The sequence below is a fragment of the Myotis yumanensis genome, unplaced genomic scaffold (assembly GCF_028538775.1).
Source record: "Myotis yumanensis isolate MYYU_CA2020_CCGP unplaced genomic scaffold, mMyoYum1.0.hap1 SCAF_16, whole genome shotgun sequence".
In the NCBI taxonomy this organism is placed as follows: domain Eukaryota; kingdom Metazoa; phylum Chordata; class Mammalia; order Chiroptera; family Vespertilionidae; genus Myotis; species Myotis yumanensis.
In genome coordinates, this window is record NW_027223767.1 from 42,592,602 (window position 1) to 42,715,707 (window position 123,106).

A 123,106-nucleotide genomic window follows, 5' to 3' on the forward strand; every position below is an offset into this window, starting at 1 on the left:
ATTGCAGATGTATATATGTTTACCCCATCTTGCTGATTTCCGTTAGTGAAACACAGGTGGTGGTGGGGTTTTATTGTAAGAAAAAAGAAAGAAAACTAAAGTTAGAGAAACCTTTCTGTTTGAGCTACTGTATAGAAGAGACAGCTTTGATTACATTGTTGATCCACATGATGAACATTTCGATGCTGTTCTAGACTGTGTGGGAAGTATTTAATGAAAAGGGGGTTAGATTACATTGGAGAATTTTATCAGCTATGCACCATTACAAGAATGAACTCACTTGGAACCCTTCAGACTGTAAACCCTTCAGACTGTAACGTTTACTGAGAGCAAGTAAATACTGGGTTTTCATTTTCCTTTGCTTAACCAAGATAAGAAATTTCCCAAAAGGTCATTTTTTCAGGAATGAGAGGTCATTGGCCATTAGAGATGGTGGCATTATTATGCAATACCAGCGCCTACCTAACCTGCTTCTGTCAACGGTAGCGTTTGTAACAGGTACCGATGACCTTCCAACCCTGGGCACTACCTCGTTAAAGCAAACCAGGGATCCTCTCCACACCTTCTATGGAAGCCATAAGAGTCGCCATCAACATCCCCACTTTCCTACTTCTCTACTTTTATACACTCTAGACTTTTTATAGACTTTGTGATGAGATCTTTTTGTCTCAGAGGATAGGTTTTGCAAGATTCAAAAGAAAAACTCCTTGGTTGTCCCAACTTTGAAGCTTGAGGCTCAGTACATTTAAATAAAGAACCAGATAATGTACCGGTTATCAAATTCTTCATTTAAGTCAAAACTACTTTGCAGAGTTGCCTATTCAGAAAGCAAACTTTTCTTTCTTCTTCCCTAAGTAGACGCTATACTATTACAAGGAGCTACTTACAAAGTGGATTTCTACCTTGTTACTCTGTGTATGACTCGGTGATACATGTATTGTCGCAACGTATCTGGAATTTTTCTTTCCATGTGGCAGATACATGAATATACACGTCTCTCTGATCCTCCATTATCTGATCCTCGCACTGGTCCTGAGTGCCTTCAAACAGCCAGCATCCTGGAACATTCTCTTCCTGGTTTAAATCCTACCTCTGATTATTTCATTCTCCAGGAGTATTGAAATTCACCCTATTCCAGTTGGTTTGGCTCTACAAAACAGCTAACACCGTGGACGAGAATTTTGAACGTATTTGTTCTGTTCCCCCGTGTCATGTTTAGATTGCATTTTTAACTTTTATTTATATCTTAATTCTTCACATACCACATCTCTAATGATGAAACATTTTATCCTTGTCTCTCTCATTCTTTCTTTCCTTTCACCAGAAACCAGATGTTCTTTTAAGAGGAAAGGCCATTGAGTATCTCTTTTGAACATCTTTTCCTTGTCCTGGTCCTCCTGACGGCCTCCTGTTGCTGAGGGATCCCGAATGCTGCTGTTGCGATACCCTATTCCTGCGTGCCCTTTCTCCCCCACAAATATTTTGCAGGGTTGTACCCGTACTTGTATTGTAATCGCATCATTTAAAGGTGCTCTCTGGGTTTATCGTAAGTCCTTGATGGGTTTTTGCCCTGCCTCTCTCATCCTCCTCAAAAACTTCCAGTTACTTTCTTTTCTACTTGTTCTCATCTAATTAATTTTTTAAATATGGTTGATAGATAATATATGAAGGATGTAATAAAAAGGGGGTTGCCGTGTGTTCTCCGTGTGATATGAGCACCTTATTAATAAAACATGTGAGCAATTGGCCAATCTTTCCGTCAGAACTGGAGTCTGTGCTGCCCACAGGGCCCTGCTCCCTTTCAGTTCTCCCCAAAACTGAAAACTCCTTCAAATGAGGAAATGGGAGTGAGTTGGTTTTTTTTAAGTGGGTGAAAGCTAGTCAGTTGAGTAGTTGGGCCTTAGTTAAGATCTCTCCTTTTGACGTAAAGTGTCATGCCTCTTTCCTGCAAATTAATGATACTCAAGCTCAGGTTTTCCAGACCGATAACCACATGCAGTGGGACTCAATGGCAGCTGCTAGTGAACGGAGTCCTCTTTGTCCGGCCACAGTATGTTTTGGTGGGACGGTGCACAATGGTGAGAATTGGTTTGTGTTTGATAGTGAGTAAGTTCAGGTAAGATATTGGAAGGCTTCACTGGCTGTTTGGAAGGGGATGGCTAGTTTATAAAGTGCGAGAGGTCACTTTCTACAGAAATAGGGAGCAAGGGCACCTTGTTGTTTTAAATTCTTTTCGCTTTAATTTGCCTTGACAGCCCGTTACTGATCTAGAAGTTGGCCTCTCTTTGGTCACAGCCGGCTACCTGAAGTAACCACTTTGAAACGTGTGGCTTTTCCCTCCCGAGTCACAGGCAGGACCAGCGGAGAGCCATGGTGGGTTCGCACGTGCAGGGGCCACATCCCAGAGGCCGTGTTGGCCTGTTTCCCGTCGTTTGTGATGGCCCTGGGCCCTGAGACATGTCCCCTCCGCTTCCCAGTTCCAGGTCCCTTTTACACAAGCTGGGCTGCCTCTGGTGAGACGGGGGATGTTGCAGGTTCCTTAAAAACGATGAGGGGACATGTGGGGAATGGGATGGGGCAGGAAGGGGCAGGAGCTGAGTTTTGCTTCAAGTCAGAGGGAAATCTGATACTTGCATTGTTGGTTTTGATCAAAGAGCCATGTCTGTACCGGATGTGCCCAAAATCAAGTTGTTTCTTAATATCCAGCTCCTCTGAAGGAACCCAGCTTCCCCCCTACCTGTCTTTTACAGGTGAAGGGGACCATGTGATCAGAAGGACAGAGATGCCCACTCATGACCTGCAGAGGGCAAAGGCTCTGTTTAATTGCATTTGCAAGTTGGTGGGAAATACTCTTAGAATCTCTAACCTTCCCAGAAATATCTGTGCTTAATTATTCAACTCATTAGGCTTTTCAAAAGTAAAAGACAAAAACTATGTGGCATAATTTTGCTGTTTATTTCTAAAGTTGCATCCCCAAGGAGATTATATATATATATAGCCTCTGAAAGCCAGATGAGTCCTTCAAATGTGTGTTTATCTCTTGACATGAACTATGATTCTTTCATCAGCAGTACCGGCTTTGTCCACAAGGGGGCAGCAAAGTACTTTAGCTTATTTATTCTAAGCCTTCTAAAGAAAGGGCCTGCTTTCAACTCTCCTGGGAACATCCTCTTGACTCAATGCTTATTTATAGATCTTGGTTTTTGAGACATTGTCCCTTATTACTGCGTCCGGTAGTTGCTCAGCCTTCATGATGCAAACAAAGGTTGAGGTGTGGGTCAGAGTTCCTTGCGGGCCAGGCATCTTAATTAGCCTTTTAAAATAACGGTGCCCAAGATTGAAAGCCAGCGAGACAGTGCGCTGGGCTAAAGCAGGAAGGCGACCCTCCTTCTTCCAAATCCCACCACCAGTGCAGGACCAACACTCTCTGAGAAGGACAAGAGCGGCGGAGGTAACTCTGGAGTAGAAGGAGGAAGTACTTCTCACCTGTTCTGCTCCAAATGGATGTCTGTTACGCCAGGAGCAAGCCCCAGGGCCAGGGAGGTCCCCTGCAGCAGCCACTCCTCCAGTGAGAATTCAGTGTGTGTTCCCCTCTGCCACTTGTCTTAGGGCTCCGAACCCCCATCAGCTCTCCGGCAGTGAGACCCTGACCATTTTCCCTGTAGGGCCAGGAGGCATCTGCCCCTGGCATGGCCTTCCTCACGCATAGCTGTCTCCTTTCCCCTTCCCTTCCCCTCCCCACCTCCCACCCCCGGCCAATAGAGGTGCCCACTCGTAACTCCCACACTTGACAAAAAAATGAAACTGAAGCTGTGATCGGTTTAGAAAACAGGTGGCCAGGTGTAACTTGTTTGTTTTGTGTTTTCCCCGACAGTACTGAAATCACTTGCACTTTTCCTCACTTCTTAGAGAAAAGAAAATCCAGTTTGCTTGCCAGAAATTGTTTAGTGTTGGGTTTACAAAGCTTGTTGTTGAATGTTGAACATTTGTCCAAAGGAGTTTGACAAAACAGAAGCTGCTCGGTCCCTGTTCTGCCTGCGAGGTCGTAAGGATGAAGGCCGTGTGGCCGGGGGTACTTGTGTCAAGTCCAGAAGGGGGCAGTGTCCCCCTCCTACCTCTGCCAAGATGCAATTGAAGGTCAAGTTGACTCGTGTAGGGCAGGTACTTCTCATGCTGCAAAGGAGTTTAGAAGAGTTTCTGTTGGGGATGTGACGGTAGGTAGGACGGGATCTCTGAAGATGGGACAGGCGGGGGAGAGGAGAGCTGGTGGGCCCCAGGGGGCCGCAGGGAGGTGGACAGAGCTCTCCTCCCGAGTCTCCAAACTAGCTTAGCTTCCCGGAGCCATCTTTTCCCAGCATCCTGTCAGATCCCTCGATGTACTGATCCCCCTCCCCCCCTTGTGTTAACTATACCAATATTATTTTTTTTAGCAATTGAAATGCACTTTTTTATTTCAACTCAATCATGATTTTAAGTATATAAAATTTATAGACTGTTAAAACTACTTTTTGTGTATTTTAACCACTTGATGTAGCATTGTCTATTTTATTCTTGTGAGACTCTGGTACAAGGTGTGCCACTTCATATTTCCGAGATGCTGGGCCTTTGGATGTGTACGGTAACCAACCTAATGCTAATGTTCAAAGTAAAAAAAAAAAAAAAAAAAAGTAGCCATATCCTTTGTGTGTCTTTCTTTGCTTAATTCTTTCTCATCCTCCATTGACAACATTTTGAGGTCTCCTTGCTCAATGAATTGTTTTTGTTTTTCGGTAAAATGAACAATCCTTATCTGCTACTATCAGTTGTCTCTAGTCCTGGTAATAGGCTGCCCAGCCCACACACCCTGCAGACCTCCTTTTGAAAGATAATGTGTCCTCGAGGCTGCCAGCCAAAGTTAGAGTGATTAGTTCTCTTCCCTCCGTGCTGTCTGGCTCCATGCTGATTGGTTTCAGTAACACTACTCTGACCAGCGGAGCAGTAATCCGAACATATCCTAGAAAACAGTATTTGGGCCCTGGCTAGTGTGGCTCGGATGGTTGGGTGCCGATTTGATTCCCAGTCAGGGCACATGCCCGGGTTGCGGGCTCCATCCACGGTAAGGGGCGTGCAGGAGGCAGCCGATCCATGAATCACTCCCACATCAATGTTTCTCTCCCTCTCCCTTCCTCACTCTCTAAAAATCAATGTTTATAAAAACCTTTAAAAAAAAAGAAAGAAAAGAAAAACCAGTATTTGGGGGAGAAAAGATCATAATTGGGTTCTGAACCGGTTTGAAGAAAAACAAGCACAGATGGAGACAGCGTTTCGAGTACACCCCGTGAAAAGCAGGGACTATAAAACACGGCTGTTAGGATGAGGTTCCTCTTCCTACCCCTCTCCATCCGTCCCTCCGCTTCCCCGGTTGCCCCACAAATGTTTACTGAGCACCTACTACGTGCAGGGCACTGAGGGAGCCACGGGGACTCGGCAGTGAGCCAGAGAGAATCCTGCTCTCAGGGAGCATATGTTCCAGTGGCAGAAACTGACAGTAAACAATAATGATGGGATCCAGTGTCAGGTGGTGAGATCAGGGCTGCTCCTGGAGCCAGCTGGAAGACCCACTGCTTTCTGTCCCAAGTCTTTCCCGCTCGGGACCCGCCCTGTTTGGTTCCGTCTAAGGATTCCAACGAGGGCGCTGAGCCATTCAAAGGAAATCATATTGTTCAAGGTTCCCTTTGTTTCAAACCTCTTAGAACGGAAGGAAACTGCCCGAGTCGCCGAATTACCATTCTCCTTCTCTTACTATTTTGCAACTCTGACTGGATACTGATGTTAACACATTCTTCTTCATGGGTATCCAGTGGGCACTCCGCCCACCCCAGCATGTACGCAGTCAGCAGCTTTCAGACTTGGACCCTGACCCGTAGTCAGATAGGCGTTCCTCCGATAGGCCGATATAGGAGCCTATTTCTGGAAGTGAATTAAAAACTCAAGAAAGTACCTTTGTGCTACACGTTGATACTTACATTGAAGCCGGGCAGAGGTGCGTGGCGTTCCAACAGCGGCCTGGACGCAGTTCTGTGCCCGATCGGGTGATGTGACGTGCGCTTTCCAACATCTGACGTCGCCTGTGTTCTGTTGCTGATGGGTCCGAGCTCCGCAGCGCCCTGCCCCGCACAGACCGCCTGCGCCGAGGGCCTGCGGAGGTGACGCTTCAAATCACAGGCCCATGGCAGCCCTTTCTCATGGGCCTGCGACCCACGGCCGGTGCCGAGGTAACGAGAGCTGCTTCCTTGCAATTTAAGCATAAACTCCCTTTTCACAATCTCCCTGGTAAATGATAATGACAATGATCCCCAATGAGTCACACCGCCGTGTGTCTACACCCACCCTTCTCCATGAAGTTCCCAATAAAAGGTGTGGCCACTCTCAGTTCCCTAGAATCTGGGCTGGTCATGTGATTTCTCTGACCAGAGAAAGTGGCAGAAATAATGTGTGTTTTTTTTAAATATATTTTATTGATTTTTTACAGAGAGGAAGGGAGAGGGATAGAGAGTTAGAAACATCCATGAGAGAGAAACATCGATCAGCTGCCTCCTGCACACCTGCTACTGGGGATGTGCCCGCAACCAAGGTACATGCCCTTGACCGGAATCGAACCTGGGACTCTTCAGTCCGCAGGCTGACGCTCTATCCACTGAGCCAAACCGGTTAGGGCCAGAAATAATGTTTAAGTTCCACCCAGCTGGTGTGGCTCAGTGGTTGTGCATTGACTCATTAACCAAGAGGTCTCTGGTTCCATTACTGGTCAGGGCACATGCCCAGGTTGCGGGCTTGATCCCCAGTAGGGGGCGTGTGGGAGGCAGTCGAGCCACGATTCTCTCTCATTATTGATGTTTCTATCTCTCCCTCTCCCTTCCTCTCTCTCTCAAAATCAATAAAAACATTTTTTAAAAATAGTTTCAAAAAATAATGTCAAGTTCTGGAGCCTATGCCTCAAGATGTCTTGCAGTGTCTGCCTTCATTCTCCTGGCACATGACTGCCAAGTGGAGAAGGGCAGGCGGCCACTGAATGATGAGGGACCGCATGGAGGGGTCCCAACTGTTCCGCCGAGGATCCAGACATGTGGGTGAGGGCATCTCAGACCCTGCAGCTCAGCTGACCCTCCAGCTAAATGCAGAGTAACTGCCCAGCCCACCCAAAGAATCACTAAAAATAAATTATTGCTATAAGCCACTAAGATATGGGTGGTTTGCTACACAGCAATAGACAACTTGGAACAGCCCTCGAATTTCGGTCTAACCGTTACTAAGAGCTTATACCTTTGCACAGTCCCTTATGCAAGAAGCTTAGCTTTTTGACTACACCTCAGTCATAATTATAGATCATTTGTTTCTAGATTTCCAATCCAGACTTAGCAACTATGAACGGGAAAGGAAGGAGGATTTCATGATTTCACCAATAACACAACCTTTTCAGAATTCCTCTCCACCCAGTCTTCTGGCCTGCTCACCCTTCTGTGTGTAGCTTTATTCCTGAACTTCCTGAGCTGGGAAATGCCTGGTTTGAGAGCCTCTGACAGGTGCCTCAGTCCCTGCACCTAAAGCACGGTAGAGCCCTGTTTAGCTTCAGTATTCTGCAGCCACTTTGAGCCTTCCCAAGATGTTGTTGAGGGAGACAGTACAATAAGGGAGTTAGAAGCACACAGGTTGTTCACAGACAAACCTGGGCTCAATCTTCTCTCTCCTACACAGTAATTAGTGAGGCTATGAGCAAGTTATTTAACCACACTGAGCCTGTTTCTACATCTGCAAAAGAGGGTATTAATAGCAACTCTCTGAAGGTCATGGTGAGAGTTAAATACAGCAATGCCGGTGAAATGCTCAGCTCGGTGTCTGTCAGTATTTGGGACAGGGCAGCTCCAAGATGGCCCCATGACCTTCACCTCCCGGTATTCATCCCCTTGTGCATCTTCTCCCCTTTCTTTAGGCTGGACACCGTGACTTGCTTCCAAGGAATAGAATATGACAGAAGTGATGCGATGTCACTTCCAAGATTAGTTGGGCCTGGTCTCTCACTCTCCAATCAACCAGCCGCCGGGTCACCAGAACACTTAGGCAGCCTAAGGCGAGCATGACCGGGAACGGAAGCCTGCCAACAACCACGTAAGTGAACTTGAACGTGGATCTGGGGCCGGCCAACAGCCTCGTGGATGAGCCTGGCAGTGGGCTCTCCAGCCAGGAGAGTCTTGAGGTGTCTGTAGTCCAAGCCAGTAGCTTGTGACAACCTCATGAGCGACTCTGAGCCAGAGACACTGCCTAAGCTGAGCTCAGATTCACGACCAACAGAAGTTATGGGATCATAAATGTTTGTTATTTGAAGCTACTAAGCTTGGGGGTAATTTATCCTGCAGCAGTAGACAAGTACTACAAAGTACAAATAGGCACTCATAGGAGATGCAGGAAACAGTCATTGGGTGGCTGCTGTGGTGTGCCACCCCGATTCTCCCCCTTCAGAGAGGAGGCACTCATTCTCCCAGCTGCTCTGGAGTGTTTGTGCCAACAGCTCTCAGCTGGAGAGAGCTCCCTCCCCAAAACCACACCTCCTGCCCTCCCCAGGGGCAGCCCACATCCAGACTGGTTGGTGCAGAGATAGAAAGACCAAGGTGGGCCCAGCCAGTGTGGCTCAGTGTTTGAGGTCACAGCTCGATTCCTGGTGAGGGTACATATCTGGGTTGCAGGCTCGATCCCCAGTAGGGGGCGTGCAGGAGGCAGCCAATCAATGATTCTCTCTCATCATTGATGTTTCTATCTCTCTGAAATTAATGAAAATATATTAAAATCTATATATTTAATTGGTTTGAGAGAGTGAGGAAAGGAGAGGGAGAGAGGGAGGGAAACATCCATGAGAGAGAAACATTGGCTGCCTCCTGCTAGGGATCAAGCCCACAACCTGGGCCTGTGGCCTGACCGGGAATCAAACTGGTGACCTCTTGGTTCATGGGTCGACTCTCAACCACTGAGCCATACCGGCCACAACTAGCCATTTAAAGAAAAGTTGACTACCTTAGGACCCTTCCACTCTGGCAACAATTCCTCTTGACTGGAATCAACACATGTTTGGGGGATGGGTTCGCTTTTCCTGCTGCAAGGCCTATGATGATTTGTTCTGTGTCAGCTTGGCCAGGCAATATACCCTATTCAGTCAAACACAGATATAGCTGTTGCGGTGATGGTATTTAAGATCGATAGTCCTTTGACTTTAAGGAGATTGTCCTGGGTGATTGGGGTGGGCCTCATCTAATCCGTTGAAAATCCTTAGGGTCAGCACAGAGAAAGAAGAAATTCCACGGTGGACCACAGGCACAGCTCCGACCTGAGAGTTCCAGCCTGCCACCTGGCTAATAGATTTTGGACTCATCTAGCCAGCCCCCCACAATTATGTAGTTCCTTGTAATAACTCAAGAATGTCTAGGTACATCTAAAACTAACCTGTAGATTAAAAAGTACATATAAAACTCACACACATCACCTACTGATTCTGTTTCTCTGGGGGGGTGCTGACTGACATAGGGCCTGTGCCAGCATCACTATCTGAGGGCTTATTTTCAAAAAAGAGGAGTGGGAACAGTCAGTAAAGTCTCCCACTCCCAAATCACCAGTTTCCAGGGAACCTGACCTAAGGCCATGCCTTGTCCTAGGCGCCTGCGGTGTGTGTGGCATTCATTAACCTGGAATTGACGTTAAAGACAATCCCAGGACGTAAGAAAGCTATTCAGGACCACAGCTCTTGGGGCTGGTATTCTGTGCTGCCCACTGACGTGTTAATAACCACAGATGGTGGTAAATCACACTGTGTAATGTTGTCCATGGGTGACAGGAATGGTAACTAGAGTGTGGCCAGCCTGAGTGGGCGGGTACAGACTGCTCCAAAGAAGACTTTTGCTGAGAAGTCTCCCGCTTGAGGAAATGGACAAATGTTAATGTGGGGGGTGGGGGTTGGGAGTCCTTGGAGGTTGGATGCAGAAGCACAGTCCCTTACCAGTCCCTCAAGTGTGAGGTGGCCAGACCAAGCCCCGAAAGGGGTCAGAGGCGGAGGATGGATAGACGGGCCAGTCGGAGCCATGAGGGATGGCCTCCCTGGAGTCAGGAATATTGAACTGAAAATGAGAACAGCCAGTACTCAGCAGGCGGAGATGACTTTTCGTGCTTTCTGGTGGTGACTTGGCAAAAACCAGTGGAGGAAGCCACGGCGGCGCTGCCTTGACTGCTGCATTGATTTCGCAGCTGGGTTTTTATTTGGGCCCGTGCTGGGCCCAGGTGAGAGGATAGTCATTACTGAGCCAGCTCGGTGGGTTAAAACCCAGCCCCCTCAGTGGGAAGGTGCCAGCCCAGCGCAGGCCGGGAGCAGCAGCAGTTTTAAAGAAGAGGAATGCAGGCAGGCTGAGGTGGAAGACGGTGGCTTGGGTTAGCAAATAATACCCCAGACCATCTTAGACCACAAAATAGGACTCACCCTGGAAAGCTACAAAATTAGAACTTCAAACATGAGCTAGCTACAAATTAAGGCTCTTTTATTTACCTTCCTTGCCCGCGGGGAGCCACATCTCTCTGCCTAGGTTGCTACCGCAAGGAGAATAAATAGAATTAGGTATGAGGCCATGTTTGGGTTGGGCCTATTGAGACTCACACCCACTGTCTCAAATGAAAGAACAGGGCCCTTTTCAAAGGATTTGTTTTTTTCCACATCTTTATGATCCAAGTTTCCAGACCCTAGGAAGGGGTGAAGGAGACAGCTGGGGACTTCAGCTTAGGAGACCAATGGTGGAGTGTCTGCACCCTCCATCCAGCTCAGGGACCACCCCAGTGAATCCTGAGAGCTGTCCCCCTCCCCCCAATTAAACCACAGCTTGGGGGAATGGAGAGCAGGAGAGCAGGCTCGCTCAAGGCCACCTGACCAGTAACTGGCAAAACTAGCTACAGCCCCTTCTGCCTCCCTTGTTTTCCTCCAGACCAGCCCTCTCACCACCATACGACCCCCCTCCGGTCCCTGAGCCCATCCTCCCGCATGCTCACCCAGGCCTAAGCCCTGGGCATATGCTTCTCCTCCATCCTGGCTATGTTCTTTCCCTCAAGTGATGTGCAAGATGATCACCAGGAGATACTGTTTTCCACCTCACCTGCAGCAGGGATACAGTCATGGTCGGGGGTGTTAGGTTCAAGAGTCAAAAGTCTCCAAGTTAAAACTCGACGTGCACATGCCTTGGTGTCCCAGCCTTCACTGTACAGGTGAGGAAACTGACTCCGGGAGAGAGGGGACCACGGAAGGCCACCCGGCAAGGTCACGGCGGAACTGAGGCTACGTCCCTCAAGCCATCCCTGGACCTCCCTGTAGCACTCCTTTCTCAGCCTTTCGCCTGCATGTTCTTATTTCTCTTATTTCTGTCACCCAGACGAGTATAAAAATGCTGATTCATTCATATCTTAAAGGAGGGCTTATCAATATAGAGATTAATAAAGAAAAAGAGCAATAGGTTTCAACTTCACTTGTTTTTTTCCAACTTCATCTTTACTGGGTAGTCACTCTGTAATTAACTGCATGCTTCATGCAGCAAGTTGTCATCCTGAGTTGGGTGTGTCTTGTGCTAAGACATTTGCACCCTCTGAGCATCCCAGGGACCAGGCATTGTGCCTAGGACAAATGGAACCACTGGACCCTGTTGAAGGATTTGCATCTTCATTGCTGTCTGCCTGGAGGGCTGTCTCTCAGTTCCTCCCTCTACTGCCCAGGCAGATCCGGTCTTGCTGATGGATGCTGAGTCAGAGCATGCTGCTCCGGGTGCCTCACCTCAGGCAGCTGGGAACTCAGGTCTCCAGCCTCCTCCGTAAGTCATCTCCAGGTGATAGAAACAGTGACCCTGTAGGGAAAGAGCACCAGCCTAGAAATGGGGGTTTTAGTCCTCATTCAGCCTCTGTCCTCACCCACCTTTTTGTGTCCATTGGTTATGCTTATATGCATGCATACAGGTCCTTCAGTTGATCTCTTACGCCCCCTCCCACCCTGCAACCCTCCCCGGCCTTCCTGCTGTAGTTTGACAGTCTGTTTGATGCTGCTCTGCCTCTGTATCTATTTTTGTTCATCAGTTTATAATGGCCTTTATTATCCATGAATGAGTGAGATCATGTGGTATTTTTCTTTCATTGACTGGCTTATTTCACTTAGCATAATGCTCTCCAGTTCCATCCATGCTGTTGCAAATGGTAAGAATTCCTTCTTTTTTACAGCAGCATAGTATTCCATTGTGGAGATGTACCACAGTTTTCTAATCCATTCATCTGCTGATGGGCACTTAGGCTGTTTCCAGATCTTCGCTATGGTGAATTGTGCTGCTATGAACATAGGGGTGCATATATCCTTTCTGATTGGTGTTTCTGGTTTCTTGGGATATATTCCTAGAAGTGGGATCACTGGGTCAAATGGGAGTTCCATTTTTAACTTTTTGAGGAAACTCCATACTGTCTTCCATAGTGGCTGCACCAGTCTGCATTCCCACCAGCAGTGCACGAGTGTTCATTTTTCTCCACATCCTCTCCAGCACTTGTCATTTGTTGATTTGTTGATGATAGCCATTCTGACAGGTGTGAGATGGTACCTCATTGTTGTTATGGTCACAGTTCCTATCAGTGTTTCTAATTATTGGCAGACCAGCTTGTCTCTTCATCCTATTTCTGGCCCTCGAGGGAAGAGAATGGTCTTGACCATTTCATCTTTCTAGCTCTAGCACATGGCGGGTACTCCATCTATACTAATAAAAGGATAATATGCTAGTTAGACCCGATAGACCGGACGTCTTCTGGACATCCTTCCAGACAAAGCCAAAGCGGCTGCCAGGGCCAAGGAGGGCAGGTGACCGGCAGTGGCAGCAGCGGGCCTAAGCCGTCAGTAGGACATCCCCTGAGGGCTCCCAGACTGTGAGAGGGGGCAGGGACACTCCCCCCCCAGTGCACAAATTTTCATGCACCAGGCCTCTAGTATACAAATAAGTAATTATGGAATCACACCAAAGTGAGAGGGCCAGGCTGGCTGATCTTGAAGGTGGCTTCCTTACTTAAGAGTCTGTGATAGCCCTGACCAGTTTGGTTCAGTGGCTAGAGCAGCCATGGGCAAACTACGGCCTGCAGGCCAGATCTGGCCTGTTTGAAATGAATAAAACTAAAAGAAAAAAAAGACCATACCCTTTTATGTAATGATGTTTACTTTGAATTTATATTAGTTCACACAAACACTCCATCCATGCTTTTGTTCCGGCCCTCCAGTCCAGTTTAAGAACCCATTGTAGCCCTCGAGTCAAAAAGTTTGCCCACCCCTGGGCTAGAGTATCGGCCTGTGGACTGAAGGGTCCCAGGTTCGATTCCGGTCAAGGGCATGTACCTTGGTTGCAAGCACATTCCCAGTAGGGGGTGTGCAGGAGGCAGCTGATCGATGTTTCTCTCTCATGGATGTTTCTAAGTCTCTATCCCTCTCCCTTCCTCTCTGTAAAAAATCAATGAAATACATATTTTTTAAAAAAGAGTCTGTGATAACCTCAATCTCACTTGCAGCATCGGGCCCTACTGCCTGAGAGGCACAGAGAAGTGACAGTCCCAGGATCCCTAAATCCTCAAACCACGCATGTCCCAACCTAGTGGTCCCTGGAGATGGTGCTTCTCCAACAGGTGAGAAGATGGGGTGGTTCTCCCGGGGACTGGGGACGGAGGCAAAGCATATCTAGAGGGGTTTGGGTGGCTGAGGAGGCAAGGACTAACACCCCTATTTTTCCTCACTAATAAATCCGATTACAGCACACACAGGTGGACGGCGATCCATCTTCTGAGCTGGCCTCGGTCCGCCTCTGGGTTCTCCTGACCGAAGAAAGCCTGGGCCGGGCGGAGGTCTGCAATCTACCACAGGAGCCACAGCTGGCGGCGTTCTCTCTAGACTGTTGGGGGGCAGGGCAGGCATCTAGGCAAAGCTACGTGTGATGTGGGACTTTTAAGCAGAGGGTCCTTCTTGGTGTGGTTTCAAACACTGTCATTGTGTGTTTGGATAACGTTGACATTAGCCCTCCATGAAGACTGAGAATGAAGGGCTGTCTAAATATAACCATGGGACACAGTTTGAGAACTGCCTGTGGGTAGCATGGAAGAACCTCACCTAGAGGTATAAGATAGCAGGAAAATCAAATCCACCACCCATCCCGCTGCCCCAGCCCCAAGCGCTACCCAGGTAGAGAAGGGAGGGAAAACCCACAGCTGTAGGGGTCAAACTGGGCTCCGGACACGTCTGCCCCTTCCAGGTGCCAGAAGGGAAAACACCGCGGGGTGGGGTTGGAGCGCTGCGGGGAGGCCTGTCCCCCCGGAGCTGCCAGGCTGTGCAGGTGGTTTGTGGGGCCGGTGGGTGAGCGCCTTATAACACTCCGGGCCTGTGGAGACAGCTTTTATTAGAAACCTTCCATTTTTCTGGCATTTCCCTACCCTAGCCAAACCACTGCTGGCAAACAGTCTGGCTGTCCTCAGCCCCAGGGTGGATGTGATTTCATTCCAGGCGGGCGGGGTATGGGAGTGTGGACAAAGGGCATTGGGCTGGGCGGACAGAAACGTGGGCTCCAGGCCCGGCTGTGCTGTAACTGACAGTGGGACCTTGACCTTGAACCAGTCAGCCCCCCCCCCCCCCGCCCCCGCCCCTCCCTCTGCGCCAAGGTTTCTTCATCAGGAAAACGCACAGGTGCCTCCGAGGTGCTCTGCACCCTCCTCCCCCATAGGCTGCCCTCCCATGGCTCCTCCATTGGCTCCTCCGAGCGCAGGGGAACCGCTCTCGGACCCCGGCCGGTGGTTTGGGCCGCTTCCCCTGCTTCAGGCCCAGGTGGTCAACTCTCAGTTGAGCAAGTGTCCGGAGCTGGAAAAGGAGGTCAGTGGGAGACCGTGCCCCCCGACTGCGAGCTGAGGCCCCAGCTCCGCCAAGCGCCACGTCTGGGGGAGACGCGGCCACTGGGTCACGGGCGCGGCAGGGACGCGGGGCTCCCGAGCGCCGGGCGCGGCGGGGACCTGGGCTCCGGTCCCAGTCGCGGGGCTCCCTTCCCCGCCCGCCGCGCCCGGCGCAGCCCCGCGGGGTGTCGCGTGTCCCGGACGCGGCGCCGGCAGACGCGGGGCGGGGCCGCTGCCCGCGGGACGCCGGTCCTCGCCACGTGCCCCTCGTCCTTCCTGGACGTGGCCGGCTCCGCGCTCGACCGGGAAGCCGGGGACGCCCGGCGGCGCCGCGGCCCCGAGAGGCCGGGATTCCGCGCGCGGCCCGGGGCGGGGCGGCCATGGCAACCGGCGTGGGCCGGAGGGGACGCGTGCGCGAGGCGCTTCTTTCTCCACATTTCGCGGCGGGGCCCCCGCTCGCCGCCCCCGCCGTCTGAATAGCTGTTCTGTCCCCGCGGACACCGCGTCGGCTGCTGATTGTTTAATCCCAGACTGGCTGGCTCTGTTGACTTTCCAGATGCCTCTTCGGGACAGATCCTGGGGGAGGAGGGAGAAGTCTGTTTGCAGGAAAAGCCAGGCACAAATAACCTCGCCCCTGCTCTCTTTCCTTGTAGCCTTTCATTCTGCCGGGGCCGGCGAGGTGGCAGGGACAATGGCCCCATTTTACAGATGGCAAAACTGAGGGGTGTAGTCAGTTGGCCAAAAGCACATCGAGAGATATAACTAACAACAATAAGAGAAATCTGTGCTTGCTTTGGTAGCACATATACTAAAAAATAAAAAATAGCCCTTGCTGGTTTGGCTCAGTGGATAGAGTGTTGTCAGCCTGGGGACTGAAGGTTCCTGGGTTTGATTCTGATCAAGGGCACATGCCCAAGTTGTGGGCTCAATCCCCATTAGGGGGCGTGCAGGAGGCAGCCAATCAGTGATTCTCTCTCATCATTGATGCTTCCATCTCTCTCCTCCCTTCCTCTCTGAAATCAATAAAAATATATTAAACAAACAACCACCAAAAAAGGTTATTAAGTAAGTATGAAGGTATGCCTTTGCCTGACCCCTTTCTCCTAGCACATTCCTAATGACCAAAAGCAAGAAGAGAAAAGTGGGGCCGAAACCGGTTTGGCTCAGTGGATGGAGCGTCGGCCGGACTGAAAGGTCCCAGGTTCGATTCTGGTCAAGGGCATGTACGGTGGTTGCGGGCACATCCCCAGTGGGAGATGTGCAGGAGGCAGCTGATCGATGTTTCTCTCTCATCGATGTTTCTAACTCTATCTCTCTCCCTTCCTCTCTGTAAAAAATCAATAAAATATATTTAAAAAAAAAAAAAAGAAAGTAAAGTGGGCTTACGCACCCTTCCCAAGGAGCTCTGCAACACCTGGCACCTTGAGGAGCCGCCGCCTTCGCCTCCGAGGCTGGGGGCAGCAGGACTTCCACTCAGAAGCTGGGTTTGAATTTGATCTCTGTCCCTCCCGTGCTGCCTCTGGCCAGTCACCTTTTTGAACCTTGTCATTCTTCTGGTTCCCTGGCCTGTGGATATATCAGCAACAACGGCTCCCTTTTACAGATGACAAGTACCAACCAAGTGAACTGACTTGGCCAAGAGCTCACCACAAAACACGAGGCGGTACACGCAAGACCGTTCCCTCATGGCTTCATTGAAAATAATAGCCCTCGCCGGTGTTGCTCAGTGGATAGAGCGTCAACCTGCGGACTGAAGGGTCCCGGGTTCGATTCTGGTCAAGGGCACATGCCGGGGTTGTGGGCTCGATCCCCCGTGGGGGGACATGCAGGAGGCAGCCGATCAATGATTCTCTCTCATCATTGATGTTTCTCTCCCTCTCCCTTTTACTCTCTGAAATCGATAAAAATATATTTTTAAAAAAGCTTATATCTTTCCAAAAGAAAAGAATAGTCATGCCTGTTTCACAGGACTGTGGGAAGCTCCGCTGGAATAGAAAGGAAGACGGTTTGGAAGCTGTGGCCTGACGGGGTGGCAGCAGTGACGCCGATGCCGGGTGCGGGACTGTGAGAAGTGTTCTTTCCTTGGGCATTTGCGTCTGGCTCATAAACAGGCCTGGGCATAGGCACTAGACACACAAGATGAATGAGATACGGCCTTCGCTGGGAGGAACTGACACTGGAGGCAGGGAACAGCGAGTCCTGGGATTGCCACACACCTCCAGGCGGTTTCGTCAGGTATGTGGCCTGCTGCTCCCTCCCCTCCCTGTGCAGTGGGTGTTGGTTTGTCTTGCTCTGCTTGGTTTTAACATCTCTGGCATCCCCGGGCATCTCCCCTAAGGGAAACGGTCACAGCTCAGGACCTGCCACCCTTCACCCAGCTTGGGCGACACGCCTATGGGAGAGGTTTATGGGGTGACTCTCCGTCCCCTTCTCCTGGGGTTCCCTGGGTCACCCTGTGCGATTCTCCCCACAGAAACCAGGAATGGTCCTATGTGGGGTGTTTGGTGTTCGACCTTGAACCTGAAAAATGCTCTAAATGTTTAAAATTGCTGATGGAAGATGGCGGCATAGGTAAACACCGGAGACTGCCGCCGTGGACAACCACTTCAAAAATACAACTAAAAGTCGGAGCGGACATCAACCAGAACCACGGGAAGGCTGGCTGAGGAGAGTCTCTTCAACTAGAAGCAAAAACAACAGCATTCCGACGCTCAGCGGAGGCGCAGTGTGGAAAATTTAAAGGTACGGCGGTGCGGCGGTGCGGTGGTGAGGGTGCGCGCGCAAAGCGGGCTGGCAGCTGAGGGCGAGGTTGTCGTTTTCAATCAGGAGCGAATCTCAGACTCTGGGCTACAGATCCGGGCGAGTCTCTAGGGACCCAGACTCAAACGGGAGAAGCGGGACTGTCTGGCTACGGCCCCTCCGAGGTTTGCAGCGATTGCTGGGACAGAGAGGCAGAGCCCCTGGGGACGGACTGAGAGCGGCCATAGCTGCTCCCTCCCCCCGCCCTGTTGAGCCCGCCCCGCCCAAACCCTGTGCACAACCATTTGCCGACCGCCTCAGGCAAGGGCTGGACTAGCACCTCCCCTGAGGACTGAAGTTTTCCCACAGCTGATTTCCACTGCCAGTCGGCCGGGTGGTCAAATCCCTCTAGTGTTAACTACAACAATTAAGGCTTCGCTAGAACAAGACTGCGCACAGAGACCACAAGGGGGTGCACCAAGAAAGCATAAAAGATGCGGAGACAAAAAAACATGACAGAAATGGAGGATATGGAGCTAAGAATCGCAATTTTGAGGGCTTGCCATAAATTCGTGCAGAGCCTCACGAAAACTAATGAGACCCTCGATGCTACGATAAAGAAATTAGAAAGTAAGCATACACGGACTGAAATAAAGAATATTATACCCAATAGCAGACCAGAGGAGTGCAAGAATCAAACCAAAGATTCGACAAAAAACACCCAATTGGAAAAGCATAATGAAAAAAGAATCCGAAAGTGTGAAGATAGTGTAAGGAGCCTCTGGGACAGCTTTAAGCGGACTAATATCAGAGTCATTGGAGTCCCAGAAGATGAGAGACAGCAAGATATTGAAAACCTATTTCAAGAAATAATGGCAGAAAACTTCCCCCACCTGGAGAAAGAAATGGACTTACAGGTCCAAGAAGCGCAGAGAACCCCAAACAAAAGGAATCCAAAGAGGACCACACCAAGACACATCATCATTAAAATGCCAAGAGCAAAAGACAAAGAGAAAATCTTAAAAGCAGCAAGAGAAAGAGGCTCAATTACCTACAAGGGAATACCCATACAACTGTCAGCTGATTTCTCAACAGAAACTTTGCAGGCCAGAAGGGAATGGCAAGAAATATTCAAAGTGCTGAATACCAAGAACCTACAACCAAGATTACTTTATCCAGCAAAGCTATCATTCAGAATTGAAGGTCAGATAAAGAGCTTCACAGATAAGGAAAAACTAAAGGAGTTCATCACCGCCAAACCAGTATTATATGAAATGCTGAAAGGTATCCTTTAAGAAGGGGAAGAAGAAGAAAAAGGTAAAGATACAAATTATGAACAACAAATATGCATCTATCAACAAATGAATCTAAGAATCAAGTGAATAAATAACCTGATGTACAGAATGAACTGGTGACTATAATGAATCAGGGACATAGAAAGGGAATGGACTGACTATTCTTGGGGGGGAAAGGGGAATGGGAGATTCGGGAAGAGACTGGACAAAAATCATGCACCCATGGATGAACTCAGTGGGTGGGGAGTGAGGGTGGAGGGTGGGGTGGGAGCTGGAAGGAGGGGAGTTATGGGGGGAAAAAAGAGGAACAAATGTAATAATCTGAACAATAAAGATAAAAAAAAAATAAAATAAAATAAAATCAAGCATCAAAAAAAATAAAAATAAAAAATAAATGTTTAAAATTTATTTTCTCAAATAAATGTACATGTATTATGTAGATGGTTACCTTGTACATGCATGCATATACATGTTACCCATCTACATGTACATGTGCATGCAGGGGCTACAAAATTCAAAAGGTATAAAAGAGAACACGGTGAGAGGCAAGTCTCTGCCCTCATGTGCCCTCAGGCCTCCTGCTTCCCTTCCCAGAGGTAACCGCTCTACCGGCTTGTCGTAACTCCTTTCGGACATCAAATCTTCTTTTGTAGGAACTTTAAAAAAGTGATGTTTGTCCAGTCGTGGTCTGCAGACCGCCTGGGTCAGAATCACCAGTGTCTGCTCCCCAGGGGCCGCCTGCAGGCTGGAGAGCGCAGCTTTGAAGAATTTGACAGCTCTCGCCCTGTGGTTGGAAAGCTATTTCCATTCGTTCCTATTTCTAGATGAGGAGACTGAGGCCAGGCCTGGCCGAACAATGCCAGGTCTAGAAACAGACTTTTCAACACTCTCCGCTGCACCAGGATTTTGCAGACTGTGTGTGTCCTTAGAAACAAATCCATTTTTGAAATGAAATCACCCCCGTAAACACATGTGGAATAAAAGCAGAGCCCCTCCTCCTGTGGAAGTAGGGAGGGCGGAGGGTGGGGGGTGGGGGGTAGGAACTCAGGGAGCCAACTTGGGGCGGAAAGACTGGAGTCTCATCTTAGGTGACATCCTGAGGGAACAGGAGCCTGGTATTCAAATGGCCAAGTCCAAGGTGGGAGAAGGGACCCAGAGGTTCCTGCTCAGCTCTCTGGATGTGAGCCCTGGGTCACCACCCCCTGCCTCACCCCACCCCCTGCCTCACCCCCACCCCACCCCGTGCCTCAGACCGCCAGGTCTCCTCGAATCCCACGCAGGGCTGTGGTACAGAGAACGCTGCTTGGAGCCCTGTGCCCCCAGGAAGAGAGGTGGCCTCCTTTGAGCACCCACGTCTTAGTCAATCCACGAGCAGTTATGGAGACCTCGGGTAGTTACTGCCCAGCGCAATAAGCTCCAAGCAGTTTTAAACTAGTCCCTTCCTCCCATGGCGCTCATTATAGCTGGAGAGAGAAGATATAAAAAGAACAGATAGGCCCTAGCCAGTTTGGCTCTGTGGATAGAGTGTCAGCCTGCGGACTGAAGGGTCCCAGGTTCGATTCCAACCAATATATTTTTTAAAAAAAGAAGAACAGATGGGACATTAGGCAGGTAAGGGCAGGTGGGGCGGCAGGTAGGTCATCTCCGGATGCCTGGGGCAGGAGAAGGCGGATGGAGGATGGGGGAGGGCCAGGGAAGGCAGAAGGAGCTGCAGGAGACATGCCTTCCAGGGACGCTGGGCCACTGTCCCTGGAGGTGTGGTTCAGGCAGAGTGCGACCTGAACCCTACCCCCAGCTTAATTCCACTAACTGGCTTGAGGGACTCGAGTTAGAATTTAGGAAGATCTCCGCAGCAAACACCTCCATCCCCTCTCCATAAATCTTCTTTTGTTTAAATATATTTTGATTGATTTCAGAGAGGAAGGGAGAAGGAGAGAGAGATAGAAACATCAATGATGAGAGAGAATCATTGATTGGCTGCTTCCTGTACATCTCCCACTGGGATTGAGCCTGCAACCTGGCCCTGCGCCCTGACCAGGAATCGAACCATGATCTCCTGGTTCATAGGTTGACACTCAACCACTGAGCCCCACCAGCTGGGTGAGTGGCTCCCTCTTAGTAGACACCCTCTCCTCCGATTCCTCCCTAGGACGGAGAGGGTACTCATGGTGGCCAGCAGCTTCGCTTTTGTGGACACGGTGGGAGCCAGCACGTGGTGTGATGTCACCGTGCCACGAGCGGTCATCATAGCGTCATTAGAAACCTCACCGAAGGTACGGGTGCCCAGCTGAGCCAGCTCCTCCGGGGAGAGGGGAAGACGGGCCTTGGAAAGGGACTGACGTAGAGTTTGGGAGGAGCAGGTGGGAGGTGTGGCTCCCTGCTCCCTGCTCCCTGCATGTGCTCGGTCACCACAGACACTGAACCAGGGACCAGGCAGGGAGGGGGCGGTCATGCATGTTGGGAGCGTCAGACCTCAGTGCCCCAACCTCAGTGCCCTTAACCTGCCCTGGGCTCCGCAGATGAGTCAGCGAGTTCCAGGCCCTGGGGTTCATTGCAACACTTCCCCTGGGGCAGACGAGAGGATCTTGCAGGACATTAAGAAACACCCATAGGAGGGCAGGAGGCTCCCAAAGCCTACAGCCTGTGGCAAGGGTCACACAGAGCCATCCAAGCTTGCATCTCTGTGTGGAGAGCCCCAGCCTGGGGAACAGCTGGTGCTGGGAACTTGTGGGGGGGGGGGGGGGCAGGCGTCCCCATCCTGAGCTGAAAATCAGCACCTCAGTATAAGCAACTGAAGAAAAAACAGTTTCAAGGCAGCAAATCCTCACAGAAAATTAATTCAGCTGTGACTTGCTTTAAGTCACTACTTATAAGAAAACCAAATATTTACTGAGGATAAAAGCAGGGGGAGGTCATCCCTCATTTTAAAAATATTTTTTTAGCGGGAGAGGGAGAAACATACATGTGAGCGGGAAGCATCGATCAGCTGGCTCCTCCTGGGGATCGAGCCCACAACCCGGCATGTGCCCCGACCGAGAATCGAACCAGCAACCTTTCGGTGCACAGGACGATGCCCAACCAATGGAGCTACAACAGCCAGGGAAACCATTCCTGGTTTTAAAGAAGGCTGCTCCCGGGGTACGCTGTGCATATGTGAGCGCCCCTCGTCAACTGCCAATCATAGCCTTTATAGATAGATATCAGCTTCCACATAATTATCACTTGACATGGGGCACATCCGGTTCTCGGAGGACACGCTGAGGTGCCTATAATGATCCCTGTCCTGCAGATGAGAAAGCAGAGGCCTGGGGTGGGTGAGTCGCGCAGCTCAGCCAGGCCTCGGATCTGAAGCTTTTCCCTGCACATCACGCTGTCCCCGTGTGGTCCCCACAACAGCTCCGGGAGGTTGATGCTGAGCAAGAGGCTGGCCTGGGCTGTAGGTGAGAAAACTGAAAACCGGCGCAGCGAGGGCCTCTAATAGGTTCCCGGACTCGGGATCCAGGTTTGGGAGTTGTGCTAGGTTTACCACTCGTGGGCTCTGCTTGGCATGTACTGGACCTCGATGGGCCTCAGTTTCCTCATCTATAAAGTGGGCATAATAATGGGGAGCTGTGAGGGTGCACTGAAGTGATGTATATTGTTGCATAGAGCAGTGCCTGGCACATGGCTGCTAATATTTGCCTTTCATTCTTGTTATTTTTACCGTATCTCACACACCTTGTGCGATATATCCAGAGCCATGTGAGGGAGCGTCTCCTCTGGGGTCAGGCAAGATGCCCCCCCACCCCCCGTTTAGCTCAGCCTTTCCCTCCCCTCACCACCCTCACCCCTGCCAGGTCACACTGGGCTGGTTCTCTCTCCCAACCCCCAGGAGCCTCCCTGCCACCACCTGACCCCAACTCGCAGCTGCCAGCTGCTTTGGCCAAGGATGAATGGCATCCCCATGGCCCCGCTGGCGTGTGGTCACCCGCCTCTGCCTGCGGCAGGGACTGGAGCCGGGACGTGCCTGGCCGGCAGCCAGTGCCTCCTTGGTAGGGTGCCCCGCCACGCCTCTGGCCCCTCTATTCTGGGAGCTGTAATTAGCCGGCCTTCCCCGCCCCCGTTGCTATCTGTGGCAGCACTCACGGGTCTGAGGGCCCTGCCCACCCGCTGCCTGGCTGCCTTTTCATCAACAGCTCCCAGGCTGCCCTGTTATCTTGGGCGCCGTGGCTCTGGGGAGGAGGCCCTGCCACCCTGGAGATACAAATGACTCTTCAATCCTGGGGGAAAAGCCGGCCCGATGTGGGCAGCGGCAGGGTGAAACCCTCACCCACGGGCCCAGGATAGCAGCCCTCAGAGCCTGACCCTGAAGCCTGCCAGGGTGGGCTGGGCTGCAGGATAGAGGAGAGCCTGTCATTACCCCTGCAGCGCCCTGGGGACTGGGTCAGGCTGGGTCAGTCTCCCCACAGGCCTCTAGCTCAGCGAGGCGTGCTCAGCCACAGGGCCAGGACAAGCATGGAGGGGGGATCAACAGCAGCAACTAAAGTGATGTTTCTAAGATGCAAATGTGACTGTGTCTCTCTGTAGCTCCCAACTTTCCATGGTTCCCATGGCCCTTAGGGATGAAGCTCACAAGACCTTCCTCCTCGGCCCTCCCGACACGTCTCTCACCCCAGGACCTTTGCACAAGCCTTCCCTGTGCCTGGACACAGCTCTCCTCTTCGTCTAACTCCTACTCATCCTGCAGGTCTTGGCGTAGAAGTCACTTCTCGTGGAGCCTTCCCCTGACATCGCCACGCAGACACGCTCTCCCTGGTCCTCCCCTTGGCCTGGGATGAGTGTCCCTCCCAGGGTCACCGGGAGCACCAGGCCCTCGCCTGTGCACCTGGCCGTCTCCCTAGCTGACTACGAACGCTCCAGGACAGGAACTCTGCTCACGTTGTTTCTCCAGCACCCAGCCCAGCCCAGGCCTGACATACGGTTGGTGTTCAAGAGAGATGTGTTGAAAGAGCTCAGGGAGGAATAAATGAATGACTGCTCTGCCCTTCCGGGATGTGTGGGTCTCTTGCGGGGGGAGGGTGTTTGCTACTTTGTGCCCTTCATTTCCCCAGAAAGCCTTGGCTTCAGTGTTCCATTCCCTTTGTCCTCTAAGCATAACATCAGGTCTGTCGCACTGTCCGTCCATCTGATCTGGAAAATAGGGTCGCTATGGCCCTGCGCCTGCTGGCGGGAGCCCCAAGAGCTCAGGCTGAGCTGCAAACAGCAGGGCATCTCTGCGTTGAGAGGGAGGAGAGCACAGGAAAAGGGAGTCCTCAGGCCATAAGTCACTCACAAGCCACCAATCTGTTCCCGAGAGGCAGGGCGGTGTGCATGCCCAGTGGGCAGGGCAGGTGGTTTGGGCACTTTCTGCTGGGACACCGAGATCCACTGTGTATGTTGCTGGCTCCAGAGGGGAGACGGCAAAGGGTGACCTACAACCACAGCACCAGGCTGGGGTCAGAGTCCTCCGCCCGGCGTCCCTGTACATGTTGGAGGCCTTCTGCAACTTGTAGTCTTTCTGCATCCAGCGTGCACTTCCTGTGTCATTTCTGTCACCCTGCCGTTTCACTTAAATGTATCCCAGAGCAGCTGGAGGCTGGGAGAATATGGTCACCGTGTCTGTTTCCACCTCTGAGACCATGAGGCCCACCCCTAGGAATACAGCCATGAAGCCACGGTCGGGGGCCCAGGCCTTTTAAGAGCGGGAACAGGAGAGCAGCGGGGGCTCAGCACCCTGCCTCCACGCTCCTGGAGGCCCCAGCACGAGGTGGCCAGAGCCAGCCCTGGTGCGGACAACCAATCTAGTGGCAAATATATACAAAGTGCACTCTCTGGACGGGTCACATGACCCAGACATACTCTCATCCCAAGGCCTTTGCGCTTGCTGTTCCTCTGCCTGGATGCTGTTCCCCTCGGATTTCTATTAGGCTCACTCCCTCAGCTCTTCGTGTAATTGGCCCCCGCTCAGGCAGACCTTCCCTGGTCACCTATTTAAATTGACCTCCCTCACTCCCACCCCATTTCCCTGTGTTATTTTTCTCCAGAGCACTCACTGCCATCTGACACACGGGCTTCTCCCTCCCCATCCTTCCCTCCCTTACTGTTTCCTTCCATTGTCTGCCTCTTTTCCACAGAACCTACCGTAAGAACCACCGCAATTGTGCTTACGGACGTAACTCTGGCTTAGTTCTCTCTTACTCTGTAATAGATTAGCCTACCCCCAGCTGGTGTGGCTCAGTGGATAGAGCATCTGCCTGCGGACTGAAGGTTCCCAGGTTTGATTCCAGTCAAGGGCACATGCCCGGGTTGCAGGCTCGATCCCCAGGAGGGGGCGTGCAGGAGGCAGTCGATCTCTCAGCGTTGATGTTTCTATCTCTCCCTATCCCTTCCTCCCTAAAATCAATAAAATATGTATTTTAGACAATCAATATATACAATAGATTACCCTAAAATTTTAGCAGCTTACGAAAGATTTTGCACTCGGCTTTGAGCAGTGGTTGGAAATAGACGAGGAACCAGGGAGAAGATGCCTCAGGGTGGAAAGGGGGAGAGACAGCCTTCTCCCAGGATGAAAGGAGTGGGGCTTCCACACGGCTCCCAGGAGCTGGGGTCATGATGTTTTCCAACATAGAGTAGAAATAAATCAGTCTCTGGGCTGTGTCTGTATGTGAGATACGTTAGGGAGGGATTAAAGTGAATCTTTTTATATATACCAGTATATATTTCGTTGAAAAAATCCTCATTATTAACCGGCACATATTATGGAAAAATTCATATTATTAACCGGTGCACCTGCTAATAGTCGTGCTGGCTAATAATGCGGATTTTTTCATAAATATTTACCGGTTAGTAGTGTGGATTTTTAAAAAAATATTTACCGGTTAGTAGTGCGGAATTTTAAAAGAAATATTTATCGGCTAGTAGTGTGGATTTTAAAAAATATTTAAAATAAATATTTACCGATTAATAGTGCGTATTTTAAAATAATATTTAAAATAAATATTTATCGGTTAGTAGTGAGGATTTTTAAATAAATATTTACCGGTTAATAATGCGGATCTCTCTTCCTGGCTTGCAGATGGCCACCTTCTTGTTAAAACAGGAATTTTGGGGGTAAAACAGGACAGGTGTAGGAATTTTTAGAAATCTTGGAAATTAACTGTGGACTGAGAAGCATTTTCTTCACACCAGCGAGCAGGTCGGACGGCTGCTAAGGCCCTCCGCAACACCTCGATGTCCAAATGGAGTTCTGGATCCGGTTTTCGGAGATTGGGTGGCACTGTTGTAATGAGAATCTTCACTGTAGCATCAGAAGAACAGATCTCAAAGCCAGTTTCATTGGTCAGCATGGCCCAAACCTCAGAAGGATCCTGTGCTCTTAGGCTTTCCATGACTTTGAGCCCTAGGGCAGCATCATTGATGTTTCTATTTCTCTCTCCCTCTCCCTTCTTCTCTGAAATCAGTAAAAAAAATATTTTTAAAAAACTGTGGCTGGTGTCTGACGTGAGGGCAGTTCTGCTGGGGACAGTGCTCTGAGCCTGTAGAGTCTGCACTAATTCCCGGTCGCTCGCACTGCATCGAGGTCCAATCGTAGTGCTAGCTCTGCAGATGCCTGAGTTGGACTTTATTTGGTTGGTGGCTGGAAGTCATAGAGTTTATGAGAAGATGAATGACAGGATTAGTACCTGGGATCCTGGCAAAATAATGTGGCAGATTATTGGGATTCCCCAATCCCAGGCCCCCTTGGTCACACAATCTCAATTTTGACGTGGAATGCTGGTCACCAAAGATGTTTCCTTTCAAAAAATAAAGAGCCGCGATAAAGCAGATGGCATAGATTTGCAGTTGAAGGCGTGTGCGAAACACACAGTTCATGCTTGTATTATTATGTATTGATTAGTGTATGACTTTTTCCTACGACCCACTGTAAAGCTACTTTTGCCCCCGCCCCCCCCCCCGTAACTGGGTGGGGTTGGAGCCCTCCCGAGGTAGGCCAGCCAAGGAGCTGCAGAAAATGCTCGCTCCTGGGAGCAGAAGGTCCGTTGTTTCTTCCCGGTGCACCCTCTGCAGACGCTGAAATGCATGTGAGAGGCTTGGATGCACACCTAGCCCAAGCCCTCTCTTCAAAGCACAAGGGGTGTGGCAGCAACGTCGGAGTACAGCTGTCCCTTGGGGAGCCTGGAGTCCCTTTTCTTGGCCTTCCTGGGCTCTCCAGCTTGCTTCGTCCCAGCAACAGCTAAACACTGGCCAGTGGTATTGCAACGTTTCTTAAAACAAGCACCTGTTCTCTTCCACGGTTCCTGCGGGCCAGGAACCCTCCTGCGTTGTAGTCATCTTAAGGCCTGACGGGGGCTGGAGGGTCTGCATCAAAGCTCACTCATCGGTGTGGTGTGGGCCTCAGGTCTGCAGGCTGCTGGCTGGGGGTTCAGTTCCGTTCCCTGTGGGCCTGCCTACAGGGCTGCCCACAACATGGCATCTTGCTTCCCCCTAGAGCAGAGGTTCTCAACCTGTGGGTCGCGACCCCTTTGGCGGTCGAACGACCCTTTCACAGGGGTCGCCTAAATACATCCTGCATATCAGATATTTACATTACGATTCATAACAGTAGCAACATTACAGTTATGAAGTAGCAACAAAAATAATTTTACGGTTGGGGGTCACCACAACATGAGGAACTGTATTAAAGGGTCGCGGCATTAGGAAGGTTGAGAACCACTGCCCTAGAGCAAGTGATTCAAAACGGAGACAGCAGGAGAATGAGAGAGCACCCAGGGCAGAAGCCGCCGTCCTATCACCTACATCGGAGGTGTACCTTGGCTTCTGCACAAAGCCGCCCTCACACAGGCTCACACTGGGGAGGGACTGCACGGAGGTGTAGACACCAGGCACAGACACTGAGGCCATCTTGGAGGCTGGCTACCACAACCCCCAACACACACCTAGAAGATGCTCCAGCCCTGGCCGGTGTGGCTCAATGGGTTGAGCATCTTCCTGTGCACCAAATGGTCTCTGATTCGATTCCCAGTCAGGGCACATGCCCAGGTTTCGAGTTTGGTACCCAGTTGGGGTGCATGAAGGAGGCAGCTAATGGACATTTCTCTATCACATCGATGTTTCTCTCTCTCTCCCTCTTTCTTCCTCTCTCTAAAATCAATAAAAACATTTTTTTTTTAAAAAAGAAGATGCTCATGAAATAGCTGTGGAAGGAAAGAAGGAATGCTCTCAGCAGAATGTCTGGTGTGGGTTCCAGTTCTCACGAGGATCTAGTAGCCCTGACCTCTGCCTCATCCCTGAAGGATCAGAAGCACGGCCAGCTTTCCCCAGCCCCCGTCGGGCCCCACGACGCCCTCTTATAATCCAGCTCCGCCTCTTTCCAGCTGTGTGAACTTGGGCAAGTTCCCAAACTCACAGGCCTGCTGTGGGGATTAGAGAGATGAGGGTTTACGTGTCACAATGTTGACACACACAAGCCCTCCCAAGCGGTCACTGTGGGCAGTGCCGTGTGGGTGTTGGTGTAAATGTGTGTGGATGCGTGTTTCTCTGTGTGATTTTCCACGAGCCGAGGCTGAGAGGAGCTGTCCAAGGTCGGTCACGTGGTCCAGACACCGGGCTTAGCACTTGGGCCAGAGATGGTCACGTGCTGAGGCCTTAGTCACCCAGACAGGCGGGAGAGGCTGATGGGCCCTGGGGCTGAGTCCTTTCACTCTGAACAGCAGGTGTTACCCTAATGGTTCTTAAACTTTTGCAGAGCTGGGAGGGGAGGGGAGCCGGAGTCATGGAACCTTTTGAAAGTTTACATGAAAAATGCAAATGTGTACATAAACACACACACACACACACACACACACACACACACAAGAAGTACATATAATAAGCTCAGGACATCCATGACGGACCATGGCTTCCAAATGCTAGCTCTGGACTGTGGCTCCTGAAAGGCAATGAAATGACTGGGGCTTGTGTCTCTGGAACAAATGAATGAATGCACGCATGAAGGAATGAATTAAAAAAAAAAAAAGAAAGAATCACATAACTGCCAAAAAAGCCAGAATCCTGGAATTCTTGCTGGCTAGCAGCACACCTCCACTTGTATAATTGCCTCCCGAAATACTGGCTGGATTCAAAAGAACTGCATTCAAGTTTTGCCTTAGCCGCCTTACTAACTACATGACTTTGGACTTGTCACCCAACCTCTCTCAGCCTCATTTGCCTCATCAGGAAATTAATGTGAATTACAGAGAGTGTTTTGCAAGCTACAAAGCCTACTAAAGTGCTCAAAACACGAAGGCCTCTTATTCTGGTGTGTGCAGTATCTGGATTGGCAAAGTAAAGGAATCCTCCTACCCACCGCCCCCCAGGCTCTCCCTCAGCACAGACCTGCCTTACGGACGGACGGACGGACAGGTTCCGGGTGGGGCGGTGTGCTCAGAGGAAGGTAAGAGCAAACTGAGCTGCCAGGGCTTTCCTTAGCCTGTCCACAGTCAGTTGGCCAGGTTACCACACAACCAAGCCTGGGAGGGCTGGCTCCGGGCTCATTCCAGGCCTGAGGCCACAGCCTACACAAGTGGACTAAACTGCGGAGCCTGCAATCATTCAGGCAGCTATTCTAGGTCAAGGCCTGTGCTAGGTGCTGGGGTTACCATGGGAGTAAACCCACTGTGGCCCCTATTCCCTCGGAGCTGACAGCCTGATGGAAAACAGATAGCAACCACCCAGAAGAAATACAGGGCACTGTGCAGGCACATGTGTCATGGGAGGTTCTGATATGGGGCGGGGGCGCGCAGGACAAATTTCCTTTGGAGGTGATGTATGAGCTTAACCCTGAGCTCAGAGAGGCCACGGGTGGAGTGGGAAGTGCTGTGGACAGAGCAGGTCACGGTGTCTGACACACAGCACACAGCAGGTGAGCAGGAGCGGGCTGTGAGGTGCAGTCAGAGAAGTAACCAGGGATACGATCCGTGGCAGGCAGAGACTAACTCGCCCTGTTCTCTTTCCTGTGACATTTGCAAAGACGACGGAACCGGAGTGGCAGATTTCAAGCCTCTGAATAGCTGTGCCGCAGGAGAGGCCTCCTGAGGAACAGAGGGAAGAAACAAAATGGAGTCACTACCGTCAAGCTGCTGAATTACTAACATCGAGCGGGTTGAGGCACGAGGACAGGATTCTGTTCTTGTTTTAACTGGAAATTTTAATTTTTTAGCTTTTCAGTCCTGTCAGTGCCTGGATTTCCATCACCTCTCCAGGTGCCCCTCTGGTTACCCCGATGAAGGACGAAGGAAAGCAGGTTTAGGTATCCAGACCACCTGGCATCCATTATCCAGATCGCTGGTCACCCAGAGGGTAAGAGTGCAAGTCTGATTCTTCTCAAAGAATGTGCTTTTTACTGTGAGAACTCAGCGTTCTTCTCTTCTTTGGAACAAGGCCTCCAGGCTTTGTTTTGGTTTTGTTTTTAATATATTTTTATTGATTTCAGAGGGGAAGGGAGAAGGAGAGATAGAAACATCAATGATGAGAGAGAATCATTGATCGGCTGCCCCTGCACGTCCCCTACTGGGGATTGAGCCCTCAACCCAGGCATGTGCCCTGGCCGGAACGGAACCAGAGACCTCTTGGTTCACAGGCCGATGCTCAAGCCCTGAGCCACGCAGGCCGGGCCAGGCTCTTTTTTAATTCTTTGGACACTCAGAAGCCAAACGAGAGAGAATAGCCCAGCAAGTGGGTTGGAAAGAGAGAAAGGACTTGCCTTCTCTACTTCACTTGTGCCTGCAGAAAGGGGTTGGTTTGTTTATTTGCTCATTTCTCTTCTCTGTCCCCTTCCCTCTGCCCTGTTACTCCTCATCCCTGCCGCGTGGTGAGGGAGAACAGTGGACAGCTCTGTTCAAAAACAAAATTCACCCAAGTACATTTTTGAACGTCTAATTGGCTTTCTAGCTGATTCATGAAGCAGGCAGCTTCCCACCTAGCAACTAGAAGGGCACTCCCAGGCGTTGTACAGACGGAAGGTTTACAAGAAGAAGGGTGGGGCAAGGGAACTTTTAGCAAAGTGGTTCTCAACCTTCCTAATGCCGCGACCCTCTAATACAGTTCCTCATGTTGTGGTGACCCCCAACCATAAAATTATTGTCGTTGCTACTTCATCACTGTAATGTTGCTACTGCGATGAATCGTAATGTAAATATCTGATATGCAGGATGTATTTTCATGGTTACAAATTGAACATAATTGAAGCATAGTGATGAATCACAAAAACAATATGTAATTATACATGTGTTTTCCGATGGTCTTAGGCGACCCCTGTGATAGGGTCATTCGACCCCTAAAGGGGTCGAGACCCACCGGTTGAGAACCGCTGTTTTAGCAAAAGAAGAGAAAGGATTATCTTCTGGTTGGAACCTCTTTTTCTTGTGGGGAAGAGAAAGGGAAGGGTTCTCGTCCTGCGGATTGCCTCTTCTTTCTGTGGGGGGCGGAGGGGACCCAGGTGACAGATTACCTTCCTGGCGCCTGTCCAGGAAATTCCAGACTGGCTGGTGACAATTACATTTCTGGGAAAGGTTGGAACTGCGATTAGGTCCAGTATGAGGTCATTTTGGGGCCTGTGGTTTTCTCTTTAACAGCTACGGCCACGGAAGTCTGTTGTATGGGACAGGGCTGGGACTGGGGACAGCAGGGAGGGAAAGATGCAGGTGATGTTGTCCCCACTGTCCTGTGTGAGCCCTACAGGGGGAAAGCAAGGCTTACAGAAGATGCTCCTTCAGGGGGAAGCAGCACTAAAAGCACTCTGACTCAAGATGAGTGGGGAACCATCCCAATAAACATATTTTGGATTAAAAAAAAATCTGGACATTTCAAAGGCAGGCCATGTGATGATCTGGTTAAAACCATAGGTGTGGAAAAAAAAAACGATGAAAAAAGGGCTGGGGGAAGGAGCTCTGCAACTTCCTAGCTCTGAGATCTTGGACCAATCACATTGCCACCTTGTGCCTCATTATTCTCATCTGTAAAATGGGAGAACTAATGGATCGCAGGATTACTGAGAAGGAAGAGAGCGGAGCCTTTTGGAACATTGCTGGGCGGGCACTCAGGAGGTGCTCCACCCGTGTTAGTGACTGCAGTCTAGGAAGGAGACAGGGACCTGGAAAGGGATCTGTTCAGCCTTGGTCTCCACACAATGCCTTACACCCAGAGCACCCTACAGCAGACCTTGCAGAACTCCCTCAAAGCAGACCCCACCCCACCGCACCCCGTGGCCTTCTCCACTGGGCCTACCCACACCAGCCACCAGGTCACCGAAGGCCCTTTGTCTTCTGCAGACAGAAGTGGAGACTTCAACATCTGGGCTGACTGCCACTTGCTACACAGCGCCCTTGGGCAAGCTGCTTTCTCAACGTCCCCAAGCTTCCGCTTTCTCACTTGTAAAAACAGAAACACCAAGACCCACCCGCTAGGGTTGCTGTGGGGACTGTGTGCTGGGCACCCGGTTGGTCCTTCCTCCAGTGGACAGATGTGTGCAGACCTGCCCCTCCCTCTCACCCTTGCCCTGCCCATCACTACCAAGCGGATCGGAGGGCAAGAGCCACCACATTCCTGGGTCCCTGGCCTCCCTGGCTCTAACCCAAACCTTGAACCAGAGTCACACCTTCTGTGAAGACCAGCCGGAGAGCCCCATCCCTGGCTGCCCGAGTCAGGGTTCGAAAGGAATTCCTGTCCCTGTCACAGCTCCCTGCCAGAGTGACTGACCTGAGTCCTAAAGTGACCCCCACAGGAGTAGACATCGGCAGCCTGAGCGCTAGGCAAAGGCCTCCGCCTGCTGGGGGCTGGGATGGGGTGGAGGTGGGATCCCCACCCCACTTCTGTCCCCATCTTTAGGCGTGTGGCTGATCATTCAACTTCCTCACTGGCCCAGTGGAAGGGGGACATGTGACGATAGATAGGGGTAGGGAGTGGCCAGGGTCAAGCGCAGACCTGGGGCAGGGCCACAGTCCAGTCCCAGCCTGGAGGGCAGAGCTCTCCTTGCATAATTAAGCCTGACCTTGTAGCCCTCCCTAATTCCTTCCTAAGTAGCTAATGGGCTGTGGGAGGTGCAGCAAGTGTTGCCAAAACAAGAACCTTTGTATACATGCTGATCTACCCTTGTTTTAATCAGACTATAAAATAAAGCATCTGCCCTAACTGGTTTGGCTCAGTGGATAGAGCATTGGCCTGGGGACTGAAGGGTCCCAGGATCGATTCCGGTAGGAGTGTGCAGGAGAAAGCTGATCGATGTTTCTAACTCTCTATCCCTTTCCCTTCCTCTCTGTAAAAAATCAATAAAATATGTTTTTTAAAATCAAATAAAGCATCTGCTTGCAGGCTGGGTCTTCTGTGTCCTCATCCAGGCATGGGAGATCCACCGAGCCCCAGCTGTAGTCTCTTTGTCTGTCTTCTTTAATCCTTCACGTCCCCTCCTCAGGTTCACCCTTGGCCGTGCTGGCGCGGCACAGATAGGATTGTGTCCTGAGAGAACTGGGGGTTCTCCCACAGAAGCCTTTCCCCACAGTTCCTCAGGACTTCAGTGTTCCCATCGCTGGAGGCAGAGTTGAGCAGTAAGAACTCACTCACCATGGGTGGCAACACAGTCATGGGCCCACCGGTACCCCACCCCATCAGTGACTTTGGAAACAAGGTGAAAATGGCTGCTAATTGCATCCAAGCGTCAGCATTTGAATCTAGTGGGGGGGGGGGGGGGATGACCCTGGGCAAGTCATTTGATCTGAATCTCATTTCCCTGTTGTAAAACGGGAATGGTATTGGAGTGATTCATTAGAGTGAAGATAAAATGGAAAGCAGCAGATTTTTTATTATTATTATTATTCAACAACAAATATCCAAGACCTGCTGTGTGCAGGGTCTATATGCCAGGGACTAGGAGGACATGAATAAATAAAACACCTCGGCCGGTGTGATGGTTGCACGTCGTCCCATGCACCGAGAAGTTTCCGATTCGATGTTCTGCTCTCACATCCATCTTTCTCTTTCCCTCTCCCTTCCTCTCTCTCTAAAAATCAATAAGCCTGGCCAGCATGGTTCAGTGGTTGAGTGTCAACCTATGAACCAGGAGGTCATGGTTTGATTCCCTGTCAGGACCCATGCCTGGGTTGTGGGCTCAATCCCCAGTGATTCTCTCTTATCACTGATATTTCTATCTCTCTCTCTCTCCTCCCTTCCTCTCTGAAATGAATTTAAAAAAATTTTTAATTTAAAAATAAATAAATAAAACATGCACTCCACCCTCGTGTTGCTTACACCCTAGTAGGGGTGACATTGAATGTGAGGGATGGTGTAGGTAACAGTGAAGGCAACCAGGTTGGAAGCCCAGCTCTGTCATTTACCCGCGGGGTGACCCTGTCACCTCAATTCTCTGTGCCTTCACCCAGGTCATAGGATGTGAGGATTACATGAGTTGATACATGGGAAAATACCGTATGTATAGCACCCACCATGTGCTCTGGCAGCACACACATGACGTGTGCACTAAAAGGAGCCGTGAGATAACTGGGCAAGAGATGATGTCGAGGCTGGGCTACACCAGCAAACGGGACAGGCAAGTTCTGAAGAGGGTGGTCCCCGGGAGTGAGCAGGGTGTACTGGGAGCTGGAGGCAAGGGTGAGGGGTAAAGACAGGGCTGAGAGGAAATGAACCAGCAAGTGTTTCAGCGGCTGGGACCCTGGAGTTGCTGTCAAGGGTTTGAAGGATCAGGTTGGCACCTTTAAAGCACTTGTTCCCCTTTGTGTGTGTGTGGAAATGAGACAGATTAGTAAATCCTATCTTCCCTAAACCCAGAGGAGACGGCAGAAATCCAAGTAGCGCTACTGCCAACCACACCCAAGGACAGATGAAGTTAAGAGAATGAGCCTCATTTTAGTACATCGGCATAAAGCTGGTGACCATTCTATAGAGATGCTCCCTAAGACCTTCCCTGAACGCCCAGCCTTTAAAACCCCTCAAAAAGAAGGTCTTGCCTCGAGCTCTACCTTCCAGGGGCAGCCAGCACCTTCCTCCTCCCCCGCCCCCCCCCCTCCCCCCCCCCGCAGGCATGCATCTATTAAACTCTAATAGTCCCAGCAGCCTTGCAATCAGGGCTGCAATGGGCAGTGGCAGTTCATCCCATGATAACCCCCCAAACTTGTCCCCCAAGGCCCCCTTTTCTCTTTTTGGTGAGTCAGCGCAGACCAGCCTAGAACCATTTCCCAGCCTTCCTTGTTTCGCTGCCCCCAGCTTTAATGACTGTCGTCTAGAGTCACCCAGACTCGTGCTAAGAAATGTTTCCTGCGCGAAGTCAAGAACCCACACACGACCGTCTGGCCCTAGGCAGACCCGCTCAGGGCCAGGTACCCTTTCCAGCAACAGAAATATGACACACATGTGCCCTGTTCATGGCCGTCGCCCCCCGCCCCTGGCACGGAGATTAGGGTAACTCCCTGCAGACCCTCCCTTCCTCTGGTTTCCAGCCCCATGGCTTTCAGATCGCTTGGGGCCTTTAACTTTGCTGGCTGTCTTCGAGGAGCGGAGCAGGGGAGATGGAGGGAGGACTGACGGTGGAACTGGGCTTGGGGCACCTGCGTGCCACCCACTCACACAGCCCCTTTGTGACCCCATGAGTCAGGTGTGCACGGACTTGAACGCAGGCAAAGATTTCTCCCGAGTGTTGTGAACGTTCAGCCACGAGTGCGGCGACCAAGTCCAGTGCCCTGTTCGCAGTACGTTCGCAATAAATAGAAGCTTCACCTCTTTCCTCTCGAAACAGGATCTTCACCCCTCGCCACCCGGCTGGGAGGGCAGCAGGCGGTGGGGGGAGGTGGCTGGGAGCAGACTCCGAGGAAGCAAAGAAGGTGGGTATTTCGGTTGCAACAGCGCTGGCAAAGGGCACACGATTCGGTCCGCAGGCCCCCCGCTCCGTAACCTGCAGCCGGGGAAGGGTCCCCGGGGCCGGGATGGGGCGCCGTGACTCCGCCTGGGGGCAGAGGGCCCCTCGCTGCGCGCACGTGGGAGAGGAACACGGGAGCCGCGGAGCTGGAGGTGGGGGTGCATCCCTGCACATCTCCGGGATCACGGCCCTGGGCGGAGCAGCAAGCCCGCAGCCTTGGCACCCCAGGGCATGGGGGCGGGACTTACGCAGGACCGTGCGTCCACTCCCACGAGGGTGCCCCCACCCACGTCCCTACCCTTCCCGGCGGCACCCAATCCCACCCGAGCGGGCGCTCCCGGAGCCTCCGGGGCAGCCGCGGGGCGTGGCCCGCCCCTTCTCACGTGCGCCGGCGCCGCTGTGATTGGACCGCCGCTTGTGACGTGCGGGGACTGCGGTGGCCCGGGCGCTGCGGCAGCCGCAGAGCCAGCGCAGCTCGGGCTCCGGCTCCCGGGCATTTAAAGGGGACGCGCGGCGGCCCGGGCGGGGGGGATGGAAGGCAGGTGGAGGGGACGGCCCAGACGCACATCACCCACGGCCCCTCCGGACCGGAGGCGCTCGTGAGCCGCAGCCCAGAAACCCGAGGGTGGATGAGACACCGCGTCCCCTCCAGCTCCCGCACGCACCCCCCGCTCCATCCTGCGCCCCAATACCTCCGCGAGCCCCTCTCTCCACTCTCTGCGCTTCAAACTCAGCCGGGACAGACTTCCGCCGCCGCCGCTCCGCACGTGAGTCCTGGGTTCCCCGCGGTCGGGGAGGGCTGGGGTCCGAGGGCGGAGTGGGGGCTGTGTAGAGTTTGAGGGCGCTCCTGCACGCGTGTGTCAGTGGGGGAGCCCCTGGAACAGAGGAAAGCGTCCCCCTGCCTCCTGCCCCAGGAACGTGCTGTGATGCCCGGGTGTATCCGCCGTCCCGACTCGGTCAAAGCGAAAGAATCGGTGCCCCCTTGCTCCCCGCCACCCGCTAGCCCCCTCAGCTCCCTGAGCTGCGCACCCTCCGCCCCGCATTGGAGGGAAAAGCCCGCCAGCTGGGGGGGTGCCAGAGTGCCTGCCTTGCAGCCACCTCTAAAAATATCTCTCCCCCCCCATTCCACCCGGCAGCTGCCACCTCCCTGCCCAAGGAGGATCCCCTCCCGCAGGGCAAGCCCAGAGGTGATTCCAGGTCCCGCTTCTTCACTGGCACCAGGGCCCGGGTCACCGCCTGCAGCCAGTTAGGGCAGGAAGCTCCTAGTCCAAGGGGGGCTCCAGGGCAACAAGGGAAGCTCTGGCTGCAATTTTAATATATGTGATTTTTATTGATTTTTAGAGAGGAAGGGAGAGGGATAAATAGAAACATCAATGAGAAACATCATCTATCGGCTGCCTTCTGCACGCCCCCTACTGGGGATCCAGCGACAACCCAGGCATGTGCCCTGCACAGGAATCTAACCAGTGATCTTTTGGTGCATGGGTCTGCGCTCAACCACTGAGCCACACTAGCCCGGCATCAGGCTGCGATTTTGTTGTTGTTCATCCTCACCCAAGGATTTTTAGACAGTGGGAGGGGGAGAGAGTGAGAGAAACATCGATGTGAAAGAGACACACTGATTGGTTGCCTCCCACACGTGCAACTGAGGCACGTGCCCTTGACCAGAATCCAAGTGGGAACCTTGGGTCCCCGGGCCTGTGCTCCATCCACTGAGCCAAACCGGCTAGGGCCTGACAGTTTTAAATCCGGCAATTTTAAATGCAAGTGGCACCAGAGACCCTGAGTTCCAATCCTGATTCTGATTCTGTGTGGCCCCAGATGTTAGCTTGACCCCTTTTGGCCTCTGTTTTTCCCCATTTGCTGCTGGTGGCAGTGAGGTGGGGAGTGCTGTCTGGGGGAGGAAAATCCCAGCCTAGTGCCTGAATCTGATTTCTAGTGATTGATACAGGGAGACCTGATCTTTTCTGTTGTTAATCCTCGCCTGAGGCTACTTCTCCATTGGTTTTTAAGGAGAGTGGAAGAGAGATGGAAAGACAGAGAGAAATATCGATGTGAGAGGAACACGTCGACTGGTTGCCTCCTGCACAAGCCCCGACCAGGGTGCCAGGGAGGAGCCTGCAACCAAGGTATGTGTCTTTGAGAGGAATCGAACCCGGGACCCTTAGGTCTGCAGGCAAACGCTCTATCCACTAAGCCAAACCAGCTAGGGCTCCATTTTTAAAAAAATATATTTTATTGATTTTCCACGGAGAGGAAGGGAGAGGGACAGAGAGCTAGAAACATCAATCAGCTGCCTCCTGCACACCCCCTACCGGGGACGTGCCCGCAACCAAGGTTCATGCCCTTGACCAGAACCAGACCCGGGACCCCTTAGTCTGTAGGCCGATCCTCCATCCACTGAGCCAAACAGGTCAGGGCTCCATAGCGAGGAAGGGAGAGGGGGAGAGATAGAAACTTCAGTGATGAGAGAGAAACATTGATTGGCTGCCTCCTGCATCCTTGATGGGAATCGAACCCGGGACCCTTCAGTCCGCAGGCCAACGCTCTATCCACTGAACCAAATCAGCTAGGGCCAGGCACCACTTTTAGCTGGGACTAGTTATGGACTTCCTGTCATCACAAAGAAACCCTTCTCTCCTCTCTGCTCTAGCCTGCCGGAGAAGCTCCGAGATCCCTGCCCCTTTTATTTGAGGAACTCTGTTGGACGACACAAAATGATTTGATCATTCAGGACAAAACTGCTCTGGAGGTGAGTCATTTGTGGACATCACGGGAACCAGACTGCAGTGGGGCCCTGCTGACTACTGTGGGGCCCGGCTAGGGGTGGGGGGTCACAGTGTGGCTTTCTCCGTTTCCAGGGGAAGAAACCCGGGATGCCTGGCTTTCTGCTATGGGGACTGAAAGAAACAAGGACAAAAATAATACATTTTTAACCGATTTCCCTAAATACTATTATTAGTATATGCAAAAAAAGTAACTGTCTTTTGCTATAAGAAACTAGTTTTGAGGATGATTAGATCAGTAGCATGCTCCACCAAGCTAGAAAAAGATAAAGAAATGAAGGCAAAGTAAGGAGACCCTTTTCTATGGGAGAAAAGTATTAGCCGGGATTCTGGAAGCTGGAACTCCCTCCAGATAAGGCCTAGGAGAGCCCTCCCACCCTCCAAAACCTGTCAATTCCTTGTCCCTGTACCTCCCTCCCCTTCTCTCCCATCATCTCCTCCACCTTGTCTCCTCTCCCAACCCCCTCCCTCTTTTGCCCACTGCCTCTCCCAATTCCTAGATTAAAAGTTCTTAGAGAATGCCAAAACCGGTTTGGCTCAGTGGATAGAGCGTCGGCCTGCGGACTGAAGGGTCCCGGGTTCGATTCCGGTCAAGGGCATGTACTTGGGTTGCGGGCACATCCCCAGTGGGAGCTGTGCAGGAGGCAGCTGATCGATGTTTCTCTCTCATCGATGTTTCTAACTCTCTATTTCTCTCCCTACCTCTCTGTAAAAAATCAATAAAAATATATTTTAAAAAAATAAAATAAAAGTTCTTAGAGAAAGGCTGATACCCACATCCCTTCTTGACCGAAAGGGTTTCATGCATGTGTGGTCTAGTGGAGAGGGATGGGGACCCTCCCTCTGACCGGACCCCTGCTCCTGGGATGTCCCAGTCTGTGTCTTGGGGGGAAATAGCTTCTCCCTGCTATCCTGGGATGGTCTGGGGTTGTGGTCGGCAAACTGCGGCTCACGAGCCACATGCGGCTCTTTGGCCCCTTGAGTGTGGCTCTTCCTAAGCCTTAGGAGTACCCTAATTAAGTTACTAACAATGTACCTACCTATATAGTTTAAGTTTACAAAATTTGGCTATCAAAAGAAATTTCAATTGTTGTACTGTTGATATTTGGCTCTGTTGACTAATGAGTTTGCCGACTACTGGTCTGGGGAGAGTGTCACCTTGACAGTCAGAGGAGTTTCCAGTGTCACTCATTGTCACCACCAGGGGGCAGCAGCCAGCCAGACCTTTGCTCCTTTAGTCTAGTCTTCCTGGCTCTCAATGTCTTTCCAGATCTGTCCCAGATGCCTCTGGTCTCTTATTCAACCCCAGGGTGGAGGGGGCCAGGGGTGGGTGGGTCAGGGGTAGAGAAGGGCACTGGGAGCCGTAGGTGGTGTCCTTTATAGCCGCATTGGTAAAGGCCTGCCCCCAAAGCCACATAGCAAAGTCCAGCAGAAATGTCAATCTGACTCTCCAGTCCCAGATCACCTGTGGTGCCAGGGGGTCTCTGCGCCCCAGCTGTGGTACAATGAGCCTGATCACCTTCCCCTACCCTTTCGAGGATAGGGCAGGCAAGGCTGTGGCCAGGTGCTCATGATCCAGGGTCTGCCCTCGGGAACAGCAAGGCCACGGCAAGTTATTTCACTTCTCTGAGCCTTTCTCATCTGCTGAATTCATGAAACTGATGAGCAGGGAGAGAATATGAGTGAAGGTGATCTGTAAACTATGTTGTACCGTACACAGAGAGGGACAATGATTATACTAGAGAAAAAAAGCACTGGTCTCAGAGTCAGATCTGTTTTTTGGTGCTGTTGATAATCCTCACCTGAGGATATTTCTCCCATTGATTCTTTTTTTTTAGAGTGTGGAAGGGAGGGAGGGAGAGAGAGACAGACATAATCTGCTGCCTCCCACCCTCGCTCTGCCCAGGGCCAGGGATGGAGCCTGCAACCCAGGTGCATGCCCTTGACCGTGAATCGAACCCTCGACCCTTTGGTGTGGAGTGCTGATTCTCTAACCAGTGAGGGCTCAGATCTGGTTTTGAATCTGTCCGCCATTTACAGTGGTGACCTTTGAGCAAGTCAGTTCCCCTCTCTGGGTCTCCAACTCTATCCTCTATAACAGCTGTGGGCAAACTACGGCCCGAGGGCCGGATCCGGCCCGTTTGAAATGAATAAAACTAAAAAAAAAAAAAAAAAAAGACCATACCCTTTTATGTAATGATGTTTACTTTGAATTTATATTAGTTCACACAAACACTCCATCCATGCTTTTGTTCCGGCCCTCCGGTCCAGTTTAAGAACCCATTGTGGCCCTCGAGTCAAAAAGTTTGCCCTCCCCTGCTCTATAACCTCTCCAGCATCCTAGTGGATCGCTAAGAGGATGCCTAACAAGGGCTTTGTGCTCTGCAAGCACTGCCCAGCTGAGGGGTTGTTTTTACTGAGCTCCTGGGAGTGGTTTCTGGGGCCCAGCAGGGGGATAAGGCCTGGTAGCATCAGTGGTGGGAACACAGCCAGCTGACTGGGCGCCCTCCAACAGACCTTGTGTGGTTGTCAGGAGCTCTGGACGACGGCTAGAGCCCAGCAGTCCCTACAGGTGGTGCTGGGGTGGTGCACCAACAATGAGCGGGTGTTTTCCGGTTGCTGGCCTCCGATGCCTGTCTAGGGTAAGTGGGTCCCTCTAGAGGTCTCTTAGGGTAAGGCCTCAACTTGCATGTTTCCATCCTGCGGTGGCAGGGACCCTATCTAGCCCCTTTTAGGCTTGCCCTCACCTCTACTGGGCCTCTAATCCCTAGAAGCTTCCATCCCAGGTGAGGGTCCTAATGCTTTACATCCTCAACTTCAGAGAGCCTGGGCCACGGAGACTCCCAGGTGGATGGTGCTGAGACCAGTGGGTGACTCTAGGGCAGCGGTTCTCAACCTGTGGGTCGCGACCCCTTTGGGGGTTGAACGACCCTTTTTCACAGGGGTCGTCTAAGACCATCAGAAAACACATATATAATTACATATTGTTTTTGTGATTAATAACTACGCTTTAATTATGTTCAATTTGTAACAATGAAATTGGGGGTCACCACAACATGAGGAACTGTATTAAAGGGTCGCGAATTAGGAAGGTTGAGAACCACTGGTCTAGGATGAGGTCCAAAGGACAGTTACGTTAGGGAGGCAGAAGGCCAGGTTCAAATCCCAGCTCTGAAGTTAGGAGGCTGGACTGCTGTTTCACAAGGTATGCCAGGCCATAAACATCACAGAAATATGAGGGAGTTTGGAAGACACCAGAAAGAGGGAGTCTGGACTAATTGGGTGGAGGCTGGAAGGGGGGAAGGGAGGCAGTGTAGTACGTAGTGAGCTTTGCATGACTTGCTCACCCTGCCCCTCCATCCATCCAGCTGTTGGCAGGCAGAGGTGGCAGGGACTGGCTGCCGAGGGCTTCTGCCTCCGTTTGCTTGCCTTTCTTTGTGCCCTCACACTTGCCCTGTTGGCTCCATTCTCTCCAATGTCTCCACTTCCTGGAGCTCCTCACCCCCACTCTGTCTTCCCGTCCAGTCTGTCTCCACGCTCCCCCATCATTACGTCCTCCTAGTCCCCTCTTTCCCCACCGCTGCCTCCTACCGTCCCCCACGTCCCCACTACCTTCTTCACCTTTTTAGCCACTGCTGCTCTCTTTCCTCTCCCTCACCTGCCTCAGGTATGCCGTGGCCTGGCGCGGGAGGCTCCTACCTCCCCAAGCCCCATTGCTTCTGCTGCTCGCTCGCTTCGGACTCTGGCACGAACCCCACCCGCTGATACGGTCCTTCCGGGGAATTGGCAAGTGACTAGTGATGAGCTGTCAGCACAGGCCCCTAAAACTCCCTGGAAAAGCTGAGTCCATCCCTGGACCCCTGCCCAGAGCCATCTGGCTGGAAGCGGCTCCCAGAGAGCCTCCCTGGGCCTTGAGCCTCTACCCAGCTGGTTATTCTGAGCTCAAACCCAGCTCCCTGGCCTGTGCCGAGGCCCAGCACCTACTCTCCAGGCCTGAGGTCTGGCGCTCATGTCCAGTGCTTTGCATAGTGTCAACTAGCCTGCCCTGGAGACAAGCTCCTTATGGCCCACCACCGTCCACAGCCATCGGCCCAGAGGGGATGGTGGAGGCAGTTCCCTTTGAGTGAATGGGTGGTTTCCCTGGCCCTTTGTTAGGGAAGAAAGGAGTGGAGTCCCCTCCACCCTCCCTCTATCCATCCCAACAACTGGGGTCAGAAGTTTCTAGAAAGTCTAGTCCAGAAACGTCCCCAAAGGGTGTCCCCTCTTTTCCGCTGCCCCACGTTAAGTCCCAATGGCCCCGGATGAGAGTAGCAGAAAGAGGTGCCAAGGAAGCCCTCGGGCTCAGGAGGAGGCTGGTCCTATGAGGATAAATCCCAGCGTGGTGAACTGAGAGGTGCCCGGGGGGCGGGCAGGGAGCCAGGGTGGGAGCCGCGGCGTTGGGTGCTCCCCCGGCTTAACCAGCCTTGGGTCCTCCTCAGGTCTTGGATGTGCCAGCGCCTCTGGCCGCGGCCTGCTAACCAGCCTCTCCCGGGTCGGCGCCCGCCGCGCCCGCTCTCGCTTGCTCCCTCCTCCTGCTGCTCTTCCTCCCCCTGCTCCCAGGACGGCGGGATGGCGGTGCAGGGCGCGCCGCGCTTCCTCCTGACCTTTGATTTTGACGAGACCATCGTGGACGAAAACAGCGACGACTCGATCGTGCGCGCCGCGCCGGGCCAGCGGCTGCCGGAGAGCCTGCGCGCCACCTACCGCGAGGGCTTCTACAACGAGTACATGCAGCGGGTCTTCAAGTACCTGGGCGAGCAGGGCGTGCGGCCGCGGGACCTGCGCGCCGTCTACGAGGCCATCCCCCTGTCCCCGGGCATGGGCGACCTGCTGCAGTTCGTGGCCAAGCAGGGAGCCTGCTTCGAGGTGATTCTCATCTCGGACGCCAACACCTTCGGCGTGGAGAGCGCGCTGCGCGCCGCCGGCCACCTGGGCCTGTTCCGCCGCATCCTCAGCAACCCGTCGGGGCCCGACGCGCGGGGGCTGCTGGCGCTGCGGCCCTTCCACGCGCACAGCTGCGCGCGGTGCCCCAGCAACATGTGCAAGCACAAGGTGCTCAGCGACTACCTGCGCGAGCGGGCCCAGGACGGCGTGCACTTCGAGCGCCTGTTCTACGTGGGCGACGGCGCCAATGACTTCTGCCCCATGGGGCTGCTGGCCGGCGGCGACGTGGCCTTCCCGCGCCGCGGCTACCCCATGCACCGCCTGATCCAGGAGGCGCAGAAGGCCGAGCCCAGCTCGTTCCGCGCCACCGTGGTGCCCTGGGAGACCGCCCACGACGTGCGCCTCCATCTGCAGCAGGTGCTGAAGGCGTGCTGAGACGGCGGCCTGCAGGGGGCGCCCCGACCAGGAGTGAGGAACGGAGATCGGGAAAGACAGTCTAGTTTTTTAACTTCCTTTCCCTTTCGCTTTGGTCTGTCCCCCTTTGGTGTGGAATTTCTAGGATTCCAGGCCCGTCCATGCGGGGGCTGAAGGAGGGAGTTCAGAGCCAATCCGAATGATCCATGCAGCTAAACCAGCGCGGCCGCCCCCCTCAGAGCCACCGCCAACAGTTCAATTCTGGACGGGGCCCAACCCGGGTGATGCGCATTTCTGGGAAGGCAGCAGCGTTTCCTAAAAGCTCGTCCTCTGAACTGGGAGGAAGAGGTTCCCTTGTAGGCGAGAGAACTTTAACTGCTGCCCAGGTGTAACTTCCCCTCTCCCAGGCTTAGGTCAAGGAGGAATCCTGCACCGACTCCCCGCGGAGAGAGGAAGCTTTCCGCCTACAGTCCCAGGCCTAGATTTCGCTTCACCTACCGCGATGCCACACTACATCCCTTTTCTTGCCTTCCTTCCCCGCCCATCCTGCCAGCAATCCCAAAGGAAGAAAAGCCAGACGGAACAGTCGCCTCCTGGTGGTGGAACGAGGTAGCACACTGTCTGGCTTGGGTCGGACCAGCCAGGAACCTCGCAGCGGTGCCTCGGTGTCTTCTCATACCCCAGCCTCGTCTATGCAACAAGACCAGGGACAACCAAAGTCACCCCCGTGGGCTGGGCCCTCTGCGGCCCCCTCCTCTCCTATGGAACAGAAAGCCATGATGTTTTAAAGCAGAGCCAGCGAAACCCAAGGCCCTCCTCTTTGGTGTTTTAGAGCTATTAAAGCAGGTGAAGGGGGAAGAGTCGATAGATCTCTGGTGCTGCCATCGGAGGGGTGAGGGTGAGGGTGAGGGTAAGGTGGTCTCTGCTCTTAGGGAGCCCCACTTATGTGAGGGATTGGTCCCCACTTTTCGCGGAGGGCCCAGCTTGAGGCACCAAGGCTGAATACACAGCAGGCAAAAGAACGGTGCGGCCATCTGCAGAGGGCACCAGGGGCTCCAGTATAGAGGGCATGTAATGAAGGAGGAGGAGATGTGAGACAGACTGTTGGTAGGAGCAGGCAGAGGGGGCTCAATAACTAGGAGCCTTAGAACTGAAATGCCTTTTAGTCCCTTCTCTCTGCCCCCCCCCCCCCAGCCCTCCAGGGCAGTCATCAGGAGTTCATCAGAGTTTTATTCAAAGTTGCCACTTGCAGCTGGAGACCCCACCCTCCATGGGATAGGGGTCCTCTGTGTGGACAACTCTTCGGCTTCCAGTTCTTTCCGGTCTGCAGCAGACCTCTGGATACCTCCTCTAGTCCAGTCTTGCTTGATCTTGGAACTGGCTTTTGCCTGCACCTCGGGGTTCACGCAGAGAAGAGCCCCAGGTTGTCTGTCAGCAGCTGGGCGCCACGTAGTTACCCGGGAAGAACCCGGTCCCCTCCGAGGTGACACCCTCACACCAGCCATCGGAGTGGCGGCGGGTGATGCAGATGACGGTGCCCTCGGAGAAGGAGAGCTCGTTGTCCTTCTGGCCAGTGTACGGGTACAGTGTCACCACTGCAGGGCGGAGGAGAGGGCGCCATGAGAAGTGCCTCCTGCCCAGCCATGGCGATACAGGGGCCTGCATGATTCTGGGGAGCACGTAAGGGAGAAGGGTGCAAGCCGTGGGGCAAGAGGTGCCTTCTCCCAAGCCCTGGGGACCGATCCCTTCCCCAGCTCAGTTAAACAATCGCAGGCCAGCTGCTGTCTTCCCAGCTTGGTTCTGAACGACTGGGTAAACATTTGCTCAGTTCACCAGGAAATAGGGGAGGGGGGAGTTGACAGTAGGCCCAGAATGCATCTGGGGTGGAATGGCAACCCTGGTGGTGGGACCTGGGGTCCTTCAGGCCCAGAAAGGTGCCTACCTTTCTCCAAGTACGAAGCAGGGACCCAGCTGGGCTCTTCTGGCCCAAAGCCTGGTGGAGGTGGAGGTGGGAGTTCCAATTCATCTACATCCAGGATTGGAGGAGGGGGCAGGTCCAGGGGCAGGGGCAGCTCTGGGGCTGAGAGGGAAAACAAAGTCTGCCGTGTGCACAGGGAACCCCCTCCACTCGCCCCAGGAAACTGCTGTTCAAGAGGAGGGCACCCCAATCTGCCCATTTTATGAAATCTTCCTCCAGCCCTTGCCCAGCATGGTCCTCCCACACAATGCCTCCAGCGCAGAGTAGGTGCCCAGTAAACACTGAACCTTTGGACAATGTAGGGTAGTCAGACTGCGGTTAGCTGGGTAACCATTGGGCACGTCACCTAACCTTTTATCCTCAGCCTCGTCTGTTAAATGGGGGTGTTGAAGATCCCCTTAGGGTTAGATTTAAGTGAGAAAATGGATGAGAAGCTTCGACCCCACCGCCTGGTATAAAGCAGGCCCTAAGTTGTTAGTTCACCTCCTCTCCTCCTTTCTCCTTTCACTGAGGTGGGCGGGGTTAGATCCAAGAGGGGTGGGGAGGGGTACTGGGGGGTGAGACAGGAACCCCACAGTGGAGCTAGGAGAAGAGGGTGGAGTCCCTTACCTGGAGGGGGCAGGGACAGTTCCTCCAGCGGAGGGGGCAGCAGGCCGATGTCGGAGGCTGGCGGAGGGGGTGGGGCCATGGAGCTGGGAAGAGGAGGGGGCGGGGGTGCTGCCTGCCCCTTGGTCGTGGAGGCCCCACCGACACCTTCGGCACTGCTGGAGGTCAGGGAAAGCAGGGGCGTTTAGTTCGGGGGGACCCCTTCCCCAACGGGCCCCGCCCCTATGACCCATCGTGACAGCTGGCAGGAGGCCCCGCAACTCCCACCACAGCCGCTCCCGGCTTGGGCTTGGGGGGCTCACCCAGCCGAGGCCAGGGACGAGGCAGAAGAGGCTGCGGAGAGTTTGCCGTCGGGCAACACCGGGAGCTGCACGGGCTCCGGGATCCTGGGCGCGCGCCTGCGGGGGAGGAGGGGGAGGGTGCGGTCAGGTGCGGGGAGGAGGGGGCGGCGGCGGCGGAGGAGGAAGTTGGGCGGGGAGGGGAGGGGATCATGTGGGGCCGGTTTGGGTCTCGGCGGGCGTGCCCTCACCCCAGAGTCGCAGAGGTGGGTGTGGCGGGCGCCTTGATGCTCTTTCGAGACAGGGTCCCGGTCCTCGACAGCTGCGTGCTCAGGTCCTGCGGGGAGACGGGGCTGGGCTGAGCTGAGCCCCCCCGCCCCCTCCAGCTCCCTCATCCCACCGGGGAGAGAGGAGAGGGGAGAGGGGCGGACAGGGACTGGGAGGAAGAGCGAGGCCTGCAAGTTCCCACTTCCACTTCCCAGCCCCCTCTGGCCCGCCCCACCCCGTCTTGCTCACAGCCTGGGCGCCAAGTCTGCCGCGGCCCCACGGAAACCTCAGCACAGACAGTCTGAAGGCCACTTCCTCTGCACGGCCTCCGCGGCTGCGGGCCCCTCACCCCCTCCCACAGCGTCTCAGCGCCCAGCCTGGTGGCTCCTAACCCCGACCCCGGCCTCGGCGTGGGGCTGAGGAAGGCGTGGGAAGGCAGGGACCGTCACGCTTAGCAAAGTCCCACCTGGCCGGCCTGTGGCCCTGGCTCTGGGGTTCAGGGCAGAGAGGAGCAGAACACACACGATAGAGTGGAGTGTGCCCAGCTCTGGAAGCACTGCCACCGCTCTAGTGTCCCGTGCCCACCTAGGCACAAGCCCACGCAGGAGAGCCCCTCTGTGACGATAGGGTTCCCCCAGGGGAGGGTCCATAGGGAGCGACATCCTCTTCTCCACTTCACTGGGGTCAAGACACAGGGACTTAGCCGAATCCTAAAGCGTTCAAGCTGGACAGGTGGGGAGGCCTGGTGCCTGCGGGGAGATTTAGTTCCCCCGCTTTGAGGGAAAGGTATGTTCAGGATATGGGAGGAGGAGGAGGGGCCGTTTAGATACAGAGGGGCTTGCATCTAACCTGGAATGTTGGAGTGTGGGGCCAGGAATTGATGGAATGGGGTGGTGGTGTGGGGGTGTCCTTGCCCCCCTCTCAGTAGACAGACCCAGAAGAAAATGCCAGAGTCCTGCCCCCCTGCCTTCACCACGTCCCCTTTGAGTGGCTGCATCTCTGCCCCTTCTCGCCCCACAGTAGCTCTGGGGTGACTTCTCAGTGCTGTGACCTCAAACCTCCAGACAGAGGAAGTTGCCGTTCTCACGTGGCCGGGGAGCCGTTCTCATGCACACCCCGACAACCGCCCTTCCTCCTCTTGCCCTTCACACACGCCAACGCCACGGCTCAAATGTCAGTCTCAGCAGATCATCTGAGTGCAGGGCGAAGGCCGGTCATGGGGGGTTTTTATGGAGGGGGTTGGCTTCAGGAAGTGGGGACAGGAACATGGATGTGGAAGAGAAAGTGAGGGGGAGAGGTTGTGGAGAAAGAGGAGGGGCCCTGTCTCTACCTTGATCCCATGGCCAATGTCATCCAGGCAACCGAAGTTGAGGGGTTTCCTGAAGTAGGGCGTCAGGGGAGGTAGGCTCTCGGGGGCGATGACTTTCTGGCTGGGGTGCAGCCGCTGGACAGTGGCTAAGGTGCCGATCTCCCTCCGGGCCACCTTCTCCATATGCATGTTCACCATCTGTGTGACAGGGTTTGAGGTGACAGTGAGGGGGGGCTCTACAGCACCACCTTAAGGGAGGAAGAAGCTAGCGACTTTGGGGTGGGGGTAGGGAAGTGGTGAGATCCAGAGAAAGAGTGAGCTTTGTCCCCAAGGCCACACAGCATTTGGGAAGAGTTGCCCTGGGAGGATGGAGCCACTTTGGAGCTACTTCCTGGTGGAAGAGAATGGGGGTTATTATTAGCTGAGCAGGAACCAGAGGAAAAGAGAAAACCGCATCCCTGGGGATGTCGGGGAGAGAGCGGGCTGGCTTGGGAGCAAAGAGGGAGAGCGCGGAGGTGGCTGAGAGTTGTGGCAGGGTCAGCTCTCCCTTTTGAGGGACAAATAAGTGAATTAATTCCTCTTGGGATGTTTTGTGGAGAAACCTACAGCACTGAGAGGGTAGGAACTCCCCTCTGCCGGGATGAGAGGAAGGCACCCCCACACTGAACACGGGGCTGCTGCACAGGCCAGGCTGATGTGTAATTGGATCTGTGCATGTGGATTATGGGGCAATTAACTCCTCAGCCAAGGATCCAGGAAGGAAGGAGGGGGGGGTGTGATAGGTGGGCAGGGGACACTAGGGCGGTGGCAGTGCTTCCAGAGCTGAAGATGACCTTGCCAAGCAAGCACTCTGGGTCTAGGATATTTATTAAGTTACTAGAGGCCCAGTGCACGAAATTCGCGCACTGGAGGGGAAGGGTCCCTCAGCCTGGCCTGAGCCCTCGCAGTCCTTACCTCCTGCCTGCTCTCTGCTCCTTACCGCTTGGCTCGCTGCTCCTTAGCGCTGCCATGGAGGCTGGAGAGGCTCCTGCCACCGCCGCTGTGCTCGCCAGCCGTGAGCCCAGCTTCTGGCTGAGTGGCACTCTCCCTATGGGAGCTCACTGACCACCAGGGGGCAGCTCCTGTGTTGAGCGTCTGCCCCCTGGTGGTCAGTGCACGTCATAGCAACTGGTCGTTTGGCGTTTGGCCATAACGGTCGTTTAGGCTTTTATTATATAGATTGCCCATGTTTAGAAGGAAACAGGGTCCATTTTGCCTCTTTCCTGGACTACGCAGCCACCGTGATTGGTAGAACCTGCTTCCTACTACTACACAGGGTAGAAGTCAGAGAAGGAAAGAGCTTTGCCTTCAGGGAGTACCTAGTCTGATGGGGCAGCAAGGCCCAGCACTGACACAGCCACAAAGATAAGGAGGTTCAATTGGGAATTGCCAAGCTTCTGTGACAAAGTCAGACATTTGGACGTGGAAAAAGGCAGCAAAGAAATATTACTACAGAAAATGCCCTAGTGGGGCTGAAGACGGGGGGGGGGGGGGGGGGGGGGGGAGGGGGGGGCTGCAAGAAGCCGCCCCACATTCCTTACCTGGCCCAGTGTGCTTACACGGGCTTCCACCTGTCGCAGAGCGACTGCCTGCAGGTCCAACATGCGCAGGGTGTTCCCGGCCAGGTTGCCCACCTGGTAGGCCACGCTGGCCAGCGCCTGGGTGGTAAAGGCCATGGTCTCCTCCAGTGCCTTCCGCTTGTCTGTGGCCTGAAATACACACAGTCCTGGTCAGAGGCCAGCACCTTCCACTGATTCTTTGCTGGACAGGTGGGATGGGAAAGGGTATAGGGAAGGGGGGGCTTGGATTGGGAAAAGCAACAGCCCTTAAGTGTTTTATCAGAAAGTGTTTTCCATAAGAATGATGTGACAGTAGGTGGACTAGGGACATCAGAAAAGCAAGTCTGTAGCCCCAGGGAATGGAGGCCAGGGAAGAGAAAGATGCCCCTTCTCAAATAGTCAAGCTGAGGATTAACCCCCACCTCTTGGAAGGTGGGGGTAAAGGGTAAATAATAGAAATGAGAGGGAAAGGCAATACTGATTGAAGGAGATCTCAAACTTAAAACCCAGCTGACCTTCTGGAAAGTTCAGGCCCTCATCCAAGACCTTCTAACCAAGATCCTGTGGGAGTGAGGCTGAGGAGTCTGTGCCTTTATTTATTTATTTTTAACTTTTTATTTTATTTTATTTTATTTTTTAAATTAAATCTTTATTGTTCAGATTATTACAGTTGTTCCTCTTTTCCCCCCCATAGCTCTCCTCCACCCAGTTCCCACCCCACCCTCTGCCCTTACCCCTCCCACTGTCCTCATCCATAGGTGTACGATTTTTGTCCAGTCTCTTTCTGCACCCCCACACTCCTTTCCACCCAAGAATTGTCAGTCCACTCCCTTTCTATGCCCCTGGTTCTATTATATTCACCAGTTTACTCTGTTCATCAGATTTTTTATTCACTTGATTTTTAGATTCACTTGTTGATAGATATGTATTTGCTGTTCATAATTTTTATCTTTATCTTTTTCTTCTTCCTCTTCTTAAAGAATACCTTTCAGCATTTCATATAATACTGGTTTGGTGGTGATGAACCCCTTTAGCTTTTTCTTATCTGTGAAGCTCTTTATCTGACCTTCAATTCTGAATGATAGCTTTGCTGGATAAAGTAATCTTGGTTGTAGGTTCTTGGTATTCATCACTTTGAATATTTCTTGCCACTCCCTTCTGGCCTGCATAGTTTCTGTTGAGAAATCAGCTGACAGTCGTATGGGTACTCCCTTGTAGGTAACTGACTGTTTTTCTCTTGCTGCTTTTAAGATTCTCTCTTTGTCTTTTGCCCTTGGCATTTTAATTATGATGTGTCTTGGTGTGGTCCTCTTTGGATTCCTTTTGTTTGGGGTTCTCTGCGCATCCTGGACTTGTAAGTCTATTTCGTTCACCAGGTAGGGGAAGTTTTCTGTCATTATTTCTTCAAATAGGTTTTCAATATCTTGCTCTCTCTCTTCTTCTGGCACCCCTATAATTCTGATGTTGGTACGCTTGAAGTTGTCCCAGAGGCTCCTTACACTATCTTCATATTTTTGGATTCTTTTTGCTTTTTTGCTTTTCTGGTTGGGTATTTTTTGCTTCTTCGTATTTCAAATCTTTGACAGGAGTCTGTGCCTTTAAAAGCTCCCCGGGGACTCTTGTGCTCTTTGTTTAGCTCCAGTCTGCAGGTGGGCATTTGGAGGATAATGACTTGGTCCATTTTATAGATAAGAAAATTCAGGCCCAAAGATAGTTACCTCATTCATTCCTTCCTTTGAATAGCTTCCAGTACATGGAGGATGAAATCCAAACTACTAACTAACTACGACCTTTATAGGACCCCCACAAGGCCGGGTCCTGTTTTCTCTTCACCCTCATCCCCTACCACTCCCTCTCTCGCTTACTCCCCTCCAGCCACATTGGCCATGGGTTTCTGTTCCTGATCAAGCTATGATTGTTTCTACCTCAGGCCTTTGCACTTGTACTTATTTCTAGAAAACTTCTTATTGTTAAGTCTCAGCTCCTCAGAGACACCTCCCTCACCCCGCTATGATTTTCCCCAGCCCACTTCTGTATCAACGAACATATTTACCCTGTTCTCTTTTCTTCAAAGCAATTAGCACTATCAGCAATTATTTATCTACTAGAGGCCCGGTGCACAAAATTCGTGCACAGGGGTGGGGGGGGTCCCTCAGCCCGGTCTGCACCCTCTCCAATCCAGGACCCCTTGGGTCAGACATCCCTCTCACAATCCGGGACCGCTGGCTCCTAACCTCTCACCTGCCTGCCTGCCTGATCGCCCCTAACTGCTCCCCCCTGCCGGCCTGATCACCTCTAACTGCCCCCCCGCTGCCAGCCTGATCACCCCTAACCGCCTCGGCCTTGGGCCCCGCCACCGAAGGCAGGATGACCAAAAGATGTTCAGTTGACCTGGTCTAATTAGCATATTATCCTTTTATTAGTATAGATTTACTTTATATCTACTACACAGATGCATACACACACACACACACACACACACACACACACACTAAAATGTAAGCACAGTGAGGGCAAGGAGGTTTTCTGTTTTATTCTCTATCCCATCTTGGTATAGTGTCCCCAACACAGATGATAATAAATATGCACTTGTGAATTAATTAATGGATTTCATATAAACCTAAATACTTGCTGGGCATCTTCCCACTGTCTTCCAGGCACTGTGCCAGGGGCTGAGCAGGGTCACACTGCCAGTCAGTGGTGAAGGGGTGGGCAGGGAGTGGCTTAAGACAGAAGAGGGATTTTTTTTCAGTCCCAAATCCCACGGTGGTGATTGGGACAAAAGTTCTGTGGGCAGTTGGTTCCCCAGGCAGCTTCCTCATCTCTGGTTGGATCATGGAGTTGCTGCATTCTAGCCTGTACTGTTGTGGGGATGGGGAGGTAAGTCCAGGGCAGACAAGGCTGCACCATGGGGTCTCAGCACTGAGGTGCTCCTCAAGGCCCGTCAGTGGAGAACACACCTGGAACCTATCAGAGCAGGGTGCTCAGAGAGATCTGGGTGCCTCCAATGTAGCTTGAGTTAGGCTGGAGCCAAAGGGCAGACCCAGAATCTTTTGAGCTGCCCCTCCTGTGTTACTCCTCTCAGGAGTCCCTTCCTGCCTTTCTGTTCCAACACCAGTTAGGAGATGCTCATTTGCAAGCAATGTACATTCATTGGCATATGCAACCAAATGCCTTGACAAAGCAAAGCAATCAGGATTTTTTTGTGTTTGTTTTTTTAAAATCCTTAACCAAAGATAAGTTTTTATTGAGGAGAGAGAGAGAGAAAGAAAAAGAGAGAGAGAGAGAGATCTGCAACCAGGTATGTGCCTGACCAGGGATCAAACCTGCTACCTTTTGGTGTATAGGATGACGCTTCAACCAACTGAGCCACACTGGCCAGGCTAACCCAGGAAGTTAAAACCAGAAAGAATAACAGGTCTTGTTCTAGTTCAAGACCTCTCTTTAATAGGTGAGGAAATGAAGGCCCAGAGGGGATCAGGGACCATTCCTTTGGTCTCCACACGAATTTGTTAGCTCAACTCTCCTGTACTGTTCCCTCCCTGGACTGGCGTGTAGAATTTATCACTGGATTTCTTCTTTCATCCTAAATAGGAAAAATGTCTGCTTGGTCCCAATTCTGGCCGGCTAGAGCCTGGGTGCCTACTAACCCCTGGGTCTTTGACCAAAGTCAGGTCTGGAGGTCAAGGGTTTGGGACCTATCTTCATGACTGACTGCTTATTTATTATGCAAATTACCCCATCTGTAAACTCCCTGGACCCTGACAGAGAACTCTGCAGTTGACCTCATTCCCCAAGGGTTTCCTGACACCTGCTTGTGGTAGAGGGAGGGGGCTGGGAGAGGACAGAAGGCCTAGGAACCAGGCCTTGTTAAAAAGCAGTTCTAAGAAGTCATCCATACCTTTCTCAGGCATTTGCTCTCCAGACAAAAATCCTCAGAGAGACCAGAAAAGGGAATTGGTTCTGTGGTCTCACGGTTAGTGTTCTGCCAGAAGCAGGAGTCCAGGAATGCCAACCTGGGCCAGAGCTTCCTCTCCCCGGAGTGTTTTGCAAGGGCTGCTCCACCTCACTAGACTTGACGTTTGTTATCTACCTGTACCTCTCATCCTTCTGATGAATAAGATGATGGTGATGATGATGGTGATAATAATAGTAACAGCTGCCACGTATCCTGGCCTGTTTAAGGGGCAAGCACTGGGCTAAATGCTCCAATACATTATCACATTGTACTGAATTAAGGGGAAAGTTGCCACAGGTCCTATAGTTGGTAGTTGGCAGAGTTGGACATTGGACTCAGGCCTTTGTGCCCTCAAATCCTGTGTGCACACTGTGTGCAAATGAGAGCCCACGGAAAGTGCTTTGCGATGTGCAGAACTGATTGAAGGAATGGGAAGGAATACTTCCACCCTGGTCATCAGGAGGCGTGCGCCTGCTGCGCTAGGAGAACAGAGCTGGTTTACAGGCCAATCAACACCTACGCAGTCAGAAATGACATCTGGAGTCAGAGTTATGGGTTTGAATCCAGGTTCTGCCACTATCTTGAAAACCTTGGGAAAGTGAGTTAACCTTTCTGGACATCGACCTCTGGTTGTGAAATGGGAATGGTTCTCCCCTCACAGGACCGGGGTGAGGACTAAAGGAGGCCGCCCACTCGCCCAAAGTAAGGGGGCCGAGGGTTTTAACTATTATTATCATTGACTCTCTCTCTTTTTCAAAATATGTTTTATTGGTTTTTAGAAAGAGGAAGGGAAAGGACAGGGAGATGGAAACATTGATGAGAAACATCATCAGTTGGCTGCCTCTTGCACATCCATCCCTCACTGGGGATCGAGCCTGGAACCCGGGCATGTGCCCTGACCGGAAATCCAACCAGTGACCTCTTGGCTCATGGGTGGATGCTCAACCATTTAGCCATACTGGCCAGGCTCATTGACTCTCTCTTTCCCATAAGCACTTGCTCCTTTTATTATGATGGTTTTTCAATATTAATCTGGGAGTCCCTGTGCCTCCTCTCACAGTTTGATCAGAACAGGTTAGAAAAATGAAGTTTTGCTGACAGGATAAGAGGATTAGTCTGTAGCCCTTAAGGGAGCAGAGGAAACCGAGGACAGAGAGTGCAGATAAATCGTCTTAAAGTCATACAGCATGTCAGGGAGGCGGGAAGGTGGGGAGCTCGGCTTCAGAATCAGGAGGCCTGGGCTGATGCCGGCTCTACTGTTCCCAGGTGGCGTGACCTTCAGCAGGTCCCCTTGCCTCCCTGCACTGCTGTCTCACAAGGTGGTCACCAGGATTCATGAAATAACAGAGGTGCTCAGTCATTAAGTCTTTCTCCTTCCTCTTCTCTCTTTTTTTAAAAATATATCTTATTGATTTTTCACAGAGAGGAAGGGAGAGGTATAGAGAGTCAGAAACATCGATCAGCTGTCTCCTGCACACCCCCCACTGGGGATATGCCCACAACCAAGGTACATGCCCTTAACCGGAATCGAACCTGGGACCCTTTGGTCCATAGGCCAACGCTCTATCCACTGAGCCAAACTGGTCAGGGCCAGACCCCTCTCTTGAACCCGGCCTCATCTCCCTGCTCCCCCACTCTCCCTGGTCCATCTCAAGCCTTGGGCAGTCCTTTGGAAGTCTCACCTAGAGCCAGCCTGACAAGGACAGATGGTGCCAACGTGTGTGAGCACAAGCCTTTGGGCCTGTGGGTCTGAGTGAGAGGCTGGGAGGCTGAGAATGGTGGGGTAGTGTGCCCGGACATCTGAGGCTTGGGGAGAGAAAAGGGGCACAGTGGGGGCTTGGGTAGCACAGGGTCACGGTTAAAGTTTGGGGGACTGGGTTGAAGCTGAGGCCTGGAGCGGGAGGATTTCTCAGCCAAAGCGCAGGACAAGCACCTGTCAGGATGGTCCCCATGGCCTTGCCAGGGGGATGGCCTTGCCTAGGGCCCCTCGAGGGACTGGGGTGTCGGGCCGGTGCCCGCCCTACCTGTGCGTAGTTGTCTTCGCAGTAATCGGCGACTCGCAACAGGGCGCTGTGGTTGCCCCGCAGAGCCTCCCGGCCTGTGGGGATCTCGAACTCCTGCAGCTGCTGCAGCTCTGCCATCACCCCAGCTCTGCCGGCTCCGTGGGAGCGACTGGTTTTGTGCCTCACCCTTCCCTTGATTGGTCGCTCTGCCTGCCCTCTCTCTCACCGCTTTTGGTTTCCTCTTCGTGAGAGACCGAAACCTGCCTGCAAAGGGCAGGCATGCTCATTCCGGGACAAGAGGAAGTCAGTGCCTGCTCCCGGGGCCTGCACCGTTCTATCCCCTGCCCAGAGGAAGGGGACAGCCAATGGTCCCTTTGGGGGCCCAGCCTCCCAACCTCTCCCCGCAGAGGAAGTCAAGGTCGGGGCGTCTGCGATTGCTCCCTGGGCCTGGAGAGGAAACTGTTGGGGGGGGGGGGTTGATTGCGGAGGAAGGGGGGTGGCCTGCTGGGGGGGGGGGGGCGCGTAGAGACAGATTTTCCACTCATGGATAGGGAGGAAAGGGCAGAGGGTGGGGGCTTCCTTGGGAAGCCCAGGGATGAGTCACCGAGGGACAGCAGAGTGGAGGGTGGAGAGGATATGGAGACCAGTCGTGCCGGGGGCCTGTAGGGTGGCGGAGCAGCAACAAAGAAAGACAGACAATGCAACAGTAAGAAGGACCAGACGGGACAGCAGGAAGATACAGCCAGAGTCCCCTAGGAAGTGTTTACAAGCCTCTGCAGGGCTCCATGGGATGACGATGTGGTGCGCATGCTCTGGGCTCGATGGAGGCAGGATGAGGCAGGATGAGGTGAAATGGACCAAGTGTAGTGTGAGGGACTCAGGTTAGACAACAGGAAGGACTTGGCTGTGAGAAGCACCAGGTTCAAGATCCTGATGAACGGCTCGGGTTTAGGAAGCAGCGGTGGCTAGAGCACTGAGCCAGCCTCAGGAGGTAGGTGCTCTATTCCTGCATTAACAGGGAGGTGGCTAGATGGCCTCCAGGGTCCTGTCCTGGTCTCAAATTCTTAGAAATCCTGGAGCAGGGAAAGTTAGGATGAATCCCGGGCCTCCTCCTGGCCCCTCTGAGCACCCAGCCTGTCACCCTAGAGGCAGGAGAAAAAGAGGATCGCTCACTGACCATGTTGGTCCCTTACCATCTGCTCCTCCATTGCCTTGTCATTGGACAGGCATCAGCCTGAGCAGGAGCTCAGTGTCTGTCACCTCGGGTGGTCCTAGGAGGAGACCAAGAGAAAGATCAGGATACGTGCCCTGTGCCCAATGCTGGGGGACCGCTGAGGGAGACCCACACCCAGGCTCAGGGAGGCATGGAGGCCTGGAAATGGGTGTGAGAGGTGGCCATGGCCACCAGCGCTAGTTGACACAGCATCCTAAGTGAACACGTTATTGAATGAGTGAATGACGAGTGAGCTGGGAGAAGCTTATAAAGTGAAATTGTGGGGCTCCAATCAGGGACACAAAGGCTTCTTGGGTGAGGGAAGTTAGGAGCTGCTCTAGGACTTGCCTCATTGGGAAGAATCGCCTTAGTGCAATCTCAGAGGTAGGGGAGGGGAGGGCTTGGGAGAGGAGGCAGGGGGAGGGTGTCGTAGTGTACCCCACGAATCACACAAGGACACCTCAAGAAGTCGAATTAAGGAGCCACATTTATTCCAAAGCCAGGACTACGAGGGGGCAAATGCTCTCCAAATCTCGTAGTACCTGAGTGAGGGCAGTAGCCATCTTATAAAGGCAAAGACCACATCCTGCTAGACATGGGAATGTGGAATTATCTTGTGAAAGCAGTTTTACAGAAGCAGAATTGAGCAAAGTTAATAATCTTTAAAGGTTATGTATAGTTTCAGTCCCTGGAGCCACTGAGTCACCAGAAAGTATTCCCGGAGCCACTGAGTTAAGGAAAGCAATTGTGTGGGTCTGGTCCTCAGACACAGGAGAATAGCCTTTGGGGTGTGGGCTGGCAACATAATGGGGTGATTTATGTGAGTTTCCAGGTCTCAATCTGGAAACTGAGGCAACTACCCTATTGTTTAAGCAAGCAGGTGTGTACAGAAGCCAGAGCAGCAGGGTTAAAATTCAAACAGCAGTTCTTACCCGAGATGAATGTTACTGTGCTTTATTGCTTCATGGGGAGCATGTAGGGCTGGAGGTGAGGACTGGGGAAATAGGCTCTATGCCAGGGAGGCCACTAAAGGGGTGGAGCTTATGCAGGGGGCAGGGAGTCCGCTCTGGTGGCACTGAGAGCTTGGCGGCTCAGGCCGATGGATGGGCTTAGAACCTTGAGCCTATGATCAGCTTAGGCATCAGAGATTCGGGCTTCCAGACCATCTGCTTTGTCCAAAGACGTTCCGCTGAAGAGAAGCTGGGAGGCTCGAACTCCATCCTGTCTGGTTGGGCACAAGCGACTTGAAGTGCACGCTCCTTCTTGGCAGGTGAGAGGGGCTGAGGTTGTAGTGGGCTGGGATCTAGTCTTGGAATTGCTGAAGTCAGGCACCTGACAGGCCTTTCTGATAACTGTGTAGTGATGATGGTGATGATAAGAGTAATAATAATCAATGTACTGTGTTCGTTATGTGCCAGGCAATGTATTAGAATATTTTAAAGGCATTATTTGTTCGTACTCACAACACTTGTATAAGGTAGGTACTATTACTATACCCATTGTGCAGAAGGGGAGACTAAGACCCAGGGAGGTTGAGGGACTTGCCTAAGGCCTCGCAGCTTGGAAGCAACAGAGCTGGGATCAGGGCTGGAGTCTAACAGGCTCCAGAGCTCTTCTCCTAACCACTAGGGTTCCCTCTCCCCTGACAGGACCTGGAGTTCCTTAAAAGTTCTACCTGTGTAGGATGTGCAACAATACTTTGCTCCCCAAACCTCCCTCACAGGAAGAGACTCTTTTTTTAAAATTTTACTTCGGAGAGGAAGGGAAAGGGAGAGAGAGATAGAAATATCAATGATGAGAGAGAATCATTGATTGGCTGCCCTCGGCACACCCCACACTGGGGATCGAGCCTGCAACCCAGGTATGTGCCCTTGACTGGAATCAAACCTGGGACCCGTCAGTCCGAAGGCCACTGCTCTGTCCACTGAGCCACACCAGCCGGGGCGGAAAGAAACTCTTTTTCTCTCCCTTCCCCAGGCTCTGACTCCTGTTTCCTCCACAGACAGGTCCTTACCTGAGGACAGAGTGTGCCTCCCCCACCAGATTGGGGTCATCCTTTCACCCTGAGCCTAGACTCGTGCTAGAGGTGGGGTGGGGAAGATGCAGTGAAGAAATGGTGAGCAATGAGGGGCCTGAACTGGGGGACATGGCAGGGAAGAGGGTAGAAGTTGAGGTGCAGACAGTACAGAGGGGGGAGCTGGGGGAGCTTGGGGAGCCCAGGGGATTTGCAATTCTGGCTGCAAAATCCTTTCCATGATCAGGTCTCTCCGGGGCGGGATGGCCCAGGAGCTCGGCGAGAAGGAGCTATTGAGGATGGAGGTGGAGCAGCTGAAGAAGGAAGTGAAGAACCCAAGAGCTCCGGTGAGTCTCCTCTTCCCTGCCCTGCTCCCTCTTCTCCATCCCTCCTAGTTCCCATGGAGCTGGAACTCGAAGGAGGAAGTGATGGACAGTGGGGTGGTGGGACCTCTCTAGGGCAGTAGGAGGAGCAGGAGGTGCCTCTGGGATGGGGTAAGGAGGCTGGGGTTGGAGCCCATGGAGGTGCACAGGACAGACCCTCAGCGCCTGCCCAGCCCTGGCTCTGGGCCAGCATCCCTTGCAGGTAAGTCAGGCTTTGTGGTTCTGGACAAGGACCTGCCACCCCTCTCACACCTGCCTGTCCCTCTCATCGTTCTTCTCTCTGGCCTCTGTCTCCACCCCGTCCAGAGCCGATTTGGGGGGGGGGGGGACTGACCGAGTCATGGATCCTGAGCAATAAACAAGGTTGGGACCTTGCTTTGCTTTCTGCCAGATTTCCAAGACAGGAAAGGAAATCAAGGATTATGTGGAGGCCCGAGCAGGAAACGACCCTCTTCTCCAAGGCATCTCTGAGGACAAAAACCCCTTCAAGGAGAAAGGCACTTGTATGATAAACTGATGGTCCCAGGGCCCCTCGCCCTGACCTCCTGTCCCTCCTCAGCCCCACTCCTCCCCCAGAACCTGTCCTGGGACGCCCAGAGGGTCAGTGAATTTCCACCTTCTCTCAGCCACAGAAGAGGAAAGAGACAGACCTGCTTCGGGTAGAAGTTGAGGTGCTTTGCGCTTTGCTCTCTGTGGGTGGCTTTGGTCAGGGACAACGTTCTGCAGGCGCCATCTTCTGGAAAATGCTGCTCTTGGGGGCAGTTCCTTCAAGGGAACTGTTGTTGGGGAGGACGAGAGGTTCTACCCTGAGCTACTGGGGCTGGAACAGAAGGAAATGTGGAGGGGGTTTCAGAGAGGCTGGAGCAAGGGGTCGGGGGGTCGGGGGGGAGGACAGGAGGGGTGGTGGCGAGCTCATTAGTGTTTTACTAAATGTGAGTTAAGTACCATTAGTGAGTTATGAAATCAATTCAGTAGATTATAACCAACTTTTAAAAAGGAAAAAAAATGTGAGTGTACAGTACTTTTACATGTAATAAAGGTGAATATTGTTTCTTAAAGTTTTTAAAAATATATTTTTTATTGATTACAGAGAGGAAGGGAGAGGAAGAGAGAGATAGAAACATCAATGATGAGAGAGAATCACTGATCGGCTGCCTCCTGCATGCCCCACACTGGGGATCGAGCCCACAGTCCAGGCATGTGCCCTGACCAGGAATCAAACTGTGACCTCCTGGTTCATAGGTCCACGCTTAACCACTGAGCCACACCGGTCAGTTTATTTCTTAAACTTTTTTTTTTTAAATATATATATATTTTATTGATTTTTACAGAGAGGAAGGAAGAGGGATAGAGAATCAGAAACACCGATGAGAGAGAAACATCGATCAGCTGCCTCCTGCACACCCCCACTGGGGATGTGCCCACAACCAAGGTACATGCCCTTGACTGGAATCGAACCCGGGACCCTTCAGTCCGCAGGCCGACGCTCTATCCACTGAGCCAAACCAGTTAGGGCTATTTCTTAAACTTTTATTTCAGTTTTGTGTATGTGTGTACTGGATGGTGATGTAAACAGGTGTCTTACCGAGGATCTTGGTAGAAACAAATGAACAAACAAACAAAAAACTGGTGAAAGCCACTGGATAAATGATGAGAAAGGTCCTGAGTGGGCGTGAGTAAAAGCCTGCGTGTGCGTGAGGATTCACAGCAGAATCAAATCTCAGAGCAGAAGGCAAGGCCACTTCTGTGGAGCCTCCAACTTCCACTTCAGTGCAGAAATCTTCCTACACCCCCAAGTAGCAAAGAACGTGGAGACCCCCCCAGGAGACTTCCAGGCATCAGAAGCTCAGAATTTCTCAAACATGTTCTGTTGATGGACAGCTCAAATGGTTAGAAAGTTCTTCCTGTTTGCCTCTCTAACATCCATCCGAGAGTTCTCCTCGGCCTCGGTGGCAGCCCTCCAAGTGTGTTTTCTTCCCCATGTAAACATGTGCTCTTTTCTCAAGAATCTGAGCTTCCTTAGTCTCCACTATCTTGGTTGTCTTTTTAGCAATTACCAATACTGAGCCGACCGTGGATCGGACGCAGAGAAAAGGACTTTTCAATGACCATTTTACTGATTCTTGCAACACCGCTATTCAAAAGGCGCCATAACTGTCCTTTTACAGCTAAGGCTCAGAATATCTATTTTTAATTTTTTCTAGCCTTATTGAGATATAATTGACATATGACTGTATAAATTATAATGATTACCATGACAAGTTTAGTTAACACATCCATCACCTCACATTGGAAAATGTTACAGCTTCTGAACATTTTTTTTTAAATATATTTTATTGATTTTTTACAGAGAGGAAGGGAGAGGGATAGAGAGTTAGAAACATCGATGGGAGAGAAACATTGATCAGCTGCCTCTTGCACACCCCCTACTGGGGATGTGCCCGCAACCAAGGTACATGCCCTTGACCGGAATCGAACCTGGGACCTTTTAGTCTGCAGGCCGACGCTCTATCCACTGAGCCAAACCGGTTAGGGCCAGCTTCTGAACATTTAACTTTCGTACCCAACTGCACCCAGAAGTTAGTGGTGGGATGAAATTTATCAGTGTCTCTGTGTGATGCCTGGAATGGAACCTGGTCCTCCAAATGCATCAGGCTGGCTCAGAGTAAAGGATCTTTATCCTGGGTTCCTCTTTGTGGCTTACCTTTTTTGTTTTTTATTTATCCATTTTATTTATTTATTTATATAGTTAGTTAATCCTCACCGGAGGATATTTTTCCATTGATTTTTTCAGAGTGTGGAAGGGAGGAGGAAAAACAGAAACATCGATGTGGGAGAAACACATGGATTGGTTGCCTCCTGTACTTGCCCTGACCAGGGCCTGGGATTGAGCCTGCAACCTAGGTACGTGCCCTTGAACGAAATCGAACCCACGACCCTTCAGTCTGTGGGCCAACGCTGTATCCATTGAGCCAAATTGGCTAGGGCCTATGGCTTACCTTTTCACTTTCTTATTGGAGTCTTTGATAAGAACATAGAATATTATATTAATTCTAGAGGTCTGGTGCACGAATTCGTGCATGGGTGGGGTCCCTTGGCCTGGCAGGTGATCGGGTCATCTCACCCAGTCCCATTGGGGCCATTGGGACTGGCCAGCCAGCCAGCCAGCCGCTGGCCTGGGAGAGGGACTGCAGGAGGTTGGTTGGCTGCAGGAGGTTGGCTGTGGGAGTGCACTGACCACCAGGGGGCAGCTCCTGTGTTGCATGTCTGCCCCTTGGTGGTCAGTGCACACCACAGTGACCATAGGTCTAATGGTTGCTTAGGCTTTTATATATATAGATGATGACATATAACAAAATTTTAGAATCTTCTGTGTCTTAAGATTTTCCCTACTCTGGCGCCATGAAAATATTCTCCTATATTGTTTTCCAAAAGCTTTATTGCTTTTCCTTTCAAAGGTCTACAGTTCACACGAAAGGTATTGCTCTGCTTAGTGTAAGTTGGGAGGAATTTGATTTCATATTTTTCCATATGACACCCATCGTCCCAGAATAATGTATTGAAAAGTCGGTCCTTTTCCCCACTTCCCTTTGTCATATATCACTTGTCCAAGTATGTGCGGGGCTGCATCTGGGCTCTCTCTTCTGTTCCATTGGTATGTTTGCACCAGTGACCTTGCACCAGTATCGCACTATCTCAATCTCTATAGTTTATAGTTGACAGTAAGCTTTAATATCTGATAGAGCAAGTTCTCCCACCTTATGCCTATGTGTGCCTGTGTATGGCTGAGGTGGCTCATACACACAAATCCATTTGAATCTTTCAGGAGTGCGTAGGGTGGGGATGGGGTGGGGTGGGGTGCAGAGAGGCAGCTCACGGGAGAGATTCAGAGCAGTGCCAGGATCCTCTGTTACCATGGCATTTTCCCAAGAAACGAGAATGTATAACCACAGTGCCAATCACCCTGCAAGGAGATCACACATGCGTCATCGGCCCTTGTCACTTATCCCCGAGGGACAGACCGCTCTCAAAACCCAGATACCAATCCAAAGAAAACAACACGACATGCACGGCTTCCCCCTGCCCTCCCCGAAGGGCACCCTTTCCTGCAAATCACCTGGGCCTGGTCAGCACCGAAAACCTGGATCCAGGACAGACTCGTCAATTGAGAGATCTCGCTCCATCCTGTTGGTAAACCCTGTAGAGATCCCTACCCTCCTCTCGGGAGAAATATGCATGGAAAAATAAGATGAGAAACAGACAGCAGAGATGCTCCGACCCGCTGAGACGGACTGAAGAACCGGTACGCTAAGGAAGGAGTTTTTGTTGTTTGTTTGTTTTCCTGATCGAAAGACACAGAGTGTGTGGTATAGGACATATAGTCAACAATATTGTAATAACTGTGTATGGTGCCAGGCGGGTACCGGAAAAACCAGGAGGAAGGAGCACCTGTAACGTATATGATTGTCTAAACACTATGCTCTACCTGAAACTAATACAAAATAAAACGGAATGTAAACTGTAATTGAAAAAAGAAATTTTTCTTTTTAAGAATCTAAAAGAAAACGACAGAACACCTCACTGTCCACTGCCCGAATAACAGACAACCAAAACAGACACACACACACTTCAGTATCGGACCGATTCACAGCCGGACGGACCGCCAAACCCTCGCCGCCCTCCCCAGCCCGGCGTTCCTTCCCGCGCCCCTCGGCTCGGCGCGGCCCGTTCGCCCGGCGGGCCCCGTTGGCCCCGGTTTATACAACAGAAATGCATCGCACTCTGCACTCTGGCCAATAGGAGGAAGGATCCCCGGCAGCTTTTGGGGAGAAGGGGGTCTCCCAGTCCCGAAGCTGCCGCTGCAGCCCACCCGAAGCAGGACCCCCGGACGGGTCAGGTCCCTCCGCCGGCCCCTCCCGGGTTCAGTAACCGGGTGCCGGTCTCCCGGGGACAGGCATTGACTTTTCCGCCCCGACTCTCACGCATGCGCACTGGGACCCCCAGCCAAGGGCTGAAAAGAAAACATCTTGAGAGAAGGGGAGGGACCCTAAACTGCGGCCGGGCAGGTCATCGGGGGCACCGCGCAGCCCGAGGTGGCCGCGGCCGCCAGCAGCCCCCCAAAACGGGAGTTGGAGAACCAAAAAGCTCAGAGAGGTCCCACCGAGATTTGAACTCGGATCGCTGGATTCAAAGTCCAGAGTGCTAACCATTACACCATGGGACCTGCTGGCTGCTCTAGGCGGCCATGAGTCTTCTCAAACCATATAACTGGGGTTCGAACAGTCTTCCCAGAACCGCGGCCAATGTCGGGTTCACCTGGCGTGGGCGCTGGGCCCGAGGTCGCAGGGGCGAGCGCGAGCGAAGCAGCGGGGGCCTCGGCGTCCCAGACGTTCCCGGTCCGGGGTGTCCTGTCTAGCCGCCACTCTCCCTGCTGTGCTCGGGGTCCTGGCCGGCGTCCGGGGAAGCCGGGAGGGCGGGGAGCCGGCGGGGTTGCTCTCGGGACGGAGGTGGGATGGGGGGTGGGGGCCCTGGATGCTGGGCGGGGCTGGAGGCCGGGCAGGCGGCTCCTGCTCCCAGCTCCCCAGCAGGAAGCTCCGCCGCCTCCTGGGCTTCCTGCTTGTTTGCTTTCTTTCTTTATTTACACACGTGTGTCTTGCAGGGAATATTTTGGCTGAGCGCGGAGGGACCACAGTTCCAGCCCCGAGCGCGCCAGGCGCGCATTTTGGAGCAGGGCGTGCACCCCCCAGCTGGTGCCTGGAGCTCCACGCGGCTGGACCCAGCTGAGTTCTGCACGGAAGGTTTCACTTCCAGTTCCGGGTGTAGCTTGTAAAGGTACCTGCTAGGTGTTTCCTTTTAACCTGCAGGTTACCATCAGATCCGTGAAAGAGACGGTCCCGCTTGGGCTTTTGAAACTAAGTTTTACTAAGAGCAGAACTGGGTACTGTTCATTCAGGCCAGTCGGGCGACAGATAAAATTTTGTATGCCGTTTGATCCAGCAGTTTTCGTTTTGGAACTTTATCCAAGGAGCTACTGGGACAGGTGCCAAGTGGGATGGTCTCAACTGTGTTGTTTATAACAATAAAGAACAGAAACGAAATGTCCTTTAAGTGAAAATTGATTAAATAAATATCGACTATCAATACAATAAATACTGTGCAGGAATTTAAGGCATAGGTTATTGTATTATCATGAAAAAAAGACGCAGGCCTAAATAAACCAAACAAAAACTAATCTACTTACCAATTAGTATCCTATATAATAAAGAGCTAATATGCTAATTAGACCAAACAGCAGACCAACTGTCCAGACGACCTTCCGGACAAAGCCGGGGCTGCAAGGGGCAGAGCCCCTTGCACGAATTTCGTGCTCCGGGCCTCTAGAGTATAATAAAATCTCACGTATACAAACAGAAAAGCTGTGTACCTATGTCATAAACAGTTGCCATTTATTTGCTCTGTGACCTCTGACTGACTCCCTTTCTTGAAGGATCCAACATTGTGGGTCTGGGTGACACCAGTGCTGTCCCCCAAGACAGATGTATTCTCCAGGCTTCTGGTAGCCAGAGTGAACGTGTGTGTCCTTAGCTGGCCAACGGGACTTAGAATCCCAGAAGCAGGGATGCTTTATAACTTGTCCTAAAACAAGTGGAGGGTCACAGGACCAGTGATGGCAGCCATTCCATGTCCACTGGCAGCAGAAGTGGCGTCCTAACCAGACTGTCTGGGATCCTGACCTTGGCTGGGTTCCTGGCTGCCTGGTTCCCCTTCCTTCTTGCCCATTTTCCTGACTTTGCTTTCCCTGTGAATTATCTGGCCACTGTCCAATGAGCCCCTTCTCTGCTTAAGGTACGCAGAGTCTGTTTCTGTTTCATACAGTCAAGAACCTTCTTAGCCCAGATTGGAAAAGGCTTGTTGATGACAGTGATCTCAGGGGAGTACATTTTTGAGGGCCTGTTTTTCTGCACTGCTTGAAAAAAAATTGTTCTAACGCTTGTATATTGTCAAGAGAAACATTACCAATTTTCCATTTTGAGGACGGAACCAAACTCCCCTTGAGCTCGTTTGGTGAGATAAAGGGGTCCCTCTATTAAGGCTGGAGTGACTTCATATGGAATTGATTTAATGTCAAGTGACTTTAGTGTCCCTGGGCCTCAGCTTTCCCGTCTGTTTCCTTCTTACAGGGGCTCTGTGAGTGTGGGAGTGTATTGCAATTAAATTTTCAAAAGCTACTGTAGAAATCCTAAAGGGTGATGATTAGAGCCTTTGAAAGAGTATAGGAGAGAGTTCCTTCTGTCTGGTACAAGGATAAAGGAGTGGCTTCCTCTTCCCACTTCTCCGGACTCCCATTCCCTAGTTCTTCTTTTGCAGTTCCCACCTCCCTCTTTCTCCGCCTCAGAAAAATCTTACCAAGTGAGACCCTGCTGAAACCCCTCTACTCATGCATTCCTCAAGTGCATGAAAGGTTCCTCTCCCTCACAGCTTTTGTCGTTACTCGCTGGAATTATAGGTAATGGTGTTCTATGGTTCGGTCTCTCCCATCTTTCCGCCCCTCCTGGGCTAGGCTGTGAGCGCTTTGGGGGACAGGGCCCAGGACTGACTGCTCGTTGAATGTGACTAGTGCCTTACCAAACACTTCACTAAACCCCTCTGGAGGGCCCAGGAGACCTTAGGAGGGAGAAACAACTTTACAGTTTTGTGTTCAGAGATCAGAGAAAACAGAGATAATATGTAATCCCCTTGTCCCAGCAGCACTAGTTTCTTTTAACGTAAATCCACGGTGCACAACCTCCCAAAGAAGTCTTTGACATCTTTGAGAACAGACTCTACAATAAGCCTCCACAAGGTGGCCCCTGCAGCGTGGGGGAGTCAGGTGTGGTTAGGGTCAGTGGGGTTCGATCTGAGGGCTGAACTTCGGCAGAGTGCACCCCAGAAAGTACAGTGAGGCCAGGGGTTCACAAAAGAGGGCTAAAGTCCAGGATACGAGACTTTTAAGATATTCTCCCAAATTTTTTGTGAGCCTGAGTAAGTGGATAATGAATGGAGTAACAGGTACAATGATGCTTTGAGTACAGTAGTTAACATAAAAAATATTCATATTCACTATCAAGGCTAGGTTCATCGATTTCCTTTATCCATGCAGAGGCCCCTCACAGTGAGCTGGGATGGAATCTGCCTTGCTCAGCACCCTCACCACCCAGGTTAGGTGATATCTGCCACAAATCCCCACTTTGCCTTGGCAGCTCTGGCATTCCCCAGGAAAACCTGATGGGGGAATCTGGCCACTTACTTTTTAAAAAGCAGCATCCACATTTTATCTTTTTCTTGAGTGTTTGCACTTTATTTTTAAAAATGAATTATTTTATATTTTCAGATTATAAAGATAAGACATTTACGATGGAAAATGTAGAAAATACAGTAAAGTACAGAGAAGATTTAAAAATAACCACAGCCTGGCCAGTTTGGCTCAGTGGACTGAAGGGTCCCAGGTTTGATTCTGGTCAAGGGCACATGCCCAGGTTGTGGGCTCGATACCCAGGGAGGGGCGTGCAGGAGGCAGCCGATCCATGATTCTTTCTCATCATCTCTCTCTCCCTTCCTCTCTGAAATCAATAAAAATATATTTTAAAAAATAAAATTAAAATAACCACAGCCCCAACAAGCACTTTTAACATTTGATGTGTTTCATTTCCTTTTTAAAAAATGCATTTTTAGAGATCAACCAAAGGGCTTATATGCAAGCATATAGGCCTAACCAATGGACACAGACAACAGGGGGGTGAGGGCATGAGGGGATGGGGGGGGGGGGGGATAGGGGCTAACATGGGGATAAGGACACATATGTAATAACTTAATCAATAAAAAAAATTTAAAAAATAAATAAAACAAAAAATGCATTTTTACATAGTCTCACTGTATATATATATATACTTAAAAGCAGGTAGAATATGATTTTGCTGAGAGTGGTTTTCAGTCTGAATTTACTGGAAGTCCTATCATTTGGAGCCTTGCAGGGCTGGAAAAGAATTCTCTACCCCAAGAGAAAGCACCAGCAGAGACAGGAGACTTAGCCAGAGATCAGTTTGAGCAAAAAGACCAGCCTACAACATTGTGAAGCTTTAAACATTTTCTAAAAAAAAAAAAGCACTTTCTGCCCACGATGAGGAAAAACGTGGGGGCAAAGAACAGATTATAGACGGTCTCTCTGTACCTTAGACGCCAATTTTGAATAGCCTCCAGGCAGAGGCAGTTTAACCAAGTGCCAGAGAATAGGCAGAGGCCTGCGGTTACCAGAATGGATTTCCCAGTCTCAGAGACTATGTCTAGACAAGATGTCTGAAATTGACTGGAATTATCAGAAACCCTGTAAGTTCTTGAGGTCTCATTGGCAATTCAGTTTCTTTAAAAATCTCACTGATAATAGCTAGTGAGTCTTAACGCCTATGGCCATCCCCAGACTTGTGAATGCTACCCAGCTCAAGGGGTTCACCACTTGAGGTGTTCTGGTAAAGAAAGAGACGTAATTGTAGTTAGGTAGTTCTGGAGATGGGATTCATATCCAAAGCTCTGTCTCCCAGAAGGGAGGCTTAGCCATTGCTTATATACACTATCTGGTTAATATTAATGTTGATTTCTTCTGTGCCGTTGGCTAAACCTATCTGGTTGGATTTGGGTCAAGCTCATGGGGTTACAGCTGCATCTGCAAAATACCGTGCTACATTTTAACATTTAGCAAGAATAGAACTTAGTAAGAACGGCTCAGACCTTGAGATCTTTGTCCCATTTAACATTATCCTATATAATAAAAGGCTAATATGCAAATCGACCAAACAGCAGAACGACTGGTAGTTATGATACGCACTGACCACCAGGGGGCAGGCACTCAATGCAGAAGCTGCCCCCTGGTGGTCAGTGTTCTCCCACAAGGATAGCGCTGCTCAGCCAGAAGCCCTGAGCTGGGCTCACAGCTGGTGAGCGCAGTGGCAGTGGTGGGAGCCTCTCCCGCCTTGGTGGCAGCGCTAAGGATGTCTGACTGAAGGCATTTTTGTAGGCTGGTCCAGGGGGAGCGGGCCTAAGCCAGCAGTCGGACATCCCCCGAGGGCTCCCAGACTGCAAGAGGGCGCAGGCTGGGCTGAGGGACCCCCGCCCCGAGTGCACAAATTTCATGCACTGGGCCTCTAGTTGTACATAAAATGCATGTACTGTTACACAAAGTGATTGTGCATATTAGTTAAAGCTGGAAAAGCTTTTGCAATAGAATCTTTATGACAACAATGGAATGAGGAAGGTGTGTTCACTTCCAATTTGGGAGAATAAAATATGACTGCCAGTCTATATCCATATCTGAGAAATGCTGAATTAAACTTAAACCGATTCCTTTACTACAGAACTTCTCAGAGCCTTTACTATACTAATGTGACTTGCAATTTTTTTTGAAAATTGTTTGACCACTAAAATATTTTTCATTACATTTTATTAATATCTCACAGACACATCTTCAGAGATCCTGAGTTACTCTCGGCCCTAAGGGCAGGGCTAGATCAGTTGTAGAATCTGCTGACTCCAACGATAACAGAGAGCTTTCCTCAACAACATGTGATGCTCCATTCTGTAGATGACATGGGTCTTGAAGAGTCAGCAACTGGTCTCAAGTCCCTGGAATGCGGTGGCTTGCCATCACACTTATACTGTTTATCATGGCACCTTGGTGTGGGGGTCCAAGTTCAATGCCTGGCATTCTGGAATGTGTCTTTATGGTAGCAAGTCTGATGCCAGGAACACCTTTGTTCTGACAGACAGTGGACTACCCAATGCTCTTTTCTCTCCCTCCAACTGCCTGAATCCCATCCATCTTCCAGACTCCAGATAAGCTAACTCCACAGAGCCTTCCTCAGCTGCCTAGGCCAGGGTGACTTCTCCCTCCTCTGACCCTCTGACCCTGGCTGCCCAATGATGCTAGTGGACTGAACTGAACCAGGCTGCAACCGCCTCAAGACAAGGACCCTGGGTTATTCACACTGTCTGAGTCCACAGGAAGAACCAAGTAAAAATTTGTGGATGACAATGATGCTGGAGATGATGCTTCTGACTGTGAGCAGAAAGACCAGCCTACAACATTGCCACCCAATAACACGCAAGGACCCAGCAGCCAGCCATTCTTTGGACTGAAGATACCAACCCTCTTTCTTGTGATATCTAAGGAAATGATGTGAGCTGCTGTATGTGCAAATGCTTCATAAACAGTAAAGCATCATACAAATAAATAATCATTATTAATATGGTCTTCATTGCCCTGATCAGAGATTGGTCCATTTCTTTTTTTTTAATTAAATCTTTATTGTTCAGATTATTACAGTTGTTCCTCTTTTTTTCCCCCAGAGCTCCCCTCCACCTGGTTCCCACCCCACCTTCTGCCCTTATGCGCCCCCCACCACTGTCCTCATCCATAGGTGTACGATTTTTGTCCAGTCTCTTCCTGCACCTCCCACACCCCTTTCTCCCCTGAGAATAGTCAGTCCATTCCCTTTCTATGACCCTGATTCTATTATATTCACCAGTTTATTCTGTTCATCAGATTATTTATTCACTTGATTTTTAGATTCACTTGTTGATAAATGTGTATTGGTTGTTCATAATTTGTATCTTTACCTTTTTCTTCTTCTTCCTCTTCTTAAAGGATACCTTTCAGCATTTCATATAATACTGTTTTGGTGGTGATGAACTCCTTTAGCTTTTTCTTTCTTTCTTTTTTTTAAATATATTTCTTTATTGATTTCAGAGAGGAAGGGAGAAGGAAAGAGAGACAGAAACATCAATGATGAGAGAGAATCATTGATCAGCTGCCTCCTGCACACCCCCCACTGGAGATCGAGCCCGCAACCCAGGCATGTGCCCTCGGCCGGAATCGAACCCAGGACCCCTCAGTCCGCAGGCTGACACTCTATCCACTGAGCCAAGCCGGCCAGGGCTCCTTTAGCTTTTTCTTATCTGTGAAGCTCTTTATCTGACCTTCAATTCTGAATGATAGCTTTGCTGGGTAAAGTAATCTTGGTTGTAGGTTCTTGCTATTCATCACCTTGAATATTTCTTGAGTCTCAGTGTGCTTTTCTCTTTCCTTCTAGTTGTAGAATTTCCACTCAGCCAGCCTTCCTGTGGTTCTGGATGATGTCCGTTTTGTCTTTTAGTTGTATTTTTGAAGTGGTTGTACGAGGCAGCAATTTCCGGTGTTTACCTATGCCGCCATCTTGGTTTCTCCTGATTGGTCCATTTCTAATGACCTCTAGCCTTTGATCGGTCTTTCCAGTAATTGAACCCATTCCATTTGCCAAACACTCTATATGGTTTATTATGATATTTCTCTTTTTTAGGAGTCCATGTTTTGGTAGCCTGACCACCGGTTCCACTGTTCCAGATGCCCACACCAGTCAGCCTAGCGCTTTCCCGTTGCCCGGGCACCTTTATGTGGAGCATTGGAGATGGTTCTTGAAGTAGTGGAGAGCCAGCTTGAACTGGATCTGGGCATTGGTATTGGCCCGGTACTTGCTGTAGGTCTTCTCCAGGGCAGCCAGCTCCAGGTCCACCTCTGGAGAATGGGCCTGGTGACCTATAATCACGTCTGGGCATGAACCCACAAACAGGCTCCCGAGCCCATCAATAAAGAACTCTGCCAAGACAGGAAGAACACGAGAAAGAAATGTGAGATTGGGCCCGGGATCCAGGACCATGTTCCACGTCTGGAAGGAGAGTCAGGGGGAGGAAACACAATTTATACCCCTGTGGAGGTTCAACCCCAAGCAAAGCCACCTGCCCCAGCTGATTTGGAAGGCCATAAACAAGCTCATTTCTCAGACAGAGATACGCGTAGAGAGGCAGAGAAGCACAGACTGGCTTTCTAGCTGGACAGAACTGTGGACTCCTGGACTGAGGGAATAAGAGAGAAAAGAGAGAGGGCAGTTAACCAGTTGCAGTTCAACAGGAAAGGACTTCTGGAAAATGAGAATAGGAAGCAGGGTGGGGCAAAGGGAGGGGGCAGAGCTGTAGGGAAAGGATGGAGAAGGTATCTCATAAGCCGGAGGCAAGAAATCAAAGAGAGGGTGAACAGGGAGGCAAGAGAGACCATGAGCTCCTTCATTTGGGGCGAAAGGGAAAGGAAACCCACTGTTGTTGGGCAAGTGACCGTGATCAGTGAGGCTCGCCCTTGAAAGAACACACGTCTCGGGTCCGTTCATAGCCCAGCTCTAGCCTCCCCGTCAGCCTCCCCACCTGAATGAGCCACTCGCTGCAGACGGGGGTCGAAGCCAACTCTTAGCAGCCGTTCCGTGTGGGCCAGGAAGAAGTTGACAACGCCACTGGTCACCACGCAGTTGGGAAAGCCGTCCAGGGGCCGGAAAGATCCTGACCGCCGATGAATACAGTCCCCGTTCTCACTCTGCTCCAGCAGCAGCTTAAACTGGAACACGTTGCCAAGCACACTGCCGCCTACCTGGCCCGCGGGCAGAGAAATCCACATTAGAGAACATACTCACCATCCATGTTGCCTCTGCCGCAAAGCCTTACTGGATTGGACTTCAACAAGAATCACACCCTTGAGGGGACTGAAGGCCGCGGTGGCTGCCAGCGTGGGATTGAGTGAGGGGCCGGCGCCGGGGTCTGGGCTGTTACGGCTCCCGGGGAACGGGCCATGCGGGCCGCAAGCCCGGAGCGCACCGGTTGGACCGATGGTGGCCGTCCCCACCGATACGATGTCCGGCCTGGCGTGCTCGGTGAGCGGCACTGGACGCCGTGTACCGCCTCAAGGGCCGCAGCGAGGCCAAGCCGCTGGGCCGCGTGGTCCACGTCTGCAGGTTCTGTCATGTGAAAGTACCCCAGGGGCTCCTCAAAGACCTGTTACCGGGACCAGTGACCCTGGTGATGGCACGCTCCGGGGAGCTCAGTAAGGACCTGAACCCCTTCACTCCCCTTGTGGGCATCCGGATTCCTGACCATGCCTTCCTGCAGGACTCGGCCCAGATGTGTGGGGGGCCGCTTGCTCTCACCAGTGCCAACCTCAGCTCCCAGCCCAGTTCTCTGAATGTGGAAGAGTTCCAGGACCTCTGGCCTCAGCTGTCCTTGGTAATCGATGGGGGGCCCATTGGGGATGGCAAGAGCCCCAAGTGTCGCCTCGGCTCAACCGTGGTTGACTTGTCTGTGCCTGGAAAGTTTGGCATCATTCGTGCAGGCTGTGCCCTGGAAAACACTACGGATGTCCTCCAGAGGAAGTACGGGCTGCTCCCTCACAGGGATCCCGCTGAGACAGGAGGCAGGAGGGCCCAGGGACTGATGCCGGACACACGTGTCTTGTCCGCCAGTGGATGGCAAGGCCTCACTTGAGAGGCCACTGGGGCCACGGCGTCACTGGTCTGACTTTGAAGGCAGTTTATCTTTATGAGCACTGTAACCCGGCCCCAGAAGCTGGTTTAGCTTCACACCTGGGGAAGGGGGCTATAGTTATTGTCTATAATTTCATATGTCAGCCAAAAGCTGAATAGAGACTTTAAGAACATTCCTAGGATGCTCTTCTTCTGATAAGCTTCTTCTCTCCCTCTCTTTTTTTAAAATTCTTGATATGTAATTTAAATAACATTCGGCATCTAGTGAGTGTTGGTGGCATTTAAGGTCCAAATAAACTAGAGTGCCAGTTGGTGCTGTTTAAAGGTCTCAAGTGACCAAAGGCTTGAGTTCTGTGCTCCTGAAGCTGGAACCAGGTTAGCATAAAGACTGTAGAGTAACAGGCCAAACACACTTTCCTCTGAACCCGGGGCTGGTGGAGCAGCATGCTGCACTGCCTGGCAGAGGGTTGTCGCTCTCTACTAACGGTGGGAAGTCAGCTCGGTTGGCAGGGAGTGGGATGGGGGACCCAAATTAAAGAGCATAGGAAAATAAATCTATCTCTTCAGACAGTGCCTTTTTTCTTATTCATAAAATACATTATAATGATACCATTGTTAAACCTAGTGTCCACTCAGCAGCCTTTATCTGCATTCATATGTATACCATGTATTAAACATAGTTATTGTTGGGCAAAAAAAAAAGAATCACACCCTCACCCTAGCCGACTTGGCTCAGTGGATAAAGCGTCAGCCTGCGGACTGAAGGGTCCCAGGTTCGATTCCGGCCAAGGGCACATGCCTGGGTTGTGGGCTCGGTCCCCGGTAGGGGGCGTGCAGGAGGCAGCTGATCAATGATTCTCTCTCATCATTGATGTTTCTATCTCTCTCTCCTCCCTTCTTCTCTGAAATCAATATATATATATATATAAAGAATCACACCCTTTCTCTATCAACCCTTCATGCTGTCCTCCGTTACTCCTGTTGCTATTGCGGCCACAGCCTTCAGCATATATTGCAGGGTCCTTTGATCCTCCATTCCTACTCACCCCAGAAAAATCTCTTTGGTGGGAGCAGAAAGCACTTAACACCAAGCCAAAAGGGCAGACAAATTCTCTGCTTTGCTTACCATACAGCAAGCTCACCCTTTCCATTGATGTTTCTATCTCTCTATCCCTCTCCCTTCCTCTCTCTCTAAAAAAAAATCAATAAAAATGTATTTTTTTAAAAAAAGTAAGTATGGCCGAAACCGGTTTGGCTCAGTGGATTAAGCGTCAGCCTGCGGATTGAAAGGTCCCAGGTTCAATTCCGGTCAAGGGCATGTACCTGGGTTGCGGGCACATCCCTAGTGGGAGATGTGCAGGAGGCAGCTGATCGATGTTTCTCTCTCATCGATGTTTCTAACTCTCTATTTCTCTCCCTTCCCCTCTGTAAAAAATCAATAAAATATATTAAAAAAAAAAAAAAAAAAGTAAGTATGGAGGCAGAAACAAAATTCAAGCACATCTCCTGAGTCCTGGTGTGACACCCTCAAGCCCAGAGTTGTGCTGGCTATTCATCTCCTGCATCAGCCCCTCTCCCTCCCCTTCCTTCCCGCTTCTCTCCTCTTTCTTTTTTCTTTTATTTTCTCCTCTTCCCTCACATACTTTCCTCTCTTCTCTTCCCTTCTCCTCTCCTTCCTTCTCGTGACTGTTTCTACGGGTTGCAACTGGGATCAAACTGGCAACTATCCCTTACCACATCCAGTTCCGTTTTCTCCAGAACATCCACCAGCTTCTCAATCTTGGTCTTGGTGGTGAAGAGAAAGTCATCGTCCACCCAGAGAACATATTTGGTGGTGACCTGAGATATGGCGAGGTTCCTGCCAGCAAACCAACCCTGTAGGTGGAATGAGGTTAGATCAGTGGTTACCATTAGAATAATCACTTGGGCCCTAACCGGTTTGGCTCAGTGGATAGAGCATCAGCCTGCGGACTAAAGGGTCCCAGGTTTGATTCCGGTCAAGGGCATGTACCTTGGTTGCGGGCACATCCCCAGTAGGAGGTGTGCAGGAGGCAGCTGATCAATGTTGCTCTCTCATCAATGTTTCTAACTCTCTATCCCTCTCCCTTCCTCTCTGTAAAAAATCAATAAAATATATTTTTTATAAAAAAGAATAATCACTTGGGGCACTTTCTCAGTTCCCACTAGCCAGACTGCACCCCAGATGAATTAAGTCAGAATTTGTGAGGGTGACTCCAATATACAGCTGAGATGGAGAAGCACTGGGTTAAAGGGAGTCCACGTCTCAGAGACACCTGAAGAAGGAGTGACTTTCTGGATCTAAGATTGAAAAGCCAGGAAGCCCTTCCTCGGCCCTGTGGCCAACGTGGACAGGTTTTCCATCCGATCGAGTCTCTGTGGCTCTCCTTCCATTTCCCCTTATATTGCCCAGGAGATGTTTGGTGGGAGCAGAAAGCACTCAACACCAAGTCAAAAGGGCAGAGCACAACCCAGCATACACTCTGGTATGTACAGTATCTATTTCTTTCTGTGTGTCCTTGGAGGAAGCTGTGGTGGGGAGAGACAGAGAGAGAGATAGCTGCTCCCGCTCGGCTGGAATCATAGAGATGATTCCAGTTGGATCTGCATGTCAGGAATCCTTGGGATGTCAGACACCTCAAATCACTCAGAAGGACCTCAATCAACTTCCACGCCAAGTGTGAGGAAAGGCACATTAACCGCCCATTAATACAGCAAAGTGAGCGTGGCCTGACTTCTCTCTGAATTTGGCGTCAGCAAGGGGGCTCGGAGGAGAGTCCTACCCTTTCCCGCTCCAGGACCCTGCTTCCGTGGGGAGGCCACTGAAGCAGCCCCATCCAGGGTGGGACCTGACTCTGGGGCCCTCTTGTCCCAGGACCCAGGTGTCTCCCATCTGGGAGGGAGGGACATACCTTCCCAAAGGGCATGCTGTAGTACTCCACGTGGCTGTCATTAATTTTCAAAGGCTCCTTGCTGTCATCAGCCACGATCACGGTCAAGTCTGGATAATACTCACGGACACTCCGGAGCATGGTCATGAGCTTGTGGGGACGGAGGAACGTTTTGGTGGCAATGGTCACCAGGTCTCTGAGCTTCCTCTCTGGTCAAGAAAGGGTGGATGTCAGAGCACTGTGTTTGGGGAAGCCTCACTGTCTTAGCTTACATTGTTCTGGTGGGGTTTTTGATGCCACAACCTCTCAGTGTTTATGGGCCTCATGCCTCAGTAGGTGCTTAACAAGGGTTTGTTTGTTGGGTTAGAAAATAAATATATTTATGTATCCCTACGTTTACTGAAGCACTGAGTTAAAGGGAGTCCATGTCTCAGAGACATGGTCTTCCTTCACGGTAGCTAAGACAAGAAAACAGCCAAGGTGTCCTTCACTAGATGAGTGGGTAAAGACAATGTGGTCGTCATATACAATGGAATACTAGTCATCAGCCATAAGCAAAGACGAAATACTGCCATTTGTGACAACACGGATGGATCTTGAGAGTATCGTGCTAAGCAAAATAAATCAGACAAAAAAGTCGAGGACCCTTTGTGTTATCACTCATTTGTGGGATATAAAAATGAACAAACAAGACAAGCAAAAGTTCATAGACACACACAATAGTATGTTGGTTACCAGAGGGATAGGGGTTCAAATATATGGCGATGGAAGAAGACATGACTTTAGGTGGTGAACATACAATACAATACACAGATGATGTATTATCAAAGTGTACACTTAGCTTGGCCAGCGGGGCTCAGTGGTTGAGTGTCGACCTATGAAGCAGGAGGTCACAGTTCAATTCCCAGTTAGGGCGCATGCCTGGGTTGCGGGCTTGATTCCCAGTGCGGGGGTGTGCAGGAGGCAGCTGATCAATGATTCTCTCTCATCACTGATGTTTCTATCTCTCTCTCCCTTCCTCTCTGAAATTAATAAAAATATTTTTAAAAAAAACATTATGGCCAAAACTGGTTTGGCTCAGTGGATAGAGCGTCGGCCTGCAGACTGAAAGGTCCCAGGTTCGATTCCGGTCAAGGGCATGTACCTGGGTTGCGGGCACATCCCCAGTGGGAGATGTGCAGGAGGCAGCTGATTGATGTTTCTCTCTCATCGATGTTTCTAACTTTCTATCTCTCTCCCTTCCTCTCTGTAAAAAATCAATAAAATATATATATTTTTTTAAAAAACATTATGGAATTAGCCCAACGATAAACAGACCAGTGCAAGCTAACAAAGCCCAGATTCAGACTCCTGCACATACGAACCTTGGTATGTGACAGAGCGACAATACAAGGCAGGGAAGAAGAAGGGTTTATATGGTGTTGCTATTCATATACCAAAAAATTAGATCCCCATAATAAGCCACACATAAAAATAACTTCTAGGTAGATCACATATCTAAATGTGAAAGCAATCAGGTACATCTTTGGAAAAATTCAGGAGAATATTTTTCTTGCTTTAATGTAGAGAAGAATTTCTTGAACAAGGCACAAAGAGCAAAACACAGAAAGAAAACAGTGAATCAATTTTATTACACTAATGGATAAAACTTTCATATAACCAGACCCTGGAAACAACATCAGAAGACAAGCCATGGGCTGACGAAAGATCAGGTTCTAGAACTTCATACCATACAGTGTGATAACTTTTATGAAAAAGTTCAAAAATGCCTAAAATAACCACACTATACATCTTTCCCTCTTTAATTTGAAAGTTACCTTTATCACATGGTAAAATTCCAACATGTCTATTTCCGGAATTTCAATTTGGTCCACTGATATATCTATTCATGCTCCAGTACTATTCTGTTTTTATTACTTATTTTTTAAAATATAATATATTTTTATTGATTTCAGAGAGGAAGGTAGAGGGAGAGAGAGTAACATCAATGATGAGAGAGAATCATTGATCAGCTGCCCCTTGCAAACCCCCTAGTGAGGATCCAGCCCGGAACTGAGAATCGAACCGTGACCTCCTGGTTCATAGGTCAATGCTCAACCACTGAGCCATGCCAGCTGGCACTATTACTTATTAAAATGTTATCATTCCTTCGGTCTTTCTCAAAATAAGCACAACCATATAAAAAGTTAAATATAATTAAGCAATATTAGAGCAATGTGTCCTAGAATTGTTTTCCTCCAAACAAACTTGCCAGGAACCATATCTAAACTGTTATTTTGGTCAATTCTCATCTCCATCTTAGGGGACCTGAATTTCACCAATAGCTCTACTGGATGCCACCATGCAGCCCCAGGGCAAGGGCCTTACCTGGTCCAGGGTCATATAACTTGGGTATGACGGGATGGCGAATGGTCACTGGAAACTTGGCTATTGAGGACTTGGACGTCAGACTCACTGGAGGGAGAAATAAGGTCAGGGCGGGCAGCACCATGCCTGGGTCACTCCCCATGCTGCCCCAGGGAAACCCATGCAACCGGGAGTGAAGGTTTGGTAGACAGTGTCCTGGCTGGGGTGAGACTGAGGACCTAATGGAGTGGATGGCATTCTGGCTCCTGATTTGCTGTGTGTCCCTGGGGCCACCTGCTGAGTACCTCCTAAACTCACATTTCTTGCCCTTGTGAGAATCTCCAGGGGTGTGGAGTCACAGAGTCCGGATTACCTTTGACTTTGCCATTGTTATCTGAAATGCCTTGGGTAAATCGCTCAGTCTCCTCCAGCTACAAGACCAGGATAATAATACCTGCCCTATTTTATTTCACAGGCTCATTCGGTCGGGAGAACTGGCTTTTTAGTGTGCCGTCACGGGTCATCTGCCCCATGTTTCATTTCTTTTTGTTCGTGTCCTGGGAATGCATCCTGTGTAGCTAGTCAAAAGAGAAAGGGGTGCCCTAGCCGGTTTGGCTCAGTGGATAGAGCGTCGGCCTGAGGACTAAAGGGTCCCAGGTTCGATTCCGGTCAAGGGCACATGCCCAGATTGTGGGCTTGATCCCCAGTGGGGGGAAGTGCAGAAGGCAGCCAATCAGTGATTCTCTCTCATCATTGATGTTTCTCTCTCTCCCTCTCCCTTCCTCTCTTAAATCAATAAAAATATATATATATTAAAAGAGAGAGAGAGAAAGGGGTGACTGATTCATCCAGAAACGGGCAGGAATTGTTCTCCAGGGAATTCCTGGGGTGGAGCTTGGGGGGGGGGGCGGTGATTGGAAAGGAGGAGTCAAAGCCATGTCCTTTGGACTGGGAGTTTCCCCAAATCCCCTTTCCTGTTAATACCCAGGACAATAAACGGATGCACAGACTGCCCCCTCCTCTACCGCAGCTGAAGTCTTCAGCTTTGAGAGCGATAGAGAATAGGGAGCAGAACCGGATGGTTCCCAGGTGCACAGCATGGAAGACCCGTCCTCATAGAGACGAGGAGCCTCTTCACCTGTCCTTGCCTGGAGTCCCTTCTATGGGGTCAGTAGCAACATGGGGATAGTATTGGGTACAGTGATTTGGAAGGTAGGTGTCTAGGGTTAGAGACAGGAGCAAGGAAAGCATCTTCCATGCAGGCAGGCTTCCTGGAGGAGGAAGACTTGGAGAGGGCCCAGTGGTGTTTTCCGGCTCCCTCAGCATGTTGCCATCCAAGGACAGGATCTCACCCACATCCACCCTGTGGTGCTGGTACACCGTGCTGGTGTAGGTCACGTGCTGGAGGATGAAATTCAAAAGCTTCCGGTCACTGGTCGAAATGGTCAGCTGCTTCTGGCCTCTTCCCTGCACCACACTGTCTGGGAGGTCAGCGAGGGTGTTGAGTGTCCCCAGAGAAGCTGTCAGGGTGACCTAAGGTGGGTGAAGTACAAAGAAGCTAAATGGAAGGAAAGGCACATACCCAACATGGCCTGCAGGGGGCAGAGCATATTAGGGTGAGAGGAGAAGCTCATGGGTGCCCCAGAAGCTAGGGCCTGGCTCAGCAGTGTCCCTGCTCTGTCACAGCAAAGGAGAATTTAGCCCTGGGGCCTGGTGCATTCAAGGGCAGTTCCTTTTCTCTTCTTATCTGTTGGCTTGCAGAACACCATTCTTTTGACTTCAGTTTGCCAACTCCTCCTCTATAAAACCTCCAAATGGCCCTAGCTGGTTTGGCTCAGTGGACAGAGCGTTGGCCTGCAGACCGAAGGGTCCCAGGTTCGATTCTGGTTAAGGGCACTTGCCTGGGCTGTGAGCTCCGTCCCCATTGGGGGGTGTGCAGGAGGCAGCAGATCAATGACTCTCTCTCATCATTGATGTTTCTATCTCATTCTCCCTCTCTCTTCCTCTCCGAAATCAATAAAAGTATATTAACAAAAATAAATAAAACTCAGAATGGAGCTTTTCAGGGCTTGACTCTGCACTCTTTGCCTTCTTATTCTAACACCTTCTTGCTAGAAGATTTCATCCGTTCCCATGGCTTTAAATACCACCCCTCTGCTGAGGGGTTCAACATTTGTGTCTACAGTTCATCTCTTTCTGAGATCCAACTGTCTGGTTGGTTGCCCTGCCAGGAAGCTTCACAAGCAAATCAAACTGGTATCTTCAAAATGGAACTATTGGTTTCTCTCTATAAGCCTCTTCCTGCCTCGTGAATGGCACCTTCATCCGCTCAACTGCTCAAGTCCCCAAGTGGAAGTCGCTGCTGTCCTTCCATTTCCCTCACACCTACAGCCAATCTGCCCTTGACCAGAATCAAACCCAGGACCCTTTGGTCCGCAGGCCAACACCCTATCCACGGAGCCAAACCAGCTAGGGCCTTGCTGAAAGCACTTTAGTCAGTCAATGGATATATATTCTGAGATCCAAATTACAGGCACAGGGGGGGAAAGTTGTGAATAAGACAGATTCCTTGCCTTCAAGAAGCTTATAGTCTACTAGAGGCCTGGTGCATGAAATTCATGCATGGGTAGGGTCCCTAGGCCTCGCCGGCGATCAGGGCCGATCTGTGGGGTGACTGGCGGGGCAATTGCCCCCCCACCCCCCACCCCCCACCCGCCTTGGCTGGCCTGGGGCCTATGGGCTGGGGGCAGCTTGCATCTGCCCCCTGGTGGTCAGTGCATGTCATAGCTACCAGTCATTCCACTGGTTGGTCCCTTTTGGTCAATTGGCATATTAGGCTTTTATTATATAGGACTGGGGAAGAGAGGCCATAAGCATATCACGACGCATATGAGGTAGTTCAGGTACAGATAAGTGCTATAAGAAGATAACAGAGAACTGAGAAAGTGGCAGAAGCAGGTGGCAGAGGGCTTACTGGTAGCTGGGGGTGGGGACAGAGGAGGCTTCTAGCCATTCCAACCTCTGTTTAACATACAGAGGTGAGAAAACTAAAACTACATTTCCCAGGCTCCTTTGTAGTTAGGGCTCTTGATGTGATCTACGTCCCACCAGTTGGATGTACTTGCAGGGACCTTGATTTGGAGCTCTGTTAAGTGGGGAAAGCGGGCAGGGCACAGGGCATCCACCTTGGAGGCACTAGCCCTGGCAGAGGCAGCACAACACAGGAGCCGGAGCCACGGCTGTGGCAGCAGCGTCCTCTCACAGCGGAAGCAGCAGCACCCGCGGTGGCTCAGTGCCTTGGCGCGGTCTTGGAAGGCCTCCCTGGAACTCCAGCCACTCCTTCGACTGGAAAAAGTGGGCCTTGCATAGGCACCCTCCCCTCCCCCCTCACCTCAGACTCGTGTCTGATGCTTCATCTGGATGGGGACTCTGTAAAACCCGAGACCAGCCACCACTGCGGGGAGGGGGCTGGGCAGTGAGCCAAGGACAGGATGCCAAGTGCACAAAGGGACTGGGAAGGGGGGGCTCTTGCCTTATAGATGGGGGCACTGGGTCCATCAAACTGAAGACCTGGAGGACACAGGGAAAAGGAAAACAAAACAAAAAGTCATCTGAGAGGATTCCATGGGCTCTCTGAGGCTCACACCTTCCTGGCTGCCTCCATGTCCTTCCAGAGTCCCTTCCAGTGTTCCCTCCTCCCCAGGGTGTTTGCTGGCAGACTCCCCTCTCCCCAGGGTTCTGCTAGACGCTTTCCAAGGTCCTTCCAGCAGTTCTAAAATCCCTGATGCCACCCTCAGCTTTGAATGGGTGCTGTGAATTAATCCAGTCCCTTCCAGGTATCTGTTACTGAAGGGAAGGAAGCAATGGGTTAATAATGAACCAGCCTGCCCGGCCTACATGGCTCAGAGGTTGAACGGCGGCCTATGAACCAGGAGGTCATGGTTCGATTCCCGGTCAGGGCACATGCCCAGGTTGTGGGCTCAGTCTCCAGTGTGGGATATGCAGGGGGCAACCAATCAGTGACTTTCTTTCATCATTGATGTTTCTATCTCTCTCTCCTTCTCCCTTCCTCTCTGAAATCATTAAAAAAATAATAATAATGAATCATCCATATATGGAGCCCCTAGAGTAGTCAAACCCATCAGGACAGGAAGTAGAATGGTGGTTGCCAGGGGCTGGAGGGATAGGGGAGGTAATGTGAAATAGGTGCAGAGTTCCAGGGGGAAGATGAAAAAGTTCTAGAGATGGATGGTGGTGATGGCTGCAGAACAATGTGAATGTATTCAATGCAATAGAACTGTGCACTTAAAATGGTTAAAATCGTAAATTCTGTTATGCATACTTTACCACAATAAAAAATGAATCATCCAAAGTGTCATATTATTTTTAAATAACTATTCAAAAACACTAACAATGAGCCCCAAGTGTATTTACTTTAGCATCTTATAATATGACTAATTCAAGTTCTCCTTCCAACATACCCTCCTCTGTGGCCATAGGGAACTTTACTAAGCTCACCTGGGAAATTGGCAAAATCACATTTACCTCACAGGGCTGTGCTGCTGGACTAGAGGAGTGTGTAAAAGCTTTTTAGTTGTTTAAAAAACAAATAGTTACTTTACTTCTAGAAAACAGTGCTGCTTGTATCGGGGCCAGAGCCCCCCTCTACCATCAGCTCTTCCTCCAGGATGGGGATGTCAGGGGCCCTGTGTGTGCAGCAGGTACCTAGAGAGCCAGGCCCAGCATAGACACTTCCTTCCTCAGGTCTGATGCCAACCCCCCTGCACCTTCTCCCCGCCTCCACCCTGCATGAGGGAGGACTGGGAGCACCAGTGCAGACCACCCCCCAAGGGGGTCCAAGTAAGCACCCTGGATCAGCCAGACCCTTATGCTGAGGAGCGTTAATTCCTGGAGATGGCCTGCGCTTTGCCTGCTCCCAAGATGCTGTAGGACAGTGGTCGGCAAACTCATTAGTCAACAGAGCCAAATATCAACAGTACAACGATTGAAATGTCTTTTGAGAGCCAAATTTTTTAAACTTAAACTATTAGGTAGGCCAAAACCGGTTTGGCTCAGTGGATAGAGCATCAGCCTGCGGACTCAAGGGTCCCAGGTTCGATTCCGGTCAAGGGCATGTACCTGGGTTGTGGGCACATCCCCGGTGGGAGATGTGCAGGAGGCAGCTGATCGATGTTTCTCTCTCATCGATGTTTCTGACTATCTCTCTCCCTTCCTCTCTGTAAAAAATCAATAAAATATATTTTAAAAAAAACTATTAGGTAGGTACATTGTTATTAACTTAATTAGGGTACTCCTAAGGCTTAGGAAGAGCCACACTCAAGGGGCCAAAGAGCCACATGTGGCTCGAGAGCCGCAGTTTGCCGACCACTGATCTAAACAGTAAGTTCATTATACTAACTTACCCTGAATCTTTCTTGGACTTTGCACCCCAGAGGCCGGGGTCAGTTAGCATTTAAACTACAGCCAGGATATTTCCTCAGCTGTCAGCTCATCTGTCTCATAGCCACTGACGGTTTACAAATTCTGCTTAAGCTATTCAAAAACAAAGGAACCTCACTTGGCTTTCTGATCAACGAGGTCAGTGATTCCCAAAGTGGGCGCTACCGCCCCCTGGTGGGCGCTGCAGCGATCTAGGGGGGCGGTGATGGCCACAGGTGCATTTGTTTTAACTTTTTTTGTATTACCTTTCCATTCTGAGTTCAATAAATAGTTTCATAATTTCAAACTTCAATGTTTCTAATTTACACCTTTCTTTACTATATTTTACGAAAAAGGTAGAAACATTAATACATATATCTTTCTGTTTAATTGCTATTAAAATTTTTTAAAAAATTAATTTCCAGGGGGCGCTGAGTAATATTTTTTCTGGAAAGGGGGCGGTAGGCCAAATAAGTTTGGGAACCACTGAACTCGGTCATCTTTACAGTCTTCCTTAGGCCTTGGTTCCTTCCTATAGTGTGGTTTTGCCAACTTACTACAAAAAACACACTTCTGATGTTATTTTTTCTTAATCACAAAATGGCACTGAGAAGAAATCATGGGCTTGAAAGTTAGTTTAAACAAACAGAAACCCCTACATTCAAATCCCAAGTCCTTGGGCCGAGCCTTGGGCTGCCAATGGGGAGTCTAGGCAATTTAGTCAATTTCTCAGCTTTATCTGAGAGATGGCAATAAATATACCTACCTATCCAAAACTGTCACAAAGAGAGAGCACACAACCTTTTTTCAAAACTTAGAGCTATATTGTTACGTTCGCTGAGGTCAACCCCTTCCAACTCTCCCATCCACACTTGTCTTGTATACTTGTTTCATCTATCTCAGTGATGGCGAACCTTTTGAGCTCGGCGTGTCAGCATTTTGAAAAACCCTAACTTAACTCTGGTGCCGTGTCACATATAGACATTTTTTGATCTTTGCAACCCTAGTAAAACAAAGATTTATATTTTTGATATTTATTTTATATATTTAAATGCCATTTAACAAAGAAAAATCAACCAAAAAAAATGAGTTCGCGTGTCACCTCTGACACGCGTGTCAGAGGTTCGCCATCACTGGACTCTATCTCCTTCCAAAAACCGGCTTCTGCGCATGGGCCACGAAGTTTCAATCGCACTGTACGTGCGCACCCGCACATGGTATTTTGTGGAAGAGCCACACTCAAGGTGCCAAAGAGCCGCATGTGGCTCGCGAGCCACGAGCCGAGGTTTGCTGACCACTGCTGTAGGACACCAAAAAGCTAATTATGTCCTAAGATTCCTTGAGGCTCACAGATATCTGTCCTCTTCGGTGTCATCTCATAGCCCCAGGGAGGTCACAGCTACTAAGGGTGATCTCCAGTGGTGGAAACAGTGATATTAACATTAAATGAAATCATTTCAAACTTTTTGCCTGGTGCTGGTACCCAGCAGGTACTCAATGAATGATTGCTCCCTCTTTTGCTGAAGAAGGAATAGGACAGTTGCCCAAGTCCACTCAGGATGAGGCGGACCTACCTGGGATGGGAACTGTATGCAGGGGCATCACCTCCACCCCGTGGACCGGGTACCCGAAGGGGAGGTTGGGCGGAGCCAGCAGGGGTGGCAGGCGGGGCAGCCCTTCCCTGCAGAGAAAAGGAACTGTTAACAGCTGCCCTGACTCCCTTCCCAGGTTAGTTCTTAAAGAGGTGCCTGTGCCCCCAGCCTTGGCCTGCCAATGGGGAGAAATGGAAAGTAGATTGTAACCATCTCCCCTCCGTCCTCCCCTCCTCCATGACTCCCAGCCTCTTAACTCCACAAACGAACTGAGCAGTTTACAACAAAGCACACAGAAAAACAAAAATCATGACCAGCAAAAAAGAAGAAACAAAATAACCAGACCGTAGGGGCCAGCACAGCTGCAGCAGCTGAACACCGAAGTCACCTGTGGTTTTAATGATTTCATTTAAAGCCACCTGGTAGCCAGGGTATAACGTGATTGTCAGAACTCGGGTCTTCTTAAAGGGGCAAAGGAGACCAATTCCTGAAGGGAAGTCAAACTTTCCCTGGCTCTGCACCAAAACATGAAGTGTATCACAGGAAACTGTGTGTGCGAGTGGTTGTCGTCCCCATATTTTCAGAGCAAACACAGTGATGATTTTCAAATGGTTTTGTTGTTGTAACGACCTTCAGTCAAAGGCAAGTGCATAACACAATCCAGTGAGACTGGCTCTTTGAGGACTAAGGCAGCGGTTCTCAACCTGTGGGTCTCGACCCCTTTGGCGGTCGAACGACCCTTTCACAGGGGTCGCCTAAGACCGTCCTGCATATCAGATATTTACATTACGATTCATAACAGTAGCAACATTACGGTTATGAAGTAGCAACGAAAATAATTTTATGGTTGGGTCACAACATGAGGAGCTGTATTTAAAGGGCCAGAAGGTTGAGAACCACTGGACTAAGGTAACACGGCTGAAATGTAGCCTTGAGGGACCCAGTTTAACCAAAGATACCACCACCTACATTACCTGGGAGAGAGATCAGGCTATTGGAGTGAGTAGTTATGGGAATATGAAAAAGACAACATTTAAAAATGGAGAAGGACCTAACTAGGCAATCAAAACAGGAAATGCAAATTGAAAATAAATATATAAAACATGCTCAGCTTCAATATTACTCAGGGAAAAGTAACTTTAAAAAACAACTACCTTGCCGAAACCGGTTTGGCTCAGTGGATAGAGCGTCGGCCTGTGGACTCAAGGGTCCCAGGTTCGATTCCGGTCAAGGGCATGTACCTGGGTTGCGGGCACATCCCCAGTAGGAGATGTGCAGGAGGCAGCTCATCGATGTTTCTCTCTCATCGATGTTTCTGACTCTCTATCTCTCTCCCTTCCTCTCTGTAAAAAATCAATAAAATATATTTAAAAAAAAAACAAAAAACTACCTTTTCATTAAAGTTTAAAGGTAAGGGCTATGTAAGGTCATCTTGATCTCCCAAGGTTTCAGATTCGATCTGAGGCATATACAAGAATCAACCAATGAAGGCATAAATAAGTGGAGCAAATCAATGTTTCTCTCTCTCTCTCTCTCTCTCTCTCCCTCTCTCTCTCTCTCTCCCCTCTCCATATCCCTCTTTCTCTAAGATCAATACATGAAAAACTTTTTTAAAAGAATGATGTTATAATAAATCACAACAATAATAGTAGGTAATATTTTTGCAGTGCTTCTATATGTCAGGTCCTTTTTGAGTTACTAGTTCTCTGTATGTTAATACAATTCACCTCACAATAAGCCTCTTAAAAATATTTATTAATTAAATTGATTGGGGGGGCATTGGTCAACATGAACATATAGGTTTCAGGTGTGGGTTTCTGCGTTACAAGATCTGTGTATTGCACCATGTGCTCATCACCCAAAGATAAATCTTCTGTCACCTTATATTAGGACCTCCTGCTCCCCCCACAATAAGCTTTGGAGGGAGGCATCTATTATAATTTTTCATATAAGATACTGAAGTGCTATGAGGTTAAGTAACTTGGCACCCAGCTTGTTCCAAAGTTAAAGTCCTCAATCACAAATGCTATTATTTTATTACTAGAGGCCCAGTGCACAAAATTCATGCAGCGGGGGGAGGTGTCCCTCAGCCCAGCCTGCACCCTCTCCAATCTGGGACCCCTTGGGGATGTCCGAATGCCGATTTAGGCCCGATCCCTCACAACTGCCCTTCCCTGCTGGCCCGATCACCCCCAACTGCCCTCCTGTGCCAGCCTGACTGCCCCCAACTGCCCTCCCCTGCTGGCCCGATCGCCCCCAACTGCCCTCCCCTGCCGCGATCCGCCTCCTCCGCTGGGACCTGCCTCCTCTGAGCAAGGCGGCGGAGACACTGGGACTGGCCTCCTCTGCGCTGCACAGAGCTGCAGGACCCCCAGGCCTCACCGCGTAGAGTGGCCGCCGGGCCCCCACCTCTGCTGTGCACATGGCCATCTTGCGGCCATCTTTGTGGCGGCCATCTTGTGGCAGCCATCTTGTGATGACGTCATGCACGAGGGCTTGACACCACCTAGGCTTTTATTAGTATAGATGTTTGATGCATGCAAAGTTTATAAATCTTCATTTAAGGGCTATTTCCTCCATTCTCTTTTCTAGGTTTATTCCTAATAGTTCCTCCCAGGCACCCTTGCAAGAGGGGGAGCTCCCTCCTTCTCTCTTTGAACCCATACCCTCAGGACAAAGTAGAGCCTTTGCTCCCCCTCAGGACCCGAGAGCCCTGGCGGTCTACATTACCTCCTCTGAAAGTGCTCAAATTCCGCCTGTCTCCTCGCTTTCACTGCAGGGAGGTCTTTCTGGCCATAGGCACCCTCAAAGTTGTAGCCCTGGCCTTTAGTTTCACAATGGCACTGATTTTTCGGGAACAGCCTAAAACAAGCAAGAAGACTGTGAATGTGACTGGGTGGGAGGAGGGGCGTTGATGAGTGAGGAGGAACCTGAGACCTTATCCCACATGTGTCCCTCTGAGAAACCGCCTTTCCCAGACCCTCTGTCCTGGAATATTAGCAGAGGCCCCTGACCAAGACCCAGGGAGGGGAAGGAGCGGGGAATGGGAAGAAGGGCCGCTCTCTTGACTTATCCACTGCACCAAACTTCTTTAAACTTGAGAATCACAGAAATGCCAGTGGCATCTCAGCTCCACCAGCAGAGGAGGCTGGAGGGACAAAGAGCTGGCAGTTAAATGGGCCCTCTAAGGTTTTAAGGGACTTGACTGAGTGTTGCAGAGAACAGAGGCTGTGCCCTGGAGACCAAGCCCTCTCCTGGTCTCACAGTAGGGAATCATTTGAACAACCAACACAGGTCAGGAAGGTAGGGGATCATCTGTAAAACGGGCACAACAGAGCAGAGCAAACCACAGGAGGAGCAAGGGAGCTGTCAGACCAAGGTGGGAGAGAAACGCATGCTAGCTCACCAGATTCCATCGTAGGAAAAGAGGGACCGGAGACGTTCCTCGGGTAGAAGCTTTGGCATCTGGGCAGCCGGATTGGAACGAGGGAGCACCGGATCGGGATGAGGGAGCACTGGTTGGAGGCTGAACTCTTCACGAAGGTACATACTTCTGAACATAAATAAAACCAGGCCGAATCCTAAGACTAAGGTGGACATCTTGAGGAGCCACAGCAAGTTATAGCTGTTGGGGCACAAAAAAGCACATTTCATTAAAATCTTTTTTTCTTGATTAGTTATTCAATGCCTTGATGGTCATTTAGTCAACACCCACAGGAATAACTATTTTGGGGTGTAGAGAAGAAGGAGACTATTTACTGCAAATCACTCTGTTGTGACCTAGCAGGGCTGTGAAAACAGCACAGGGCCCCGGCTGCCCTGCACTGGTCTGGTCCGCCCATTCTGCTCCTGCAAGACGTCATTGTATTTCGGCTTCAGCTCCAGCCTGGGAAACAGTCTTGGTGGAAAGGTGCTCCCAGAGCCAGAGGGGAGCTGACTTATACACACTTCTGTCCCCGCCCCTGGTCCAACAGTTCTCCATTTAATACAGTGTTAGTTTTGTAGTATGCAATTATTTCATCAGTAAAAAAATTATGTGCCTCTCATCCCCCTTTTTGTTACATCTTATTTATTCCATCAGCTAATTCTGCCGCATTGACTAGTGCTTTCCTGACAATGTTAAGTGATAGCAGTGGGCATACTTATCTTGTTCCTGACAATAATGGAATAAGAAGCATGATTTTTTGTAATTGCCCTAGAGGCCCAGTGCACAAAATTCGTGCACCAGCCTGCACCCTCTCCAATCTGGGACCCCTCGGGGGATGTCCAACTGCCTCTCGCAATCCGGGACTGCTGGCTCCTAACTGCTCACCTGCCTGCCTGCCTAATCACCCCTAACCCCTCTGCCTGCCTGCCTGATTTCCCCTAACCACCTCTGCCTGTCTGATTGCCCCTAACTGCTCCCCTGCTGGCCTGATCTCCCCTAACCACCTCTTCCTGTCTGATTGCCCCTAACTGCTCCCCTGCTGGCCTGATCACCCCTAAGCACCTCTGCCTCGCCCTGCACTCGGGACCCAGGCTTCCCTCCCTCTGGCCAGCCACAGGCACCCAGGACCCTGGCTGGCTTCACCCGGGCTGGCCGCAGCCACAGGGGACCATAGGCAGGCGGCTTTGCCCAGGCTGCAGCCGCAGGTGCTGGCGCCCAGGACTGCAGGGCAGGTGGCTTGTCCCTCTCCCGGGCCGCAGGCACAGGCACAGGCGCAGCCACTGGCACCCAGGATCGCGGAGGGGGTGGCTTGTCCCTCTCCCGGGGCCAAAGCCTGGCTGGTCCCCATTCCTCTCTCGCAAGCTCATTTGTGCCTGGCTGGTCCCCATTCCTCTCTCCCCAGTGTTGAGTGTCTGAGCATGATGGTGTGAGGGCATGACAACCATTTGCATATTCGCTCTTTATTATATAGGATACTGGGAAATGAAAATGTATTCATTGAGAAACTATTAGAAACAGATTTTATTAGAGTAGCTGGAAGGTGAACCTGGTGGATGGTGCATGCGGGCAGGCTAAATAGCCATCTCAGACAGTGGATAAAGAAAAATTGAATCAGCCCTCGTTGGTTTGGCTCAGTGGATGGAGTGTCCGCCTGCGGACTGAAGGGTCCAGGGTTTGACTCCAATCAAGGGCACATGACCAGGTTTCGGGCTCGATCCCAGTAGAGGGTGTGCATCATTGATGTTTCCATATCTCTCTCCCTCTCCCTTCCTCTCTGAATCAATAAAAAAATATTTTTTTAAAAAGAAAAGAAAAACTGAATTTATTTAAGGGTGGGGGTGGGGGTGAGGGTGGGCTATCCGAAGGGAAAGGCTGCACAGCACCGAGCCAAGGGGACATTGGGTCAATGACAGCAGCACCCAGGAGCTGGAGTTTCATCCTTACATGCAGTCACTGGTGGGAAACTTGTCATCAGTGGGGTTTGGGGGCTGAGCTGGTGGGATTGGAATGAGATGGAATGCAGATGTGCAATCAGATGCCTTCAGGACAGTTTTCACTCCTTGTATGGTCTACCTCCTGGTGTCCAGCGAATTTTTCCTGGTCTTTTGTTCTCCTGTGGCGGGAAGCTTACAAATGGCCGATAAGGATTGTATTGCCCTATAGGCCTAACAGTAGCTAGTTATGAAATAAACATCGTCCCTCCCCTCCACCCCCAGGATCCTTCAGTCCACAGGCTGACACTCTATCCACTGAGCCAAATGGCTAGGGCTCAACGTATTTTTATATCAACATATTCCTATATTCTCTTTTTCTTATTTGCAGTGATCAAGTATTAATTCTGTCTTTGAACAAATAAAGAATTAAGCATTAAGCAAGTCACCTCTACCTTAGGGAAATATAAATAAATGAAGATAAATTCCTTATTCTTGACGAGAATAACTCAATATTGTACTGGTATAACTTCATCCTATATTACTCTATAAATTCAATATAATAATCACATACATGAAACCACAACAGGATTTTTAAAATTTCAAAATGTTTCTATGCCGAACCAGTTTGGCTCAGTGGATAGAGCGTCAGCCTGCGGACTCAAGGGTCCCAGGTTCGATTCCGGTCAAGGGCATGTACCTTGGTTGCAGGCACATCCCCAGTAGCGGTTGTGCAGGAGGCAGCTGATCGATGTTTCTCTCTCATCGATGTTTCTAACTCTCTATCCCTCTCCCTTCTTCTCTCTGTAAAAATTCAATAAAAATATATTTTAAAAAAATGTTTCTAAAGTGTATTGGAAGTAACACATGAGAATAACAAGGAAAATATTACAAATAAGAGGAATGGCTGTGTACCAGGCTGGGCTACCACTACATAATAAAATTATTATAAAGTTATAATTATTAAAAGTATGATGCTGGTTCTGAAATAAGCAAATAAGTGGGTGGAATAAACAAAAAAATGAATATATACAAAAATTTTAGGTGGTTGAAGAGTTCCAGGTTCGATTCTGGTCAAGGGCATGTACCTTGGTTGCAGGCACATCCCCAGTAGGGGGTGTGCAGGAGGCAGCTGATGGATGTTTCTAACTCTCTATCCCTCTCCCTTCCTCTCTGTAAAAAATCAATAAAATATATATTTTTTAAAATTTTAGGTGAAATTTTCACTACTTTGTTATATATTTCTGTAGCATCTGATTTTCCAAAGTGGTATTCAAAAAAAGATAGGTGTATTTGAGGTAATCAAGTTATAGAAGCACTGGCCAATGCCGAAACCGGTTTGGCTCAGTGGATAGAGCGTCGGCCTGCGGACTGAAAGGTCCCAGGTTCGATTCCGGTCAAGGGCATGTATCTGGGTTGCAGGCACATCCCCAGTGGGAGATGTGCAGGAGGCAGCTGATCGATGTTTCTCTCCCATCGATGTTTCTAACTATCTATCTCTTTCCCTTCCTCTCTGTAAAAAATCAATAAAATATATTTAAAAAAAAAAAAAAAAAGAAGCACTGGCCAAAAAACAGACTTTTACTTACTCTTAGTCAAGTTTGACCATGTGATCAGATCTGCCTCAGCTTGGAGTTCTTTTTATCAAACCTGGTTCCAGCTAGGGACAGCATTTTAAAGCAGTCATTAATAGGAATTATGTGGGTAAAGATGGCCAATAAAATGTTCAACAGCTGAATCAACAGATAACAACAAACGTTCTACCCCAGTAAAACTGCACTGTTTTTGTGCCTAAGTGGGGGTGTTAAACTTATAATTGTATGGGTCTGATATTCTAGTTCAGGGGTCCTCAAACTTTTTAAACAGGGGGCCAGTTCACTGTCCCTCAGACTGTTGGAGGACTGGACTATAGTTTAAAAAAAAGACTATGATCAAATTCCTATGCACACTGCACATATCTAATTTTGAAGTAAAAAAACAAAACGGGAACAAATACAATATTTGTATTTGCATGTGGCCCGCGGGCCGTAGTTTGAGAACCCCTGTTTGGACCATATTTGAGAAACCTTCAAGAAAGAGCCAGGAAACCAAGATGGCAGCATAGGTAAACACCGGAGACCGCTGCCTCGTACAACCACTTCAAAAATACAACTAAAAGACAGAACGGACATCATCCAGAACCACAGGAAGGCTGGCTGAGTGGAAATTCTACAACTAGAAGGAAAGAGAAAAGCATACCGAGATTCAGAGGAGCTGCAGTGCGGAAGTAAAGTACAAAGGTGCGGAGGTGCATGCGGAGAGGGCTGGCGGCTGAGGACACGATTGTCTTTTTCAATTGGGAGGGAGTCTCAAGCTCTGAGCTCCAGTTCCGGGTGAGTCTCTGGGGACCCAGACTCATACGGGGAGAAACTGGACTATCTGGCATCAGTCAGAACTTGAGGGCAGCTTTCTCTCGGAGGCGCTCGCAGTGATTGCCGGGGCCTCTGAGGGCAGGACTGAGAGCAGCCATACTGCTCACTCCACCCGCCCTGTTGATCCCCTGGGACCCCGCCTGCCCAAGCCTTGCATGGAGGCTTTTGCACATGAAAGGCCCGGCCTTTTGTAATCTGAAAATTACTTAACAAACTGCAGCTGCCCCAAGGCCCCAGGGCAACTTGCATTGCTTTTCAGCTGGCTTCTGCTGGGTAGCCTCAGGCAGAGGCTAGATTAGCACCTCGTTAGATCCAAGAGCCAGTGTACCCAGTGGTCAGAGTGGGACCAGCCAATTACAATTCAGACCCATAAGGGACACACTCAGGAGGCAGACTCAGTGAGCACCAAAGCCCCACTGAAGCAAGTCTTGCCCCAGAAGGGTGTCTTCAGCACAGAAGTTCTCCCACAGTAGACACAGCTGATTCTCACAGCCAATTGGCCTGGAGGTCAATTCCTCCCAGTGTTACCTACAACAATCAAGGCTTAACTACAACAAGACTGTGCACAAAGCCCACAAGGGGGTGCACCAAGAGTGTCTACCTCAGGTAATTGGGGAGGCTGAGCCACGGGGCCCTAAAGGACACTTAGCACAGAAAGCCACTCTATCGACACAGCGAAGCATAAAAATGCCGAGACAAAGAAACAGGGCACAAATGACAGAAATGAAGGAAAGCAAACTACTTGATATAGAGTTCAAAACCACACTTATAAAGTTTTTCAAGAATTTTCTAGAAACCGCCAATAAACTTAATGAGACCCTCAAGAAATCTAGTGAGACCCTCAATGTTGTGATAAAGGACCAACTAAAAATTAAGCATACACTGACTGAAATAAAGAATATTATACAGCCTGGCTGGTTTGGCTCACTGGATAGAGCGTCGGCCTGGGGACTGGAGGGTCCCAGGTTCGATTCCGGTCAAGGGCATGTACCTTGGTTGCCAGCACACCCCCAGTGGGGGATGTGCAGGAGGCAGCTGATCGATGCTTCTCTTTCATCCATGTTTCTAACTCTCTATCCCTCTCCCTTCCTCTCTGTAAAAAATCAATAAAATATATTTCTAAAAAAATATTATACAGACTCCCAACAGCAGACCAGAGAACCGCAAGAATCAAGTCAAAGATTTGAAATACAAAGAAGCAAAAACACCCAATCGGAAAAGCAAAATGAAAAAAGAATCCAAAACTGCGAAGATAGTGTAAGGAGCCTCTGGGACAGCTTCAAGCGTACCAACATCCGAATTATAGGGGTGCCAGAGGAAGAGAGAGAGCAAGATATTGAAAACCTATTTGAAGAAATAATGACAGAAAGCTTCCCCTACCTGGTGAAAGAAATAGACTTACAAGTCCAGGAAGTGCAGAGAACCCCAAACAAACAGAATCCAAAGAGGACCACACCAAGACACATCATAATTAAAATGCCAAGAGCAAAAGACAAAGAGAGAATCTTAAAAGCAGCAAGAGAAAGAGACTCAATTACCTACAAGGGAGTACCCATATGACTGTCAGCTGATTTCTCAACAGAAACTATGCAGGCCAGAAGGGAGTGGCAAGAAATATTCAAAGTGATGAATAGCAAGAACCTACAACCAAGATTACTTTATCCAGCAAAGCTATCATTCAGAAGTGAAGGTCAGATAAAGAGCTTCACAGATAAGAAAAAGCTAAAGGGGTTCATCACCACTAAACCAGTATTATATGAAATGCTGAAAGGCATCCTTTAAGAAGAGGAAGAAGAAGAAAAAGGTAAAGATACAAATTATGAACAACAAATACACATCCATCAATAAGTGAATCTAAAAATCAAGTGAATAAATAATCTGATGATCAGAATAAACTGGTGATTATAATAGAATCAGGGGCATAGAAAGGGAGTGGACTGACTATTCTTGGGGGGGAAAGGGGTGTGGGGGATGTGGGAAGAGACTGGACAAAAATCATGCACCTATGAATGAGGACGGGGGCGGGGGGTGAGGGCGGAGGGTGGGAGGGGAACCAGGTGGAGGGGAGCTATGGGGAGAAAAAAGAGGAACAACTGTAATAATATGAACAATAAAGATTTAATTTAAAAAAAAAAGAAAGAGCCAAAGTCCAATTTATAAAGTCAGTGAGAAATAAGGAAATGAGCCAGGCATCTGTGTCAGCTGATGACCACTCGACCCTTCCAGGCAGGTGCAGCTGTTTAGCGCTGCCATGCAGTTCTCCTAGTCCAGATACAGAGACTGGAGGGCAGTTTAGGCCTGAGTAAGAAGATGGTGATCCTCATTGCCCTGAGGGACTCCTGTACCTGAGCAGGGATGGCCCTGCTGTCAAGCTCCCTGCAGACCACGGAAACCAGTTAACCAATAGCCTCGATTTTTATTTTGCCTAGAAAGGTAGTCTCATGATTTCCGTGGGCTTTATCTTTGTGTCTGCATCCCAACTTTTAAAAATGTCTGCACATTGAAAATCAACACTGAAATTAAAATGGTAATTGGACTATTACGAGAGCAAAGATCTAATCTTAATTCATTTATGAGAAAAAACAACCAAGACACCAACTAATAAATGGGCACAGAATGTACCCATTTCAAATTCAGACATTTTTGAATGAAAAGGTAAACTTAGAAGCAAAGGAAAGTTTAAAAGAAGTTTCTTTGGCCCTGGCTGGTCTTGCTCAGTGGTTAGAGCGTTCATCCACGGACTGAAGGGTCACGGGTCGGATTCCCAGTCACAGGCACACACCTTGGTCACGGGTTTGACCCCAAGCCCCGGGCGTGCGCTGGAGGGACGCAACCAATCAATCTCTCTCTCTCTCTCTCTCTCTCTCTCTCTCTTCCCCCGTCCTCCCTCCCTTACACTCTAAAAATCAATGGACAAAATATCCTTGGGTTGCCCAGCGGGCATAACTCAGAAGTTGAACACCAAACTATGAACCAGGAAGTCACAGTTGATTGCGGGTGGGGCACATGCCTGGGTTGCAGGTGTGGGGTGTGCAGGAGGCACCGATCAATGATTCCCCCTCATCATTGATGTTTCTTTTTTTTTTTAATATATATTTTATTGATTTTTTACAGAGAGGAAGGGAGAGGGATAGAGTTAGAAACACCGAGCAGCTGCCTCCTACACGCCCCCTACTGGGGATGTGCCCGCAACCAAGGTACATGCCCTTGACCGGAATCGAACCTGGGACCCTTCAGTCCGCAGGCCGATGCTCTGTCCACTGAGCCAAACCGGTTCGGCATCATTGATGTTTCTATCTCTCTCTTTCCCTCCTCTCTGAAATCAATAAAAAAAAATATTTTAAAAAAATATCCTCGGGTGAGAATTAACAAATAAATAAATAAAAGAAGTTACTTTGGAGAGAGGAACTCTAGTCCCCCTAAGGTCACACCAGCTAGCAAACATCAGTTAAGCCCAGTCCTTTTGTGTATGAGTCCAGCTGTCCAAGTGATCAATTGTGCTTTGTTTTAACGCTCAAAACACATCAGACTAGGACCAGATGTAATGCCTTAATTAATAAACAAACAAACAAAAAAAACACAACACATTAGACTCGCTCTCCTCCTGGGAGTCACCTGAGCCTTTCCCTTTTCCTTTTCCGTTCCCGTCCCAGGCAAAAAATAAAAAACAGCCCTGACCGGTTTGGCTCAGTGGATAGAGCATCCTGCCGACTGAAAGGTCCCAGGTTCGATTCCAGTCAAGGGCATGTACCTTGGTTGCGGGCACATCCCCAGTAGGGGGTGTGCAGGAGGCAGCTGCTCGGTGTTTCTAACTCTATCCCTCTCCCTTCCTCTCTGTAAAAAATCAATAAAATATATTTTTAAAAAAAAACAAATAAGCCGAAACCGGTTTGGCTCAGTGGATAGAGCGTCGGCCTGGGAACCGAGGGGTCCCGGGTTCGATTCCGGTCAGGGGCATGTGCCTGGGTTGCGGGCACATCTCCAGTGGGGAGTGTGCAGGAGGCGGCTGATCGATGTTTCTCTCTCATCGATGTTTCTGGCTCTCTGTCTCTCTCCCTTCCTCTCTGTAGAAAATCAATAAAATATTTTAAAAAAATAAATAAAAATAAAAATAAAAAACAAACATCATCTCACCATATTTTCACGAGATGACTTCCTTGTACTACATGATTGTTCTAGTAAATACCAGGGGAGAAACTTTGGGGATAAAGAGACACAAACTGTATTTCTGATCCTTCGAAGTAGTTGATAAACCTCCACGTCTCCTTTCTCCGTTAATCATCACGCTACTCTTAGAGGCTCCACAGCGCTCCGGGACACACACAGAAGTTCACTCCGTGGCGAGGGGCTGTGCGCGTGGAGCTGGAAATCGGCTTCCCAAATCCTTCCGGTTCGGGTGCTTTCTGAAACCGCGGAGTGGACGCAGCCTCCGCTCCCCGACCGTCCAGAGCCCGCGGCCCTCGCGCGGGGACCCCAGTCCCCTAGGCGGTCGGTCCCGGGCGCAGGAAAGACGCCCCAGCTTTCCTGGGTCAGAGCCTCCGGGTTCCACCCAGAGACCGGAATCCTGCGCTCCGAAGTCCCCTTTCCACCTTCCCGGCCACGAGAGGCAGCCTCCACGTCGAATTTTTTAACAGAAAAAAAATGTTCACAGCAACAGCGTCGCCAAGCGCCGTCCCCTTCCCGCTGCCCTCACCTGCGGGGGGAGGGGGCGCGGGCTGGACTCAATTTAGAGACCAACCAGCGCCTCCCCCGCCCCGGCGTTCTCAGCCCCCGCGCCTGGCGCTCTCCGACGGCGCGCCCGCCCGGCTGAGTTTCACCTCCCGCTTCTCTGCGCTCGCGGGCCACTCACCCGCACAAGGTCATTGTGAATCACGCCGCCTCGGAAGGACCGGAGCTGCTGGAGCCCAGCCGGGCAGCCTCCCCGCCGACTGCCCCGCCTGGCACCAACCGCAAAGTCTCAAGCAGGGCAGGTGGAGGAGGCCCGGAGAGCTCGGGTAGGTCCCCAAGTCCACGTCACCACCAACCCCCGCCCACCTCTGGGTCTGTCGAGGAGCCTAGCTGGGCGCCAGCAAGTCCAAACCTGCGTGCCGGCGTCTGGGGAGTCCCAACCCTCACCGGGACAGACCAGTCCCTGGCGCTGGAGAGGGTGCCAGCCATGCCCGCAGCCCTGCTGAGGGTACCAGGTACGGGCTCGGCACTGGCCGCCTTATTGACGTGGTGCCATTTATTCGTCACAACAGCCCTAAGAGGTGAGTCCTGTTCTCAGCTCCACTTTTAGGAAAGGGAAACCGAGGCAACGCGGGGATGATGAGCTGGGAAGTGGAGCTAGGATTCCAACCGCGTCTGGGTGGCTCGGAAGCCGGCGCGGCGAATCGAGCAATGTGTGCCCCTCGGTCGGTCGCGGAGCCCCCAGCCTACCAGGCTCCACCCCGTCGGAGGTCCGAGTTAATAGAAGGGGCCTGTCTGCGGAGGAGCGCGCGGACTCAGCCGTGTACCCAAACCTCTGGATGGTCCCGGGCAGGGAGAGGCTGGACAGGAACACGGCCATGTGCCCCCTCTCGGACAAGAGCGCGCGGGGGCACCCTCAGTTCCCTTCTCCCTTCCGGGGCTGCGGGAGCCAGGGGGCGAACCGCGCTTGGAACCCGGGGCGCACCCTGCAGGACGGCTGCCGCCCGGCTCCCGCGGGGCTCTCAGACTTCCCAGCCTCTAACTGGGACCTTCCTCCTTCTCGGCAGCTAATCGGACTTTTCTCTCCATCTTGAAAGAACAACAGCCCTACCGGCTAGGGCCCTAGCAGGTTCGACTCAGTGGATAGAGCGCCTGCCTGCGGACTGAAAGGTCCCAGGTCTAGGGTACATGCCCGGGTTGCGGGCTCGATCCCCAGTAGGGGCCGTGCAGGAGGCAGCCGAAAGATGGTTATCATCATTGATGTTTCTACATCTCTCCCCCTCTCCCTTCCTCTCTGAAATCAATTTTTTTTTAAAAATATATTTTATTGATTTTTTTTTTACAGAGAGGAAGGGAGAGAGAGATAGAGAGTTAGAAACATCGATGAGAGAGAAACATCGACCAGCTGCCTCCTGCACATCTCCTACTGGGGATGTGCCCGCAACCCAGGCACATGCCCTTGACCGGAATCGAACCTGGGACCTTTCAGTCCGCAGGCCGACGCTCTATCCACTGAGCCAAACCGGTTTCGGCTGAAATCAATTTTTAAAAAGAACAAAATCCCTGTGCCCACTTCTAGTTTCCCTCCCCGCCCCCCACAGGTTCACAGGTCCAGAGCCTCGCCGCCTTTTCTCTTTCCTCCACTCCCCACCTCATGCTTGGGTTCACCACGCTTAACGGCCTTTGCTCCACCTCAACACTCCAGTTCACCCCTTACCCCACCGGAACTGTTCCGGCAAAAGACGCCGGAGGAAAGAAAGCTGGAGGAGGCTGAATATGCAACAGACCCTAGCAGCCATTTAATGCCTTGGCGCCTGGAGGTGTCTGGTGAATTTCTGATGAAATTTGTGGGACCCTTTTCACAAGCCAGGCGCGTGTTGGGCTCCTTCTTGTGAGTCATCTCAGTTATGATTTTATTGTATTTAACTATGACTTAGGAGTCACAAGCATGACTTTTTTTTTAAGTACACAAAACAGTGGCGTGCAAAATAGTGTTTCTGTATGTAACAGTGTGTACTTAATTGTGGCCTGCTTTGTCCCCCGAAGAATTTAAGACAGAGATACATAAAATACAAGGTGGTGTAAAGAAAGAAAAATGGCCGAACCGGTTTGGCTCAGTGGATAGAGCGTCGGCCTGTGGACTCAAGGGTCCCAGGTTCGATTCTGGTCAAGGGCATGTACCCTGGTTGCGGGCACATCCCCAGTGGGGAGTGTGCAGGAGGCAGCTGATCAATCTCTCTCGTCGATGTTTCTAACTCTCTATCCCTCTCCCTTCTTCTCTGTAAAAAATCAATAAAGTATATTTTAAAAAAAAAAGAATGAGAAAAATGAATGGAGCCAAGTAAGTCAGGAAAGTGAGTAGAAAGAAACGCCAGAAGGATCGACAGCCTTGGTGTAGGAGAGTCCCAAATTCAGCTCTGGGCCTGGGCAGGCAGCAGAAGAGAAACCCTGCGGGAGGGGAGCTCTGAAGTAGCAACTGCAGGGAACTATTTCCTAGAAACAGCGCCAAGAGGGGTGCTATGCTTTCCTGGACAGCACTCATCAAAGCACCGCACTTACCGTGTCCACGCAGTACAATGACCTCCGTGCTTACAGAGGGATTTCGTATACAGTTTCCTCCTTTTTCTTTTGTACTCCTTATTTTGAGAGTTTACAGATGTCCCCCTTTTCCCCCCCATTGACTCCTTCCACCCGGTTCCCACCCCACCCCAGGCCTTCACCACCCTATTGTCTATGTCCATACGAGAAGGCTAAAAGGCTAATTCCATGTAACCCTGATGTTTGGGGAGCTAGCAATCTGAATCTGTGCCAGTAACCTAATGTACATCCTTGATAACCTATCATTAAGTAACAGTACACAACCCCCAGAGGGGGTTATCAGCGCTGGCGCCAGGCCAGGCCCTTAGATAGGGCTTCAACGCCCCCATCCCAACCCACGGGGCTTTTTGCAAAGCCCACGAGAGGTCTGGAAGTCCCCATCCATATTTGGGAGACAAAAGAAACCAAAGGGGCCCTAGCTAGTTTGGCTCAGTGGATAGAACATCGACCTGCGGACTGAAGGGTCCCGGGTTCGATTCTGGCCAAGAGCACATGCCTGGGTTGCGGGGCTCGATCCCCAGTGTGGGGAGTGCAGGAGGCAGCCGATTGGTGATTCTCTCTCATCATTGATGCTTCTATCTCTCGCTCCCTCTTCCTTCCTCTCTGAAATCAATAAAGAAATATTTTTTTTTTTAAAAAGAAAGAAAGAAACCAAAGGGTAAGAAGGGCTTCCACCATATTGGTTTGCTCAGACTCTGGAGACAACTCCTCTGAGACCGCTGGTGTAATAAAGCTGTGTAACTCCATTTCTCTAAGCGTCGCTTGGGTTTCTTCGGTCTTCTACAATACATAGGTAATGCATATATGCATATAAGTTCTTTGGTTAATCTCTTCCCTCCTCCCCTGCCCCCCTTCCCTCTGAGATTCATCAGTCTGTTCTCTGTTTCCATGCCTCTGGTTCTATTTTATTCATCAGTTTATTTTGTTTATTAGATTCCTTGCTCATTTATTTTGATTTTTAGATTCAATTTTTGACATATATGTATTTATTGCCATTTTATTGTTCATATTTCTCCTCCTCCTCCTCCTTCTCCTCCTTCCCTTCTTCCTCCTCCTTGAATATCCTTTAACATTTCATGTAATACAGGCTTTTTGTCTATGAAGCTCTTTATCTGACCTTCAATTCTAAATAGCATTTCTGGGTGAGTAATCTTGGTCGTAGGTTCTTGCTATTCATCACTTTGAATATTTCTTGCCACCCCCCTCTGGCCTGCAAAGTCGCTGTTGAGGAATCAGCTGACAGTCCTATGGGCACTCCCTTATAGGTAACTAACTGCTTTTCTCTTGCTGCCTATAAGATTCTTTGTCTTTAACCTTTGGCATTTTAATTATGATGTGTCTTGGTGTGGGGCTCTTTGAGTTCCTCTTGTTTGGGACTCTGTGCTTCCTGGACTTGTAAGTCTATTTCTTTCACCAGGTAGGGGAATTTTTCTGTCATTGTTTCTTCAAATAGGTTTTCAATATCTGGCTCTCTCTTCTCCTTCTGGAACCCCCATAATGCGGATGTTGGTACGCTTGAAGCTGTCCCAGAGGCTCTTTTACACTATCTTCATTTTTTTTTCTTTTTGCTCTTCTGATAGGATGTTTTTTGCTTCCTCATATTCCAAATCATTGATTTGATTCTCAGAATCCTCTACTCTACTGTTGAATCCCTGTAAATTGTTCTTTTTTTTTTTTTAATTGTTCTTTACTTCAGTTAGTGTATGCTTAATTCCTGACTGGTCCTTTTTCATGTCTTTGACATTCTCACTGAGTTCCTTGAAAGTCTCATGAAGATACTAGAATAACCTTATAACCATGGTATTGAACTCTGTATCCAGTAGTTTGCTTGCTTCTGTTTCTTTGTCTCCACATTTTGGCTGCTTCCCTATGTTTGTTCCCATGTATCAGGTAGAGCTGCTATATCTCCTGGGATTGGTAGGGTGGCCTTGTGTAGTAGGTGTCCCATAGGGCCAGTGGCTCAGCCTCTCTAGTCCCCTGAGTTGGGCCCTCTAGGTGTGCCCCTGTGTGGGCTGTGTGAACAGTCTTGTAGTTGAGCCTTCATTGTTATTGGCATTTCTGGGAGGAGTTGATTTCCAGGCCAATTGGCTGAGGACCAGCTAAAGTGGGAGAGCTGCTGTGCAGGAGGCGAGGCCCAGCTGTGAAGCAAGGCAGATTGGTGCTAGTACCGGCGCGAGTACCAGCATTTACCTACACCACCATCTTGGTTGTCTCCACAATATCCTCCTTAATTCAACCCTCCTAATAACACTGTGAACTGTTTAAAAGATGTGAAGACACAGCTTATGAAAGATTTCATGACTTGTTCAAACTTTTGTGGCCTACAGTGGAGCTAGGACTTGTCCCCAGAGCTGTGTCCTTAAGGCCAGTCAGTGCTGGCTCCACTGGACACCCTGCCTCACCAGCTTTATCAAAATGGGAAAACTCTTATGGCTTTGAAGTGGGGATGAGGTTATCTTCTGCCTTACAGAAGTGTTGTGACCTGTGATTTCAGTTCCTAGGAGAATTCTCTGTGATTGTGAGTGCCTCTGCCTGCTCTGAGGGTGAGGAAAAGGGAAAGGAAAGGAAGGGAAAGTTAGCTAAGTGAGGATTTGCTAACACCAGTTCCCTCAGGGCAGCTGGAGTCCCTGGGTGTCAAGATGCAGAACAAAGCAGCCTCTGTGCTACTGCCCTGAGTGGTAGAGAAGAAATGGCCCCTCAAGACTACCTGGAGCCCTGAAACATGGAACAGACTGATGAATCTCAGAAGGAAGGGGGTGAGTGGGTGGGAAGAGATTAACCAAAGAACCCATGGACATAGACAATAGTGTGGTGAAGGCCTGGGTCGGGGGAGAGGGTGGGCTAAAAAGGATCAATGGGGGAAAAAAGGGGACATATGTAATACTTTCAACAATAAAGATTTAATTTTTTAAAATATAAAGTTCAAGCCCTAGCTGGTTTGGCTCAGTGGATAGAGCATCAGCCTGTGGATTGAAGGGTCCTGGGTTTGATTCTTGTCAAGGTCACATGCCCGGGTTGTGGGCTTGATCACTAGTAGGGGGCATGCAGGAGGCAGCCAGTCAATGATTCTCTCTCATCATTGATGTTTCTATCTCTCTCCTCTCCCTTCCTCTCTGAAACCAATAAAAAAAATGTAAAAAATAAAATCAAGTTCAAGTCAAACTTGAAAAAACAACAACCATGAATATAAATTTTAAAAAGACTAGCCTTAGCGGGTTTGGCTCAATGGATAGAGCATCGGGCCTGCAGACCAAAGGATCCCACAGGTTCAGTTCTGGTCAAGGGCATGTACCTTGGTTGCAGGCTCCTCCCCAGCCCAGGGCCCTGGTCTGGGCTCATGCAGGAGACAACCAATTGATGTGTGTCTTTCACATCAATACAGTGGGGCCTTGACTTACGAGTTTAATTCGTTCCGTGACGGAGCTCGTAACTCAAATTACTCGTATGTCAAATCAAGAAGTGAATGAGTGAGACACGTGATGCTGGGCTGATGTTGTGGCGTTCACTGTGACGTTCGCTGCGCCAACTAGCGGTGGGGTATCTGAAGCTGGCTCGTAACCCGAATTTTAGCTCGCAACTCAAAGCAAAAAATCGGCCGAGAGACGGCTCATATCTCGAAAAACTCGTTAGTCGGGACACTCTTAAGTCAAGGCCCCACTGTATTTCTCTCTGTCTTTCTCTCTTTCACTCTCCCTAGAAATCAATGGAATACCCTCAGGTGTGGATAAACAAAAAAAAGAAAGAAAAGAAAAAAAAAGATTACCTAGAGCCCTGACGGTGGCCAGGCCTGTTCACATCTGGAGTCAGCCTGAGGGTGGTCTCTTCCAGTGGGTGACCTCAACTTTTCCACTATGGCTGGTTACTATTTGCCACCATGACAAGACCTCCACTTCTCCCTGGGGTGAATGGGCTGCTGACCCATTTCTGGTTGTCACTTTGACAAATCGGCCAGTTCTTAATGTAATTTGAATCTCCTCTGTGTTTGATCATCCCAGCCACTCCCAGCTGGCACTGGTGTCCTTGAGCCAAAGGCCAAATTCTTTATTCTTGACAATTGAGCTCTTGTCTACTTGTTCCTTGTGGGAGAAGCTTCCAGTGGTCCACAGGGAACTCAGCTGCATACCTGGAACATATCTGAGCAGATCCTGGTGCCATATCTGAGCCTTCTGAAAGGTGGAGTTGAAAGGTAGATTAAGCCAGCTTTAAAAAAAAAAAAAAAAAAAAAAGCCAGCTTTGCATCCTGGTCTTATTAAAACAGAGCTCTCAGCCAAGAGGAGTGGCACTCAGGGAAGTCAAAGGATTTCTGATACTCTATCAAAGTATTCGTGCCTGATAGGCACTTCCCAGCTCCAAAGGAGTGTGGCCATGTCCTATTCACTTTTCTATTGTCAGGGCTTCACACAGGACTGCTCATTGACTGAGTGAATGACTGCATTGAGTGGGAAGATTGTTTTCCCGCCCACATAGTCCCTAGACCTTCCTCCTTCCCAAATCCAGTCCTTGCTGGTGTTCAATAAATGTATGTGGAAAGAAAAAAGGAGATGGGGGTCAAGTGCTCAGAGGACTGAAGGAGGCACAAAAAATACTGGTGCTGGTTTGCAAACTGGCCCTGTACTTGGAGGGCGAGGAAAGACCATAGAAAGAGGCAGACAACTCCAAACTGGTAGGGGGCAGGCTTTTTCCTTTTTTTTTTTTTTGAGTTAACTTTGTCTTAATGTTCTATCACAGATGACAATGTCCAACAATATAATTATACTATTCATAAGATAACTAGACAATTTATTTTTAAATATTTTTTATTTTCCAGTTACAGTTGACATACAATATGATATTCATTTCAGGTGTACAACATAGACATTTATGTAACACGAAGTGACCACCCCCCAATAAATCTAGCACCCATCTGACACCCTATATAGTTATTACAATATTATTAACTATATTCCCTATGCTGTACTTTACATTCCCATGACTATTCTGTAACTACCAATTTGTACTTCTTAATCCCTTTAGCTTTTTCACCCATCCCCCATCTGGCAACCATCAAAATGTTGAGTCTGTTTCTGTTCTGCTTGTTCATTTTTTGTTTTTTTAAATTCCACATATAAATGAAATCATATGGCAATTGTCTTCCCTGTCTGGTTTATTTCACTCAGCACAATACCTTCCAGGTCCATGTTGTTGTAGATGGCAAGATATTCGTTTTTATTTTATTATTTTTTAAAAATATATCTTTATTGATTTCAGAGAGTAAAAGAGAGACAGAAACATCAATGATGAGAGAGAATCATCGATCGGCTGCCTCCCGCACATCCCCGACCAGGGATCAAACCTGCAACTCAGGCATGTGCCCTTGACCGGAATTGAACCAGGGACCCTTCAGTCCGCAGGCTGACACTCTATCCACGGAGCCAAACCAGCTAGGGCAAGATGCTTGTTTTTATGGCTGAGTCATATTCCATTGTATATATGTACCACATAACTTGGCTATCTATACTAATAAAAGGGTAATATGCTAATTAGACCGGGAGGACAAAGCCATGGTGGTGGGGCTGAGGTAGAGGCAGTTGGGGGCAAGCAGGCTGGTGGGGGGGCAGTTGGGGAGAGCAGGCCAGTGGGGGGGCAGTTGGGGGTGATCAGGATGGCAGGGAGGGACAGTTAGGGGTGCTCAGACCAGAAGAGGGGGGCAGTTGGGGCAATCAGGCCGGTATGCAGAGTGGTTAGGGGTGATCAGGCAGGCAGGCAAGTGAACGGTTAGGAGCCAGCGGTCCCAGATTGCAAGGGGGATGTCTGACTGCCGGTTTAGGCCTAATCCCACAGGGGTCCCAGATTGGAGAGGGTGCAGACCAGGCTGAGGGACACCCCCCCCCCTCATGCACAAATTTTGTGCACCAGGCCACTAGTTGTGAATATGCTGCAGTGAACATATGGATGAATACATCTTTTCCAGTTAATGCTTTGGGTTTCTTCAGATAAATACTAGTATCCAGAAGTGGAATTGCTGGGTCCTTTTTGTCTCTTGTTATAGCCTTTGTTTTAAAGTCTATTTTGTCTGGTATAAGTATTGCTACCTCAGCTTTTTTTGTTGTTTCCATTTTCATGAAACATCTTCCTAAATCCTTTCACCTTTGTCTTTGTGCATCTTTCAATCTTGTTTTGTTATCCATTCAGCCACTCTGTGTCTTTTGAATGGAGCATTTAATCCATTTGCATTTAAAAGAATTATTGATAGATATGTATTTACCACCATTTTATTATTCATATTTTTATCTTTTTTTCTTCTTCTTCTTCTTAAAGAACACCCTTTAACATTTCTTGTAGTACTCATTTGGTGATGAACTCTTTTTCTTGTCTACGAAACTCATTATCTTTCCTTTGATTCTAAAGGATAGCTTTGCCGAGTAGAGTAACCTTGGTTGTAGGGCCTTGCTTTTAATCACTTTGAATATTTTGTGCCAGTCCCTTCTGGACTTCAGAGTTTCTATTGAGAAATCAGCTGACAGTCTTATAAGTAACTAACTGCTTTTCTCTTGCTGCTTCATAGGTGGCAGGTTTAATAAACAAGGGGACTTAACGAGAGGATTGTCTTGGGTGGCTGCAAAGTGAGTAGAACTTCGCGTCCACCCACCAGAATCTCACCGTTAGTGTAGAGACCTTAACGAGGGTCAGTCATGTATAGAGTCCAGATGGTCTCAACACCTTCCTTTAAGCCATGTCCTTGGAACAGCCCCCACTGTGAGATGGTGGGGTGGGGGATACATTCTCAGGATAGGACAGGGTGAGGAGCCCAGGTCCAGCTCAAGAGTCAACAAGCAGGCCTCTGACGACCTCTTTCATCACCTGGCTTGCCATAAACTCGAGGAAAAAAGAAGTGATGTCACTTGCTTGAGAATAAGAATCAAGCTATGGGGATGTGCTGGGTTGGGCTCTCGAGGGAGGAAGGGCCTAAGCAGATTACATTAGGATATCAGTGAGCTGTTAAGATTGTTTAAGCTCTCACATGTTATTCCCTCTAAGAAAGACTCTTCCATATGCCCATGTTGCTTTTGTCTGGTTTTTACTTCTCTGGTTAAATGTCACTTCCTGAAAGTGGCCTCTTTTAGACCAGGTCAGATTCCTCTTTTGGTGTCCCAGTACTTTATGGTCACAGTCCTGGTCAGAGTTTGTAATTGCATATTAGTGGGGGGGGGGGGGGGGGGTGCTCTTTCCCATGTTCTCTGAAAAGCCCTCCACCTCCCTTATATCAGGCAGTACAGTGTCGTGCCTGGGTGTAGGGGAAGGTCCAGGTTAATCAGTATGGGAGAGACACAGAAGAGACAGAAAGTCAGGAAGGACCAGGGCCAAGTCTGGAACAATGAAGCAAGGACAGAAGTCAAGGGTGCTACAGGGCTGGTTTTGGCCTGACCTTGGCAGTCAAGAAGTGAGTCACTGAGCCCTGTCCAGTGGGAGGTGTGCAGGAGGCAGCTGATCGATGTTTCTCTCTCATTGATGTTTCTAACTCTCTACCCCTCTCCCTTCCTCTCTGTAAAAAATCAATAAAATATATTTTTTTGAAAAAAAAGATGAACTCCAGAGCCTGGCTTTGCTTCTGCCCCCTACCTGCTGTGTTGACCATGGATAAGTTATTTAATATCTCTGTGCCTCAGTTTCCTCACTTATAAAAATGCACATGATAATAGCACCTATCCCATGAGGTTGTTTTAAGAATTAAGTGAGTTGCTCAGCCGGCGTGGCTCAGTGGTTGAGCATCAGTCTATGAACCAAGAGGTCCTGGGTTCAATTCCCCGTCAGGGCACATGGCCCAGGTTGCAGGCTTGATCCCCAGTAGGGGGTGTGCAGGAGGCAGCCCATCAGTGACGCTCTCATCATTGATGTTTCTATCACTCTGTGGGAAGCCACCTACTGTCTTCACTAGCAGAGAGGTATGGACAAGGAACCCAAAAGGCTGGTGATCCTTGAAGCCCTGGCAAAGGTCAGGGCTGTGCACCCACTGTTAGTCCAGACAATGGTAGCTGAAGCAACTTCCCCATTTATTATTATGTAAATCCTTGCTAAAGGGCAAGTCTGCCTGTTACTGGGAATTGCCTGCCTAAGGGCTATGGGTGGATCCCAAACCAATAAAAGGTTGGTGAGGCCTGAGCACCAGTGGAAGTCCTTCCCCTTGAGTTGGACTTGCCCGCCTGGCCCCCCAATATTTCCAAATTATTACTTGTCTTGTTTCTTTCATTTGTGTGCGGCCCTCTTCCAGATCCTGAACCCTGAACCACGCGGGACGTGGGGAGACAAACACATACACATTTACACACACTCTCTTCCTCTCACTTCACTTCCTCTCTAAAATCAATACAAATATATTTTAAAAAAAGAATTAGGAAATAATACTTCTGTAGTAAGTGTTAGCAATTATTTGAAGGGAAGCTCTAGTGCATTGAAGTGTCTGTGATTACTAGGGTTTAAGTTAGCCCTGTATTCAATGAAGAGATCTTATTTGTGGTGGAATGAATTATTGCTTCCAATACTTCATTCCCCTGTAATAGAGTTATACATCACACTCTCACAATGGCCTCAGGGTGGCCATGCCCTGCACCTAGGGCTTAGCTATAACATTTGCTTTAGCCAAACGGATGTTAGAAGAGACTGGATATCTTTGCATGGATTGACTTTTTCCCCCTGAATTCCAGTGACCTGCCGTTAGAAGAACATGCCCCAGGTAGCTGTTGTCCCCTTCAGCTGTGGCAGCTGTGGCGCCAGAAGAAGCCCAGGAAGACAATCCAACCAAACTCACGGCCTGGAGCCAAACCTAGCTAACCAGCAGACTATCGCAGAGTCATCCAGCTGAGCCCAGCCTAGACCTGCTAACTCAGAGCTGATCTTTGGACTCAAAAGCCCGAGAATAAATGTTTCTTATAAGCATTGTTGGAGTAGTTTGTTTTTTGTTTTTGTTAATATATTTTTATTGATTTCAGAGAGGGAGAGAGAGATAGAAACATCAATGATGAGAGAGAATCATTGATTGGCTGCCTCCTGCATGTCCCCTACTGGGGACCGAGCCCCGCAACCCGGGTATGTGCCCTTGACCAGAATCGAACCTGGGACCCTTCAGTCCACAGGCCGATGCTCTGTCCACTGAGCCAAACCAGCTAGGGCTGGAGCAGTTTGTTATACAGCACTATTGTGACCAAAGTTAACTAAGACTTTCATTTCTATTAATTATAAAGACGATTCTTTCTATTAATAATAAAACCAGTATATTTTAATCCTAAATTCCAGGAAACTTTGGTTAATATTTAAATTTCCTTAACAATCATCTGCATCAGTCAATGTCAACTTCACAGGCAAAAACATATGGTTCGTTCAAAAGGGTTTGCCTGAATGAAGTTAAATAAGGGGCTGTTTACAAAGGTAGGGTCAAGGAAACCAACAAGGGATCATCAAGTCCTCAGCAGCTGTTACCACCCTTAGGCTGAGGGGCAAAGGGTAGGCATATGCTGTCTTCAGTTACTTTCTAGATTAACCCACACATTTTGTACTAAGTTCTCTGTGGTAGGGATATGCTTTATTTTATATATATAAATATATATATATAAAATATGTAGGATATGCTTTATTTTATATATATAAGTATATATATAAAATATGTAGGGATATGTTTTATTTTATATATATAAATATATATATAAAATATGTAGGATATGCTTTATTTTATATATATAAGTATATATATAAAATATGTAGGGATATGCTTTATTTTATATATATAAATATATATATATATAAAATATGTAGGGATATGCTTTATTTTATATATATTTTTTAAATTTTTTGTGTGTGGCTCCTGGCATTATGCTTTCTCTGTACCAAGTAGGTATTTTGCAAGTAATTATTTATAGGAGTGAGGACTTTGGGAAAGTACATTGAATTTAAAAAATTTTTATTGATTTAATTTTTTTTTAGAGAGAGATTTGTTGTTCCACTTATTTATGCATTCCTTGGTTGCTTTGCCCTGACCTGGGATCGAACCCGGCAACCTTGGCATATCAGGACAGTACTCTAACTGAGCTACCCTGCCAGGGGGGATGAGGAATATCTGAATTCAGCAAGAGCTGTAACCTTAGGTGGAGGAAGCCTGGCCAATGCCTAGCCACAGAGAGAGTGAGCCAGAGGAATAAATATTCTGATCTCTTGCTTCCTCCACTCTAATTTCTTCCTAGTTCCTCCCATTGATGGAACCCAACGGGAAGCAGGAAGACAAGGGAACATGAATCATAACTGACTATAGACGTCTTTCCAGAGCACAGGATAAGGCAGAGATGGGTGGAGGGTAGAGCTGGAGAAACAGAATAAGCAGCACATAGTCTCATTCAAAACTGGGTTGGACCGCATGTGATAATAGTTAAGAAACAAGCCCCAAGTCCTATTGACTGACAGTAAAAGTTTATTTCTTGCTCATGTAAAGACCATTATGGATGTTCTTGGTTGGGTGATTCAGGGACTCGGGCTCTTTCCATCTTGTACAGTCTCTATCATCACCATGTGACCTCTAAGGTTACCACTAAATAGAAAAAAGCTCACGGGAAAGGCAAGGCAGATACCTCACCTCCTTGACCCAGAGGGGACACATAACTTCTACTCCCTTCCACCCATTACAGGTGGTCACCTAACCACCTAACCACCTAACCACCTAACCACCTAACCACCTAACCACCTAACCAGAGGGGCGGCCTGGGGCATGCAGTCTCAGGATGGGCAGCTCGTTCTTGGCAACAACCCTAGCAACAAGCTCCAGGGACTTCCCACTGTGCAAGGGGAGCCCGGCCTTTTTGTGTCAGATAGCCTGTTCTCCATAACAAGCTTAGTTCATTAAAGTCCTTAAAACATTTCTAGTTGCATTCTCAATGGTACTAGATTCACATTTATTTTTTCCTCTTTTTTAAGTACTTCACTCGTCTGATTTGGCAAACCAAACTTCTCTAAGTACTTTAATCTCCCAGGAAAACCTAATCAATTAAATTGATAAAACATAGTCAATCTCAAGTACTCTTAAATCATCCCATCACTATTTATAAACTTAACATAGTCTGATACATTACTCTGAAAAAAATCACAAGTCTAGAGTTAATTCCCCAAATGCTTTCTAACACACAAATTATTCCTGAATGTGACAAAATGTACGCATGCAATGGGTTTTATTTATTTTGCCACCTCTATACTTAACTCTGAACTCTCCAGGAGTTCAAACTTCATTACTAAAAAAACAATTTCCCTCTACTCAGCAATGACTAGGGGTGCCAATTCAGGTTGAGCTGTTTATCAGCTGGATTTTTTTTTTTTAAACTGGAGGCAAAACTTGACTCTTCCAAATATATATAAATGATTGGCCAGCTAGGACATGCAAATCTATATCCTATAATTGGGGAATTCTCATCGACTTTTCCCTTTGAGTTACATGCTACACCATTATCTAATTCTTTCATTAAATTTGAATATACTGTGTAGAGAGCACCTGAGAAGGCACATGGGCATTTCTTTAATAAATTGTCAGCTGAATCCAGGGCCGTAGGCAAAGCCACATCCCGGATACGCATTTTGCCGAAAAGGCAGAAGTGTTCTCAGCTTGACCTTCGTTTTGCCCAGGTGCCCGGGAGTGGGTTTTATTATGTAAATCCAGCCAAGCACAAGAATGCAAATAATCTCCTTTTGTCTTGACCTTTGGTGAAACTTCCTGGTATTTGGGGTATAAAATAAACACGCTGTATAGGTGCTGGGTCTCTGTCCCTCCATCAGGAGAGGACAGCGGTCCCACCCGGTCCCAGCTTTTTCTTCCATCTCTGTGTCTGTCTCTTTCTTTCATTTTCTCAATCCCCAGCCGCCGCTACTCAAGAACCGGACCACTCTCTAGCCGCGCTGGACACGGAAAGAGAGACCCCTCCATAATACTGAAGTCTTCACTCTCACCAAGATTGCATCTAATTTCCTCACTGCTTGGATGGATTTTGCCCTAACCAGTGCCTGCAGCTCCCTCACCAGGTCTAGGTCTGTGTTGTGGGACCACACCGTCCTTATGCCATCTTGCCTGTGAATGTGTCCCATTGCCTGGGTTTGGAAAACCTGTTAAATGTTGTGCCCAGATTACAAGATTCCCAAGAAACCACATCAGGGAGCCAATTCGATGTAAAAGCATAAGAATCTGTATTCAAGCTAGCTTGAGCTCTCTATCCACCAGACCCACCGACACATCGGCTAGCCAAGTGGCCAAGAGAGACCGAACCCCTCCCAGAGACCGGTTATATAGGGGGGGGTTGGAGTAAGGGAGGAGAAAGGACTGTGCTTTGATTGGCCAGGCACAAGTCGATGTCCCGTTCCTGGGTGTGGCTAGCAGAGTCTTAGACTTCCGTGAAGAAGCTCCTTGCCCAACACGTGGCCAAGGTAAGATGGAGGACGTAGCCCTTACCCTGGGGGAAGGTGGAGGGCGTAGCCTTCGCCCTTTCATTCCCCCCTTTGTCTTGGAACTTCCGGCTCAATCATGAGACGGACTGCACTTCCATTCCACCGTTGCTAGAGGCCCGTACTGGGCATATCTTAACTGGTGGAAGGGGAAGAAATCATTTTAGCTTTAACAACTTTTATTGAAATAGGATTTTTCTTCTTAAAATTCCTCCATGGCTATCAAAAAGCCAAATCAAGATTAATTTATCTACTGTCCTGATGTTTGCATAAACACAACAAGAATGGTGACTGACTACCTTTGCTGGAATCTCATGGTTGAATTTTAATGTGCCCCGTAGGGCCAGGAAGCCACGCCATCCAGCTGCCATCAGGCCCGCCTGCAGTATCTGCTGAGTTAGGTGAATCCCTCACCTGCAGCAACTCCACCTGAGCCCATGCTCCAGGCTTTAAGGCCCATCTCAGTAGCCCTCCTACCCGTTGCAGTCCAGAGTGTGTGGGGGTTCCGCAGGAACGTAGAGGCATCCCTACTGCTCCCCTTCTACTCTTACCAACCGCCAGTGATGGTAGGGCATGGGCCTGACGCTCCAGCGCCAGCCATCTTCAGGGCTTCCAAGCAGGATACCAGGCTTTCTTCGTGGCATTTTTGCTGGCTTCAAGTCTTTAGAGCTTAGACAGGGCTCTTTAAAATATGATACTCCAGTCAAAGTTTTCCGTTAATAAAACCACTATTAGGAACCGGTCTTATTGAATCTATGCAAAGAAACGTATTGCCATGTTAGCATTGCCAAATTTCGGAGGAATTACATAAGAAGAAAGACATACTGATCTACTCTAAGATTTTCTGACTTTCCTTGCCAATTCCTTTTAATTGTTGGCATTAAACTTTCTTTCTATGCATAACTATGCCTCAGACCTTCTACTCTAAACAGGCTTTTTTCAGACTACCCCTGACATGGGCATGGTCACAAAGGCCTGCAAGCAGTACACAGGCTGCCAACTGTTAGCTGTCTCTCAACAGAGACCAAAACCTGATGGGCACTGTTCCCTGCCCAGGTGGGCACCTGCCCTCTTGGCAGCTAGGCACCCTTTACTTTTTGGGGTTCACCCCACATAGTACCCTTCCAGGACAGCCAACATACATTCAAACCTGCAAGAGAATTAAAGGTCAATATAACACATCAATACAATGAAACATAATATAGGCATCATGGCCGCTTTAGGCAGCCACATCTTCTGCTACTAAACATGTGATACTAAAGTCTATTCTTGACCTTCCTATGAATTGTCCTTGTCTTTTTGGAGCCATGTCCATGAAGACGCAGGCATTATCTAAGTCTATTCAATGTTACCAGCATCAGGCAGGTCGAGCACGCCGTAGCTTGAGCAGGTTGCATTGTTCTCGATCGATGACGAAGTTTTTCCAGATCTCGGATGGGTCTGCTGACCAGACGTGGATGTGATGGACCCAGGTCGCGACGCCGTCTATCTTGAGAGCGGTGGGGGTCGCCAGCACCATGGAGTTGGGTGTAGGGACCTTTCCATCGAGGCTCCAGGTGGTGCCTTTTGATGTAGACCCAATCTCCTGGTCTGTGCTGATGAGGAGTTGGGGTTGGGCCAGTCTCCTGGGTGGCGCCGAGGCACAGCCAAATGTCCTCGTGTGCCCTCTGGAGCCCTCTCAAGAAAAGAGACAATTCTTGCAGCAAGAAAGTCAGGAATGATAGGGGGTGGGGCCTGCCAAACATGATAAGAGAGCCACCCATTCCCCGCCTGTCTTTACAGATTCCAAGGCCCATTGTCTTTACCTTGAGGAACTGTGAGCTCTATCCTCAAATGTACAAATACCTTTTAAGTTTACTCCAGAATTCCAAAATCCCAACCCAGCACAGAGTATCACATAGCAAATCCCAGCAAACAAACAGATAGAGATGTTTACTAGTTAGGCGGGCCGATTCCACCTCTGGCAGAGAGCAAGCGCCCTTGGAGAAAGATCCCAGCGGCCGCTCAGGGTGCTTTGCTATCGGTCAGAGCACTCAGCCTTAAGAAGTCAAGCGTGTGCCTTTCTTTTTTTTTTTTTTTCTCAGACTTTCATATGTATATGAACAAACAATTATATCCAAGTAGATATACAAATATTAAATAAATATTTATATTTACATTCTTTCAGTGAACAAGTCCTTGACTTATGTTTTATCCAGATAGAAACGGCATTTATCACAAATAAATAAACAAACAAATTCAAAACCAAAACCCAAGAAAACCAAGGCCAGAAGTACCCTCTGACGTTTCAGGGGTACCAAGGGAGGAGAAGTTAGGCCACGTCCAGTCCTTCTCACAATCCACCAGTGACCAGTCCCAGCTCATTGGTCTATCATTTATTCATACCAAAGTCATGCCTTCCAGTTAGAACTCTTGGCCTTAATTTTTAGGTGTCATGTAAATAATGAACATTTCTCAGATTAGTAATATATTCAAAATTTTTAAGAGACATAGAAATTTCACTAGTTATATATATTTAAGCAATAAGGACAGGTCAATTTACAGAAACCAGTTTCTACCTGAAATAATTGTACTTTAGAAATTGGATTACTGCTATCAGTTTCTTTTAAAGACTTGGCTATAACCTTTAATTGTCTTTAGTTTAAGGAAAGCAGGGTTTTCTAGATTTAAGAGACTAGTAGAAAGCTGATTTCAAAGGAGCCACCCCTTGGCCGCTTGACCTTTTCTGGGAAGGTTGGTCAGCAAAAGGTGTAGCCATTGAAATGCAAATTAACATTTCTAAAGATGACTGCTGGTGGAACCGGACCACCTGCATGCTAGGGGAAGGGCGTGTCTACCCTGCCCTCTACCAAAAAAGGGTGTAGCTTCAGACTTCCCAACGGTGAGAGAAAAAAAGACCTTAAACTTTTAGCTGGCAAGTTAAACATTCAGTCTCATGAGGCAAATTAGAGTAAACTGCTTGCTTCTTCTTTTTTTTTTTTTACTTCCAATGGGCTCTGGAAAACCACATTTGAGCCCTGCAAACAATAAGGACAGATCAATTTACAGAAACCAGTAAAAGGCCTTCCTGGTCTTTTCAGATGTAAATTGACCACATTCTTTAGGACCATCTTTTTAAGGTCAAAACAGTCTTGGGTTTTTATTCTGTACACAGCAAAAAGGTTCAGCTCAAAACTATGCCCACTCGATTTTAAACTGGCCCTTCCCCTTTACACGTGCACAGAAATCCCGGATGCATTTTAAAACTTTTATATTTCTAGCTGGGGCGATCTCCATGGGAAGAGGTCAGCTCACATCCAGAGCTGCCGCCGCCCCCGGCCTCCCGGGTGTCCGGCCCTCAGGCTCCGCGGGGGACCTTCCCCCCGACCCGATGCCGACTGGGGCCTCGCTGCTCCCGCCTCCCGTGAGCGACGCGCCGGCCCCGCCCCCCGCGCTCCACCTGGCTCCACTCACTCGCCACAAGCCCGGGGCCAACGCCGGCCAACGCAGGCTGCCGCCGCCGCCGCCGCCACCAGGCTCCGAGAACGAGCTTGTCCGCGCCCGGCCCGAGCCCCCAGGGCCGCCCCCCGAAGGCGCGCCGCCACCCATAGCGCCGAGCGCAGGCCCAAGCTGCGGGGCTCAGGCTGCCTGGGCTGCCGCCGCCTCTCCCGTCTTATCCCCGGGGCTCGACCCTGCGCACGACTCGGCCTCGGCGCGAGCCACAACCCCGGCAGGACCGGGGCAGGGAAGGGGACCCCATCGCTGCGACGGGCCCCGCGACCCCAACCCTTTCGACCGTTGGCCGCATGCAGCGCGAGGAAGCTCCCGAATGGGAAAAACCGTGGCCTCGGGGTCTCTCCCAGCACCCGCCACCGACCGGGCCGGAGGCCGAGCCCCCAGGGCCGCTGCCGCAGCCGAGCCGCCTGGGCCCGCGGTGCGGCCGGGCTCCGGGGCAGCCGCGCGCCGGCTTCAGCCTCCGCATCCAGGCGCATCTTTCCTTTCCTGCGGCCCGAGGCACAGTGATCCCCTGCCTTTAAACTTACATACTTTCACCAGACATTCATTCAGAGTTTAAACAATCCATCCAATTCCTAACAACTTCCCAATTTCTGAGGGAGCTCTAAAGCCTCCCGCAATCTCCTTGAACTGATCAATCACAATACCCAAAGGAGCAGTCTGAGTCCGTCCCGTCCCATAACATCCGTCCACTAAGTCCACAGAAAACAAAAACACAGACAGACAAACAGGGCCCCAAAGAACAGCCTTCCACTTCCATGGAAGAGACAGACGATGGCTTACGCCAAACCGGCGGGAACTACCCACCTCGTCTCAGATTGGGGTTTCTACAGACCTCCCGACTTTTCGGAAGCAAAATTACACCCCTACAGATACAGATGGAGGATCGAGGCGTCCCTCGACTCCTCCCGCCCTTTGACCCCCATGTGCGTCCACGATCAATGTGGGCGAATACAGATTTCAGAAGTGAGCTCACACAGAACAGATAAAGCACACAGAACAGACAAACATAATACACAGACACTTACCGCGGCCATGCAGATTCTACGAATTGGGGGAGTCCCTACATGGTCTTGGGAATCCCGGACAAGCCCCCAAATGTTGTGCCCAGATTACAAGATTCCCAAGAAACCACATCAGGGAGCCAATTCGATGTAAAAGCATAAGAATCTGTATTCAAGCTAGCTTGAGCTCTCCATCCACCAGACCCACCGACACATCGGCTAGCCAAGTGGCCAAGAGAGACCGAACCCCTCCCAGAGACCGGTTATATAGGGGGGGGGTTGGAGTAAGGGAGGAGAAAGGACTGTGCTTTGATTGGCCAGGCACAAGTCGATGTCCCGTTCCTGGGTGTGGCTAGCAGAGTCTTAGACTTCCGTGAAGAAGCTCCTTGCCCAACACGTGGCCAAGGTAAGATGGAGGACGTAGCCCTTACCCTGGGGGAAGGTGGAGGGCGTAGCCTTCGCCCTTTCATTAAATACTCACCCATTCATGAATCCCCAGCTCTCCACATACCACTGACTCCAAGGTCTACTCATGTCCCCCAGACAAGTTAAGAAAAGTTGGTTTCAGATGTTCATAGCAGCACAATTCACCATAGCTAAGATCTGGAAACAGCCTAAGTGCCCATCAGTAGATGAATGGATTAGAAAACTGTGGTACATCTACACGATGGAATACTATGCTGCTGTTAAAAAGAAGGAACTCTTACCATTTGCAACAGCATGGATGGAACTGGAGAGCATTATGCTAAGTGAAACAAGCCAGTCAATGAAGGAAAAATACCACATGATCTCATTCTTTCATGGATAATTAAGACCATTACAAACTTTTGAACAATAATAAATACAGTGGCAGAGCTGCCTCAAACCGATTGTCGGACTTCAGTGGTAAGGCCAGGGAGGGTTGGGGGACAGGAGGGAGGGGAGTAAGAGATCAACTGAAGGACTTGTATGCATCCATATAACCATAACTAATGGACATAAGACACTGGGGGGTAAGGGAGGGCAGGGGCTTGTCAAGGGTGGGGGGGAAAAAAGGATACATATGTAATACCCTTTGTAATGCTTTAAGCAATAAAAAAAAAAAATTTATAATAAAAAAAATAAAAATAAAAAATAAATAAAATAAAAAAAAAAGAAAAGTTGGTTTCTTAAAGCTGAGATTCAAATGGCTCCAGTCTGCCCAGTGGCACAGGCTCAGACAGAAAACAAGGGCAGAGATGTTTTAGGGATAGTTTTTTACCACCTGGACCTGGCATTCTCTTTCAAGAGCAAATACAGTTGGGGGAAGGTCAATTGTGGGGGGGAGGGGGGGAAGGAGACTTATGTACTACTATTTGTAACACTTTAAACCAGTGGTTTTCAACCTTCTGGCCCTTTAAATACAGTTCCTCATGTTGTGACCCAAACATAAAATTATTTTCGTTGCTACTTCATAACTGTAATGTTGCTACTGTTATGAAACGTAATGTAAATATCTGCTATGCAGGATGGTCTTAGGCGACCCCTGTGATAGGGTCGTTCGACCGCCAAAGGGGTCGCATCCCACAGGTTGAGAACCGCCGCTTTAAACAATAAAATAAAAGAGAGAACAAATACAGGGAACACAGTAGGAGGTGAACAAGTCACAATTACCACCAGAGCTGCGGAGGAGGCTTCGTTTGTGCTTGGAACCATTCATCCGTTACCCAGTGCACCCCCCGCCCCCCCCCCCCCCCCCCAGTCCTGGCTCCCAACTTCTCTAGCGCTGCTGTGCCAACGGACAGAATGACTTCACACTCCAAGGGACGCCTAGTGGCATTGTTTGCCGATAATCTGATTCCTCTGAGAATACCACCCATTTGCGTTGGTCCTGTAGTCAATTCAGAGGCTCCGTGGAGACCCAGATAGCCAGGTGACTTGCGTGTAGAGCCTGATTGAAGTGCTTTGTGAGCACTTCACAAAGGTGCATTATTCAACCGGGTGGCACTGCGTAAGCCTTGGGGTACCTGATACCACAGAGTCTGGCTGGGTACCTGTTGGCAGTGTGGTAAGGTCCCAGGCCTGGGAGTAGCAGAAGGACCACACAGAGGGGGTGAGCTGGAGTGGAGCTTTGCCACGGTGTGTGGATTGCAGCACAGGAAAAGCTCTGGGAGCTTCTGATATATTAGCAAAGCAGGAGTCAGCTGTCCCATTATTCAGGTTATATATACCTGGTCTTAGCTTATACACACGTCCTCAGGACCCTAAGCTCCTCTGGCAGTCAGGCACTTACAAGAAAGCTGCTGGAGCCCAACCAAGCTGTCCACATACCAAGCAGTAGGAAGAAGATATACTAAATACATTAGGCATTGAGAGATTCTGCAATTAACAGAGACTCTCAAAAGTGTGGTTTGCCTTGGGTGTTTCTTCTTGTGGGATATTCATTATTATCCTGGATTATGAATATGCCCTATTATGTTACCTTTAATAGTTGCCTTTTTAAGAAATATATACTTTTATTGATTTCAGAGAGGAAGGGAGAGGGAGAGATGGTAACATCAGTGATGAGAGGGAATCATTGATCGCTGCCTCCTGCACACCCCACACTGGAGGTAGAGCCTGCAACCCAGGCATGTGCCCTGACCGGGAATTGAACCGTGACCTCATGGTTCATGAGTCAACGTTCAACCTCACAGCCATGCTGGCCGGGCTATAGTTGCCTCTTTTGAAGTCATACAAGATCTACTTGTTCTGAATCATTTTTTACATTCGTTTGTCAACTGGAAGTTCCTGCATTGTAAACTCAAGTCTGTGACATCTATAGAGAAAGGGTGAGGCTCAACAAAGGCTCAAATTCAAGCCCTGCCTCGGGTGTGGCTCAGTGGTTGAGTATCCACCCAAGAACCAGGGCCAAGGCACATGGCTGGTTTTTGGGCTTGATCCCCAGTAGGGGCAAGTGATCGATAATTCTCTCTCATCATTGATGTTTCTGTCTCTCTCCCTCTCCCTTCCTCTCTCTGAAATCTGAAAGAAAAACATATTTTTTTTAAAAAGTGTGGCTTCGCCCTAGCTGATTTTGCTCAGTGAATAGAACATCAACCTGCAGACTGAATGGTCCTGGGTTCGATTCTGGTCAAGGGCACATGCCTGGGTTGTGGGCTCAATCCCCAGTAGGAGATGTGCAGAAGGCAGCCCATCAATGATTCTCTCTCATCATTGATGTTTCTATCTCTCTCTCCCTCTCCCTTCCTCTTTAAAATTAAAAAAAAAAAAAAAGGTGGCTTGAACAAAGGAGAAGTTTTATGTGTCTTATATAACAAGAAATCCAGAGGAAGGCCACCTAGAGTTGGGAAGGCGGCTTTACAACACCTGGGACCCAGGTTCCTCCAGCTCCCTCCAGCTCTCCACTCTGCTACGCCCAAGGCGAGGCTTCTCCTCATGCTTACACCATGACTGCTAAGGTCCGAGCACTCAACCCCACATTCCTGGAGGAGGGAAGAAGGACCAAATACAAAAAGCTGAATCTCCCAGTAGAGTCAGCCCCTCCCTAAGAAGCCAGTGACTTCCACTGACATCTCATTGGCCAGAATTGTGTGACATGAACACCCTACCTTTAAGATGGGCTGTAACATGTGGTGGGGTTGTTTGTTTTTAGCTGAACTGAATGGCAGCCTGAATAAAACTGAGATCCTGCCATGAAGGAAGAGAGAATGAATACTGGAAGGCACCCCACAGTCCCTGTCACACCCAGAGAAGACTTTGCCACTAGGTCTTTGGGACACATATAATACCTAAGGGGAGAAGTTGGCATTAATTCCCTTGGTGAGAGATGTCTCCTTTAAGGGCTTGAATTTGAGCCCTTTGTTGAGCCCCACCCTTTCTCTATAGATGTCACAGACTGAGTTTGCAATGCAGAAACTTCCAGCTGACAAACTACTGTAAAAACCGATTCACAACAAGTAGATCTTGTATGACTTCAAAAGAGGCAACTATAAAAGGTAACATAATAGAGCATATTCATAATCCAGGGTAATGATGAATATTTCACAAGAGGAAACCCAGAGAGAGATTATCCCAAAGGTAAACTCATAAATAAAAATCGTTAAGTGTAGGACACCCAACACCGTGAGAAATAGTTAGCAGATGCAACAAATTGTGAACTAGGAATAATATGACAATTTGAAGTAGACTTTAAAATGAGGGTGTGTGCATTTTTCAAAGCTAATAAAGAAAACATCGAATCCTTAAAGCCAGAACATTATGAAAAAAAAAACAAACAACAGGTGTATTTGAAAAAGATTCAAATAGGTTTGTAAATAGAAAAAAAGCATTAAAATAAAAACAAATTGGACAGATAAAAATAATTTAGACTTGCCCAAGCCAGTTTGCTCAGTGGATAGAGCTGGCCTGTGGGTTGAAGGGTCCCTGGTTCGATTCGGTCAAGGGCATGTACCTCGGTTGCAGGCTCCATCCCTGATCAGGACCTATGCAGGAGGCAGCCAATTGATGTGTCTCTCTCACATCTATGTTTCCCTCTCTGTCTGTCTCTCTCCCTTCCTTCCACTCTCTCTAGAAATCAGTGGAAAAATATCCTCAGGTAAAGATTAACAAAATAATTTAGATTTAGCTAAAAAGATTCTCTAAACTGGAAGATAGATCTGAAGAAATCCTCCAGAATGCTAGAGTTAAAGAACTTGGGGGTGGGGGTGGGGGTGGGAATAAAACAAAGATTAAGAGACATGAAAGTTAAATGACAACCACTTGTGTGTACATGGGCTCAAAAGACCCACTTATAAAGTGACGGTGGTCCATCGTCCAATCTGACAGTTGTTTTCTTTTTTTTAATATTTTTTATTGATTTTTTACAGAGAGGAAGGGAGAGAGATAGAG

The 123,106-nt window shown here is 49.8% G+C and overlaps 4 protein-coding genes, 2 long non-coding RNA genes, 1 other non-coding gene and 1 pseudogene across 14 annotated transcripts; 5 read left to right on the forward strand and 3 right to left on the reverse strand.

Moving 5' to 3' along the window:
* Positions 1 to 14,720: 14,720 nt before the first annotated feature.
* LOC138994302 (uncharacterized) lies at positions 14,721 to 23,999 on the forward strand. Its single transcript, XR_011468415.1, has 4 exons — positions 14,721 to 14,926; positions 16,912 to 17,178; positions 21,127 to 21,250; positions 23,704 to 23,999. It is a non-coding gene; the product is annotated as an uncharacterized lncRNA (long non-coding RNA).
* Positions 24,000 to 36,601: 12,602 nt separating this feature from the next.
* Positions 36,602 to 44,879, forward strand: PHOSPHO1 (phosphoethanolamine/phosphocholine phosphatase 1). 3 transcript variants are annotated; one of them, XM_070395247.1, is made up of 5 exons: positions 36,602 to 36,665; positions 37,912 to 38,027; positions 38,552 to 38,650; positions 41,200 to 41,326; positions 43,163 to 44,879. In XM_070395247.1, the coding sequence occupies exon 5, from the start codon at positions 43,170 to 43,172 to the stop codon at positions 44,040 to 44,042; it is 873 nt and encodes a 290-aa protein (XP_070251348.1). In that variant the 5' UTR covers positions 36,602 to 36,665; positions 37,912 to 38,027; positions 38,552 to 38,650; positions 41,200 to 41,326; positions 43,163 to 43,169; the 3' UTR covers positions 44,043 to 44,879. The 3 variants fall into 3 exon arrangements, with proteins under 3 accessions (XP_070251348.1, XP_070251350.1, XP_070251349.1); XM_070395249.1 differs by having other exon boundaries at positions 41,218 to 41,326; positions 43,284 to 44,879; XM_070395248.1 differs by lacking the exon at positions 41,200 to 41,326.
* Positions 44,880 to 45,231: 352 nt separating this feature from the next.
* Positions 45,232 to 56,434, reverse strand: ABI3 (ABI family member 3). 2 transcript variants are annotated; one of them, XM_070395245.1, is made up of 8 exons: positions 56,040 to 56,434; positions 50,040 to 50,207; positions 48,481 to 48,657; positions 47,135 to 47,220; positions 46,908 to 47,003; positions 46,609 to 46,760; positions 45,964 to 46,101; positions 45,232 to 45,616 (listed from the first exon to the last, which is right to left on the reverse strand). In XM_070395245.1, the coding sequence occupies exons 1-8, from the start codon at positions 56,154 to 56,156 to the stop codon at positions 45,453 to 45,455; spliced, it is 1,098 nt and encodes a 365-aa protein (XP_070251346.1). In that variant the 5' UTR covers positions 56,157 to 56,434; the 3' UTR covers positions 45,232 to 45,452. The 2 variants fall into 2 exon arrangements, with proteins under 2 accessions (XP_070251346.1, XP_070251345.1); XM_070395244.1 differs by having other exon boundaries at positions 46,609 to 46,763; positions 56,040 to 56,432.
* Positions 56,435 to 57,660: 1,226 nt separating this feature from the next.
* GNGT2 (G protein subunit gamma transducin 2) lies at positions 57,661 to 60,479 on the forward strand. 2 transcript variants are annotated; one of them, XM_070395251.1, is made up of 3 exons: positions 57,661 to 58,501; positions 59,493 to 59,592; positions 60,020 to 60,479. In XM_070395251.1, exons 2-3 carry the CDS (start codon positions 59,509 to 59,511, stop codon positions 60,143 to 60,145), a joined length of 210 nt encoding a protein of 69 aa, XP_070251352.1. In that variant the 5' UTR covers positions 57,661 to 58,501; positions 59,493 to 59,508; the 3' UTR covers positions 60,146 to 60,479. The 2 variants fall into 2 exon arrangements, with proteins under 2 accessions (XP_070251352.1, XP_070251351.1); XM_070395250.1 differs by lacking the exon at positions 57,661 to 58,501 and having other exon boundaries at positions 59,479 to 59,592.
* Positions 60,480 to 64,780: 4,301 nt separating this feature from the next.
* Positions 64,781 to 64,852, reverse strand: TRNAQ-UUG (transfer RNA glutamine (anticodon UUG)). The gene has a single exon. It is a non-coding gene; the product is annotated as a tRNA-Gln (tRNA).
* A 6,182-nt stretch (positions 64,853 to 71,034) lies between these two features.
* B4GALNT2 (beta-1,4-N-acetyl-galactosaminyltransferase 2 (SID blood group)) lies at positions 71,035 to 99,036 on the reverse strand. 4 transcript variants are annotated; one of them, XM_070393778.1, is made up of 11 exons: positions 98,899 to 99,036; positions 89,687 to 89,905; positions 89,011 to 89,142; positions 86,263 to 86,369; positions 82,782 to 82,819; positions 80,602 to 80,782; positions 79,271 to 79,357; positions 76,925 to 77,112; positions 75,729 to 75,869; positions 72,889 to 73,108; positions 71,035 to 72,289 (listed from the first exon to the last, which is right to left on the reverse strand). In XM_070393778.1, exons 1-11 carry the CDS (start codon positions 98,910 to 98,912, stop codon positions 72,084 to 72,086), a joined length of 1,533 nt encoding a protein of 510 aa, XP_070249879.1. In that variant the 5' UTR covers positions 98,913 to 99,036; the 3' UTR covers positions 71,035 to 72,083. The 4 variants fall into 4 exon arrangements, with proteins under 4 accessions (XP_070249879.1, XP_070249880.1, XP_070249878.1 ...); XM_070393779.1 differs by lacking the exon at positions 98,899 to 99,036 and adding an exon at positions 98,184 to 98,525; XM_070393777.1 differs by lacking the exon at positions 98,899 to 99,036 and adding an exon at positions 92,339 to 92,370.
* Positions 73,157 to 73,995, forward strand: LOC138994540 (threonylcarbamoyl-AMP synthase pseudogene; annotated as a pseudogene).
* LOC138994110 (uncharacterized) lies at positions 98,820 to 110,229 on the forward strand. Its single transcript, XR_011468387.1, has 2 exons — positions 98,820 to 99,298; positions 109,997 to 110,229. It is a non-coding gene; the product is annotated as an uncharacterized lncRNA (long non-coding RNA).
* The last annotated feature ends 12,877 nt before the right edge of the window (positions 110,230 to 123,106 follow it).

Coding starts and splice junctions, on each gene's coding strand:
- ABI3 (XM_070395244.1), bottom strand. CDS start 56,156: ATGGCAGAGCTGCAGCAGCTGCAGGAGTTCGAGATCCCCACAGGCCGG. Junction 48,658..50,039: donor GTGTAAGCACACTGGGCCAG/GTAAGGAATGTG, acceptor CCTGTCACACAG/ATGGTGAACATGCATATGGA. Junction 47,221..48,480: donor ACATTGGCCATGGGATCAAG/GTAGAGACAGGG, acceptor GTCTCCCCGCAG/GACCTGAGCACGCAGCTGTC.
- PHOSPHO1 (XM_070395247.1), top strand. CDS start 43,170: ATGTGCCAGCGCCTCTGGCCGCGGCCTGCTAACCAGCCTCTCCCGGGT.
- B4GALNT2 (XM_070393777.1), bottom strand. Junction 89,143..89,686: donor TTTTCCTACGATGGAATCTG/GTGAGCTAGCAT, acceptor TGCTTGTTTTAG/GCTGTTCCCGAAAAATCAGT. Junction 75,870..76,924: donor ACAGCATGCCCTTTGGGAAG/GTATGTCCCTCC, acceptor TTCCACCTACAG/GGTTGGTTTGCTGGCAGGAA.
- GNGT2 (XM_070395250.1), top strand. CDS start 59,485: ATGATCAGGTCTCTCCGGGGCGGGATGGCCCAGGAGCTCGGCGAGAAG. Junction 59,593..60,019: donor TGAAGAACCCAAGAGCTCCG/GTGAGTCTCCTC, acceptor GCTTTCTGCCAG/ATTTCCAAGACAGGAAAGGA.